Here is a 144,179-nt window from a genome sequence, read left to right on the forward strand (position 1 = left end):
GAAGGGAGATACTGGGAAGAGGAGGAGAAGAAAAAATGTAGGGTGTGTGGTTGGGAGAGAGAGACATGGGAGCACGTGTTGGAGGGCTGCAGTAGAGCGGTCGGGGAGGAGGACGGGAGAGGAGTGGAAGAGAGGATCAAGGAAATTTTGGATGAGAGTGGAAGGGGGAGGAGTGGATGAAGAGGATTGGGAGCATGAGAGAGAAGAAGGAGAGGCAAGGAGGGGAAGAAGGGAGGAAGAAGTGGAGGTTTGGAACGGGTGAAGGGGGAGGGGAAGAAGAGGAAGTGAGGGAGAGGGTAGTGTTAAGTTAGGTTAAGGAGATAATTGTCAAAGGAGTGCAACCCTTCGGGGACGCAGTAAATATCTATCTAATAAAATATATTATTATAAAAATATATATATATATAAAAAATATTTTATTATATATTAAAATATTTTATATATTTATTTTTATTATATAATTAAAATTATAATTTACTAAAATATATAATAAAAAAAATATAGTATATAATAAAAGAAAGATAAAAAAACAATATAATATTAGATAAAACTATCAAAGGTATAAAGGATTAAATGCAAACATTTCATCATTCGAATAAAATTTAATAACATGCGATCGTATAAAAAATCATATGTAAAAACAAACTTATACATCACGAGGGTATTCGAGATTAGGTCTTGAAAAAAAAGAAAAAATGATAGGGGGATGAAGATCGTCGAGATTTAAATATAAAAATGGGGTGTTTTTAATAAAACTGCCACTCCTCCACTCGTCTGCTTTACGTTAAATTTGTTTCACGAAAAAAACAAATAAAATAAAATAGAAGTGCATCACCCTACACGTGTGTCCTGCGTACGTACATACGTATGTGTGCGAAATAAAGGTGCAAAAGTGGATGTATATAAAAGTACATCATGCTTTCACAGAAGACAAAAAAAAAGAGAAAAAAAAATGAGAAAGATAGGAGTGCAAACATAGATGACTTGGCCCAAATTCGAGAAGGCCTATACACACATACACACACACATTTACATATTTACATTTACACATACATTCTCGTTTTACTCTGATGCATTTGGAAATAGCTTTCGGCCCGATTGTCCTCGAAAGATATACATAGAAACGAATTCAAAGAGTAATCCCTTTCCCTCCACCTTTACCCACCCCCACCCACTACCCCTATGTCTCTTATACGGGTATACAACAATCTGTTACTTAATAATTATTTGTATTACATAAACAATTGCAATACTAATGTTACACTTAACATGTTACTATTTCATATATGTAAATACATTTGTTATATTTCATTTTGTTTTGATTTATAGAATATTTTTATTAGTTTAAATTTAATTCCTTATGAAATGCACTTTATTTATTTTTTTTTTTTAAGTATACCAAACTTTATTTTTATTCCTTTAAAAAATAAAACCACGTATTGCAATAATTTGATTTTAACTAAATTTTGGAATGATATTATAATGGTTGGACAAATGTATATGTATATAAATGTTATAATAATTCGATCGTATACGTAATTCGTAATCATTGTTCCATAATTTATTTCTTGTAATTCGTATTACAAACTGCATTTTGTAATTTGCATTTGCAAGTTTATATCCCTCTTTCCATCCTTCCTTCCTTCCTTCCTTCCTTCCTTCCTTCCTTCCTTCCTTGCTTTTCACAATAACGGAAAATACGATTTACGTTTATTACTCCATTGTCAAATATTTATTTGACAAATTTGCATTAAACATTATGTACCGATTTAATTAATTGTGGTATCGTGTTTTATATGTATATATGTATGTGTGTGTGAGAGTTGTCATTTGAAATATGTTCAAAGTATGTAAATCTAGATTTTATTTTCTTCCATGTGGAATAACACACTTTGAACATTATCATTCTTGCAAATCAAATTTTATAATTTACCCTACAATTTCTCCAAATAAATTTAAATCATATTTTAAATTGTTCAAACAAATTTAACGTTTTTATTTATTTATTTACGATTCATAAAAATGTTCAAAGTTTAAAATACAAGTTTTATTTTTTTTTTGTTCAGAATGAATACAATATTTAATACAGTATTATTTTGTATATTTTATATTATTATATTTTATGATAGTAATATATTAAACAACAAACAGATATTACAAACTTTACCATAATAAATAAGACTCATAAATAATAATAATAATAATAAAATGAAACGATGATTTATTACAACATGTTTTCATGGATGATGGGTTTAAACTTAGAGCCTAATTTCGAAGAAATATTATACACATTCAAAATATGCGATACACTTTAATAAAATTAGGTGATATATTATAACCGAACGTCATACTTAAGAGAAACTATGTGTGTTTTAGTTTTACTCGTTAAGCCAACACTCAACAAACAATCTTTTAAATGAGATATAATTATAGTTGATCGATTAATATAAAAACTCGTTGAATAAACTAAAAACCTTTTCTTTTTGTTTATCTTTTTAAAATGCGAATTCATTTTAAAAGTGAAATTAACAAATTGCAAATTAGGTAATGGTTGGTTGATTATTTGGTTCACTTATAGTTCAAATTTTAATTACTTTTTTCCTAAAAGTAACAAAAAAAATAAATAAATAAATAAATAAAGTAACGTTCGATAATCTTCTTATTGGATTTGTTTAATAATTAAATCCAAATTGTGTGTGTGATTTATTTTTGTTTAAATAATTCATATTTTAACAAATTAATTTCGAAAATGGATTTCAATACAAAAACTAAAAAAAAAAAACAAATTTTATACGCTCGCTGTAAAATAAAATTCAATTGAAAATAAATTTAATGCATCGATAATATAAAATAAAATACAATTCCTAAAACAAATTTTCTACGATTAAAATTATTATTATAAATACAAAGTTTATCTATGAATTTACATATAAATCCAATAAAGAAGTATAGCCATATATATATTTAATTACAAATAATTATAATAATAATATATTATAATATAAATTAAAATTAAATTATATCCTCAAATTATCCTTAAATTAGCCTCAAACGAAAAATTGTTATTCTATATTTTCAATTTATTTTTTCATGTAGAATCACCCCCTTTTCGTTTGTACCACCCGTTACCGATCACCCCTATAACTATATAACATAGTTATATTAAAGTTATATATTATACCTTTATTATATATTTATTATATTATAAATTTATTATATTATAATAATTTTATATATGTATATAATAAATATATATATATATATATAACTTTATATTATATTATATATAATATACGTAATAAATATAAAAGAAGAGAGAGAACACTGTGCCAAAATGTAGTTAAATATAATCCCAACGAATTGTAAATGTTCCTCGTACATACACACGACACACACAAATATACACACACATATACACATAAACGTATACAGAAAAAATGACTAAATGGTACCTATAGATGAATATAATACAAAAAAAAAAATCATAACAAACTAGGATGAATAGAAAGTAAACATTGTCGAAATAAGATTCGTCATATAATAGAAAATACATAAACTGTAACGGTATGAAGATAAAAAAAACGTAAACAAAGTCAGGATAAATTGTTTCAGATATATATAATATACGTTTATGTAACTTTTATGTTAATAGTCCTGTGTCTAGCAGTAGTAGTAGTGACGGTAGTAATGGTGTGAAATATTCCTCTGACGATTAGTATCTATGCCAAAGATTTTATTACGAGTTTAATCAGACAGTTATAAAATAAAATTCGTAAGCATATCATTTTCATACTTAATAGTATACTTAATAAAAAATTTTATAGTAACTGTTTCTTATTTTTTATAGTTTCTTTTTTGTGTTCTTTTTTCTAGAAAATTAATCTATTTTTTCCAACGTTATTATTGTTTTATATAGTTTGTTTAATTTTTAAAACAGAGTTACAATAATATTTGGGTGTGTTATATTACAGAGAATTAAATTACAATAGTAATTCTTATTGCAAGTCTTAGTAATGAAAAATAACAACTTTGCTTAATACAAAAGATAAAACGTTTATCGATATGTAATATATAAAATTACTTTTAATTTTAGAAAAATAATAACATATAAAACATATAAAAATTATTTCTAATTTTATATTATAAAATAATATTAATATTAATCAATTATTAATTATATAATAAATAAAAATAAATTATTAATTAAATTATTTATTAACCCCTTAAGCAGCAATGATTTGAAAAAAAAAACGGCCAAAAAAATCATATTTTCTTTTTTGCATAAAGACATAGTTTAGAACATTGTTTTGACAAAAAAATTAAAAAATACAGAAATAATCAATATTTTTATGTTAATTTTGGATTTTGTTCCACATTACAAAGAAGAGCCGAATATTGCAATGTTACACGTACGTCGACTTTTTAATCTTTCTTTTCGAATTACTATTTCGGAAAAAACATTTTTCGGAAAAAACGTGTCTTCTTTCTTTGCTTTCACTTTCTTATTTTCAATTTTCTATTTTATTTGAGTGTAAAAAATCATAGAAAAATAAAATAATACGCTAGAGTTAACTCGAGCGTGCTGCTTAAGGAGTTAATATTTTTAAAAATATAATATAAAAATATAAAAAATTAGAAATAATAATAATAAAAAAAGAATAATGATAATGATTACATCAAAGATTTTCTATTAGAAGGATACTATAATTTATGCACGTAAACGTAACGTTTGAACATATCGTCGTCAAAATCCGATTTGATTAGAAACTGATTTACCCCAGAGGCAAACCTATTTTCCATGTAACCTCTGACATTAGCATGTATTAATGATTCTCGACATGCTGCTGATTGGAACATAATGCAAATGCTACCTTTATTCCATCTCATTTATTCATCCAAAATTCTAAATTAAATTTCATATTTTTTCTTTCCTAAAATTTATTTTTCATTTATTTCATTAGAAAAAAAAATATATTCTATTTAAATTAACACGCGCGCGTGTGTGTGTGAGAGAGAGAAACATTATGGAAAATAATTTTTACTGAAATGTTTTACACGTAAATTTCTATATTTTCGTGTGATAATTTTATGAGAAGTAAAATACAATACAAATGTTTATGATAATAATTTAGAAAAAAAATGTGATGAGTATAGTTGTCTTGTTCTCTGAACGTAATGTTTCCATCATAACCATCATACCCATTTGATCGTTCAAACGAACATCCTCCTTGCATTGGTTTAGTTACACCCACGTTTAGTTAACCGATCTCACGATCAGAACCATTTATTAGTTAGGTTGCAAGGGGTGGTAATTGGCGGATATTCCATTAATTGAGACTTTAACCGATAATAAGAGTTATTAACACTCATTTTAGACTTATATTATTCTTCAAAGAAACTTTATACTTATTTATTATTAATTTAACAATCGATACAACGATATCAAATCTTTTACAACATTTATTTCATTAGAATTATTTTCATTCATTTTATTTCATTAGAATGATTTCATTCATTACATCAACATCTTCCTCATTTTATTTTCTTATAAAAAAAATAATTAGAACATGAAAAGTTGAAACAATATTCGTTTGATTAATTAAATAAAAAAACAATTCTATTGCAAAAATTTAAAAACAAAAATGTGTATGGTAGTTGTAATTTCTAAATAAATTTTGCATACTAGTAAAAGAATTAAGTTTGAAAATTTGAAATAGAATACGTGAAATGTACAAAATTCAATTTCAAAAAAAGAAATTGAATTATAAGATGAATGAAATGAATGAATCTATCAAAAACTTTGGTACGACCAACGAATAATGTTTTAAAGGAAATTAATCGAAGTAACAACAGGCAAACTATCCTAGAACAAAATGCTTCCACAAATCTAATTTATTATCCTAATTAACTATCCGTGTCTAACTTACCTATTGCACTACCTAGCATTATTATTATGACTATTATTATGATTATGGTTTAAATTCGCATATATTATGGATGCTGCGTATACATTAAAGTATACTACGTTTCTATGTAACGTTATAAATTAGAAACTATTTGTAGATAAAAAACAAATTATAAATTACTTAAAATAATTTATAAATATTATAAATTGATAAAATAAATATAAATAACTTAATTATAATATATTTACATTATTTTAATTATGTTATATATTTATAAATTATTATAAAAAAACCTAGAAATTATAAATAAATAAATTAGAAACGAATGAACAAAAAAATAAAAGAATATTTAAAGAAATTCTTATGAATAAAATTATGAGAATAATCGTCGTGGTATTTCTTATTCTATTAATAATAATAATAATAATAATAATAATAATAATAATGCGGGTATATTTAAGGTATAATAATACAATAGTGATATTAATAGAAAATAAAGTCAAGTTGGATAACAATAGAATATTTCCAAACGAAATATCATTAACATGAATGAGAATATGAAAGAGAAGAAAATTAAATGAGATAATGAGAGAGTAAGAGAAAGAGAGAGAGAGAGAATGAATATGTTGGTAAGATATGTGTAACTATGAGAAGAAACACAACGTATGGATCATGTTTCTATAACTTGGCCTAAGTAAACTTCTCGCATTACCTTTCATGAATATATACGAGTATTTATGCATACCTGTTTTGTATATATATATATGTGATGTTTAATTGTGTATGTATGTATATATAAGTATGTAGATAAAACAGACAGTGCAAGAACTGTAATCGAAACTAAATGAATTCGTTTGACTCGTTTAGTTTTAACATTTAAATACTTTAAAAATAGAAAAAAAATGTAGAAATAATTAAAAAAAAAGAGAATGTTTATTTGATACCTTTCACACACACACACATGTGACATATATGACGTACAAACTATACACGAATGTAAATGAAAATTACTCATCATTTATATTTTATCTTTTTTTTTCTTTTTACAATTTGCAATGCAAAGGTTAGCATAATTATTAAATGACGTATAACAAATATTCGTAAAAAGAATGAGAAGTCAAACTTGAGGTTTCAAATTGGCACGTGTTAAGCAATTTAAAAAAGAAGAAAAAACACGAACAAGTGAGATATTCATTAATATAAATTTTAAATAAATGTTTAAGAATATTAAATATTATGAAAACGAAAAAACCATAATCATAAATGAGTTTAATAAATATCATATACATAGCGTCGAGTTTATTTCAAGATAAATAAATTTATTTTCTTGAAAAATGATCGAATATTTTTTTTCATATATTTCTACAGATGTGTTCGTTACAAGTTTTGTAGAAAAAATGAGATGTATGTAGAATAAACAATAAGATCGTTTATAAAAATAACATATTTCAAATTATATTCAGTATAATAATAATTAGTCAAGCTCCCAAAAGCATTATTACGAAAATTCTGACGTAATATTAAATATTTTATACCAACCAAATTAAAAAGCAAAAAAACCAACAAACCATAAAAAAAAAAACCAAAATAAAATAAAATAAAACTTACTTGATATTCTTCGAATCAATATTCCAATGTATACTACTGGAAGTATATTTTTTCTTGTATGGAAATATACACTTTGAACAGTGTTGACAATTGAAAAACATATCTCAACGTCGAATAATTTAATCAGATGAATAATAAAAGAAGAAAAAAAAGGACACTTCAGATTAAATCGAGACTGAGAACACACTTGTACACTTTTTAATCCTCTTTTAATTAATTTTGTATTTTAAAAACACAAATCCTTCTTTTTTTTTTATATTTTTATTTTTTTTTCTATGATGTATTTAAAAAATTATTTATTACTTTCGATCGTCATTGACGCTGAATGATATTTTAAATACGATTAATGTATTTTATTTTATTTATTTATATAATATATAATATATATATATATATATATATATATATATTTATATAATATATAATTTATTTATTTATATATATATATATATATTTCGTTTTGATTGGACAGAATAAAAAAATGAAAAAATAAAAAGAAACTTCGAGCTATACGAATTATGCAGACATCTTGGATTATGCATGTGTACAAAATTAGATGTTTATGCAATCGTATGACAATTATATTACGTTTAATCTTTTTATTTTCTTCTTTTTCTGTTTTATTATTATTATTATTATTATTATTATTATTCCTGGATATTACACACTTCGATTGTTTCTATCGTTATTTAACATTTTCACATATTATATAATACACGTAACGCGTTATATTGGAATGTAGAGAGAGAGAGAGAGAGAGAGAGAGAGAGAGAGAGAGAAAGAGAAAGAGAGAGAGAAAGAGAAAGAAAGTAAAAAGTATATGTTATTAACTGTGAAGGAAAAAGAAAAACAGAAAAAATGGAGTAAAGTATAATTTGAAACCGATTTTTACCCACTTTCCACGATCACTTGAGAAAAAATACTTTAAATATTGGAAGGACGGAAACGTTATTTAAATATTTCAATTACTAAACATTTAGTGAGAGAAAGAGAGGAGAACATGGAGAGTTCGATTATTCAACGAGTAGGAAAAAATAATATTTCATTTGACGGAAAAAGTTTGAATGATTTTAAAACCTAATATCAGGTAATTAAACTCGACAATTGTGGTACTAATTAATTAATTTTCTTCCACTCTTTGTTTTTTTTTTTTTTTTTTTTTTTTTTTTAGTTAATTTATTTTATATTTTTAATTACAGTATTTTGAAACTCACGTTCATTCTCTCCCTTTCTGCTTTTATATATATATATATATATATATATATATATATATATAATAAAATAAAATAATGTAATAAAATATATATTTTAAATATATATTATATTATTTATATATAATATAATAATTATTCTATACTACATATAAATATATAAATATAAATATAATATTTTTTATATAATGTAATATTATATAAAATAATTTATATATATATATTTAAATAAAATATATAAATTGAAATATTATAAATATAAATTATTAAATATATATAAATTATAAGTTATATATTATTATCATTATTATTATTATTAATAATTTGATTGTAATTCAAAATTTTATTCAATCATTCCCCCTTCCTCCTTTCGTTCTATTTAATTTTCTTTTTTAAATATTTCTTCGTTTTTTTTCTAAATAATATTATCATACGAATATTAACACTTACGACCTTGATAATCACAATCAATTATTTATTATTATTATTATTATTATTAGTAGTAGTAGTAGTAGTAATAGTAGTAGTAGTATTAGTAATAGTAATAATATTCTATAATTTCAATTGTACTTTCTCTTTCTCTCATATCTATTCATTTATTTATGAATTGTTATTAATAATATTAAATGAATGAATAATTGTGTGACTTCATTAAACCACGTTCCCGTCCGCGCGCGTGTACCGTTATTAATTAATAATTTACACCAATTATTAATAATAATATTATAATTCTGATTTTACCTTCTCGTATCTACAGATATATTTAATAATTATAATATTTGTTAAGTTATTAATTAAAAAACGTTATAAACGCGGTTATACGTGTAGTACGAACAACTGACAGAACACTTTTACTGCCTTTGAAAAAGTTTACTGTGAAATATACTGACTCTTCGTCATTACCCTTTCCTCCTATATCTCATTTACACACTTCTACATATAACTATACTTAAACGAACACACACACACACACACACACACACACACACACACATAAACGCTCGTATAAGTATTCAGAAACAGAATGAGAGAGAGAAAGATAGGAACATTTTTTCTTATTGCGTCTACGTAAACAAAACAAAATATTTCAAATAAAATATAATTATATTTATCTTATTTTTATTATCTAATTAAATCTATTTTTATTTTTATTTTTATTTTTATTTAATTTTTATTTTATATAAATTATTGTTTAGGCGAAGTAAAGTTTGTGAATTTTTTTTTCTTTCTTTGGGAAATTTTTTCTGCAGAAATATTAAAACTTTCGAAATCAAAACTTGACCCAAAACAGAACCAACCAGGTATATTTCTTTGAACGGAAAGTATCTTATATGATTCCTCAAGGACGTTACTTTTACTTGCCTAATGAATACCATCTATGGGAATAAAAAAAAACGTATATGATTTAATATAATCTTAGGTTGTATTGTATAATTTGGATTGATAATTAAATATATATATTCAGATATAATTACGATAATGATTTTTCTATTACTGCATCGTGTTTTTTAATAATAAAAAATCAAATTAAAGAGAGAGCAAGAGAGAAAGCAAGAGAGAGAGAGAAAGAGAGAGAGAAAGATATAAATAGGTGAATTATGAAATAAAAAAATGTTATTAGCAGAATTTTTTCAAGTACACTCTATTTAAAACAGTCACTTCCTATTAACTTAGCTGCAACGAGACGAATGTTTGTCATGATTATTTTTTTTTCGAATTCGAAACGTAATTATTATGAGAAGTTACTTGTTACAACTGTGGTTTACCAATAATTAGATCGTTCATTTTAATTATTTGGTTTGGTTATTTAATATCAGACTAGAAAAAAATCTATGATATTGTCGTGGGATAAAGGTGATATTTTCTATTTGAAATTTTTATGTAACTATGTAACAAATAACACCCCTTATCGTAGTAAATTGTGTGTAAAGGTTATTATCTTTTTTTCTAGACAATTTTCTAATAGACAAATTACTTGTATTGTATACAATTATTTATAAAATTATTGAAAAATTCTAATATATAAAACAGTACACTATAATAACATTAAATAAATTATACAATAATATTGCAATATTCTTTTTAATAATAATTTCTCGTAAATTAATTTAATACAAAAATAATTCGACATTTGCGTATCGTTTGACCTAATCAAAAATTTTAATTTAAAAAAGAATTCATATGATAAAAAAATTAAACAAATTTTTAACAAATTCTTACCCTTCAGTATCCTTTTCATTATCGGTATCCTCTCGATTATTTTCCTCTGTCATTTCGATGATCAAAATTTATTTTTATTATCAATCAAATAAATTGATATTTTTCTTATCACCTTCACACGATTATATTTTATATTTTTTTTCAAACAATATTATTATTATTTTTTATAATTAAAATCAAATCAAATGAATTTTGTATAACAAAAAAAATGAGATCAATTCGATTGAATAGGAAAAAAATAAAAAGAAAACAAAAGATGAGACAAATTTTAATTGGTTGAAAGAAAGGAGAAGGGAACTGAAAGGTGGAAAATGTAAATAAAAAGAGTAAAATAAATTTTTATAATTTATAAAAGCACGAATAAAAGAATTTCACTTTTTTTGAACTTATTTCACACTGAACCAAGTGAAGAGAGATGGTAAACTAGTTTCAAAAGCACGACTAACGGACACAACGTTGTTAAATTCCAAATCCTATGGCTTCTTCCTTTCTTCTTTGGGAAGCCCCTACAAATTCTCTATTCTATTTTCTATAATTCCATAATACCATTACGTTGGGGTTTAACTATGACATTCTACGTAAAAAAGAATATTCGAAAGAATTCAAATCAAAATTATTTGTATTAAATATACTTTCTTATTTCAATTAAAATTATTTATTGATCAGATATAATAACACAGAATAAAATAACATTTAAAAAAAAAGAAATGTACAATAAAAAAATGGTATAAGACAGTTTCGTTGAAATATGTAAATTGTGGGCTTCCTTTAAGAACACCTGCCATGTATTTTAATCTTCCTCTGATAGGATTTTACCTTTTGCAAAACGTTGAACAAATAATTCATTATCGTAATATAATACACATTCTTTGTATATGTGTGTGTATTTAAAATATAAAATTAATTAAAATCTCAAATGAAAATAAATTCAATCAACAAAGTTTAATTATTGATTATAGTTTATCAAAACTTTATATAAAATTATATTTTTTATATATTTTGTATAAAATGTTTGACTGGTCAAACTGATACAATCAAAACCAAAAAGTAAACTACTCGAAAAGTTGATATATATTTTTTGTGAACCAGTACACAGTTTGTAGTCCAGTAGAATCCTTTCTTCTTCATCTTTTGGTATTTGAATATAAAAAGAAATGTATGATAAGAAGATAAACATAAACTTGGTGGTACACTCAACGTTGAAGAAGAAGAAGAAGAAGAAGAAGAAGAAGAACGTAAAACGAACGACACCTTACGTGAATGGGAAAGAAAAAGAAAAATAAAAAAATAGAAAAAAAAAAAGATCTACAAACCTATGTTTACACCACTTACGACAGTGCTAGATTGTAAAGCATCTTTCTCTCTTTCTTTCTTTGACTTTTTCTTGTTTACTTTTTCTCGTCCTTCAAATGCATCCCTGCGTTTATAAATACCTTTTGAAAGAAAAGTTGACTAAAAAAACGTCTCCTTTTTAATATCCCTTTTCATCAAGCAGTTTTCTCAAAGCCACTATAAACGACAACAACTAAATAAGAAAGAAAGAGTGAAGAAATAATTATAATTAATTGCTGTATGCATTTTATTTAATATCATATTGGAAATAATTTAATTAATCATATTTTAAAAAATAAAAATAAAATATGAAAAATCTTTCAAATAAACAAACTAAATACTAACACGTTAAACTATTTCTTTATTCTATTTTTATTTCTATTTTTTGTTATTATACATTTTTTTTATAGAAACGATAACGCTACACGCTCGAGATGTATCGAAAAATAAATTTTGTCTTTCGTATATATCAACTATCTAAAGTATCAACACAAAGAGATCATATAGGTGTGCAAGATGAGTCACAGAAAGAGAAAGAGAGAGATAGAAATAAAAAGAGATAGAAAGAGAGAGAGAGAGGGTGAACATATACATCACACACAGTTTCCGCATTACGCTTGAATAAATGTGCATTCTGTTAGAAATGGTTGCACTAGTTAACACGTTTCCATCTTTTTTACGTTCTTTCTTTCTTTCTTTCTTTCTTTCTTTCTTTCTTTCATTTTCTTTCATTATTTTTGTCTCGTTTTAATGCTATTGAACTTATGTGTGTTTTCCATCACACCCCAACACTATACTAATAGCTAGAACAGTTTGAAATGTATTTCATATTTGTTTTTCTTATTTATTTGTAGATATTTATGGTTCATTTTAATCGGTAGGTTTTCTTAAACATTTGTTTTGGTTCACGACCCTCTTTTTTTTAGAAATTTTTCTTTACAACCCTTTTTCTAAAGGTAGTAGTAAAGGGACCAGCCCTGTTTTTAAGAACCACTGCTCCAAATAACTGCTTTCCTTTCTTTCTTTCATATCTCTTGTTGAATTTGTGTTTGTATTTGGCTTTGAATTGTTTTTTTGTGTGTGTATATGTGTATACAAGTAAGTGTAGTAGTTGTGTATTTTTCACTTTCAGCAAAATTGCAAATGCATTCAGTCTTTTAGTAGCACTCGTTCAATTTCCTGTGTACTTGACAATAGCATGTTTGAGAAACCAATATGAATGGGTGTTCTTGGATGTGCATTATGAACATTTCTACCTGTGTATGTATAGATCTTCTTACACGTAGGTGTAATAATGAAAACTTCGTTCTTAATATGAACCTGTGATTTATGTATGCTCAAATATACTGACAATGAATAATTTGAAGTATTAATGCACGTCTACCTGGGGTTTAATTAATAAATGTATTATTCATTTCAATTTTTTCTTGAGTATTCAATTAATAAATAAAAATATAAAGGTACATCATATTAATGGGATTTCATCTATTTCAAATATCAGATTGTCTTAAGATTATCTCAATAACTTTGAAGATACTTCAGTAAAACACTGTAGATCGTAATAATGATATAATAAGTACTTCGAAGTAGTAAGAAAAGTATCTGGTAAGAGAAGTAAGGGGAAAGTAGGGAAAAAGATGAAAAAAAGTGGGGGTGGGAAGAGAAAGAGGAAAAAGGTCTACTCTGTCACGTTTCGTTCTCATTTTACTTTTCCGTGTTTAATCATTAAATATCTTTCTCTCCTTCTAACGCACACAAACACACACATACAGCAAACACGTACGCATAAGTGCTAACATGAAGAAACGAAATACAACGCCCTTATGATCGATCGATCTTTCTTATGTAACATATTACGTGTTAAAAAGAACACAAATAAGAAAAATGTTAACCCCTAACATTATAACATTACATTTTGGGTATTTTAAATATGTTTATGTTCCCTGAAGAACGTGCATGGTTGGAAATAAATTTAAAAAATATCCCCCAAGTTTGGGATGGTTTTTGGTATCGAATAATCAATTTTTTATTCCGATCAAAATAATCGTTAGAAAAATTTGAAACTCTATAGAATTTATCTTTATAACAATAACTAACTATCAGAATATTTACAGTTGATTCTTTAATTTAATTTTAAAGTTACAGTTAAATGAAATGAAAAATGTTTTATCAAAGAAACGAGTTAAAACAAAAATCAAATCACACGTTGATTGTATTAACATTTTTATACCTTTAACAGAAATGTTTTTTTTATTTTATTAACAAACATATTCAATATCTATTAACTATATTCTCTCTTTCTCTCTCTTTCTCGTTTTAAATGGTTCATTCTTTAGAAAGAAAAACGTGTTACTCTGATGACGGTTTTTAATAAACGTGCCTCAGGGTCTTTGGCAGTAATTCCAAATAACTTTGCATGGTAATGCTTCCTGTGGTTTGGTATTTGAGAATTAACGTGCAAATTGAAAACACACGTTAAATGGTATATAAAGTTAAAGAAGGATGGTAAAGAAAGGGTTTGAGGATGCAAAAGGGACGAGAAGGGAAAAGGGTGGACAATTTATAACAACGACAGATTTACAACGAATATCAAGGTGATATGAAACTTATTGAACCGGTTGACATACATTGTACACATATATACACTTACACACATCCGTAAATACATTGAATGCAATTCCCCATAAAAAAAAATATTCTTCCTTTTATTTGTTTTTTTCATGTGTAACGCCGATAATATTTGTAACTTTATGGTCAGAAATGAAACGAGGTATTAACGTTTATTATTAATTGCATGGTAATCCAATAAAACTGTCCAACTAATTTATTTGAAACGTTTTATACAACGTATGTCTCCATGTGTTTTTTAACCTATAATTTTTTTTTTTACCGTAGATTTTTTGTTTCAACGTGTTGGTGTTAGGATAATAATAATTGGAGTATTTTAATTTCGAATAAGCGTTTGAATCATTTGCATCGAGTACTTATGTAATCTTTTGTGTTGTTAAAAGCCAGATGATTTATTTTTATTACAATAGTTTTTACACGTAACTAAGAAAATAATCAAGTAAGTAAAACGATGGTAGTCTAATTAAATTTATAATAATTTTCTTTTTGGTTTTAGTTTATCGATCAATCGAATACACAGTTTTAATAATTATTTTGACAAATGACAAATAATAAAATATAAATTACTTACCAATAAATGAGGAAACTTTTGTATTCCCAAGTATGGACTCCTCGGAACAATTGTAAAAAATTGCACTTAAATAAGAAAAAAGAAAAGAAAAATACAATGACGATTAAACTGAAGTATTTAAAAAATCGTAAGTGAAGTAACGTAGATTATTCTAAATCTAATACCGAGGTTGATTCTAATTCGCGTTAGTGAACGCAACTGGAGGTACCAAATTAGACGGCTGAAATTTCGCGGTTAATACGAAAATATACGAAGAAGAACCGAAGTTGACCGAACGTTGACGCGAGCCGACCGTGTGATAGCGCATGCGCGCCACCGTTCGTAAATATTCAGTCGTGCTCTTAGGGAGTTCGCGAGCACAACGGAGGGATTACTAGGAGTGGGGGTAAACAGCGGCGCGGTAGATTTTCGCGCATGTTCCCCACTCATACAGATGCCGGTCGCGGCGCTGAGAGCACGTATAGGGAGAGTGACACTATGCCGCGCTGTTAAAAAGGTAGAAGAAGAAGAAATATAACAGTAACGCTAATAGTAGTAGTAGTAGTAAGAGTATTAAGTAAGTATTAGTGTAGCAATAAAGGACATTCGTTGACAACGTCAGAGACTATTGCATTATATGCACTTTCTGTCATATATTTTTCTCTTTATCGAGAGATAGAATGAAATTGAGTAAAAGTAAAACAGAGCAAAAATGTAAAAATGGGTTAAAATATGAAAAAATGTCATTAAAAAAAATGACTTACCTCATCGATTGGGAGGACTTTCTCGAATGCAAGCCTCGTCTTAGTCAGCTCCTCATTCTACCTCTCTTTCGTTCCTTGGTTGCAAGCACGGTAGCCATGTCAACAATGCAAACGTATCTCTCATCGTCTTCTTGGATGATCACCGCCATGACAAACGTATAATCCTCTTCCTCTTCCTGATGTTTCAAATAAAAATAATTATAACAAATCTTTTTATTAAACTTTTTACATCGTTGTTAAATATTAATTTAGATTATTTTTTTGTTGTTATCAAACGCGTGTACACACACACATACACACATATACACACGTGCTAGAGCTCTTTAAAAAGATAACCCACGGACACACAATGAAATTGATTATATCTCGTACGGTGGACTCGGTCGGTAAATTAGATTGGACATTAGAAAAGTAGTTGAAAAAATAGCAACAGGTCGCGTTAGGGTGCGCGCGCGTTGCAAGACGTTACACATAGTTAAAATTTATACATACATATACTTTTTACTTAACACATCCATATTATAAGTGTATACATATACTTACATACTAAATACACCCGTTTTCTTAGTAGAAAATTGTATTAGGGTTTTAATATTTGGTGGTGTTTGTTTACAGGGGGTTGGTCAAACTGATGCTCGATGGCGCTTAGTGACAAGTTACCAGTTTTTTAGCAACAAAGGCGTCTCTCTCTTTCTCTCTCAACCAACAACATTTGACAATCTATTTTTGGTACTTTAATCTATAACTCAGGTGAGTTAATATTAAATCGAATCATTACCAATGAATTATTAGGTGAAAATTTAAATGAACTCTTTTTCTTTTTTTATGTATTATTGAACGATAAATGTGAATATACTAACACGAGAACACTATTTTAAACGAAGGCTACTATCGAACCGGTCTTACTACGGAAATCACGGAGAAGGAGATGTAAAAGAGAGAGAAAGAAATACTCGTGCCGGCCGCCATCATTATTAATAGTTACTCACTGGAAATCTCTCCATCTCTTTCTCTTTGACTTTCTCATTCTCTTCTCATTCATATTCAATTTTTCGTTATCCTTTCGATCCATCCTATCTGTGTAATGCATTTTAATTAATTTATGCAGTTTACTTTATATAGTCATGGTATTTATATGTCACATATTGCCGACACGTTTGTATGGGTAAGAAAAAACCTAACCTATCAGTAAATCAAAATTTTGCAATAAAATATAAATATTACTATATTATTTATTTATCGATATATTCTTAATAAATATTTAATTATTTAATTGTTAATTATAGTAAAAGAAAATAATTATAATTTAATATTATTCTCTTTCTATTTTTCTTTCTATCAGAGTAGTTATGCGCATGCGCAAAAAACTTCTTTCAATAAGTGGTTAAAATTAATTTCAATAATAAAACAATAATTATAAATTAAACTAATAAACAATTTGATTAATTTAATCATATGATTCGATGAATTTATTAATTAAATAATAATTGGTATATAATATTTTAATTAATGATTGAAAACATTAATAAATATAATTTTAAATTGAATTAAAATTGTGCATGCGTGAAACAGAATGCGCAGAAGTAGCCTAGTAACTTCAAATTTTATATGCATAGATATATATATATATACATAAAGAAATTATGTTTAGTATGTATAAGAAATATAACAAAAGGAATACAATGAAGTATAAAAGGAATGAGAGAGATAGAATGAGTAATGTCTAACTTTTATACCAACACCGGGAAACTTGAATGGAATATTGATGCAGACTGAATTCTCTACACACACTATTTTCATCCTACCATTTTACGTATATACCAAACTATGTATATACATATATATATATACATGTGTGTGTGTTACTTTATATACTTATCCATACGTAAGCAGAGTCGTGTTTTATCCAACGAAATGTGATAGGTTCCTCTCTATTCTTGGTTCAGTTCGATGTCACGTCATTTCTATCTCTCTCTCTCTTTCTCACAGATACACACACACACACACACACATATAGCCATGCTAATATATATATTTAAAATTATTGCTTTGTCTTGTATAGTGGTAAAGAAGACATATTTAGAAACTTTAGTTACCATTTATAGACCAGACAGTTCAATATTCCCACTATTGCAACCAACAACATATATGTATATACAAATATATATATATATATATATATATATATATATTTGATTAGGTACCTTTGGAATCCTTATATAGATCAATAATTAAATTGAAAACCATTAGGAATAGAATATCAACATATATAGATATATTGATCAATTTATTATCAAAGTTTAATATCACGTTTTTCTTCTTTCCCTTTTTCTTTTTTTTGTATTTGAATAAACCTAGTTTTATTTTGTTGTTTGTTGTACTATCCAATGTACTATCATATTAGATTTGATTTACTTTAGTAATATATAAAAATTGTACGAGACAGAATGAGAATATAAACGTTGGATGATATCGATCGTAGAAATAAAAGGATACAAAAGAAAAAGAAAAGGAAAAAAAAGAAAGAAAGAAGAGAGAGAGAGAAAGAGGAGAAGAAAAATCGTTATAAAGAAGCGGTTGCTGTGGCTCGCTCGGTTATTTTCGAGCTACAACATCGGAGCACACTCGTAATAGAAGAGAGAATACTCGAGTAAAAGGTCGGGGTCAAGTGAGCCTGTTTAGAAACCTCTGGGGCCGCACATTGAAATAAAAAAAAAAGAGGGAAAAGAGAGTGAGGGAGTTGGAAAAAAAGGGGGAAAGGAAAGAAAAGTGCTACCGTTATGATTTTTTTTTCCCTTCGTCATGAAATACTCACGTATGACCTCTCACTGGGTTTTTCTCTCTCTCTCTCTCTCTCTCTCTCTCTCTTTTCCGCTATCTACTTCTCGTATTTCCTCAAATATACACGAAAAACGAAAAATCCGGATTATACAGTTTTTGTGTTGATGCAACCAGTTCCGATGTTTCCATTTAAAATTCTTTATTTTTTTTTTGTTTCATAAAACATTCGTATTTTTAATTATTTTTTTTCTTCATCATATTTTCATAATTATTGTTATTTTTATTTGAATTATTTCTTTAGATTCGATTATGAATTTTTAAAACTTGGGTTTCAAAATGAATATTTAAAAGTGTCTTTTTTGTTTTCTTTTTCTTTTATCATAATGGAATTTCGTAGAAGACGAGAACCTTGCGAGAAGATTAATTCGAAAAGATTTGTTTCCCTTTTTTTTTGTATTACTTTCGTTGGAGATAAATTGAATAAATAACGAGAATAAATAAATATTGTCAATGTGTCAAAATACAATAAGAAATAAATTGATAGACGATACGAATGATCATTTTTCTTTGTGTTTCTTTCTTTAACACCCAAGAAGAAAATGACTTTATCGATCGTTATTGAAAGTATAGTTATTTGTGTGAAATCGATGAACCCAGCAACGTCGTCGTTGTTCTACTCGTATAACTTAAAAAGTTCTTAGGGGGTGTAGTTTTGTATGTTCAATAATAAAAAAAAAGTATGCGTACCATACTTGTAAGTAGACCTGTGTGCGTGTTTATTAATATACAAGGATCAATCGAAAAATAATTCCTCATATAAAGGTGTAGAACAAATTTGTTTTTTTGAGATATAATTTGTTAAACTTTTCAAGGCGTTGCAGCAGTTTTAATTTCAATGTTAAATAATAAATTGTTCATATACGAGCGCGCGTATGTGAAAATTATTAACATACGCACACACACACACAACACTCTCTTCAAGGCTCCCATTTTTAGAGTACATAGATTACTTTTTCTTTTTATCATCTTTAGTTTTTACTCTTTTCATTTATTTTATTTAGTTCTTCTTTTTTCCTCTTTTTTCTCTTTTTTTGGTTTAATTCTCTTTTTTTAAGATTAGGTCCTCGTGGTCAATAATAATAATAATAATAATAATAATAATCGTAATTATATTAATAATAATAATTATAATAATTATAATAATTAATAATAATTAAAATAATAATAATTAATTAATTAATAATAATAATAATAATAATAATAATAATAATAATAATAATAATAATAATAATAATAATAATAGCTCCCGAACAGCAATTTTTATTCTTCTTCCTCTTCCTCCTCCTCTTCTTCCTCTTCTTCTTCCTCCTCTTCCTCCTCTTCCTCTTCCTCTTCCTCACCTTCTTCCTTCTCCTCACCTTCCTCCTCCTCCTCTTCTTCTTCTTCTTCATCGAATTGTGGTTCCTCCAGGTCATCATCGGCTGCAGCTTTAACGTCTTCCTCGCCTTCAGGTGATTCTGGATCGCCAGCTTTCTTTCCGGGCCTCTCGCCGAACCATTTCGGCAATTTCGCTATAGTATTTTTGTATTATTTTATTTAATATATTTTTTTGCATTATTTTTCATATTTTTTTCATCAGAAAAACTACTTAAACTACTACTTCAAAAAAGTAATTGGTCATCTAGTGAAATAAACCAATATGGCTGACTAGTCCGCCATTTTTTGGACGAAGAAAAAAATCAAAATGGCCAACCGATCAGTCATTTGTCGTTCCTTAAATTCTTCATAATACATCCAATTAAATCGAATTAATTTTAATTAATCGATCACGTAATCGATCCTACACAAATTGGTACAGAAAAAAAAAGAAAATATTGAATATATTGGAAGAATTTAAGGATAATTATTGAATACATACTCTTTTGACGACCAAGGAACTGTTCTTTTTGTTGGGCCCATTGTTTTTCCATGATTTCCTTTTGCTGTTCGGTCAGACCCTGTAACATTAATGGACACAAATGGCATGCAGGGATACAGTTTTACAGAACACACATCTAAACGAGAACAACGCCTGGTTCATTTATACTCAGAGATAGAAATATAATATTCTCTGGAATGTTTTTTTTTTTCATTTTCTGTTCTTCTTGGCGTTGAGAGGGCGTAGTTCGTTGGTGACAAGAAAAAGGGGGTTGGTTGGAGGGTTTTGTTTAGAAATGAGGCAAATGTTGCTTTGCCAATTACAAAAAGTTAAGACATTGATTACCAAAATTAAAATACGTATACCAACTTAATTTACAATAAAACCCAACAAAAAAAAAATCTTCAAACTATATACTCAATTAAACGAACAGGGACAATTCCAACCATAGACTTTCTTGTGTTGGTATTTGCAATAAAGTTTTATCAAAATTATTCCTTCAAAGTTTTTTGGAATTAAACACGAACACTGTGTTCCGTGCTAAAAGTACGTGGATGGATTCTTAAGTTGAAATTTGTCTTCATTGAACATTACAAAATAAAATAGAATAATATTAATATCAAATAATAATAATAATAATTGTAATAATTTATGAAGGTTCAGCTCGATAGTTTAGTCAAACTTACGAGAGAACAAAAATACTTAGAGGGGTAGGGTTTGGTCAACATTATCAACGAGTTGTATCAAAAGGGTTTTACGAAGTGCATTCAAAAAATTCAAGCGACAAAAAGTTGGTCTGGGACTTTAAGGGTGCTGGTCAAATAGAACTGGTACACTTATAGAGAAGATACGATCGAATCCAACTCACTTTTGTTGCGCTTCATGAACAGTTCTGTTTTCTGTTTCCACAGTTTCTCGTTGTACTCCGCTAAAAGCGTGTCATAGCCCTGCGATTACAATTCCAACAATTCTCACTGACAAAAAACATCTTCTTTGTTTTCCAATTGGACATGTGTATATATATGTGTGTGTATTTTTTTTCTAATGGTTTTCATTTCTTCAATTCTTCGTATGTAAACTTTAAACGCAACAACACCCTGTATTTTTTTATTCCCCCTTTTTTTTATTTTTTTTTCATTTACAGCACCGTTCGAAAAAATTTGTTTTTATTCTTAACAACCCTTAAAAGGTTACAGGGTAAAAAAAAGATAAAATGAAAGAGTAATACTTACACCCTCGAATAATTTCTTTTTGTCATCGTAGGACCTGGTATCAACACGACGTTCGTATTTCGATGCAACTTGGATCTTCGGCTGTAAATTAAAATTGTTTTTTTTTGTTTATAAATAATCATGCATTTTGTATAACCTGGGAAGGAGCATTTACTAATATATTTTGTTTTTTTTACTTACAGGATATTTGCCAGTGAGAGCTTCAGGATCGAGTCCTTTCTTCAGAGCCTTGTGCCTCAACTGTTGTTTCTGACGTTCCTTCAACTCTTTAAGCTGCAATGAAGAATTTCAAAGGGTCACCATCTTGGAGTCATCATCATCATCATCATCATCATTCATCATCATCATCATCATCAAAATAAGGAATATAATTAAGTATTATTTTGAATATATATTTAAACCTTCAAATTTTAATTTTAACGTTTGATTTTTTACAGAATGACAAGGAACAAGTTTTTAGGTTAATTAAAAATCGATTACTTTTTTTCCTTGGGGTAAAATTTTTTGTTAGGGTCGAATCGTTAAGATAAAATTAGATCGAGTATTTGAAGGTTGATAAAAAATATGCAGAAACTCACATCGTAATCCTGACGTTTTTGTCTCTCCTCAAGATCGTACTTCTCGGTTTCTAATTTAACGATAGATTCCCATAATTCGGTGGCCTTGAAACGTAATTTATCGATTGACAGACCCTCAATTTCTAATGGTTTTATACGAATACTCAGAGATATCTTTTTCTCTTCTTCAAGTTGTTCCTTCGTCTTGTTACGTTCCAATTGGGCGGATGAAAGATTACCCTAATTCGCAAAATGAAAATCTATTAAATAATTCATAAAAATGGCCTACCTAAGTGAATTAATTGATAACAAAACACAAATTAATTTTATTATTTTATTAATTTAGCCAATAAATCTATGCAGTTGTAGAAATATAATTAAAAACAATTGTAAATCATTCGTTTCTTGCAATCCTAAGAGAGTTCCCTTTCCTCCATTACTGACCACCATCTTGAAAATTGTTTTACAACGTTTAAATAGCTGAATAATCGTAGTGGGGATAATGCAATGCTCGGATTGAGTAGCAAGAGGGTAAAGTAAAATTTAACAGTATTTTAAAATAATGTAACTCTAATTTTTGTTTCAGTTGGAGAAAGAGAAGCAACCTGTACCAAATTTATTGGCTAATTTAATAAAATAATTATTTTTGTATTTTATATTTTATTCTTGTAAGAAAAAAAGAAAAAGAGAAGAAAATGGTAGATAGAATAGGTCTCGATCGAAATGATCGAGAACTTACTTACCCCGAGGTCCTTTTTGGTAATGGTAAAGTTAGGTCCTTTCTTGCTTGCTTGATCTTTCATTGCTTGCATCATAGCCTGACGTTTCTTTTCAGACTCCTCGAGGCGTCGTCTCTTTTCTTCTATGTCGCGTTGTTTCTTTTCCTCTGTGCAATTTTTTTTTTTACAAAAGAAAGAAGAATGAGACGAGATTGAAAAGAAAATAAAATGGCCAGAAGCAACATTGAAAAGTGGTATTGTTTTTTTTTTTAAGAGATCATTAGTCTCCCATTATGATCATTTTTTAATTAATTAATTTGTCTAATAAATAATATAAGTGTGCATATATATACCGATTTCACGTTGACGACGTTCCTCCTCTTCCTTCTTCTTCTGAGCCAATCTTTTTTCTTCATCTGCGCGAGTGATCTTGCGCTTAGCTTGTTTTTCCTAAACAATATTTATTATTATTATTATTATTATTATTATTATTATTTTGGTTTTTTTATAATATATTATATATATAATTTTTTATTATATATTTGTTTATTTTATTATATTTTACCTATTGATAACAGTTATATAAAGAAAAAAATATGGACGATAAGTTAGGTTAGTTTAAAAACCTTGAGTCGTTTGAGCTCCTCTTCTTCCTTGGCTCTTTGTTTTCTCCATTCCGCGATGTATTCCTTAAGTTGTTCATCTAGATCACTTCTCTTCTGTTCTTGTCTCTGTAATTATTTTTATTTATTAACAATTCAATTTTATACTATATATATATATATATATAATTCTTCTTTACTTTTAATTGATTACCAAAAAAAATATATTATTAACCAAAAATACAAGTTTCACTTGAAATTAAATAAATTAATATTTAAAAAGAAAAAAATGAGATAAATAATTAGGGTAGCACTGACCTTCATAAACTCAGGATTCTCCGCGGAGTCCCTGGAGGGTGCCGGAACGAAAACAAAATATAAGAAGACTCGTTTGTTTTAAATAATCCTTATTTGGAAAAAATGAAAAATAAAGCTCGTTGCTCCGATAGTTGATTTAAAAAAAAAAAATATAACAGTTGGTCAGACTGTCTTTCGCAAAAAGACTTTAACAGTTTTCTGTTTTTGATATCCTTTCGTTACGCAATAATAATTTTTTTTTTATTTTCATCTTATCATCGTCATCATCATCATCATCATCATCATCACTTTTCAATCATCGTCATCATCGTCATCATTGTCATCGTCATCGTCATCGTCATCGTCATCGTCATCGTAATTCGTAATTATACACCATAATCATTCATTCTCGCTGCGCATCGACAATAAGTTAATTGTTTATGTCGTGTATTTGCTTTTTTTGTTGTTGTAGTTGTATTTTTTATTTTGCGCACACATACATTCAAACGATAAACCAACTCACACACGTACAGGCGGACGGACACTTTTGACAATGACAAATAAACAAACATAAATTAAAAAAAGAGATAGAGATAGACAGAAACAGAGAGAGAGACAAAAAAAAATTAACGAAATTTAATTTAATTAAAAAAAAAAAAAATAAAAAGAGACGGACAAATAGGCAGAAACGGACGGACAATTTGTTTATTAAAAAAATGTGTGAATAGATAGAAATAAATATAGGAAAGAAATAGAGTAAGTATATGAGAAAATTATAAATTAATAATTAAAAAAAAAAAAAATTAACGTGCAAGCACGTTTTTTTTGTTTACTTTTTATTAATTTCTTGTTTATGAAAATATTATGTTGGTGAAATATTATGCGAAAAGAAATAAATCACTGGGGGTAATGGGGAGGAAACACACACACCACCCTCCGCGTGTTCAAAATCGCCACGAATTATTTGGTTTGAGGGTGGGGGTGAGGGATAAAGGGTGTTGATTGGATAGAATGATTTTGATGGAACGAACAATGCAACAACACCAGGAATTTGTTTTCTTTTAAAAATAAAAATAAAATAAAAAGGTGTACAACGTGAATGGTACGAAAAAAAATGTTCATAACATATTTACAATAATTTATAAACGATGATAAAAGAGGGTGAGTGAGATAGGGGTTGGTTGGGATTGAAGGGTTGTAAATGGTGTACATAAATACATAATACGTTGAAACACACGTTGAAAATTATGTACAAGAAATTTGTTCTCACTCCGTTAATGTACAATAATTATTATTAAATCAGAGATGTGAAAAAAAACATAGATAAATAGACAGATAGAAAAGATAGACAGATAAATAAATAGATTAAAAAGAACACGAAAAAGAAAATATGGCGGGATTGTGTGTTTGAATTGCGTAATAGAAGTATACTGAGAGAAAAAAACAAAACTATGCTCAAAAATTTGGGACTAAGAAGAAAATTATGGTACAAAAAAAGGGCTAAAGTGTTTGATAGGATTGACTAATTTTCTTTTTTCATTTCATTTCATTTTTATATAATTCTTGGCGGGATTTAATTTGTTTGTTCTTTTCTAAATTTTTATATAAACTCGAGCATTTTTCAAGGTTTAAAAATAAACTTATTACATGTATAGTATATAATACATAAGTATATATGTATGTGTATGTATATAATACTAACAATAAGTATTAATATATATACATACAAAAAGAAAAGACACATATGCAACCATGTAACATCGGAGTTGTTGGCAGGTGTCCAGCAGACGCAAGTTAAATTAGTTGCATATGCTTGTTATGCAATTGCACTCGACCAATCAGAATGAAGAAGGAATACTCTACTTGCTCGTGCCAGGTTTTAACGTGAGACGAACACACAAAAAAAAGAAAAAGAAAAAAGCAGTAACTCTCCCACTATTTTATATTTTTTTCTTTTCCTGCCAAGAATTAATTAATTAATTAAACAATTAATTATTGCATTAACTATAATTGATGCAAATAAAAAAAAGACAATTTGTGTTCCAAGCGTTTTCATTGAAGAAAATTTGCTCTGCCCCTTTAATTTTTTTCTTCTTTTTGCAATTAAAAAAATTAACAAATCGTAGTTGGGGGTTGTTGCTGTGGGAATTATTGGTCAGACTTAGCGAACGAAAAAAAAAGAAAACACATAGAGACAGATAGATAGAAAAGATAGATAGTAGAAGAGGGTTGTTTGTTGAGGGGGTGGGTGGTTGAAGAGGGGGTTGAGGTTGAAGAAAGATTATTGACGTATATATATAAGAATAAAACAACCTTCGAGCGATTTCAACTTACTTTTGGGACGCCCTACCCCTATAAAAAAGAGAAAGTAAAGAATGATTAATATTTCACTACTACTAAAGAAGAACAAAAAAAACAATAGGTAAAAATGTGTGTATGTGTATGTATATAATAAAATAAAAAAAAAATAAAAAAAACTAACAAAGATCTTTAAACATAATCGCGTATTAATTTTTGATAAATTATAATAATTGTGCGCGTGTACGTAAATGCAATAGTATACTAATACAATAAAAATGTATATTTGCTTTGCGTGTGTGTGTACAACAAATTTGTTCGTATATAATATATATATATAATTTTCTTTTTTGCGCAAAAGCACGAATACAATTAACAATAATAAGCCGGGATGAAATTTTGTCCATAGGCATAATCACTTTTTTAAATAAATTTGTTGTAACTATTCCAATCGTCAACATTTTCATCGTCAATCGTTTAAATTACTGTATTTAATTAATTAATATATTTATTTATTATTGTTTGAGATTTTTGATATTCGAACGGACCACGGTTTTTTCAACAAAACATTTTTTTAATTTTTTTAATATTATTTATTAAAGTTTTTTGAAAGTATAAAGAAGAGAGAAGAAGGCCCCGAACCGATAAATATAAATCGTTCGAAAATAAAATGACATAAGTATATGTGATAAATAGGAAACGGAATGATAAACAAGATCATTTGTCAACTGTTATAGTGATTGCGTAATATAATAGATATTCTTTGTGTCTAGTAGTTGGTATTATTATATTATTTCTTTAGGCATTGTGCCAATCCCCATAGTCCGTTCGTTTGTTCCTTTTCATAAGTGTATTTTTATTTATCGTGTCTCTTGCTTTTTATTTTGTCATACACCTGTTTCACATATATATATATATATATATTTAGAATATATATATAAAAAAATATATATATATATATATTTATATATATTTAAAGCATTTTTATTACAACAAAAATGCTGTCTTTTATATTTCTTTTTGTTTTATAGTTCTTTTTTATTTAAATTCGGCACGAATCGATAAATGCGAGAAGACGGACACGAAATAAAAAATCATATACGACATATAAACGAATATGCGAATACACGTTCAACAAATAATAACAAATGCACGAGGACGACAATATTTATTATTAATTAATAATAATAAAAAAAATATATATAAAAAATTAGAAATAAAATAGAGACAAAAGAAATTACAGAAAGTAAGAAAGAAAGAGAGAGAGAAAAAGAAATAGAGAGAGAGAGAGATAGACAGATACTTTTGTTGGTTTTTTTTTAAGGTAGGAATAAGTATACTTGTATTATGTATGTAAGTGTCTGTGTTGTAATTAAAAGCGTGAAAAACAAAAGATCTTTAATTTCTTGTTCTTTGTTTTTTTGTTTTTTTTTAATTATTCATCTGTGGTTTTATTTCGTAGGTAAGAATTTGTTTTAAAGTATTTTTGGTGTGTGTGTTCTTTCTGTGAATTTTTGTCATGTGAAATACATGTGTATGTGTTTGTGTGTATGTTTTATAAGATGAAATTTTATTTTTTAACAAAAAAGTGGTTTGATTTTTTGTCTTATTGTTTCTTCTTATTTTGTTTTGTTTGTTTGTCAAGGAAGGAATTGCATAAAAAAGGATGGGTGAAATGTAATCTCGTGTAAACCATCGACACAGCAGCGACACAGCTTGAAAAAAATTGACAACAAACTGACCAACGTATGATAAATTAATGGGAGGGTTGGTTGGTTGGTTGGTTGGTTGGTTGGTTGGTTGGTTGGTTGGTTGGTTGGTTGGTTGGTTGGTTGGTTGGTTGGTTGGTTGGTTGGTTGGTTGGTTGGTTGGTTGGTTGGTTGGTTGGTTCGTTGGTTGATTGGTTGGTTGGTTGAATGATTGTATTTTTTTATTTGTCTTTTTTTTATGATGTATGCATGTATGTTTTCATGTAGATGAATCTACGTATAGATTGAGAAAAAATAGTAAAAATATCGAATATATTTTAATAAAAAATAATTAATAAAAATTATGATAGAAGTAAAAGGGTTGATGGGAAGGGTAGAAAAGTAGAAAGAAAAAGATTTGTAAAAAAATGGATAATAAGATAATAAAAGAAATTGTTAAAAGGGTTGGCAAAACATTTCGAAGACAAAAACCTGTTGGAAGATAAAAAATTTCTACAAAAGTTTAGAAAATATTAGAAAATATTATATATATAAATAAATGTGTGAATTATTTTTTCTGTTACTTGAAAAATAAAATAAAATAAAAATATAAAAATAATTGGCACGTTTCGTTTAAGGGATGATGGGTATGGTTGATTGAAGGGGTTATATTGGAATAGGTGAATAATTAATGTGAATGAAAAAATATATTTGTATGTACAAATATGAGAAAGAGAAAGAGAAAGAGAAAGAGAAAGAGAAAGAGATAGATAGAAAGAGAAAGAAAGAGAGAGAGAGAGAGAGAGAAAGAAGACATGATCAATGAAAAATAATAATAATAATAATAAAAAAAAATTAAAATATAAAAATGATTTATACATATACATATATATATATAATAAAAATAAATATGAAAGAAATAAAATTGCAGCGGCATAATGGCGGGCGTAGTTGCAGCATTTATAATTGCGTAATCAGCGTTTATCATTATTATTAATATTATTATTATTATTATTAAAATACTAAACATTATAACAAATAGAAAAAGAGCGTAAAAAAGAAATAGAGAGATAGAGAAAGAAAGAAAGAAAGATTCAGCGGACAATAACATAAAAAAAAATAGAATAGAAAGAGAAAGAAACAGAGAAATTAGAAAAATAAAAAAATGATAGAAAATATACTAGCGTAATCCGACAATAGACAAATACAAAAAATTTGTGGTTAGGTAACAGGAAAAAAAAGTGAAAAAACACGACAACGTATATGAACAATTAGCCAATAGCTGCCAAAAAGAAATTAAAAAAAACAATATATACATATATATATATATATTTACACACACATATATATGTATATACAATGAAAAAAAGAGTATAAATTAAATTTAAAAAGTGGCAATTATATACGCTTGTCTATTAATTTATAAACTTACTCGATCTTCTTCTCCGGCTGCCTTTGATTTTTCAATTTTCAAGGTCAATGACACGCGGATTGGTCGCGTTGGTCGATCGTTCGACGATGATGATGGTAGTAGTGGTAATTGGTAGTTGGTTGGTTCATTTTTGGTTCATTTAGGTTGGTTGGTTGGTTGGTTGGTTGGTTCATTGGTTTTGTGTGTTGTATGTGGAGAAACGGGTGGAAAAGTGAAAAAGAGAAAGAGAGAGAGAAGAAAGAGAGAGAGAAAGAGATACACACAGAGATAGAAATGAGTGATACGGGTTTTAACAGATTTTTTGTTTTTTTTTTGTTTTTTGATTAGATCAATAAAATATGAAAGAAAATAAGTAGATAGAAAGATAGAGTTATTTAGAAATTATTACTATTTTTTTGTTCATATACCGAATTGATAATAAAAAAAAAAAGAATAATTTCTATCTAAAAAGAAAAATGGTGTCCGTTTCTTCTAAAGGAACACCGCCATTTGTGTTGAATCTTTTCATTCGCGTAATTCTGTTTTGTTTGTAATCCAACGTTAATCTAAATTGTTCTAATAATCATCTCATGCTTTTATTATTTTTTTTTTTCTATGAAATATTTGTAATTATCAAAACGAAAGTAGGGTCGAACGAAACAAGGATAATGGGATTGTTCTTCATTTTGTTTCTCGATCGGTAAAGCAGATTTTTATCAAAATGGAATAGATATTTTTTTATGTTATTGTTGATGTTTTTACTTTTGTACGACGTTGGGTACGATTTGTAAAGATTTTTGAAAATTTTTGAAAATTTCTGAAAATTTCTGAATTGTTGGATTGTAATAAAAAAAAGAAAAAAGAAAAAAAATCTGATAGAAACTATACCTAAATCTGTTTTTAGAAACGAATGATATGCTTAGATGCAGGAATAGTAACTACGCGCCATCCGGTCGCCCTATTTTCGTGATGATGGGAGCTGGTCTGCTCTAATTTTAAACGCCATTTTCAAGAATGATCGTTCAACTGTTCAACAAACGTTTTATTAGCTTTAGCATTAAAATTTTCATTATTTTGAGTCGACATGTTTCTTTACAACAAACTTGTATTGTGTTCGGCCTCACTCCAGAAAAATAAACTAAACAAAAATATTTTACAATAATATTCGTATCTACTTTTATTTCAATGAAATAATTTGATTCTTTAGGTAACTGGATTAGTCAAATAAATCTTTAATTATTTTTGAATTATATTTTGCCCACCAACGCCATTTCAATTTGGACTCTAACCTCGAATTCTAGACAGATGATTCATCGCGATCTTTTCTTTAGCATCATACTAATCAAATAATAGATTGATCTATTGTTAACTATTTTCTTTAACTATAGACTTGTTTTTAACAAACAGAGTTAGACTGAACAACAAATATATTATTAAATAAATAACAATAATATATATCACATAATAAAATTCTTGAAATTGTTTAAAATTATTGACAGACCAGACACATTCCTTAACAAATAATTCCAAAATAATTTTGATTTCACGCCAATGGGTCTATTGTTTAGTAATTTATTGTCATTTATTTATTGCAATTATTTTTTTATATATGATAAAAATATTTAAATTATTAATTTTAATTTCTATTACCCACTGATGTTAGTCAAATTTTATTTTGTATTAAATTTGAACTTCTATTTCAATTCTAAATACGTTTTGAAAAAATTTTACGCGAGTTATTTGATTTCTAAGAAAAAAAAAAAAAAAAAAAAAACAAAAAAAAACCTATATTCCAATAAATTAATATTTGTTTCTATCGCAGTAAATGGCACACCGTTACTATGGGTGCACCATGAAATTAAAGTAGAACCCATGACTGGAACTTACTTCCTGTAAAAGAGAAAAATGAGAAAAAAAACGTGCGTGTTAATTTTCTTTTGTGAATTTTATTTATATTACATAAAAATGATTTAATAATAAAAAAAAATTGTTAAGGAAAATTTATATATATATATATATATATAAAACAAAAATACAAAAAATACAAATAATAGAATTAATCAACAATAAGAAATAAAAAAAACAAAGAAGGGAAAAAAAACTTACACTTCCTCGACCTCCTCCTCGCTGCTGTGAAACAGAAAAAAAGGAAAAGAATTGTTGTTAGTTGTTGGTACAAGGGGTGGCAATGCTGGGGGGTGGCAAACGGGGCTCAGTTCGTTTTTATTAAAAAAAAAAGAAAAAAATAGAAACTGGGTTGGCTTGAACAAACTGGACTATAGTATTTTACACAATCAAGAGTTTGGGGTTGGGGGGTTGATGCTTGGGGTTGGTTTGGAGTAGATGCTATTTGTACGATACGACACGATTTTTCAAGCTTTTATCTCGATTCGTTTAAAACGATAACACAAGGGGATTCTTCTTTCCTTTTTTACTTTTTTTTTTTACTCGTTCAAAAATAATAATAATAATAAGAAGAAGAAGAACAAGATCTTTCTCTTTCGCGCGTTTAGATTTTATTTTATTTTATTTCTATTGTTAATAAATTAAAATTAAGATAAATGGTTTGGAAAAAATATTTTTTTTTCACTTTGCTATTTTTATTTTATCTTTTTTTTTTTAGTGTAACAAGGTTTTGTTATTTTTACTACACCCTAAAATTTACCTTTGGAATTTTTCTTTTTTTTATTTCTTTCGAATTGCAAATAGATATTCAATGTTTGTATTTGATATATTCTTTTTTCTTTTATTTTATTTAATTATAAATTTATGTTTGTTTATTAATCCTATACACTTTACAATTCTATTGGTTCTTTTCTTGTTTTATTTTAAAGTTTATTTTAACGATTGTATGAAATGTGATTTCTTTAGTAACAAAACTATTTGTGTAAAATCCTTTTCTATAAAATGAATATTAAATCGGAATATAATGGAAAAAAAAAATATAAAAAAGGATGCATTATCGTAATTCTGTGAAGAAAATTGCATTTTAAATAAATTACAACACGCTCTACGACCACAATTCTAAACGTCCAACGAAAATCTAATGGAAATTGATCGTTCGTTTTTTTTAAGTTTTACCCGCATAATAAAAAAAATAAATAAATAAAATCTTTTGCAGAACTTCGTTTGTTCCTCTATTTTTAACAATCATAGACAAAATTTCAACAAAATCAAAAAACCAAACAATAAAAAACACAATCGAATTAAAACATACACGAAAATAGGGTGTAACAAATAAAAAGGAAATTTGGGAATAGTCAAATATTTCTCTCTCGTTAACGAATAAACAAATTAAACAATAATAACAAACAAATAAACGTATTAATTAAAATTCTTCTAAGAAAAACGAATAAAACAATACGAAAAAGGAACATTGTTCACTCTACAATAAATTTATATAAATAAAACAAAAATGGTGAATAAAATAACATTGGTTTGATTTTGACGATAACAAAAAAACGAGATCATGAAACGACGAGATGACGATAGATGATAAAAAAAATAAAAAGATAAAAAAGGATGAAGGTGTGTGCAAAAGGGGATGAGTTTAATCTTACGTGAGAGATGTGTGGTGTTTTTTTTTCTTTCCTTTATATCTTTTTCTTTTCTTTTTTTTTTTTTTTGTTAACGTGTGACAACGACATCAAAATTCCGATCCCGATTATCGTCGAGAGATAGGCTCGTAAAGACACTTATAATCTTCGAAGGGTTCTTCCTCGAATAACCCTCGGAATATTTTTCAATAGGGGCTATTTGTATAAGAAAAGTAGGGTTATGTTATATATATATTATATCGGTTGACGCGAGATATCATGCCAAAATGTTTTTCCCCCATTTTAAAACGACAATTATTCATTTTAACGACCTATTTCAAATTCTTGTTATCCTCCTTCAAAACTTTTTTCTTTTTCTTTCTTTACTTTTCTTTTCTTTCATCTTTATCAACGCCATTTTGTAAGATCATAGACAATCGTTTATTATTGGCTTATCTTATTGACCAATGACAGTATTCTTTTTTTATTTTAAAATGACTTTTCTAGATTACTTTTATAATTGTAGTCTTCTGTCTTTGATTTTTTTTTCTTTTTCTTTTATTAGGTGTTGCAATTAATTCGATGTTTTAATATTCAATTTGATTGCATCATATGCTTTATGGTTTTTTTTCTTTTCTCGTCAAATAATTGAGTAATTAATTAAAAAATGAATCAAAATTATATCAAAAATACTGAACAACAAATGTAATTGATATACCTAATATTAATTAAAATTATCCTATAAGTAATATCATTATTTTAAACAAAAATTTCTTGATAATCAAATCTTTCATTTTACGTATAATTTTCTATTATATTTTATATATATTATTTTTGAATACTTACGAGTATTGTTCCTCATCGTCGGACATGTTTGCGGTTGGTTAAGGAACTGCAACAAGAAAATTGCATTACTTTAAAAGAACCAATATTGATTGAAAAATACACACACACATACACACAAAAATATCTACTTTTTGTTAAACTTGAAATAAAAAGATAAAAAACAAAAATGCATTTTGAAAATGTAATAAATAAATGAATATAACGAAAAAGTAATCAAAATGGGGTCAACGATGCACCGACCTAAACGTAATTTGATATTCCGAAAGAAGAGAGTGCGAAAAAGAGACAGACAGACAGACAGAGAGAGAGAGAGAGAGAGAGAGAGAGAGAGAGAGAAAAAGAGAAAGAGTAAGAAAGAGACAGACATATACTAACAGTTTGCTAACCCTGGCCGCAAGCTCATCGTCGCAAGCTCTCTATAAGGAGCCGGGTCCCTTCTCTTCCTCGTGGTTCTAATTTTAGAAATTCACTCTCTCTCTCTCTCTCTCTTTCTATCTCCCCTAATTCTTCTTATACTACTCTAATCCAATATGGCGTCCATTTAACACCCCTTCTTCTTTTTTGCACCCAATCTTTCCTCCTACACCAAATTTTTTCTAACCAAATCTTTTTTCTTCATTTTGCAAAATTATTTCAAACCCGTACCGACAAATTTTATTTATAAAATTGTATAACAACCCCCTCTCTAATAAATTATTTATTTATTTATACTTTTGACAAAAAGAAATGCACAGAAATGCATAGAAATATTGGATTAGAAACAAAACACCCCCATTGCATATTGTCAGAATCCAACAAAATTGTTAAAATATACAAATATGCAGGGGTGGGAATTGAAAAGAGGGTTAAATGATTTTTTGATTCCAATTTACGTGTCATTTACGTAATCGTTGCGAAAAATAATTAAAAAAAAAAAAAAACAATGATTCTCCCGTTGCACAATTTTGAACGACACGCCCTTAACGTAAATGGTTTTTTTCTTTTTTTTTATTTATAAATCACTATGCGCAGTTTTGTATAGATTTCATTTTTTGATCTCACATTTGTTAAAAGTATATGACATGGAATGCACTTTTGATTGACGAATTTCAAACATAAAACACGGTACGTTTACTTTTCCAACCAGATGGAATTTTATTCTAACCCACTTGTTTTTTTTTACATATATATATATTACCCTCTCTCACTCTCTCTTGTTCTTTTTTATTATTAAATAAAATTAAAAACTATTTTTCCCACTTTACTTGAACATGTTAAATATTAATGAATTATTTCATAATTAAATATATATGTAAAAACAATGTAGAAATAATACAAACTATGATAAACACACATACACAAGGTGTCTAAAAAAAAAGCAAAATTAGGTCATTTCATTGCATGTAATACCAACACCTTGTATATATAAATAGATCAACAAAAGAGAAAGAAAGTAAAAAAAATATTGAATGTAACTTACATTAAATCGATGTGAATGTAAAAAATATATATTTTCTTATTTTTTGAAATGTATGACGGATAGTAGTAGTAGTAGTAGTGGCGTGTGTTGATTGGTTGAGATTGGATGGGTGTGTGTGTACGTGCACAAAAACGGGGTTGACTGCTTGAAGTCCCAGTAGCTGAAGTAATGGAGATGGAGCTTTTATAAACGAAATATACACACACACACACACACACAAGAAAAAAATAAAGATAGAGTAAAGTGACTCGAATGTGTGAGAAAATATGAAAATCCAGCAAAACCGAAAAACAAAGAAAAGAAGAAAAAAACACAAAAAAAAGAGAGAGAAATTAAAAAGAGATGATAAGCTTTTTAACCGATGGAATGTCGAGTCCGCACAACAGCTCGAGCGGCTCTGAAACTCAACTCCGGACTGTTCGGTCTGAGAACGGTCTCTGAGTACGAATGAGTTTCAACGGTTACCTCGGAACCTGTAACTTCTTCTTCTTCTTCTTCTTCTTCTTCTTCTTCTTTTTCTTCTTCTTCTTCTTTTTCTTCTTCTTCTTCTTCTTCTTCTTCTCCTTCTTCTCTTCTTCTTCTTCTTCTTCTTCTTCTTCTAGTTTATTTCTTTCTTCTTCTTATTCTTGTATGTGTTCTTCTTCTTCTTCTTCTGTTTCTGTTTCTGTTCTTTGGATCCTTACTTCACGTTCGTTACTATTAATAGAAAGGAGATCTACGTCCGTGGGGTTTTGAGCGTGATACGATCCTGGCCGACGATACCTATTTTCGTCTAATGGTAGTTACACGTTCTTTTCTTTACCAACGAATAAACTGGACTCACTCTCTTTCTCTCTCTCTCTATTGGGCTATACCCTGGTGTTGTACACACTTTTATGTATGTCTGTGTGCTGTGTGTACCTGTGATTTTTTATATTCTTTTTCTGTTCTGGTAACATGTTCTCGCCCCCGCATTTCTGTTGGAAAAGAAATTTGTTGTTTAAATCGATCCATCTTATTCTAATATTGATTTATTTCAGTTTGAGTTAATATCATTTTTATTTTTAATTGATTCGTAATAGAAGTATTTGATTACTGTTTTCTGATACACCCTTATTTTGTTTAAATTTATTCTCAGTTTGGTTTTCATTCTCAGAATTGTTATAGTATTTCTTAAATTCAAACTATTTTTAATTAATAAACAATTCCTCTATCAAAAATGAACTTCTAAGATAACAAGAAAAGAATATTTTTCGATTCGATAACAAATTTTCAATTATAACTTCTTTTTTTATTTATTTTCTCTTATATAATTTAACTCAAACTCCACCGCAATGTTCTTTCTAATATTTAAAAGAAACCTCTCTCTTTATCGCACGCATTTTTTTCTAATTCCATGAGACCGAAATATAAATTTAGTATCTTCCCACATGTTACTAAATTTACATAATTCAATCCCTGATCATTTATCAATACTTATTGTTAAATTAAATATAATATCAAAGTAATAGTTTCAAATGTGAGATTGAAATCTGTAAAAATTTGATTCAAATATAAACGTGTATTGAAAGTAATGTAAAGGGTGAAAATTTGATATGTTTGCTAAGAATGGTAGGGATAAATATCTAAATTTTTGATAAAATGAAGATATTTTAAATACAGTCTGGAAACATGAAATCTTTGAACGTGTTGATGAACGTTCAAGTCCACGACGAGTGCCTCCTTATATGGTGAGACCTACGAACGAGAGAGGGCGCACTGAATGTACGTGTACAGAAATATAAAGTTTCGTATAAGCTTCGAAGAAAGATCAGACAACGTTGAGAAACCAACTCGAACGTTTCTTTCCATATAAATTCTTCATATCAACTTTACAAATTGGATTTACATTCATTTTGTTCATATTAAATTACATATTAAATAATAATTTCAAATCAGGGTTTCTCATAGTAATTCTCATCAAAAGTTACAGTAATTAACAATTTCCAAAATTAATTATAAACAAAATTACAAACTAAGAATTTATATTGAGTGTTTGAGTGATAAAACACAATTTCTTTTATATTACAATTATTAGTTTCATTATAAAATAAATAAATATAATAGTATTTAATAATTTAATATTAGATTTTAATATTAATTGTGTGTGTAAAATCTACTTTTCAATTTTTCTAGAAGATTGAAATATAGATTATTTATATTATAATAATCTCAATAGAAATATAGAAAATATATATATATACAAAATATTGCAAATTAACTATGATAAGTATCTAAATTTATGCTTTCTTGAAAAGATCATTCAAATCTAAGTCATGGTTTAATAATATTGGGTAAAATCAACTTTCTAAAAGGTCTGTCTTTTCCACCAAATCGTAACTGACCGGATTCTTTTTTACCACCAAAACCACCACCTAAAATGATACACAAACATTTCAAAAAACTTCTATACACTTAACTAGTAAAAAAAATGATTACAGAAACCATTTGAAAATATCAATACCTAATCTTCTTGGTTTCCAACCCTTCATAGTACGACCACATTCGAAATCTACAAAAATTTGATGTCCTTTAATCGTAGCATCTGTACTACGTCTCACAGCTCTGCGTGCTTCATCAACGCTTCTCATTTCAACAAAACCGTAACCTTGAGAATGACCTGTTACTATATCAACTATAATTTTAGTCGATAAAACTTCACCATATCTAAAAAAGTACTGTAATAATACATTATACAGTAACTTTCATTTTTTAATATCATTAATAAAATTCTATGAAATATTTACATCTTTTAAATCTTGTTCTGTTATCTTTGGACCAAATCTAGCAACAAACAGCGTTCTTTCAGGTTTAGATTTTAGGCCATGAGGTGGTTCATAATGTGCTTGCATTGCACGACTTACAGCTTTGTCATGTGGTTCTGTATCAGTTCCATCAATACTTCCAGCTTTTAAAGGATCGTACTCTTTCGCATAAGGTGTCCACTTTTGTAAAGACTGTTCCTGTAGATAATCATTTATATTTAATATATATTCATATTTTTTTTTTGTACTTATAATTCCTAACCAACAAAAATATTGTACATTACAAAAAGTGAATAAGTAGAAATATTTCATATTAACAGCAAGATCTTCATTTCATATTAAATGCAGTTAACTTAATTATATTTTACAATTCTTAGTAAAAAAGAAAAGAAAATTACTAACCATTATTATTTATTAATTAGTTTTATAAGCACTTTTTAAATGTCTCTTCTCAGAAAAACTGTATTGTGCTGCCATCTCAACGCAGCAATCGAAACTATTTTTCGAGATATGACGCGCCACACAGAAATTTTTTAAATTAAAAAATAACGTGTGCATATCATACAAGTTAGAAGTGAAACCTTCAAATAAACAAGTTTCGAGGATAATTTATTATATAATATTATTTGTACTTTTCATTTGTAATTATTAATTTAATTATAAAGATTCACGCCTGATCGTATGCAACCCTCCAGACACACTTTGAAAATGTTGCTTGCGAGCACCATCTACTGGAACGGAATTTTTTTCTGTCCGAAAAATAGGCAACCTGTCATACAAGCGTGTATAAACAGTTTGGAGTACAAAAAAATTCTGTTTCAGTAGATAGCGCTCGCAAGCAACATTTTCAAAGTGTTTCTGGAGAGTTGCATTCATACAGGCGCTCATTTTTATAATAATTATAAAAAAAGTAAATATTAAAACATTTTTAAAAATGTTTGAAAATTAAATATTTTTATAAATAATGATAAAAATTGAACTCTAATTTTGTAATTAATTTATGCATATTTTTAGAATAATATTTAGTATATTAAATGAAATAAAAATAAAAAATCATGTGTGCAGATCATACGTGTTAAAAGTGAAACTTTCAAAAAACTAAGTTTGGAGAGAATGAGACGAATGCAAAATATCAAGAGTAAGATAATTATAGGATTTTACATCGTCCATTTCGTTATTATACTTTGTAAAATAATTGCAAAACGTGTTTCATTATTTTAACTATTGTTTCTCGTAGTAGTTTCGATACCGCGGCATAATTCAAATACGAATTACATGTAATCATTTAAAAATAGATAAGAATAAAATTATATATATAAATAATATATTTGATATCGATCATGACAATAGTTGAAAGAAATTAGCAGAATGTTCATTTTCATTTTCGCATACACACATACACACACACATCAACTGTACAGTAATAAAATAATATTTATTTAAAGACACAACAGGTGCATTCTACATATATAAATATATTTACATAATCTTACAAACTTCTAACTCGTCCACGAAAATTCATAAATCAATCATAAAACATAAACCTTCGTTTTACCTTGTCCCCCCACTACTTAGGACCCTGTTAATGACTATTTTCCTGTGCCAATATCGTTTTAACTAACTACAACTGCGACATAAATCACAAAACTTAAATAATCACTAGAACAAAATTGATTTAAATAGTACATTAAAACACAACCATTTGAAATGTATACAATTTTATTTCTTAATTATTCATTTCAAATGGTTCTCTTCTTGAAACCTTCTCCCATAAAACAAAACCAAAAGAATCTTAATAAACTAATAAATTATTTCATACTATAAAATAAAAATATATCTAATACTTGCTTACGATATTGAGTTGGAAGATATTATTTTGTTCCTCGTTTTAATTAAAAATAAATGAAATGAAATAATCGTTTTTTTTAGACAAGATCTAAGTCGAAATTTGCACCCATTCTTTTTAACGCTAATATCGTATTAACGGCCTTAATCCAACGTTTTTTAATTACATATCGTTTCAATCGTTTTTTACAAATTGGATTTTCCAATGCAACTTCGAGCCAACGGTGTTCTAAAAGTTGTCCTGCTGTTGGTCTTCCTCTGTAGGATTGAAAAACAAAAAGTAAATTAATTAAATGAATTTATCATACTTAACAATTTCATAAATAAATTTCTAATAAATTAATTAAGACAAGATAAATAGATTTAATTTGTTGTTGCACTTTTCGTTATATATTTGAATATTAATTATTGAAAAGAAATATTGCATATAACAAATATTAACGTTGCATTCTTTTTCTCACCTCTCTCTTACAATATTGTTCATCTCTCTTAATCATTTTTTATAATAATTGACTCATCAAAAATATTTATCATTAACATTTACATATAATACACGACGACATACAATCAATTCACAATAATTATTATTTACACATGCATCATTCGTGACTTTTTCATTTATTTAAGATTATTTATTGATCTTTTTCACAGCGAACTTATGTTAATTTTTATAATTCAATTATAATTTCATTATGCATACATAAATACAATGACTAGATCTTTCCATCATAATATTTATAATTACAATACAACAATTCTTAATAATTATCAAAGAAGAGAAATATTATATAAACAATAGTCAAGAGATAATTAATAAAATATCATCAAGTAATTTAAAGTAATACTTGACGAATTGTCTTTTAAACAATAATTCGATGCTGTTAGTATATTTTCTCTCTCGTTATTATAAATAATACAAATACAACAAAATAATCAGAAAAAGAGGAACTTTAATCCAATTCCAATAATATTTTTCAATATTACAAATAACCTCAAGAAAATTCGTGCCTTCGTATTTTTCTGTATAATACGATGTTAACAAATTGGCAAGAATTTTTAACAGATTACAAACAAAATGTTAGGTGTATCGATAATTGATTAATTTAATAATCAATAACGAACAAAATTCTTTCGAAATTATTGAAAATAATTAAAAAAGGAAATAAAAAATAATCCTGTACCGTAAATAATTAAATTTCAATCGAAGTCAGAGATTTTTTTCGTAGGAGCACATTTTAAAAAAACCTTTTAGTTAGGCTTCACCTAAAAAAAATGCGTAAGAATAAAATTAATTCAATATAAAATCGTATTCTGTTGTCGCGATTTTACAAATGTAGATGAAGGTCCATCAAAAATATAAAATCCAAGCCTGAAAAATCTAAATTAGATTTGAATTTTTAACGATAAATAGGTGGCGGTGAATCATCAGGAACATTACTGGCGGTAGACTTTTGTTGTTTCGATTGAAAATATTCTGCCAATGAGTTCATAGTTTTTCTAGCAACAGATTCTTCACCGCACCAATCAATGCTAACAGATTTTCTACCTAACGTTGAAGTTTTGTTACCAATTTCCTCCCATTCACCTAACAAATGTAACAATAAATCTTTCGTATTGGCTGGTTCATCTAAGTTCAAACTTTTATGTAAATCACGTAAATTTGATATCCTAGGTACATCTCTGCTAGTCTCACCGAAGGAATGTTTAACCCTGTTACGTCTCCATGGTGGTGTTAAATCAATATCATTATTTTTATCTAATTTCATAGCTTTTGTTTTATTATCCTCTTTAATTCTAATCGAACTGCTTGTAGTACTCGAACTATCGTCATTTACACTGTTATCTTCCGAATTATTTTTACTCAAAGAAAACATTTTATCCTCTATAGCTTTTCTTCTTCTAAACGAAGCAAACATATTCATCGAATGATTGTCTATCGAATTATTATAACGTTCCAAATTACGATTACTGTGAAAAGTAGTCCCATTGAGTTTTCTTTGTCTAGTTAATGTTGACAATTTTTCTGTAATCTCATTACACTCTTTAGTTTCCAAAATCATACGTTTGACATGATTATTTTTCAATTGTTTGTTAGTAGATCTTTCAAATGATTTATCATTATCTACAATAATACTAGTAGAACCAAAATTATCATCAGTTTCTTTAGAAGTTTCAATACCACCACTACCAGCAATGGTACGCAAATGTTCTGACAATTTAATGATCTCTTCAGCCAATACTATTTGACTAGCCTGATCACGTGATTTATTTCTTGCAGTACCTTCCGAAGCCCTTCTTTCTAAAGCTAACCCAATACTGGGTACATTCAAAAACGATGGGGAATTACTGAATTCGGTTTCAGATGATCCCATACTACAAATACTTTCCCTAGGTGATGGACTTTGTGCACGCAACGATACAGTTTCTTCAATATCGTTCCATGTATTAAATTTAGATACATTTTGTATGGTGTCTATGATGTATGGACTATCAGGATGCTCTCTCCAACGTTCAACGAACAGTCTCAAATTGTCCTTTGTTAAATCAAGGTTTTCTTCTTCCTTCAATGATGATTTTTCTTCCTTCCCATTAATTTGTTTTCCCATTTGAGTGGACGATGTTAATATTTGTTCATCATTCGATAGTTCTTTCTTTAATTTGACTTTTTTCTCTTCCAGGATCAAAGGATTATTATTATCCCGTTTGGCCAACCAACGATGTTCACGACATTCCGATGCCGTTGCGCGTTTTCTGAAAATATTTGAACAGGACTTCTTTGTCAATTGGTTTTATGCTTGTTTTTTTTTTGTTTAATTATAACTCTTACATTTTTATTTTCTCTCTCTTTCTCTCTTGAGCTAGTTGTTTTTTTTTGTGTTTTTCTTCTAGATAATTTATCACTTGAAATGCGTGATGACGTAGAGAAGAGGCTGTTCGTTCAAAACGTGGAGAAAAGCAACACAGAGACAATTTATCAACTGGCGTCAGAATTCAATTTCTCATTGAACTTAAATGAGATATATACAGGGTGTCAATATTCATTTTAATAGATTTTGTTTTTAATTACTTATGATCTTACATTAAAACTTTTTTTTAAATTGTTACATCACTCGTCGTTCACTTTCTACAACTCTTTCTAAATTGTTAGATTAATTTCTACCATAATCAAATGCAAATATTTAATTAAACAAGCTTGATCTATTATTAGCATAAGCAAAAATTATTAAATTATTGAAATTTTTATTACAACAACGACAAAATTACTAATTACATCAACATTCCCTTATGACTTATTGTATTTCTTTTTTTTTATGACAAAATCATAAATAAGTGGCCCACCTAGTATATTTTTTTCTTATTATATCAGATTCTCTTATGCGAATAACAAATGAGATTGAAGAAAGTGAACAACAGGCAATAAATGAGCTTTTCCAAACGTTCGAATAAAACAACGTGTTTTTTTGTGTGTTCAGAAAGAAAAAGGAAAAAATAAGAGAAAGAGAGAGAGAGAGAGAGAGAGAGAGAGAGAAAGAGATGAGAAAAGTTCTCACAATAGAAGTTATTATTAAAATAAACTAAATAGTTATCAATATTTCTAGAGAATCCGAATTCCTGTTAATTATAAAATACACGAGACGTGGGCCCAAAATTTATTATGTGATTTTCAACAAACTGAAGAGTTAACAACAAACATAAGATCAAAAATTGATATTGAAAAAATCACATAAAAAATTTGGTAACCCTAATCTTGTATATTTGTAATTACATTTTGTATAAATATATATATAGATAGGTATACCTACTCTTTATCTTTGATTAATAGACACCTGATAAAGTCTTTTGCATCTTCTGATATGTCAGTAAATGCTTCATGATCAAAATCATATTTAGCAATGGTAACATTAGCCATGGTTTCAATATCCGTGTCTCCCATGAATGGTGATAATCCTGACAATCTGTAAACACAATTATATTTTAGAAAGATTAAATTGTATTTCAATAGGGTTTAGGAACTTGTAAAATCAATTGCATGCTCACAGTACATAACAAATGACACCAATGCTCCACATATCAGTTCCAAAACCAATCTGATCGAAATTAACGACTTCCGGTGCTACGAATTCCGGTGTACCAAACAATACTTGAAGTTTTTTATTAGGGTCGTAATCTCTGGCCAATCCAAAGTCAATGATTTTTATTCTGTTACCTTCTTTTGTCAAACATAGAATATTTTCTGGCTAGAAAAATGAACAAACATTATAATTTACATTAAAAAACAATTGAAATTGTATCAATGCAATTATCATTAAAGTATTTTACTACGTTTTTATTAGTATTGAAATAAATTACCTTTAAATCAAGATGTAGAATCTTTTGAGCATGAATGAATTCAATCCCTTCGCAAATTTGTCTCATGAAAACGGCACAACTACGTTCGGTTAATAAAAAATCATCGTCGATAACCCTTTCGAAAAGTTCACCACCTTCGATTCTGCAAATTTGATAACACATCCGTTTTTGGGATACCTTGCACAAACACGATTACTTGAATAAATTTGAATACGCTTTGTGGATCACCGTGTTTCATCTCATTGAATGTTTTCTCAAACATTTAAACATGTTATATATGTTTGTGTGACATGTATTATATGTGTATGTATGGTGTATATTGATTATATAAAATCGTTGATCACACACGTTCGAAGAAATAAAAACGTACAATTCCAAAATAACATAAATTTGTTTGCCATTGTCGATAGCATCATAAAGTTGAATCAATCGTGGATGTTGTAGTCTTCTCATAATATCAACTTCCCTCTCGACAGATCTACGATCTTCCTTCTTGGATACGTTAACCACCTTAGCAGCCAAAGATAAGCCGGTTTTTTTTTCCTTGCATCGATAAACTGTGCCAAATTTTCCTCTGTAACACAAAATATATTTTTTATCTAACAAATTCATTAACATTACTCATAAAATAATGAATAATATAATTTATAATAAATTATTTATACAAATTCATTGTCATTTTCATGTAAATCATTAACATTGATAAACATCTTATCAATCTTTATTTTAATGCATTTTAATTTGATTCAACGTTCCTCGTTTTATTTTCTTTTGAGTATGAGTGTGTATATAACAAAGATAAATTCATTTTTAATAATATTTTATGGAAAATATTATAATGTAATAATTCAAGCTAGATTATCATCTAATGGCAAACCACCAAATTGTAATTTGTTTCACCTAAATGATTCTAACAGCAGACATAGCAGAAATTCGACGAGAGAGAGTAAGAGAGAGAGAGAGAGGGAGAGAGAGAGAAAGAATTCATGTTATTTTGCATAGAATGCAGAAAATTTTCGATACTCTTCCTGTCATCGTTGTCGTGCCAAAGCTTCTTCTCAGGAACATCTTCTAATAATTAATCAAAGTAAATATTTCAAATAATTTTAGTTTCTTTCTTTTTTTCTTCTCTTTCAATTCTATCTTACATTTCATCTAACTTTGAATAGCAAATTGTTTAACAATTGTATTATTCCAATACTAATACTTTGTTGAACAAACCAAATAATTTTAAAGACATTTATTATAAAAAAAAAGAAATATTCATTTATAACTTTGAACCCAACCAGTTGGATTCTTTCATTCAACTAAACATTTGTTATATTTTTTTATTTCATAAAAGCTTTCAATAAATTTCTAAATTGATTTTCTGTTCTATTTCAATGGTTATAATAAGTAAAGCAAGAAAAAAAATAAATAATAAAAAGAATTGTGCGTAGCAAATGATGTGAGGGAGATAGGGGGTTCTAAAGGAAGTGCCAAAACTTCTCCTTCCCACCAGTGGTGTAGGTAAAAGGTATTTTGACATTAACAAGAGAGAGAGAGAGAGAGAGAGAGAGAAAAGGAAAGATACAAAGAATGATGGTGTAATATCTAAGAAGACGGTAGTCTCTTTCCTTGTCACGAAGCCAAGTTAGTGAGTCAGTGAGTTAGTAGAGCATATCCGAGGCGCCAGGGTCGGCTCAAGGAATCATCATAGTATGTGTTTTCTCTGACATGATTTACCAATACACACAACACAACTAAAGACCTAAAGAAAATTCTGAATGAACCCCAATTCTTGTTACATCCTTTCCACGAGTTAAAATCTTTAATTCTTTAACATCCTATTATCACTAATTTCATTTATTATAATACAATGATGAACTAATCAGTTCTAGGTTTAATAATGTGTATGTTGAAAGATATTAATTGTCTTGTCATAGTTTTATTTGTATATTATTCAAATATTGTTCATTTTATAATGAACTAATTTTATATAGAACTAATACTAGTATTAGTAACTAATTATATAAAAAATACTAATACTATACTATAAAATATACTGCTACTATACTATGTAATATATAATACTATACACACACACGCACACTATAAATATAATACTAATACTAGTATTTTAATTGTTTATTAGTTAGTTGTTTAGTAGTTTAGTTAGTTATTTAGTTATTACTAGTATTAGTATTATTATTATAAACCAACTTATAGTAAATCAATAGTAATAGATAATAAATCAACTTAATATAGTGGTATTATTATATAATTAAATCATATTACTGGTTAATTTAAATTGAAAATAATATTAATAAATTGTAATCTAAATAGATGAACTCATACTAAACCATATTCCAATACATTTAAATTAAATAGCAATCCTTCATTTGACTAACAAAATAAATAAGTTCCAAACTACAAACATATTGAAATCATAATTCTTTCAATATTGATTCTTCAAAAAAATAAAATACACATAAAATAGATGACTAATAATAGACACAAAAAACAAATTGGTATTTAAAGATTTTTGTAAAAAATACGAGAGGAACCTATAAACTAAATCCCTAGCCCTAACAATAACCCCTTTTATATTTAGGTCTTTGAAGAAAGCCGCGTGTCAGGAATGACGCTTCTGAACAACGCCGGTTGTTGGGAGTTGACGCACGACCTATGTAATATATATATATATATATATATATATATATATATACGTCACTAAGTCGTGTACGAAAAACGCATTATTTATAGGACAGCAAGGAGAGAGACCTTGATTACCGAACAAGAGGAAATGGTGGTAAGAAGAAAAGAGGAGAAGACAAGAAGAAAATCACCAGGAGTTTTGTGTGCTTAACGTTTTGTCGTTATCGTTTCAAATCCAACACACATTCCAAACCTCCCACCATTTTTTACTTCCCCTTCAACCCCTCAATCCCTCAACCCTAGCTCTTCACTTCATTTTATTCTTTTTCTTTCTTTTATATATATACATGTGTGTATGTGTGTGTGTTGTTTTTTGGTTTTATTTCTTTTTTCTTTTCTTTTCATTCCAATCAATCTGACAGAGTAAAATTATTAACAAAAAAAATACACTGTCACCTCAGGTTCTTGTCTTTTTTCTTCAGACATTATTTTTCTGTCTCTCATTTTTTCTTTTTTTTTTTAAAGAATATTATCATTTTCATTTTTATTTTATTTATTGATCGATATTGTCAGTTGTTTCAAGAGAATTCAACAGTGTTAATTGAATTTTATGTTTTATTATAATAATCATTTTAATTATAGCTTCGTTTATTATTAATTTATTAATTGTTTGTAAAGTTAAAGAACGTTCAAAAAATTTATTTCATATTTAATTGTTATTTTTGATTTAATTTATTATTATTTTTTATGCTGGTTAGTAAAAAACAGAAAATAATATGTGATATTCTTCGTCACGATCTATGGATCCTCGCCAAAGTATGATCTTGTATATGTGTATATATATATGAAAAACACACGACGAAAATTCATTTATTTTCGACTAACATCGTAGCAATTACATAATAATTAATGTCGTTGAACCGAATCAACCCTTTTTACAAACACATTTGACCACAATTAAATTCGTAATGAAAATTAATCAAGAAAAGATCTCAAAGATAAATTAAAAATATAATAATACATTAAAAAATAAAAAAACAATACTTCAAACAATATTATTTTGCTTTGTATTGCATCTAAACATGTGTATGTAGTTGTGTTTTTTTTAAACCTTTCGATAATAGTTTGTCATTGACATTCAAAATCTTTGGCAATGATCCATAGATCATTCAAGATCGATTTTTTTTCCAATCAATTTTATTTCTAATTGTATTTTTTAATTAACTATCCAATAATATTAAAAATTATATTTTTCATTGCTATTTTATAAGTTGAATTATTCTATAAAAAATGTATAAAATGTAATTTCAATAAATTTAATTTATGTGCATACATTCAACACACACATATAGGAGTATATTTGATATTTAAATGATGTTGATTATTGGATCATAAAAAGAAATAATTGTTAATGTATGAGAAAATAGAATTTCTTATTGAACTCGAGCAAGCTGTTTAAAACATGGATCGTAAACGAACACTTCCGGTTCTTGTATAACTTTCCTATGTATACATATAAATGTAAATATTCTTCCCTTTCTCTTTCTTTCACATGTGTATAATATTTTTGCATGCATGCATCATGCCGAAAAATTTCCCCCAAGGAAATATTTCGATCAAATTTTGTCCACCACTACCACCTCCACCACTACCATCTCGTATGCTTATACTATCTCTTATATGTTATTTTAAAAATAATTCAATAAAACAGTTGTGTAGGCTCGGTACGAAGAAAGCACGCACCGTGAATACAAATACGGATTGATTGCACAAATGTTACTTTTAGGTATATGCATGTATACTATAAATGTATAAGTGTGTGTATACACATATACTATCACTATATTTTTTTTCAAGTCCCATCTGTCTATACAAAAGCATACCATGAATTTTCTGCAACGTTAAATCATTTTAAATTTAGTTGCAATAATAAATTTATTCGCGTATATTATAATTTATGTTTTGCATATATATATATATATATGATGAAAAACAATTAAATGAAAATGTTGAAAATAATTAATATTAATCACTTATATTTTGTTATGCAAAATTATTTTGAAAAATAAAACTATATATATATATCAATTTAATTTAATATTGAAATAATTATTTGAAGAATGTGTTTGTGTTTGTTTATAAATTATTTAGAGCAGTGTGTGTGTGTGTGTAAGCTCACGAGTTTGTTCAATGATCATTCGTGATGATTAAAAATGAATTCAAGTATCAAAATTGATCCTTGGCATAATATTTTCTTGACAAGATAAATAATGATTATGATTATAACTCTGTGATGAAATTAATTTCATTTAAACTTACCGACCAATTTCTGATTGGATGTCATATTGTTCATTAAATTCAATTCCTCGACGTACTCTAACGTCCCTGTACGGGAAACTGGGTTCCAATTCTGAAAATAATTCACATTTTTCACATGTAAGTGTGTGTGTATGTAAAATTGAAAGGTTCCTTTCTTTCCCGCCATTTTCAAATTGTTATATAATATTTGAATTTTATTAACAAAATATAACAAATATAAACACGTAAAAATAAATGAAATAACATATTGAACAAAACTTTAACGCAACTTGTTTGATAAACAAAAATGGGGTTCATTAAAAAATTAAAATAAAAGAATTATTAAATGAAAAAAAGAAAAAGAATAATCTTACCACCAACAGGATCAGTTTCATCGACATGTATCATCCTCTTCCTTAGATTCACTTATTTTATTAAAAAAAAAAAAACTCTCGATCCAACGAGAGAACAATCACCAACCAACAACAAAACCACCCTCAAAAATGTTATAAGTTCTTCACATACACACACGCAACAATAATAAAATCAAGGAATGGGGGGGATAAAAAAAAGAGGACAAAATTAAAATAATATCCAATCTTTCTTCTAGCTGCTGCTACTTCTTTTTCTTTTTCTTCTTTATCGGATATTGAAAAAAAAAAGATGAAAATATAAAAAAATGAAAAACTTGGCCGCGTGCAAGATGATGGGAGACACGTGAGAGAGATCTGGTTCACCCTAAGGACGATTATCGACTAAGTTTCTATTCTCTCTCTCTCTCTCTTTCTTACACACACACATACATACACACACTCTCTCTCTCTCTGTCTCACTCTGAGTTCCTTAGAATCTGTGTATGCGTATGTATGAATGTAATTTTGTTAATGTTAGTTGCCCATGAGTACTGATGTGAGACCCGGTGAAGAGACGGTTCTTCTTCTTCTTCTTCTTCTTCTTCTTCTTCTTCCTCTTCTTCTCGGCTCAGACGAATTTAGATTTTCGGCGGACGCCGCGGATTCTGCTGATGATCGGCTGGGTCACGTGATTCTTCTTTGCCTTTTTATCCCCACTATCATTTTATATCTATCTTTCTCTTTATCATTTAACATATACCTGTTGCAACAAGCCAAATATTATTATTAGTTATTATTATTATTATTGTTGTAGTTTTAACGAACAATGGTACATACAATGTATCAGTAACAAGCATATGCCTATTCATACTAATTACTCTTTTTAAACAATCCATATTTTATTGTAAATATTTTAATTTATTCTTTTTTTATTCCACTTGTACCTGCTGGAATTGGCAGCCATTTTGGTATCCAATAAATTTCATTACAAACTATTCTATCCATTTCTCTTTTACTTATTATGCTGTAATATAAATGTAGACGTATGTAATACATAATATTTTAATGTAAAATATAAATATATTAAATAATATAGTTATAAAATTATGATAGTATTGAAAGTTTACAATGTAGGACAATTGAAATTCTTTATGACGAGATCTAATACTGAAAGTATTTGCTCCAATTACAACTACACTCCTGATGACCTACTTTAAAATGTTCTATTCCGGTTACACTTATGTTAGTATCGATATTCAAACAGTTTTTCCTATTCGGTTCTAAAAACATATAACAGCAGATGACGATGTAATACAACATTTTAATTAATAACTTTCATTAAGTTTTTATCATTATAAATGTTATAATTTTATTACAATTATAATTATTAAACGTGTATAATTCGCATGTAATATTTGTCATGAATATTATACTCCTCTTTTAATGTTTCTCTCAACTCAAAATTCAATACGAATTTATATTTCAAATTTCAAACACCACACTCTCTTCCGCATTTCATTGTTGACATTCATTTTGAATTACTTTTGGCAAGAACGTTTGTTACTTGTTTCTTTATTGCGCGCATTCCTTTCTTTCAAATATATATGTGAATATGTATACATACTTTTGAATTGTAACTAATTTACATAAATTTACTTGACACTAATGTAATACGACATTTTCTTTTTATACAAATCAATAAACATTTTTTTTAATTATTTCTAATAATATATAATATATAATATATAATATAAAAATATATGTATACATTAATTTTGACTCATTTTCACATCTTTTATATAACAATAATAATTAAACATAATTTTAAATAATGAAATATTCAAATTCTTTTTCCATTTAAGTAAATGTAAACAATTAACCGATTTAAATCGATTCCACTAATCGTTTATCGATCACTGTTACCAACTTACTTTACAAAATTATTTTTAAGAATCATAATATATGTTGGTAACATTGTCAAACAATAACAAACTGTCATGTGAATTTTAGGTTATATGAAACATAATTGAAACTTCATTATTATGATTATTTGATATATCAATTGTAGAATTATTATTAAAAAATTAATAACAAAATGTCGGCAATGAGACAATTGGAAGAACGTCAACTTCCAACAGAAATTACTATAATAAAATGGTCACCTAAAATGGATTTGTTAGCAGTTGCCAATGTTAAAGGTTAAGATTTAATTTTATTATAATAAATTATTTTATAAAATAATTATTAAAATAATAAAGACAATAAAATGGATAGGTTATGTGTAAAGATTGTTTTAGGTGAAGTTGCATTGCACAGATTAACTTGGCAAAGAGTATGGTTATTGAGTCCACAAAATGAATCTGACACATCTGTAAACTTAACATGGAGACCGGATGGTAAATTATTAGCTGTTTGTTACGAATGTTCCAAACTTTTCTGTCTCGTTGACATAGAGAATAAGAATATTATATACAAAGTACAGTTGTCAATTCAGAATTCTATTACAAGTATAACATGGTTGCCATTGATGAATACAGAGTGTGATAACTTTATCAGTAATAAAAGTAACGTTTCTTCTACTGGTAATTATCTTCCATCATTGCCTAGTTTAAATCGTAACATTGGTCAAGAGTCAGAACGCAAGGAACTTCTTTCGCAAACTTTGGATATTTTATTCGTAAGTTTTTCACAACTTTTTTAAAGACTCTTGCGACTCAAATGATTCAACAGTTTTAATACAAGGAAGATTTTATATATAAATGTTTTAATTAGCTTGGTAAAGATAATGGAACAGTAATGATGTACGTCTTTGGAATGTTTTATTGTGGAAATATATTTGTGGGAAATGGTACGATTATTGAAATCAGTGGAGGATCAGGTAAACCTATTTGGATTACTTGGAAAGATAACAACGGTATTGTTGTTAACAGATATTCTTGTCCATTACTTGAAAAAAGTTCTGCATTTTTAAAGGTAATAATAAAGATTTATTTATCTTGTATCATTTACGATTAGAAAATACATTACTTTATTTATTTATCTATTAGGTAGCTCAAGCGCAAGCGAACATAGAATGTTTGATGGATTATCTCTCGCGTACATTAATGGCTATTTCTGAAGCTTGGGAGACGATTATTTCAGAGATGGATGATAAACTTGCTCGATATGCTGAAAGCAATCCGCCTGGTGCAGTAGCAGCAGATTTTTTAGAATTATTGATGATCGGCATACCAACACAAAATTTAGAAAACTTTCTATTGCGTGATCTGACCGAGAAAGGTCTGAAAAAGTTAGGTCACAGTATAGAAATGTGCTACAGCAATATACAGGTTTACAAATATTTATTAAACAAATGAAATGAAATGAAATGAAATGAAAATTAACTTAAACGATATATAATTGATGATTTTGTACAGAAATTAGTAGTGAAAAATTTGAACAGTGTCGGAATGGCATTGGTTTATCAATTAGCTGAAATCCGTGGTATGGTGAGATTAGGTGGACCTTATGAATCTCTCGGTCTTAAGAATGAAAGTCTCATAACGAAAGCCCTTCACGCATCTGAAGCTTTCTTAGCCAAGGCTTCAGAAATGAAACAAGTTATTGATCATAGCATGCGAGATTATAAAGCATTTTTTAGGTAAATCTTCTCATTAATTCTTTCTTTCACAATTAACATTTCTCATTATAATTAATTCGTTGTATTGTTTAAGATGGTTATACGTCGAGATTCAAAGATTAACCGATGAAAGAATAGCATCAGAAGTGAGTCGTATGAGTCAACAGGAATTAACGTTCATCGCTGAATTTCTCAAAGGATTTGATAAAATTGAACCAAGCACTGGTAGTAGGAAAGGTGTTAATTTAGAAAAGTTAGGACAATATTTAAGACACGAGCCTTTACAAGCTTGCTTAACACCTGAAGGAAGTGAATGGGCGTCTATGTTAAACGAGAATCATTGTCTTCGTGATCATCCGCTTATAATGAAACAAGATTTAAATTTTTCTTTATTACAATCTCATGAAAAATTAGTCAATGCTATACACGACGTATTCTCAGTTGCCTATGAGGATTTGGTTAATCATTTCACAGTATTACAAACATCTTTGGTTCCTACGACAAGCGTATTATCTTCTCAAATAGTTACGAGCGATGGTCATTTATTAATAGCAAGTTCTGACGTCGAACGTAAATGTTTACGACTATATCAAATCGAAACGTTGCTCACAAATACGTCATCCGTTTCTCTATCATTCAAATCCGCTATGATTGATGTTGATAACAAACAAGGTTTGTTCTAAATTTTCGTAGTAATATTTATATATATATATTTTTTGTTTAACTTAACGATGGTTGTTAAAATATTTCTTTTTTTCTTTATAGGATCTTTTACAAAAAGTTCCATTGACAATGCTATTGCTGATTTACAGTTCTACTCTCAAGATTATCTTAGTCTTCTTTTATTGAACAAACAAAATTATATTTCAACTCTTTTACAATTACCAACAAGTCATGTCAAATTGTTGGATCATCAAAGTCAATCTATGGTATGTTTAACTGATCTTATGGGTGCTTTTTGGCCAAAATCATTTCAAGGTTTTTCTGCAAGACGATTGGCTGTTAGCGGTGCTCGAAAAGTAGCAGCAATTCTTAACGAGAATAATAGAAAAATAAGATTACTTGAAATGGAAGTAGAACCAGAAGATGAAGACGATGAAGATGAGGATGGAATTGATGATAATATGATGGATATAACACCGAGTTTAAATACAACTACTTAATATAACAAAAATATTCGTCTATATTTGTGTTCGTACGTATCATTAAAAAAAAAAAAACTGTCATTCTTATCATTAAAAATATTTTGTACAGATAAATAATATATGTATATAGAAATATAATTGATGATTGAAGATATTACAAGAAGAATTTAAAATCTAAAATTAATAAAAGGATTTATTTTTTGTATATACAATAAAACGGGTTGCATTGCAAAATTCTGTCATAATTTATATATAAATTACTATTTTCTCTTAAAATTTTAACAGTATGAATTGTAATACTGTGCGATTGTTTAAAACGCGTTTCTCTTTAAGTCTATTTCGTTTCTTTGATGTTAACTTTAAAAAAAATATAATTGTCAGGTAAATTCATTAAGGTAATCCTTGGTCTTTCTGCATTTGATTAAATACCTTGGGAAAATCTATGTCAAGAGTAGGATTTTCTATTCCTCCATCTTCACTCATGTTTACTATTCCTTGTGCCGGTACAGCTGCAGAAGTGTTTATAATATTTCCTCTAAATCTTTCTGGTGAATTATCTCTTGATTCATCCAAATCTAGAAAAATCTTTGATATCAAATCATTCGTATAAAATAAAAAACGTTTACGAAGAACGCGTAGTATATTATTTTATGAGATAGTAAATATTACCAAAAAATCCTTGATTCCTTTTTCGTTTGACTATTACGATTAGAAGGATAACAGCGATAGCTACAACCACTACCATTACCGCAGCCATTCCTCTCAACAAATTTGTCTATGATAATTAAACAAAAAAATCATTATCGAGTTCTAAATTAATGATGTATTTGAAAATTACCTCAAAATCATTTTCCCAAACGTCTTCCCAATTTTTCTTAACTATTAATTCAACGACATGAACATTAACTGAAGAATGATCGTTTAAACCTCTGGAAATACATTTATAAAAACCAGCTTCTGCAGTTGATACTCCCTATCGATAAATTCATATTTTCTTTAAGTTAATTAAATATTTAATATATATGAAAGAAAAATAAATGATAATAATTACCCTGATATAAAGTGTACCGGTTAATACTTCATAATTATATTTATTAACATCGATAGGATTTCCAGGACCGATAATACGACTGTCATCGGTAAGCTGCCAAAACATAAATCGATGTTGATCATCGTTACTTTGACATGGAAGTTGAGCTAAATGACCAACGGCAACTTCTTCGACTGTAACCATAGCATTGGCGACATCTTTTTTATGTAAAACCATGGATAAATAGAATAGTAAAAGTATTTGCATTGCCACCTAAAAGAAAAATAATATATTAAACAATTATTTCAAATAATTTTTCTACAGGTATGAACAAATTGTTAGATTCAATAAAACAACACTTAACAATTTTATATTACAAGTAACAGTAAAAAAGATAGAAGTAAAACAGCAAAACGATGATGTTACATTACACGTTATAACTGCACTAACATTACAATAATATCTATGCTATGATATTAATAGAATTTCCATGGCAATGGAGCAATTACACTCTAATTACATTGATCACCTTCATTGCCAGAACTTTCAGACAGTAAAACCAGTTTGCATTATTCAGACAAGTAGAAGAATAATTAATCCGTGTGTAACACTAAGCAAAATACTTTTTTATCAATAAAACTATATTACATAACAACTCAAGGATTATTTTTTTTATTATTTCTACTTTTTATATATACAATTTCTCACCATTTTTTTTATATATCTAACACAATGAATTGTCTTTCTTTGATAATGTAAGCACAGAGAAGAGTATCTTAAATATCTAAACAAATACTTTGAAAGAATGATTATGTTCCAACTTGATAACTTTCAAAGATTCTACTATGAAGATTGCCACCAAGTTACTTATTTATAACTGCGTTATACCTATCCTTGTGTAATAGAGAGAGTATTTATAGGATACCAGATGGCATCTTGTGATCACAACATTTCAACGCTCTCTCTTTCGCTATACATATATATATATATATATATATATATTTTTTTATATTATCGTATTAAATTTTATAATATTTGAGTTCAAGTTTAACATCTAAGGTCCACATTAACGTAAACATACAATTCCATAAAGAGAAAAACAATTTTTTCCAGATAAATTATTCTATATGCATCTACTTAACTTACATTTTATAAAACAGTGATGAAACCCAAATCAAAGTCCGGTTATTGTCAGTATCTGCAGTGTTTAATTAAATGAATGAAAACATCCACTGCAAGAATTGGGAAAAGCAACCAATAAGGTGCTAAGAATACTTTGGCAGAAAGTTGCCAACTATTATCTAACTTTAAAGAAATTAATAGTTGTGCGCTTACTTTCAAAAGTAATGCAGTCATATACCAAATCTGAAACAAAGTAATAAAATTATAATCAAGTTTTTGATATAATATTTTAATGAAATATACAATAACGTAGACATTTTAAATATAAATCAAAAATGAACATACTTCTCTACGCAAACTAGTAACTCTTCCATTTTTGCAATAGGAGACCATATTAAAAATAATATAAATTAATATTATAAAATCATAAATCCACATAGGAATAAGCACTGCATACCAATACCATTGTATTCTTTGATCAAGTCTTAAAACGAGTAATACCAAAAATATTAACAAAAAAAACCATGTAAATAACGCACGGTGTATCAGCGGCATTTAAACTATTTTTTATATCAACTATTTGCTAAAGAAATTGAACAACGTATACACATATATATACATATATATGTACATATATATAGAAAAGAAAATTAAACGTTCATTATTCGAATTCCATTAGACATAAATTAGAAAAAACATTAGATAAAGTAACCAACATTATTTTAATTATCTTTCCCTTTAATTTTCGACGATAGAAGCGCGATCTATCGACAAATTTGGATGATTCATTAAAAATTTACCAGATGTCGCTGCTTCCTCGCAAAAAATGCCGCGAAGTTTGAATAACGAAAAATCAAATAATTTCATATACAAATTTTTAATTAATATTATAAAACTTATTTAAAAAAATTCTTTTTATATTAATATATAGTACTTATTTATAGAATAGTTTATATATTTTGTAAAACTGAAATGTACTTTTTATCATATTTTTACTTTTAAATATAATCTAATAACAAAAATTACAAATAAGAATTATATTAATTTACAAATTAGGTGTTTATTAAATTTTCTATCATGAATTGATGATAAAAAAACTAATATAGAAAGGACACTCGTTAGATGAATCATCAGTTTTGCTAATCGAGAAATTTTATTCTTTCTTTTCAATCAGTTATTCAATGGACTGATCAGCGGATGCTGCTACGCCTCATTCATTGAACTATATAAATATTTTCCTTTCTATAATTTAAATTTAATCTACGATAACTACAAATTTTCATATTCTTTTTTATACGGGAGAAATGGATACAGACAAAGAAACAGAATTGAAAGAGGTAAACCATTATAAAATAAATTATTGAATATATATATATATATATATATATATATATATATATGCATACAATTAGTTGACAAATTGATGTCGCAATTAATTGTGCCATTAGTATTTGAAAATAAAATAAAAGATATATAAGTACGCGTAAATACGCGAGTGCACGTGAAATTTAATAATAAATACATATAACTAATAAATCTATAGGAATTGACGTGTTACAAGTTGTTGCTATAGTATTTGTAAAAAAAGTATGCTTATGTGGATGAATAAATTTACATATAAAATAAGTAATGTATAATTTTAGAAATAAAAATAGAATATTTTAAGATCAAGGTGATACCCATAAAGAAAAATTAGAATCAATAAATGTTTTGCCGGTAATACATGAATTAACATAAATAAATTAACATAACCTGTTGCTAATAAAATATCCATAAATTAACTACATTTAAATATAATTAAAATACAATAATGAATTACAAAATAAATCAGTTCTTATACAATTTTATTGTATGGTAATATAATCAATATAATGATATCGATCAATTAATCGCGAAATAAAATTACTTAAAAATTCAAAAAAGAAGATTCGCGCTATTTTTACATAGCACCATCTATTCAACATGGCGTCAACAAGACGCGTAATACTTTGACCTCCTATAAAATAATAACCCCCATGTTAGTTTCGTAATACAACATCTTACATCATACCATTATTGCGTAATTAATAAGAATATTACTTACTTTAGTTATAATCTTGAATAACAAGTTACTTAACTATCATGACGATTGAAGAAACTCAAAAAGTTTTTACCGCGCCAAACTGGGTTCAGGTGTGTAGTTTAGGATCAAATAATAGTATAAGAATGAAAGAAAGAAATAAAGAAAGAAAGAGAAAGAGAGAGAAAGAGAGAACAAAAAAAGAAAATAATACAATAAAGGAATCATTTAAAATTCGCGCGTGCACATACTAATCCTGATCTATAAATAATGGCCGGCATAGACAACTGTTCTTAGATTGAGGCTAACGGATTCTATTTTAAAGGGTTAGCGCCCCGTTTTGACCCTTCGTGTCGACTATTCACGTATTAGAAATTTCTACTTGTCTTTCTACACTTCTCTCACTCTCGTTATTTCTTTCTTTCTCTCTCTCTCTCTCTCATTTACTTGCATTATTTCTCACTTGCACACAACACGCGCTCTCCTTTTCTTTCTCACACTATCTTACTTACTCACTCATTATATATATACTTACTACATAGTGGGTATTACTTTGTCTGTCTTCGTTTAACTTTAAGACGTATATATACTTACTACGTATACTATACGTACTATATATACTTATATATAATACTTACTACTAAAATTTAGAATTCCTTCTATTCTCTATTCTTCACCTAAGGAGATAGACGTTTAACCATTTTATCCTAATAATACATATTTTCTTTTATTTCCACTTTTATCATATATATATATTTATATATATAATATATATCATATACGTATATATGTACGTATATATATATATATATATATTTCTATCTGTTCACCATTAGAAAATCTTTCGTTTAACGAGAAACATATTCTCTTCTATCTTGACCTTAGTCTCGATCGTTACAATTTTATTACACACTTCGTCGTCTAGCTTTTTAACAAGTGCATTTACCACGTGCAACGGTGAATCACTATGTCGGCATTGCGTTCATTGGTAAGTTATACGATTGTAGAATATTCTTATTTCAATATCTATAACTTCTTTTTACAATGATTTATATCAAATTGTAGTTCAAATGAGACTACAATGTTGGATTTAATTATTGATTGAAATGTTTGATAGATTATTTATTTTAAGAATCATTTTTTTCAAATTAGAAAGTTGGAATGATAAAGAGGTTGTGCCTAACGCGGAAATCAATGATGGCACAGTAGTTTTTTTTATATCTTGTTTTATTTATATATATATAGATAAGATATAATTTATAGATTTATTAAATATTTGAATAAAATAAAATAACTATGTGTAATAGAAGCAAAAATACTTGTAATTAAATATTTAGATATTTTTAGTATCAATGCATAACTCTGACGTAACCCTGGAATTATTAGAATTATTGATCATCTATTTAAAATATTAACTAATTGGTTCTTAATTAATTTATTAGACAAATATTTAATCATTGCTTTTCTTGTTTTATTTTAGATTTTACCAGTATTGGCTACGGTGGGAACCATAGTTGCTATCACTTTTGCTATTAAGTTTTATATATCTAGAACTGAACAATCTAAGAAGAATAAAAAACCTCCAGTACTATTGGAAGATTCAGTTGTTAAATACAGCGTACCATTGATAGAGAAAGAAATTTTAAGTCACGATACTAGAAAGTTTAGATTTGGTTTACCTACGAAAGATCATGTTCTTGGTCTTCCAATCGGTCAACATATACATCTGAATACTAAGATTGATGATCAAATCGTCATACGTTCCTACACTCCTGTTTCCTCTGATGAGGAAGATCATGGATACTTCGATCTTGTCATTAAGGTAATTTCATCATTCTTGTAAATCGTTTATTATTTAGAAAATATTTGTCTTATCTTTATTTTATAGGTCTACTTTAAAAACGTGCATCCTAAATTCCCAGAAGGTGGTAAAATGTCTCAGTATTTGGAAAATATGAAGCTCGGTGATACCATAGACATCAGAGGTCCCTCAGGTCGACTCGTTTACAAAGGATGTGGAAAATTCTCTATCAAACTTCTCAGGAAAGATCCACCAATTGATTACGATGTCAAAAAGGTTTTTATTTAAACTTTTTATAGTCTTACTGATACAACTTTAAGAAGGATAATTTCATATAATTATATTTTATTTTTTCTAGATTGTCATGTTAGCCGGTGGAACTGGTATAACGCCAATGTTGCAGTTAATCAAAGCTATATTAAATGGACCGATGGATGGTACCGATGTATCTTTACTGTACGCAAACCAAACGGAGAATGATATATTGTTGAGAGACGAATTGGATACATTGGCCAGAGATTTTGAAAATCAATTTAAAGTATGGTATACGGTAGATACAGCCAGTGAAGATTGGAGTTACAGTACAGGACATATTAATGCAGATATGATCAAAGAACATATGTTCCCACCATCACCCGATACAATTGTATTAATGTGCGGTCCTGTACCAATGATAAATATAGCTTGTAATCCCAATCTTGACAAATTAGGATACGATAGCAAATTGCGATTCGCTTATTAAAGATGTTCAACGTTTTATTTCATTGCATCAAGTAGATTGTATTTCTTTAGTACTTTTTATGCTTGTAGCATATTCCTCAAGGTTGATGATTACTTTTAAATCGTTTATATTTTTAAACGGGAATAATATCTCGTATAAGGTGTATTCTAATAGACGTGTGTAATTTTATTTCCAGAATGTATGTAAAAAAAAAAAAAGATAAACTATAAAACAACGAAAATAAGTCGATGTAAATACGTATACTAAATTTGATTTGCACTAAAAAGTTATGGTTTATCATTTGTTTTGAAATATAACAACAAAGTTATGAAATTAACTTGGAAACACAACATGCAAGATATTACGATACACTTTGTACATTGTCATAGTTTAGCTGCACAGTTTGTTGGTGTCCCTTATTACTAACATTTTTTTATTTAAAACTTTAGGAAATATTTTCTTTTTCTTTATATATATATATTTAAGGGCTTTTGGTAATATCACGGGCATGTCCAAAGACAGTATTTATTAAGTTCGTTTTTAAAGCATTTATAATTGTTAATATTACGACCAATTCATTTGTTAATATAATTTAATATGTTTTATTATTAAGTTATCGAAGTATAGATGATGCATACACTGATTATTATTATTTCGTTGGATCTGTGCAGCTAAAAAGAGAATAAAGAGAAAACATTTACATAAATTAAAATTTATCGTTTACCGATTATAAAAAAGGGTGCATTTTCTAATAATAATTTTATATATATTTTTTTATATATTATACATTTAATACTGCTACTTAACAATCTGTTTTGAGTAAAGAATTTATTTTGATATTATATCAATGATCTTTAAGATAACTGTTGCCAAGTGTAAAGAAAGTTTTAATAGAGAAATGAAATGTTACACTTTTGTATTGTTAGAAACAAATGGATTCTATTAATTGAAAGTTAATATAATTATTTGAAAGCGCATTATCTTTTATTGTTATTATTATTGTTCAATAATTAATATTGTACTATGTACCTGTGTACATACATTTTAGGGTTGTCTTTATTTTGGGTATTTTTGAATTCTTATGCTCCCAAAGATAAATAATATGGTTCCAAATAAAGAAGAAAAATATCCTGCAAGTATAATTATTATTAGTCTCTGTCTCAATTTGAACCTTTGATGCGAATAGAATGCAACTGCAGTGACAAAAAATAATCTAGACAATAATATGTGTATAGAGGTAGAATAATAATCTTGTTTGAGGAAGAAACAAATATTATAATGCTGTTAAGATACATTTATTTTTATCATATTAAAAATGATTTATGTTGCGCGTTTATTTTTAATTATTTACGAAAAATATATTGGGAACTCTGTATTTTATTATCGACAGTAAAATATGTGCCGCCATCTAGCGGTACTTTACCGGTAGGTAAGATAAAGTTATAGTCATTAATTATTTATTACCGTTAGGTGACGATAAATGTCTTACCAGTCGGTAAGATGAAGTAATAGTAGTACCTTTAGATGGCAGCACATATTTTACCAGTCGGTTTTAATATTTAGATCAAAGTAATAGTTCAAAAAATTTAAAACTCTGTAAAGTTTATCCTTAGAATTTTATTTATTATAATTTTGAAAAAGAAAGAACTTTTTTTAGTACCACAAAACCAAAAAAACAAAACTAGAAAATTGAGGTGCAATGAAACAGGCACAAAAAGAAATAGAAAAGACAGGAAAGGGAAATGGTTTGTTAACAGAGAAAAGCAAAAAGAAAAAAAGAAAATACAACCCTTGGAAGGATTAGAAGGGAAAGTACTCTCGAATTAAATCGAATTATATTTGAGGAAAAAGAAATAAAGAAAGAATTGTAATATGATATACCAGGTTGTGGAAAAATTCAGTGCTTCTAACATGAAACGAAGAATCGGCGGTATTACTTTGAGAAATGGGTAATCGGGGGATGGGGGAAGTTAGGGGTTAAGAGATTCGAGGTAGAAGAAGAAGAAGAAGAAGGAGGTGGATGAAGAGTGGGGTTTCTTTTGGAATCGAATACGACACTATTAGGTGGAGCCATCCACATCCGGGTGGTGGGTCATTAAGAAACTCACAATTTTTCTCTTATGGGTTAGATAAAAAGAGAGAGAAGAAAAACCCCTTTGTAAAATTGCTTGCCGCCGCTACCACAATGGAAATAAAATCGGTATAATCTACTCTATTTACAAATTAAAATATCCGATTTCAAAATATTCCACCGCCTTATTTTATCAATATTGGCCCGGGTCCATATACTCCAGAGACAGACCCCGTCAGTCAAGTTTGTTGGCTCCTATTTTTCTTCTTTATTTCTTCCTTTCTTCCTTTCTTTTCTTCTTCTTTTTTTTTTAGTTGCTCGCTTGATTAGATGCTTCCTGAGTTTTGTTTAGGGGTTGCTGTTTTATTGGGGTTTAGTTTAGGCTTTTATACTTTTAGAAATGTTGAGGAACAATGTTCTAAATTATTGCAATTAAATGATATTTGTTATAAAAGGTTTGTACTGTTGTTGACAACCATTTTTATTGGTTATTATTATAATTCTCATACAATTCTTATTATATTATAAATATAGATCACACACACAAAAGTATGTCTTCTAAAAATACTTAACTTCAAAACTGAATAAAAATACGAGTACAAAAGTTCTAAGAATCGTTGAATGGTTTAACATTTTTTACAAGAATATATAAGAATTTTTTTAGAAGTACAGTCACGAAACGAAAGAGTAAAAGGAAAGCAAAAAAAGGGTTGAAGGAAACTGTTCTGGATGATTGAGACGAGTTGTAAAAAGAAAAAAAAAGTAACGTTACTTTTTAACCCTTTCTGTCTTTTTTTTCGTTGATAGTAAAAAAAAAATACAAGAAAAGAAAAGAAAAGAATGAATCAGAGGACACCAAAGTAGATGCAACAGAAAAATTTGATAGAAAAGAGAAAACCTCGTGAGTCAACTCTTTAACTCTTTCTTTTTTTATATTTCTATCAAAAACTAACAAACAATAGTTGTAAGCACGTTTTTGTAATATAACTTTATGAAGAATTTTGTAAAAAAGAAAAAGACAACAAAAAATTGTATTTTTATATGATACGCATACCACAATTAACCCTTTGAATGCTATGAACGCATATATGCGTTTGATAAAAATAACTAGAGTGGTCATTTGACACATATATTTATATTTGTTAATAATATAATGTAATTTTTCTATTAATTTAATTCAATTATATTTATAAACCAAAACATTAATTATTAAATATAATTTATTATTAGAATTTAGTTAATAATATATTATTCCATTCCTAGAAAACATTGTAGGTATTTTAGATAAAAATATACAGCACTCAAAGGGTTAAAAAACGCACACACGCACACATACACCTCCTCTCAAGGGCTGTCCTTTTTGACGGGGTTCAAAATGTTCCATAAAAAGTTGCTACTTTCGAGTTTTTTCAACTATCTTTCTGTTATTTATTTTTTTATTTTTCTCTGACACTGACCGAATAAAAAAGAAAGTATCAACGACAAAGAAAAAGTGAAGGGCGGCGGGCTGGTCTCAAATGTTTAACAAAAGGATTTGTGACTTTTAAAAGGTGATACAGAAAAAAAGGAGCACGCTTTATTTTTTTTATATCTAAAATGACAAATAAATAATATCTCATTCAAATGATTTGAAGAAAAGAAGAAGAAAGAAGAAAAAAACACAGGAATTGATCCTTGAACTATTTGACTTTGATTTGTTGCCGTAAATTCTATTTTTTTTTAGGTTATTAAAAAAAAGGGAGCCAATAAAATAGAATGAAGAGGAAGAGGAAGAATTTAGGAAGAAAACAAACTAGAAAGGTTAAATTCCTAAAGAAAAGGGTTAAGGGATTGGAATTTTTTATGGAACACATATATATTATATATTAGGTGCAAAATTTTTATTAATAGTAATAAAATTGTCTTTTACAATCCTTTAACCCTTTCTCTACTAGCAGGGATATGGATTAGGAAAAAAAGTAATTGTGGGAATAAAAAAGGGGTAAAAGTAAAAAAACCAGTGAAATAGAAAAGAAGATATATATATAAATATATATAAAAATTCTGTTAACCCTTTCGTATTATTCTTAAAAAATAATTTTAAAAAATGTGTAAAGAATGAAATCAAAGATGAAACGGATGAAAGAAAGTCAACGAAAGTATTTGTGTATGTGTGTTCAAACTTACTCTTTAGAAAATACGAAGTATAGGAGATATTGTATTAAAAAAATAGAACAAAAAATATCACGGAAGAGAAAGTTAAAGTAAAAAAGTAACAGAAGAAGAAGAAGAAGAAGAAGAAGAAGAAGAAGAAGAAGAAGAAGAAGAAGAAGAAGAAGAAGAACGGTAAAAGTAAAACAAAAACATTCCTTCTTAGATTTGAAGGGAAAGAAAAATATATACTCGTATATTTTTACTAAATAAATAAAAACTGATACGAGAAATACAAAAGGAAAGGGTTAAAGAAAAGATTCAATCTCTTATCTTTCACCAAATATAAATAAAACAAAAATAAAAATAATAGTAATCAATCCCTTAAGAAGTTGGTTCCGGTTTGTATCAACTTCGGCTTATGAGTTGTAAAAATGTTCTCGAATAACGAATAAAATAAAATAAAATATAAAACGAACAAAAAAAAATATCTAAAATACTGGAAAGGGTTAACTAAAGGGTTGAAGGGGTAAAAGAGAGAAAGAGTGAGTCAAAAGTTAGAGATAATAAATTTTTATTTGTTAATAAAACGAAAAGATACTTAAAAGATTTTTCACGTAAATAATAATCCTCTCTCTCTCTCTCTTTCTCTTAGAAAAATTATTCTCATCTTCTTCTCTCATCTGCTTCACATCATCTTCTTCAACAATTTACTCGTCATCCTGTAGGAATAAAGGCGAGGAAAATAAATCCGAGACGAAACAACGACGTTGCAGAAATACTAGAATGAAAAGAGACAAATTGTCAGAGAAAGTGAGAGAGAGACAGACAGGGTTCTCGTTAAGAGGGGCCCCGAAGGCTCTAATTAAAATAACAAACGGAAAATCCGCGAGACGAGTTTCCACCAGCAGTAGCAACACCATCACCACCACCAGAACCAGTACCAGTACCAGTAACACACCAATAATAACACAGGAACCCACCACTGGCTAGAGAAATTTGCTGACGTTGGAACCCTTTCTATCTTTCTCTAACCAACACCTACACATACACAGATTTATATAGAAAGAGTGAGTGAGAGAGAAAGAAACAACTTTGTCCCTTTCTCGAGGGAGGATTACGCAAACCGGCAACAACATTTCTCAGCATTATGCTTCTGTGTATAAATGTTTCCATATTATATCGCAACGTTGCTGAGTTGTGCACACCCAACGTCAGCCATATTGTCAGAGAACTGAGTGAGATAGATTGTCTAACTTATACGTGTCTATGTGTGTATATGTGTAAATGTTTCCAATAGAACAAAGATAGATAGATAATATTACAACTTGGTGCTGCATCTGCACCAATGCCACGCACATTACCAGGGATGAAATACGCGTCTATGTCTAGGTGTAGGTGTTTGCAATTGAACAAAGATAGATAGATAGATAGATAGATAATATTGTAACTTGCATGCCACATTAACAGGGTGAGATATTATTTATATATGTATGTGTGTGAGTGTTTGCAATTGAACAAGGATAGATATAGATAGATAAATATAGGATAGAAGATATGCGCGCGTGTGCAAAAGTGAGAAAGACATAAACCACAAAGAGGGGCTTGGCGTTTCCATCGAAAAGGGTGGGAGGGAAAGGGGAGCAAGAGGGGGTGGTTGGTTCAGGATTCTCGTTACACCGGTTGGCTGCTGGAATCGTGTTAGATGTTGGAGTGGGCTGAGTTTTACGCTTGGAATAAATTCCCCTCTTCTCCAATACTCCTCTCTCTCTCTCTCATTCTATAATTCACCTACGCAACACACACACACACATTGCTACGATCGAGCTCACAGTCCAACCAAACTCCGACTACGACTCCGACTCCAACTCGACGCCGTGTTTTTCGCCGATTGAATCAATTAAAGTGGAAAAAGTCCTGGGGTAAAATATTCGAGACGTGTCCTTCTCATCGTACACCACACCACTCCAACACATTCAACATATACAACGTACGTATATTCCCTACTCGAATTCGTCCTCTTCCTCCTTTTCTACCTACCACCACCACCACCACCATCACCACCACCACCACTACCAGTAACACCACCGTCACTCACCCCAAACTCAACCCCCACCTTTCCTATTCCATCGATATACCACGATCTAGTTTTGTTTTATTTTTTTCCAAGGTGGGTTGGTACTTTTATAACTGATCGTCGAACAATTTTTTTTCTCTCTCTCTCTCTTTTTGGTTCTCTTCAATTTATCGATGAGAACCAAGCATGGGTTGTACTTATACAAAAAAAATCTTCTTCGTTTGTTACTTTCCTCTATTATTTTTTTCCGTATGCAGTTTTAGGGCTTTTTTTATTCTGTCATTGAAATATTTTGTTAAGAATTTATTAAATGTAACAAATTTAATATTTATTAAATAGCAAACGATTATTTGCATTACTGTAATCCGTTAAATTGCATTTAACCTTCTCATTGATATTACAAGTAAGAGAATGTTAGTATAAAAGAAGATTACAAAAAAAAAATGGTTTCCTCGAGTCACGAGAGAAGCACGAACGATATCATATGAACAGCAAATGGTATCTTATGGTGTGCTGTTGTGTGGTATGGTTGTGCAAGGAAGAAACGTTTCGAGTTTACACAGTTAATGCGATTCGGTTATTAATGGGGGAAAAATAAAATACAAAATATTCATAAATGAGGTGTAGGAAGGAAGGAAGAAAAGGATTGGAGGTATGGGAATGCAAAGTAGTGGGGGTACAGTCAAGGTAAAAGTATGGAAACTGTGTAAGAACAGCATGTTGTAGATTCGAAACCAAAAAAAGTAGCAGAAGTGTCAGGCAACAGGATTTAATCTCTTAATTACCAAAGGATATACTTGCTTACTTGTTTGGTTGGTTGGTTGGTTGGTTGCATTTTGCATTGGTGGTGGGTTAAGTAAAAGTAAGGATTAGTCGTAACACTACTCTAATAATCTCACCATCCGGCTTGTTTGTTAAATAATATCATCGCTACCCGGATAAAGGTTAGGTACAAGTAACTACCATAATCGTCTCTTCAAATAACTCTGTGTTACTATTACACGTTGAAGGATTCACTATCGTATTTCACATATCAAGTTATATTATTAAATATTTTATTATTTAAATATTTCAAATGATAAATGCTAAATTATATTTCAAGGACTCACAAGTTGAACATTAAATTGGCCTAATAGTTTTAGTCAGGATACCTCACATGTGCCACGTGTGTTTAATCAAGTTAAGAATTTATATAAAACAGAGAGAGGATGATCTTGAATGATGCCGCCTCCGGAGCTGGGTTGGCATAAAACTCGGTTACATAAAACAGACATAAGAGACTAAAAGAAGCCCTTTTTATTCGTTATTAACCCTTCCCTCCTACAATTCGTCACAACCTCTTAAGACACCTACCATCCACCACTTCTCCACCAGCACCACCACACCTACTTAGGAAAAAAAAGGCTTGTTTAACAATGGTAGAAGATGGGGGAAGCCTTTTGAAGAAATTCTTTACATATGCATAGATCCCATAGTGGAATATCAAAAGATACCATAAAAGATCGTCTACGTTCTCAAGAACAGGAAGTTAACCCTTTTCTTATCCATTCTACGTCATAACAGTGGCTTCCTTTTAAATAGATTCGTAAGGTACCATCTTTGATTATTCTTATGTTGAATGAATTAACGTTGATGATTTTTTATATAAATTCCCATTGATTTTTGTTGTTTGTTCTTTTAAAAAATGTTTATAACAATATTTGAATTATGGGTTAAATTCATGTATAAAAGTTTCTAATATTTCTCACGGATTAGACAAGAAAATTGTAGAAAGTTCTATACTTTCACCTTCCAACAAATCCTTGAATTCTTTCTACTATGAATTATAGAAAAATCTGTAGAAGAGAAAACGAAGTATTCCTTTGAATGAAACCAACACACTATTATGATAAAAATCAATAGTAAAAACCATAATCGTATATTTCTAAAGTTTATTTTGAAGAACGATGATCACCTTTTGTCAATGTTCTATAATAAAATTGAATGACCCAGTGAGATATATTTGAAAGAGAAGAAAAGATACGTTTCATTGTTAAATGTCTGCTTATTGTGTCAAAAATCTTCTTCTTCTTCTTCTTCTTCGTTGTAAAATTGTAAATCAATTTTTTTTTGTCCCTAATATGTTGTGACACTTTCGAAAAATTTTGAAAGAAAATAAAACTTTCATTCAAGCAACAAAGTCGAATAAATTATAAATGATGGAACAGTTTGAAAGTTGCTTGTTGAATACCTTAAATAATTTGGATAAAAAATTGTTCATATTACGAGGACACACACCCAGTATAAGAAAAAATTTTTTTTTATTTTATCAAAATCCCCCTTTTATTTTTGTCTCCCTTTTTTCGCGTCATCTCGTCTCGATACATGAGGGCCAAGTACACGCATCGCATAATAAACATAGTCAAACTCTCGTGACAATAATCAAGGAAATTGAATAGCTCAGCATGCACGCAGCGCAATATTCAATGGATACTACTCACTTTTATGTATATGTGTTTGTATATGTGTGTTGTTGCACCCGCCGCGATATTTCCCGTGCAAATAAATACGAAACCTAGTGGTGGATTTAATCGATGGGAACACTCATGCTACTCGGAACAAAAGTATTATAGAATGATTTTATTTTTTTTTCTTCTTGTTGTTAAAATCTAATCACAAAAAAACACAAAAGTAAATCTTTTGAATAAAATTTAAAAATTAGTTTTAATTTTTTTTTTTTTTTTTTAATATTAAAGGATTAGAAAACAATCCTTTTGTAGATGTGTGTCCCCAATTATATTCAATTCGTTCAGTTTTGGTTCGATCTATCCCGGAACAGTTAGGAATCCACTGAATTGTATGAGATATACGAGAGGAAACCTGTCAATTAGGAATTCCTCGTTTTAGTTTCCCGATAGCTGCTGAATCAGTCTTTCTGTAGTATTCGTTCGCAGAAATGTGTCAGCTAATTGCAACATAGAACAATTTTAACGACAAGGAAGTTATACGTCAATCATTTTTCAAATTTCTTTAAACTCTGACACTTATCATCACTTATCATACCTTTCATTTCAAATATTCCAACAAGTTTTATGATAATTCAATAAATAAATTAAATAAATACAACCAAACAAGTCAATTCAAATACTCAACTATGAAACAATAAAATAAAATAATAATAATAATAATAATAATAATAATAATAATAATAATAATAATAATAATAATAATAATAATAATAATAATAATAATAATAATAATAATAATAATAATAATAATAATAATAATAATAATAATAATAATAATAATAATAATAATAATAATAATAATAATAATAATAATAATAATAATAATAATAATAATAATAATAATAATAATAATAATAATAATAATAATAATAATAATAATAATAATAATAATAATAATAATAATAATAATAATAATAATAATAATAATAATAATAATAATAATAATAATAATAATAATAATAATAATAATAATAATAATAATAATAATAATAATAATAATAATAATAATAATAATAATAATAATAATAATAATAATAATAATAATAATAATAATAATAATAATAATAATAATAATAATAATAATAATAATAATAATAATAATAATAATAATAATAATAATAATAATAATAATAATAATAATAATAATAATAATAATAATAATAATAATAATAATAATAATAATAATAATAATAATAATAATAATAATAATAATAATAATAATAATAATAATAATAATAATAATAATAATAATAATAATAATAATAATAATAATAATAATAATAATAATAATAATAATAATAATAATAATAATAATAATAATAATAATAATAATAATAATAATAATAATAATAATAATAATAATAATAATAATAATAATAATAATAATAATAATAATAATAATAATAATAATAATAATAATAATAATAATAATAATAATAATAATAATAATAATAATAATAATAATAATAATAATAATAATAATAATAATAATAATAATAATAATAATAATAATAATAATAATAATAATAATAATAATAATAATAATAATAATAATAATAATAATAATAATAATAATAATAATAATAATAATAATAATAATAATAATAATAATAATAATAATAATAATAATAATAATAATAATAATAATAATAATAATAATAAAAATAATAATAATAATAATAATAATAATAATAATAATAATAATAATAATAATAATAATAATAATAATAATAATAATAATAATAATAATAATAATAATAATAATAATAATAATAATAATAATAATAATAATAATAATAATAATAATAATAATAATAATAATAATAATAATAATAATAATAATAATAATAATAATAATAATAATAATAATAATAATAATAATAATAATAATAATAATAATAATAATAATAATAATAATAATAATAATAATAATAATAATAATAATAATAATAATAATAATAATAATAATAATAATAATAATAATAATAATAATAATAATAATAATAATAATAATAATAATAATAATAATAATAATAATAATAATAATAATAATAATAATAATAATAATAATAATAATAATAATAATAATAATAATAATAATAATAATAATAATAATAATAATAATAATAATAATAATAATAATAATAATAATAATAATAATAATAATAATAATAATAATAATAATAATAATAATAATAATAATAATAATAATAATAATAATAATAATAATAATAATAATAATAATAATAATAATAATAATAATAATAATAATAATAATAATAATAATAATAATAATAATAATAATAATAATAATAATAATAATAATAATAATAATAATAATAATAATAATAATAATAATAATAATAATAATAATAATAATAATAATAATAATAATAATAATAATAATAATAATAATAATAATAATAATAATAATAATAATAATAATAATAATAATAATAATAATAATAATAATAATAATAATAATAATAATAATAATAATAATAATAATAATAATAATAATAATAATAATAATAATAATAATAATAATAATAATAATAATAATAATAATAATAATAATAATAATAATAATAATAATAATAATAATAATAATAATAATTAGAAACAATATTCAAAACAATCCATAATTTATATGTGTTATATAAGTAAAGTATATAATTATAATATTATTAAATACTTTACAAATATTATATAATATAAAAAAAATATATATACAATATCTTATAATATTATTATATAATATTATTAAAATATTTAATTTAAATATTTTAAATTAATTCAAATAAACAATTTTGAATATTTTAAACCTGTGAGTCTTTGAAATATAATAATTTAACATTTAGCATTTTAAATACTTTAAAATTAATTCAACATACATTAAACTAAACTTAAACTAAAATTTAAAAAAGTAAAATTAACATACATTAAAGTTAATTCAACAAATTTTCTATAAAAATTAATACAATTTGTAATAATTTATAGCCTATCATAAAACTTGTAATATTTATAGTTACATAAAAGTAGGTAAAAAAAAATATATTGTTTAAAGCACGTGTCTGAATTGTACTCAACAAGTTGAATAATTTTAAAAAGATGAACACCCACCGCGGCAATCGTGTTTAGATCATTTTTTTCTTAAAGAGGACACCGTAAATTTGTCAACCCAGTGGGACTTGGGACTCGTCGACGTGACAGATCTTTGTCCCTAAAGAAAAACTTAGTGAGTTCCTTGAAGGAAGAATCAATGGAAAGTTAGAAAAAGATTTGGAAAGTTGCGTTTGAATGTTCGTTTGATACTGTTATCAATGTGTTGGTGCTGTTTGGTTAGATCAACCCTGGGATCAACCCTGAAATCAACAGGGGAGGTGTTCTGGACACATGTACGACAAGCGTGACCCTCCTGGTGCGAGCACCCCTACAACCCTTTCTACTCTTAAGCCCTTTTAGTATAATAAAACGTTCTTTATAGTTTACCCTTTACATGTTTTCATTAATCTATAAATAATTTTATTTTTATACTACTCGGAATATTTGTTTTAAAGTATGCTCGCATATTTTCTAAGTTTTTAACTTGTCGAAGTGATTTTTTGGAATATTAATTATTTTCCTAGGATGTTTTAGGACAAAATTTGACAACAAATAATTATCTCGGTATATTCAAAATAAATTAAAGAATTTAAACAATTTATTTCGAATTCTCTTATAGGAAATAAGAAACGAAACATGTTAGTCAAAGAGGATCAACAAAGATAATTTCTAGTTTTTTGACCTGATTGCTAAAAAAAAAGATCAAATTATACTCAGTAATATAATATTAGAACATTATTTTTGTTGTAACAATAACTTCAACTTTTAAAGAATAACCGAAACAATAGACTAAATATTCTCGGATAGGTTTCCCATAGAATTTGATACTTAAAAAACACCATCCTATTTTTTTAGAAACAAAAGAATGATATATTATTATTGGAGTTATAACTTTGGAAAAAACTACAAAATGAATAAATGGAACAACATTTCGTGATTTGTTCTCCATCAGGTTTCTAAATTTGAATCTACCATAAAATTTCAACTAAATGAAGAACAATAAATTGTATAATTTAATAAAAGAATTAGTTGAAACATATTGCAAATTAAAACCCTAATAAAAAATGATACGACCAGTGTAGTCAAATTTACCATCCAGAACTTTGCTGTTTGTAGAATTCGAAAACTAAAAAATACTAGGGATGAATTTTTAAAGAAAAAGAAATAAAACGTTTAAAATATTGAAGGGGAGAGGGTAAAAGAAATTGTACAAAAAAAAATTCTGATAGGGTAAAATCCCGTGGGCACAATGATTTATGAGATTGGAACAAACCAAACATAACATTTTATGGAAAAACTCTTGTGGAGACTTCTGGTGTTACTTCTATTCTATTTCTTTTTGTTCCTTTTTTTTATTTTTTTTTATTAAACTGGTATCTTTTCTTTTCGTTTAGCAGTTTTTGAAGAAACAGATTTCTCAGTTCCTTTTTTACCCTTCATTTGAAAACTGGTTTTAGATAGTTTTCTTAATATTTTATTTGAAAACGCAAAGGATTTAATAACTTAAATATATTAAATTATATTAATTATTATATTTAATAACTATAATAAATTATATATTAAATTATATTAATATAATTATATTATATTATTATAATTTCTAATTTATATTTTATTTTATTTTATATTATTATTTTATATATATACATATATTATTTTTATTTTATACTATATTATTATATTATTATTAATATAATTATATTATACATATAATTATATTATTTTTAATAACTTAAATATATTATATTATATTAAATACATTTAATAATTTATTCTGAATATTAGATTAAACGAATGATTAATTAAAGATTCAACAACACATTCACAAATCGCGAATTGTTTATTTACTGTATTTAATATAATAGAGAAGGTTATAATGTCGAAATCGTCACATAATTTGTCAACATAATTTGAATATTAAGGTAATATTTATCGAATGTCAAGTTAGTCAAGTTCGCGACACAGTTAAATCCTAATGTATCTCACGCGTTATACAAAAAGTAATATAAAACAAAACAAAATTCAAAAATGGAGTGCACCGAGTTATTGAATATTTCCAAGACTAGAATTAACAAATATTCCTTTGAAATGGAAGAAAATTATATCATACATGTTTTGTGTCGAGTATTAAAGGAAGACGAGATTCAATTATTGAATATCACGTGTCAAAAATGTAACATAGAATACTCAACGTTGAGTAATCTTTATCTATGTTATGTTAAATTTAATATAATACGTTGTGAAACTGACGAATACAACACCGAATTTATCGTTAAATCTGAACCAAGTGATAGACCAATGGCGTTACAAATTTACAGGAGAGAAAAATTATTTGAAACTGAAATGTTCATGTATTTAAGAGTATTGGAAAAGATGTATCATTTGACATGTGAAAGATTTGGACCTAAATTAATTTATTGTTCTAACAATACCAGAACATTAGTCCTCGATAGTTTATCTTTTCATGGGTATCGTATGATGGATCGTTGGAATGGCTTGCCCAAAGATTATTGTAATTTGGCTATCAGAAAATTAGCTGTTTTTCATGCTTTATCTGTTGCCGTTTGCGAAAAGGTAATTTCAACTGTTAACTTATTATGAATTTGACCTTAACAACTGATGTAAACATTAGTTTTATTTTTGTAGAATCCGGAATGGCCTACCATGTTGCGTGGTGGAATACTAGCCAATCCTTCAGATAATTTTGTTAAATTTTGTGAAAAAAGTATACGCAATGTAAGTTGCAAAATACGTGAATGGGGTCCAGAATATTTCATTGCTGCTGATAAAATAGAAAAATTTGCTAATGAAATCAAAATGAATGGAAAACAAATTTACGAGTATGATTTTGATGAATTTTGTGTTATCAATCATGGTGATTTTTCAATAGATAATCTCATGTTTCGTCATTCTACAAATCAACCCAACGATGTTATATTTGTATGATGTTTTTTTTTTAAGAACTATACTGTAGTTATTATTATTTTTATTAATAATAATGTGTGATGATTTAATAATTTTGTAGGTAGATTTTCAAAGATCCTGTTACACATCACCGGTCATAGATTTGATTCATTTTTTCAATACCTGTCCAGAAATAAAAATTAAATACACGAGGGAGTATAATTTGTTGTCAAATTATTTAAACATATTAACATACTCCATGCAAATTTTTCATTGCAATACCAGACCTCCAACATTGGCAGAAATAGAAAAGGCTATGGAAAAAAGACGACTTTATATAATTATTGTTGGATTGGTGTTGTATCCTCGTATGGTGGTTAGACAAAAAAATAAGAAAGAAAGTTGGGAAGATGTGTTGGGTAATTTAAATGGTGATACTAAACTGGACATATTCAATGAACCACTTGCAATCGAATCTATTCGTAAGTTTATCAAATTTATGGAACTCAAAGGTTTTTTGGATTAATTACGTGATCATTATAAGTCAATACTTATATTTAAATTTAAGTAAAAAAAAAAACACAAAGATAGTAGTAACACTAATATTATTAGGATTTGTTAAACTTCAATTTTAAAATTTGATAATCATCTGAAAATGATGATAATGATCTTTTTTTAAACAAAAAAAAACAAGAAACATTTAAGACATTTTAAGATCATAACCTGTCTCCCTTTAACATAAAACAAAAAAACATAACGGATATTTTGATATTTGAAAAATTCATTCATGTGACATAAAGAAAAAAAATAAAGAAAGAACATGAGATGACATTTTTATGAGAAAACCAAAAGATCATTGGGGTATCATTTAAAGATCTAACATGAATAAAGGTTAAGAAGAAGAAGAGGAAAATGGTCAGAAATGGTAAACGGGAAGACGCATACAATTACGTTAACCAACCGGTAGCAATTGATTTATGATAGGACAGTAAGAGTGAGAGAGAAAGATAGAGAGAGAGAACAACACATTGGTCAAAATGTATTTTTTTTTTTTTCTAGAATTGGTAACCTAGATCTGCATAGAATGAAATTGTTGTGGCAAGTGACTCTCTCCTCGGTAGGAGGGTTTAGTTAACCATTTCCCATATATACCTAAATGTCCAGAAAATATCTAACGAATGAAGTTAACTTTTTAAACCTATGGAAAAACGACACTAAAATCCAAACGTAAGATCTTAGATTTCGATCTTTCATGGAAAAAATTGACCATTCCTTCTAAGACCATTAAATTCTTCTTCTTCTTTTCTTTTTCACAAACAACCAACAGAATGATGCCAAAGAGAGATGGAGGGGGAGGTTGTCTGGTTAGTTGGTTGGTTGGTTTTTGCTCATACCATTTTATTCTTCCCATTGACTACTACTTTCTTTCTTTCCTCTTTCTCATTTTATGCACACGATCATCTGTTTTGTTGAATGTTAGAAACGTTAAGGAGTTAGCCAATAGGAGACACGAAAATATTCAGTAAATCATGCTAATATTACACAATAGGTGAATTTGGTTCTCTGCACGAGATTACTGTCTAACGAAATGGTTTAAGGGGAGGGGGATGGTTGTAATGGTCAAGAATTAAAACGGAACTTGAGAGAGGGGGGTGGGAACGAATGAAGAATCGAATGATAATCAAATGTTCTGTTGTAAACGTTTTGCCATAAGCGTGCACTTAAAAATGAACGAACTGAACAAAAGAAAAGGAAGAAAAAGGACAAATGAATTTGTTCGTGAGGACATTTGTGAAATAGGGATGGGGTGGTGGTATTGTGAAGGATATTGAGGTCATCGAGTCCCCGTCATAGTCGTAGTCGTGGGCATCGTTTTGTTCAAAATTCCGGTAGCTCGTAGTCCCATTTGTCACGAATGAGGTGCAGTGCAGAGAATGGGACAACTAAAAAGTTGTAACTTAGGTGAGGGTGGCAAAAGGTAAAGGGGAGGAGGGGTTTGTTCTTTCCATATTTTATCCCACGTTTCAAATATTTCCCTTTTTCTCTTTTTCTTCTTTTGATATTTGAGAAGACTAACTTTTAAATACTATAGTCTGTCGCGTGTTAGGTTGGTCAGAATGTTTGACTTGGATTTATTTTCTACTTGGCTAATATTACATTTTTTTTTTTTTATGAAAGAAACGATAGTTTTTTTATTTCTCAGATGATTATGATTTTACAATTTATATAATGATTTTTTTTAGTAAATAATAACTAACGAAATTTATCGTGGCATTTTGTTTTGTCTATGTGAGTGTTTATGAATGAAATATTAAAAAATATAAGAATAAAAATGAAAAAAATCTTTGATACTAGTTTATCAAGACAAAAATAACATTTCAATCATTGTAAATATAGAATTATATTATATGTAAATATAGAAAATTTCGTACCTATATATATATAGTGTTTGTTAGAAACTGCATAAATGTGTTTTGTTATGCAGCACATAAGTTAGGGTTAGGGGGATGATAGAAAAAGGATGGACTTTGTGAAGAGGAAGAATAAAAAAGGAAAAGAAAGAAAAAGAAAGAATAAAAAAAAGATTTCTTAAGATAGTTATTATATCGTGAAAGAGGTGTGGTAAAAAAAAATTAATCCTACGATTTTTCACATCTTAGAAACTTAAAATATTTTCGACTAAACTTATCCGTCAATGTCTTAAACGACGAATGACATTCTTTTGTCCGTCAAATTCTAAAGACGATGGATAAATTTGGAAGTATAGTATTTTCTTAAATCATTCATAATATATATATATGTGTGTGTGTGTGTGTGTGTGTGTGTGTTGATTAATACGCTCAACAAAGCGTTTTAGAAATCTGTTGAATATTACACACACACATAATATATATATATGTATTTATATTTCATATTTTTTCTTTTCTTTTCCTTTCCTTTCCTTTTTATTCTTTTTTGTCAAAGGAAAAAATTCTTAACGTAAAAAATCAAAATGGTTTTGACATTAATTGGATTATATGGATTTGTGTGAGGAAAAATAAATAAATAGGATGAAAACAATTTTTTTTAAGATTAAATACTTTGTTATGCGTGCTATAGAAGGATTGAAAAAATATCTGGACGATTTTTATCATTATTATTATTACTAGAATAGATTTTAATATTCTTTGTTTAATTTTATTATTATTGAAAGACTACTACTACTACTATTATTATTATTATTTGTGTAAAACGTCTTCTAATATAATTTGTAATATTTTAAAATATCATAAGAAATATTTAAATCTATTCACATTTAATATATACATATGTATATATATATATATATATATATATATATATATATATATAACAATATTGTACATTATTTTTTGTAAATAGTTTCAAACATTATTTTAATAAAATTATATTATTTTAACATATGTAGAGCATCACATATATAAATTAACCCTAATTCGAATTTAAAAAATTATTATTATTACATTATATATTATAAATATATATTTATATATTATATTAATATATAATTATATATTATATATTATTATATTATTATACTTGTAGAATATTTAAAAGTTTTTCTTAGTATAGTTTTTAATTCTTAAAATTAAAGTTTCATTAAATTTGAAATTCAATTTAAAATAAAATATTACAATTTTTAAAATTTTATTATTAATATTATTTGTTAAGTTTCACGCGTGTTTTATTTTCTTTACATTCATAATAAAGTTCTACGTTTTAATATGGCGTGGATTTTGGAAAATAAATGGTATTTAAAATCCTATTATAATTTTTAATTTTTAAATATTATCAATGAATTATTATTATTATTATTATTATTATTATTAATATTATTTGTTAAGTTTCACGTGTTTTATTTTCTTTACGTTCATAATGAAGTTCAACGTTTTATAATGGCATTGTAAATGTAATTTCCAAAATCTAATGGATTTTGTAAAATAAATGGTATTTTTGAGATCAATTGATTTTGGTAAAGATAGAAGAGAGGTTTATAGTGATTTGCGTTTATGGTGTTTGGAATTCAGTAGCTTCGGGGTAGAGTTTTCGATAGTAGGGATCCCACGACCACCCGAACGAAGACCCGCATCTTGACATCCGCCGGTAGCTATTTAGCAATAATTTACTCCTGTCTATACACACAAATATACATTGAGATATATATATATATATATACAAAAGAATAAATGTAAGCCGATGAAATTCAACGTCAAAATGAAAGAAGAACTATAGAGTCAGTGATATTTAAACGTGGAATCTTTCTCAATCCCACGGGTATATTGTTATTTAATGATAATCTTCACACATACATACACAAAGATATATCACGTATATAAACACACACGAGTAAGTAAGGGTGGTAAGAAAAAGAAATAAAAAGAAAAAATCGCGGAGAAAATTCTCTCAGTTGACGTAAATATACCCGTATATTTCACCATGGGAATTATTCATTATTCTAAAAGAGTGGGGATAATTCTACCACGAGTATATACCTCGTTCCTTACCCTTCTTCACCTTGTTTTTTTTTTAGATCATTTTTATTTTTTTTCTTAAAAATAAAATAATATTCTTTCTTGTTATATAAGAAATTTCAATTGAATTTTTTTAATTTGTTGAATATTTGCTAATAGAAATTAATTTATGCAACCTCTAGAGGGTAAAATAAAATAAAATAAAATAAAATAAAAACTATAAAATATTGGTCACAAATTTTCTCAAATGTTTCTAACACAATAATGATTTATAAAAAAAATTCATTGATGAACAAATTTGTACATATTTTGTTATAATTCTTTAGTATTTTTGATAAACAAAATGATGTAAATCAATTTTATTTCCATCATTTTTTTTTTGCTATATAACACACACATAAGTTATGAATGTATATACTCGTAGGTAGGAATGAATTTGTAAGAGTTTATGAAGATTGTATTATATATGAGAGATCATGGAAGCCAAACGCGATTATGATCGACAATACGATACAAAGAATGGTGTTATAGGGTTCATGTAAACGTATTGAATCAGGCACGTGTCCTGTCGTTCGTTCGATAACTGATATAGTTGTATCATTGCACGCCACGTGACGTTGCACGTTAACAAACTCGTATTATATATCTCTCTTCCCTTTCCCTTCCCCTCCATTCCCATCCATTCCATTCTCTTCTTCTCTTTCAAGACCCAAAGCCAACTATTTTCATTGATATCTATTTATCTATCTTGTACTAACCGATAAAGATTGTTTCAAATCAATTTTATCTAATTTTTTCAAAAATTTTATTTCAATGTTAATGAAATTTATTTATTTTTTTATTTTTAACAAATTTTTACATATTATTATTTTATTATTTTATTATTTATTTTATATTATGTATTATTATTTTATTATTTTACTATTCATTTCATTAGTACTGAAAATATTTTATAATTTTATTATTCATTCCATATTATACATCATTATTTAATAATTTTATTATTCATTTCATTGGTATTGAAAATACAATATAGATTGAACAATATTCGTATTTAATTATTAATTGTTTAAATGTATTTGTTATTAGATAGTTGGATCACGTTAGAATTTATAATAATAAAAATAAAATAAAATGTTAATACCATTTAAAGATAGTCTGGTTCAAGACTATATTGAATATTCCATTAGAAGTTGTCAAAGTTGATCAATGTTCTACAAGTTTCTATACTTTCTCACGAATAAATCCCTAGGAATATATATTTCACATAGTATCCTTTTTTTTCTTTCCCCCTCTCCTCTTTCTTTCAACATTTCCAGTTTCTACGTTACCGAGAAAACATTCAAAGAAAAGATTAAGAAAAACTTACAAAATAAGAAACAGAAACATAAGAAGAAGAAGAAGAAGGAGAAGGAGAAGGAGAAGAAGAAGAAGAAGAAGAAGAAGAAGAAGAAGAAGAAGATAAAGAAGATGAAGGAAAGAAACATATAGAAAGAAAATATATATATATATATATATATATAATAATAATAATAATAAAAATAATAAAAGTGTTACATGTAAGAAGTGTTACATAGAGAAACTGGTCATCCGAGATCTACAACGTACGACAGGGTCCAACGTGTCCCCATAATAGTGTCAATTTATTCTCTTTATTTCTCTCTCTCTCTCTCTCTCTCGCTTCGTTTTTTTTCTACGTTTTTTATTTCACTTCATTCCCTGTTTGTTTCTCAGGAAAAAGCTTTTATTTTGTAGCACGCAAGTAACAACTTACGGGTAAGATAAAGGGATGTTGTATACAAAAGTGGATGATGGCCTCCGTTTGTACACGTACATATGTATACACACGCATGCACACATATACTAGGAATATATAAAACGATGTGTTTTTGATGTCAGCCTTCTTCTCTTTCAGCGAACAAGAAAAATAACATAAAAAGAATTTTTACCGAGAAGAAGAAGAAGAAGAACGGTAACAAGCAGAAAAAGAAAAAAAGGCTCGAAATCGAAATACTCGGACATCTACTATGGAGAGTACCGCCCTTCTTTTAAAAAAAAACCTTCGTGTCAATATGATTTTATATTTATCGTGAAAAAAAAAAACAGAACAAAATTTTTTTGAACAATTTTTAACACATTGAGCGCCACGTGAATTCTTAGAGAAATTCTCGTCCGGCCATGGGCGTTACTTTGTATTGAAAAAATAGTTGAACGTGTCAGCCACATGTGACTGACGTGGCGCTCAACATGTTCAATGAATAAACGATCAAAAGTTAGAGGTTAGGTTTTGTAGTTTTTTTTTATCAATAAATTATCCCCACATTCGTTTGAACTGTCTCAATCATTTTGTTTTACATTAATAAAATATGGAAGGTTGTGTTGAACAATAGAAAGAAGGATGACGAATAACGATCTCATTCGGAAATAAAGAAGTGTGTGTGTAACTGAGTAGAATAGTAGTTTCGGATGCCGCAAAGAGACAAATAATTTGGTACAGCAATCTCTGCAAACGAACACTAACTCACTCGTATTAGAAAGCTAGAAAAAGCTAGACGATAGTAGGGGGTTTTAGTTAGAGTGGGAAGAGAAAGGGAAGTAAGGGTCCTAGGTCCTGTACGCGACATTTCACGCACGTGCGTAAAGTTACATGTGTATCGAGTGCAATCGGAGTCTCTCGAATCCCACCAGCAACTCCCTCCATCCCTAAAAACAAGGGTGAGAACATGGCAAACTTACGAAACGTGACATCCGGGCGGCTTTTGACTCCACAAATTTTTCTCCAATAACTTTCACGTGTAAAAGAAAAAAGATAAAAAAAATCATGTGAGCAAATCAAACGTGTTAGAAGTGAAACCTTTAACAAACTAATTTTCGAGAGAAACTACCCTCTCCCCCATTCCTTTTGCTGTAAAGATTGTAGAAAATTTTGTAAAGTTGATTGAATACGCGGATTTCGAAGATAAAAATAATGAATGGTAGTACGGAATAAATGAAAATAAAAAAATAGAGCAAGAAAGATAGATATAGATAGATGGGTTAGTGTTGAGGGTGGTGTCCACATGTCCGACGTGGACCGTCGACGATGTCATTAAACTCCTCGTTAAACTCCAGGACTAGCTCCAGGACTGGAACCAACTCGAAACGTCTGCCACTAGAATCAGAGAAACAGAGATAGAGAAAGGTAGAGGAAGCAGCACGCTGTCTATGGGGATCTCCCAGAGTAAGGGATGATGTGGGTGGTTGGTAGGGGTAGTAGTAGGATTTGGGAAAGGAACTTGACTGAGGAATTGAGGTGGGGGGAGGAATGAGGAGAGGAATGAGGAAAATGGGACGATACTACTACACAGGTGAAGGTTTAACGTATACTGGACTGTATAGTGAGACCTTATATATGAAGGTAGACGTATTCGGGTTCGAGTTCGGGTTCGGGTTCGTGATTGGTTACATTACCGATATGCGCGTCTCTCCTGTCAACTCCCGGGGAGGGGATTGCTGGTGCTGTTACAGCAATCGTGGTGAAACCTGGATACCTCCGTCATCTCCCTCAACTGACGAAAACAACCGGTGAATTTTGTGGGGTGAGGTGGGAGGTTGGCAAGAGGGGAGAGGGAACTAGTATATATTATAGTTTTTTTTAGGTTACAAAAGATTATAATGTAAAGATTTAAGATTGTAGGTGAATCAAATATTTGTGAAATAAATTTTGACAATAAAAAAACAACCCTGACGTAGCAAATTAACATTGTACAAAATATTAGCATAAAAATGTTTAATAAAATTTGTGAAAGTATCAATCGTTAGAAATCCGTCATTCACTCATCCGTCAGGGATGACGTAAGAGACACGAGACAATCCTTGTAGGATGATGAAGGTTTTAGCGAACGTGCAAATCGTGAAGGAGGATAAGAACGACACGTGACCTACCACCGGTATCCCGCAGTTAAAACAGTAAAAAAAAAGAAATATATAGGAAGAAGGAACGAAAAGGGGGTGTGGGGGGAGGGGTTGGGGATACACAGAACACAGACACGCGACTGTTTTCTACGGTCTCTCTTACAAATAGGTGGATACGAGTCGAGTGACACGATGAGAAACACGTGTATTCGTTTACAAGTATACTTTTCACATACATAGATACACGTAGAGGACGCACGTATAAATATATAGATAGTAGAGTGAGAATCAATGATGCGTGTGTATATTCTTGTGAAGTCGTTAGCATCAAACTAAAGGAGCCCGTTATTTTTACATTAAATTTACCCCCTCCAACTTTGTACCCCTTCCCAACAATCCTAACACCCTTCTAGTAATTCATTTCTTATTTGTTTTGTACTTTTTCCTCTTCTTTTTTTCACGGTTAAACGAGCAAACTGTTAATTCTACTGTAAAATGTTTAGGCGTTGTTTATTTGATTTTATTTCTTATTTCTAAGAAAAAAAGGGGTCTACATTATTTTTATTTCATTTTTACGATCACACCAGTGACACGAGTTGTATTACAAAGTTACAAATTGTTATGGGAAGTAAGGGGTGGAGTCATTGGTTTTTAATTTGTAATTTAATCTCGGATTAATTGGATTTTCTATTTTTTATTTTATTTTCAATGTTTTTACGATCAGTTCGGGTCTTAAGAAGTGAAAGGGAAAATATTTATTTGGGGTGTAGAGGTGGGATTGACTAATACAAAATTTTCTAATAAGTCCATGTAATAATTCCAACACAATAAAAATATGAAATATAAAAAAGAAGGGAGAAGCAAAGTGGTCATTCAACAAACGACGTGTTAATCTCAACCAAAATTTTACGACCTATTTTCAAACTAGAAGTTCTGAGCAGTTAGCTTTTATCGTGGAAAAAAAAAGAAAAATGGAGAACTGGAGAAAGATTTTTTACTTTTTTTAGGATATAGAATTACTCATGTGAGAAGTAGAAGGATCATGCACGTTTCTTCTCACTCGTTATCATTATTATTCCGAAAAAAAAAACAGGAAATCGATCGTTAAAAATTGAATTTTATTTAACTCACAGATTCTCAAAAGGTTTCCCGCATATTTCTGAATAATAATAATAAATAAGTTGAGGGAAATTATTATGAGAATATTGATGTCACGTTTAAAACGTAATATAATGGTGTAACGCAGGTGTTAAGAACATTTAATTGGGCTTGTTTTTTTTTGTTGATCTTTCAAAATGGAGGATGAAGAAAGGTTATAATAAATAATAATAATCATCGAAGAAAAAGGGGGTGATGGGGGTGGGGTGCGCGTATTTTGTATGGAAGGTGTGAACTAGTATTACAATAGTCGACAAGAGGAAAAATAAAAAAAAAATGGTAGTGGGATCGATCACAAAAAAAAAAATAGCATAGTTTGGCAAAAGCACAGTATCATTGTAGAGGGTTATAAAAAGTTGCTTTAGGGTCTTTCAACGAGATTCATAATAAGTAGCAGCACACGGCGGAGGACCTTTTACATCCTGGCTTCTTCTTCTTCTTCTTCTTCTTTTTCTGCATCTTCACCTGCTCGCGGCAATAACAAGGACCCTCATTGGAAAAAGTTTCGGATCCTTTAACAAACTTTTCAACATACAATCCTGTACAAATTTGGATCTAGAGTGAGAATAAAATCTGGGATTTTCAATCTTTCAGAATATTATTATTCGTACGTGACTTTGCAACAACCCTACACCCACACCCCTCTTGAGAAAAAATGGCTACTGTAGATCTCTTTATTTTTTTTTTTTTTTATAGTTTGACTTTATCCCTATGACAAGCAGAAAACAATTGTTATTTTAATTTTTAACCAATGACTAAGGCTATTTTTTAACAATATGAAATATCATCAAAAGTTCCGAAAACCTTTGAGATGATAGACAAACTTTTCTTACCAATTTAAAAATAATTCCACCATTTTGTGAAAATTTAGGTAAATATTTTAATTAGCTAATAAACAAGCAAAGAATCTACATGGGGATTGATAGTATTTCCGGTTGTTAAATTTAACATAGAAAATGTATTTCGTATTTCTTTTGATTTTTTTTAGAAAGACTACAGGGGGTCTTAGGTATTTGGTAGATTGGTTCTAACGTATGTATATATATATTCGTTTATACTTTGTGAAAACGTCCACACGGTGTTAAGCGTCGTCTGGGACACGCGACAAGGCTTACAACACCCTCGCACAATGCGAAAGTTTCGACCTCGTTAAGGGGATCAGCTGCGACCTATTGTACCCGCTAACAAGCACTAAATAGACCAAACGATACAGATAAAGAAACTTATGTTGAAGGAAAAACGCAAGGAATGGACCAACAACAACAACAACTACAAGTAAAAAGAGAGAGAGAGAGAGAAAAAAAAAGAAGATCAAATAAATAAATAAAATGTTCCAAAAGTGTATCAACAAATGAAAGACTCGTGCCGCAAAAAAAAAAAGGTGAAACCCAAAAATGTGATTGTGTCGTAGGTGCTACCTATCCTTCAAATACTAAATAAAGAAATCAGACAAAAAAAGAGAGAGAGAGAGATATTCTGTCATTCGAAGAAAAAAGCTACGGGGTGTCTTCATAACGGGGTGGTTATAGTAACATGGACATGTTGAACTACAAAGTAAAGAAAACAGGACCAGGATAGTTGTTGGTAATAGAAAATGTTGATGTTAACAGGGGTCGGCGGCTTCCAGTAGAAGTAACGAGCTAAAGAATAAGGTAAAATAGAATATTTGAGGGGATGAGTTTGAAGCAAAAGAAGAGTGTTATTAACTCGTCCAACAGATGTCTCACCGCGTGAATCTGGATTTATAAATACCTAATGGGGGTTGGGAGAAGGTGGGGAACCCTACCCCTTTTTCATGTTCGATACTTTTACTTATTTCAGTAATCCAATTGCTGAACAAACCCAACCCACCATTCTTTTCGATGCATGTGTAGTTATGTCGTGTTTTTCAACGATTCTGGAATATTCCAACGATACGTACAATTTTGTCCCCGATAATGATCCCATCCAACAAACGACCACCCTCTCACGGTAATTGACCCCTGTGGGCTCGGTTCTTTTTCAATGCTCACAGTAAATCGATTTGATTTCCTTTTTTTCGGTTGATTATTGTAACGAGATTGTTATATCAGTTCGATTATTACAATTTTTATTTCGAATTCCCTAGAAGATTATTCTAATAATAAAATTCATACAAAACAACATCTTAAAAGTTTGAATTAATTTTTTAATTAGTCTTCCTACTTGTTGTGGTTTCTATTTTATTTTTTTTTTATTTTTTTTATTCATGCTACGAATGTGAACGATTCCTTATGGCAATTACGGAAAGAATGTGCTTTTGGCAAAAGTTAGAAACGTTTCGTGTTTTAACTGACATTGTATAAACACTTAATTAGAAGGCATGTAGTTATTTTCAGATATATTTAAGATCAATGATATTTTACTTTGTATGTATGAGTGAATAATTTCACACCAGCTAATAATAGTTAAATAATTGATACAATGATTTAAGACCTTTGTTCTTAAATATATTGATTTTTATCTAACAAATTGTTTGATCATTCGTCTACGACAGATACACACATGTATGTCCAGTTCAAGAGGGAAAAAAATAAAAAAAAATTATTGAAATAAGATGAAAGGTGCCGAACAATGGGAGGACATTTGGAGGTTCTTTTTCTATTTTTTTAAGGAAATTAAATAAATTTGGTCAAGTCAAATGGAAGGGAAAAGCATTTTTCTTCAGTTCGGATAACAGTAACAGAAACAATAAAATGAAAAAATAAAATGAAGAAGGAAAGGAAGAATAGGAAAAAAGAGAACTTTCAGGGGCCTATTGGTAAGGACAAAGAAGGACAAACTTTTCCTAATCTATAACGTCTTGTTGGGAGACACATTCATTTACCACGAACTTTTGCGTTAGACTAGCGTGACCTTTTTGTTAGAAATCCCTTTTTTTCTGCAGATGACCAATAGTACTTTAAAATCATATTCATCCCTTATAGAATTTGGTATCTGTATCCTTCGTTATTCTCAGCGGGATGGAAATAGGATATAATAGTTTGTAAAAGCATTTTAAACCGACTCGTTATACTATTTTACTGTAAACCTAATCGATTATCATACGCCTATCCGCGTGATACTTTTACATCTCATTTTACTTTGATTTATTTACATGTATATATATATATATATATATATACAAAAATTGTGAATATTTTTATGGTGGTTTAAGTGCACTTATAGAATCATAATTTATCATAAATAATATTTTTGTTAAATTAAAAATTAATATTAAATTATAAAATATTATTCAACACGAAAACTGATTTTCAATAGGACACATGCACGCATTGAAGTCTCCGTAATAATTCCGTTAGTATCAGACGAATTATTAATTAATTAAAAAAATATCAACGTAATATTTAACATAAAGAATAAAATAATAGACAAAAACAATTGATCAAACCCTTTCGTTTCTTTTTAATCCTTTTTTTTAACAACCGGAACCATTATATATTTATTAAACTATATTCTTCCTATTCGTGTTAAATTTCGTTCGACGACAAATCCTGGTAGTTAGAAAACGAGACTACATTTCTCGTGCGTGTTATATGTTACAGTTTTAAAACTTTCTATTACATCCCTAGGGTCGTGACACGAGCCACCTTGCACTGGTGTTGAACAGAACTTCTCAAAAGACTGCAGATAGAGAAAGCTGAAGGAAAGCGGGGGATGAAGGTGAAGATCGTGGAAGAGAAAGAGGAGGCTTATTTACAACTAACATCTTCGTAGTAACTTTAGAATCGTACATCAAGTGGGATCATAGTCTAGGAAATGAAATCTTTTCGTTTGAAAATAGAGAAGACGAAAAAAAAAAGGAGAAATGCAACGCCATATTGACAAATGGTGTCGTTGAAAGTTATGCTCCAAAAGGAATTGTATAATATTAACTTTTTGAAAGTTGACTCCTAAAAAATAAATCAATGTATTTACGTAATATATAAACAATTTTTATATAAATATATTTTGTTATTTTCATGTATAAGTTGTTTTTGTTTGTCAAAATAATTTCAAATTAAAATCTAAAATTCAGTGTTCAAAGAACAAATAAAATTGTTATTGCAAAATATATAAAATAGAAAAGTTTGAAGGAAAATTATTTGATAAAAAATACGGGTATCAATTAATTTAATTTGAAAAATGGCGACGTATAAGTTTCCATGTAATATTAGACATGAGTAGTATGCGACAACATAACCAATACAAATTTTAACTTGAAAACCCTACAACAAACTTGAATGAAAGTCTGGACAGTTCTCTGTAACGCGTTTTTCTTTCTTCCTTCTATTTTTTTTTGTATTTTTTTTTTGCTTTCTGTCGCTGCGTGATGTCGCCGTTGATCTTTTTTTTACGATAACCGATCCGAAACGAAAAGCGGAGGCGCTCGTGCTACCTTGAAACCTTATATAAATATAACACAACACAACCATAACTGCGACTGATCGACCAATGGTACAAGACCATTCCCAATACCGTTCGGAATAATAAAAGGTCAAAGAAAAACTAGAAAAGATGAAGAACGATGGAATAGGAGAATAGGGGAGGGTGGAATAGCAAAATTCTCGTGAGGTAAACGTTTCCTCTCTTTAGATCATTATTTTTTTTTCTTTTTTTGGCTCGTTTGACAAAACACCGCCAAAAATCTTGCTACTTGTTTTATATTTTATTTAATGTGATCACTGAATTTTTTTTTATTATCCCCACCACGTTGGATATTTTTTAAATGAATAGAATTTATAATTGAGGATTCCTATTGGGGATGAATCAAAATTTATTTAAAAGCATAAATAAATGACGTGTGTTTTATAGTAATTGAAATATTAATATAACACTTCTAGGAAATAGATTATCTCAAATTTAAAACAAAATTCAAATGAAATGATATCATTGAGATTACCTGTACACCCTCTAACATATAATAATAAATATTGAAATAATTTAGAAACATAAACTAAATCCTGTTTTTTTTCTCTCTCATTTTCTATCGTCAAAGATTAAAGGGAAATAATGAATAAAGAAAAAGCAAGAAAAGTTTATTGAGAAACGTGAAGTGTAAAGGCTGGTACTCGTCTCGTCGACGTTAGAGAACTGGCCGATTAGAAATGCAAGAAGATTTCCAAGAAGACGAAGATGAAGAAGAAGAGGAACGAATGAATTTTTGTCGGCACAAATAAGAAAGAAAGAAAGAAAGAAAGAAAGAAAGATAGAAGTTAAGTGAAGAGTAGAGAGAGAGAGAGAGAGAGAGAGAGAGAGAGAGAGAGATTCACATGTAATACGAATGTACGTGTCTTCTTACTATACCCCAAAGATCCAAAGAGATAAACAAACTCCTTCAAGGGGGGCAGCTTTCGGGATCTTTGATGGCCCAGCTCGTTGATTAATTCCAGTACGCGTGAAGATTTGCTGGTAGTCGCCGATAACCGGCTGGGAAACAGCCGGGATACCAAATAAATTCTCTCAAATATACTAACTCAACTTTAAACTCATCATTTTCTACACATTCTAAAACTGAACACTGATTTTACTACAAATTGTCAATCATTAATGTTAATTCGATATCAATATCAATATAATTTTAAATAATTTATTTGAAAATGTTTATTATAACACTATGACGTCTGGTGGCTCCACGTTGGTGCCATGCAAACTAATTGTTAATAACTAATTTAACATTTAAATGAATTCAAACGTTAGAGATCTCGATTGGGAATGAAATTAAAATGAAAATACATATATATATATATATATGTATATATATAAAGGATGAATTTAGATGGGGGATTTAGGTGGGGGGCAAAAAACAGAACAAGCAGAGCTTCCTCTTAGTCTCGCCACTGAGTAAACACCGAGTGGACGTTTAGTTAGTTTACACTTTGTTTTAGAGATGTTAGCCAAACACGCGGATTCCTCTTTGAAGATCACCGCCAACACCAATTGGAGCAGCAACAGTAGCAGCAACAGAAACAGTAGCCAAGAACCATGAACGTAAACCTTCTCTTCCTTGTGAACGTTTTTTTCTTCCTTTTTACCATAGTCCCAACCATATTCCTATATCTGTCTCTTTCTAACTTCTTCGTAAAGTATCAAAGAGTGACTTTCTTCTTCTATTACTCGTGTGCCAGATGAAAGAAGTGGGGTATCGTGTAAAGTAAACAAAATACTGAAGAAGACGTTTAGTTTTTCAGCTTATCTAATTCAAAGAAAAAAATACCATGATTTATTTAATAGGATTGATAATAAGCATGGGTTCCTGATCAATTTATTCTTATCATTTATTTGTTCACTATATCAATTTAATTTTCATACCTAAAAACTCGGAATTACAAAATTACAATAATTTAAATGCAAAATTTGAATCTTATATTTGAATTGGGGGAAATATTAACGAATTTGTTAAAACTCTATAGGAGAGTGAATCTCTTAACTGGACAAGTTTCCTAATAAACCAACGCAAGCATTTAGAGTTTATTTACACGTCGTAACTTTAACTTATGAACGTACGAAACACTCGTCGCCGATTGCTACTTGAGATGAGACTTCGTGGAAGCAACGAGAGTGAATGAACGTAAATCCTATTTAACGAGATTAGAACTTTGATTATATGAGAAAACGAAAAAGAAAAAAAAGAAAACAAAAAATAAATCATGTAATATCTAAAAAAGTACACACACAATTCTGATCATTGTTTATTGAAAGACCAAACCATTTAGTTGATATTAAAAGAAAATAATTATTTAATTAAAGTTAAAATTAAATCCTCACCCAAATTAAAATGAGCTTATGCAATAAAATAATACAAGAAAAAAGATGAATAAATAATAATAATAATAATAATAATAATAATAATAATAATAATAATAATAAAAAGTATCGTTAAGCATTTCTAAGTTTACAAAAGAAAATTGAACAGAGGATAACAGAATAGTAGAAGTTAGTAGAAGAAGTAGAAGAAGCGTGGCAAGTTTCTTCTAACCACAGGTTTCTCGTTTCACGTTACAAAAAAGAAAGAAAGAAAAAAGAAAAAGATAGAACCGTCATTCGTTTCTCCTTCGTAGAATCGGAGGAGTTCGGTAGTAACGATGAAAGAAGTCGGGAATATCATCCGGTGGTTTTTCTTTCTCATTCGAAGCAACTTTTTCGTTCGGCGACGAGTTTATTTGCAAAAGGAGGAAGAAAGGAAGAAAAAAAAACGAGGAAAGCAAGAGAGAAATAGATAGAGAGACGGGGGGATCTATATTATTTTTTCTTCTTATTCTTCATCTCTTTCTATCCAATATGTGTCGGCAAAATCAGCACAGAAAGGTACGTTTTACAGGATCTAAGGAATAGGACAAAAGGTAGTCCAAACTCTGAAAAATATATCCTCTTTATCCAATCATCTCAGCATTCACGCCTTCTCCTTCCTTCTTCATGAACACTAGGTCCCCTCCAACCCCTACAACCCACCCCACAATCAACCTCCCTCTCTCTTTGACTTATTTTCTGTTTCACACGTATACACAAGCACACGTACACGTTGACAGATAGACACTCGGGGTGCGGTTTACAACAGATACCCATCGCTCCACTTCTCTAAGGGATAATAATTGATGCATCAATGCAAAGTGCCCGGTTTCTTGATGAAATTGTATATATCCACACCACACAACTGTGCTTATTCAAGTATACACACACATATCTCAAATTCAAAAGTCAAAGAAACAGTTGAGAATATTCAAAGAGTGTTATAAGTGAGATCTCATTCCCCACCACAACTTCCTTCGACAATTTTTCCAGATGTTCCAGGTGTGTGTACCCCTCGTCCCTTCTTCCGTCATAAAGATATGACGGAGCCATGTTAACTTGAAATTTTGCTACGAACAATTATCAAAGGTTGTACTTTGAGGTATACAGTGTCCTACAGATTTCAGTGGTTCTTAATATTTTTGTTTTTTAATATACAAATATATTTTATATTTATCAATTTGAATTGTTTGAAAACATTATTATAGGATGTCAGGGTTGCATCAGAGTTTTTTTTTAATAAACTAATATTTGATAATGGAAATAATATAAAATTGAATACAATTTATTATTACAATATCATAGTAATAGAAAATTTATGATTACTATCCTTGTAATATTGTACTATGTCAGGGTTGCATCAAAATTCCTATTAACAAATTAATATTTAATAATGGAAATAATATAAAATTGAAGAAAATTTATTATTATTATCCTTTTAGGAATTATAATTTATATTTTAAGAACCACTGGTCATAAGTTTGAATATATAAACCCAATAGATTATTGGACACCACCCTAAATCTTTTTGTTTTCCTACTGAACAGAAAATAACATGAATGGTTTTGTTGATTTAAAACGAACGATTGTATTGCTACCGGTTTTATACTGTTACACACCAGTTTGTTCGTCACATTTTTTTTCTTGTCTACGTCTTCTTTCCCTAGCTGACCCCGAATAATAATAATAATAATAATAATAATAATAATAATAATAATAATAATAATAATAATAATTGGATTATGTAGGTGAAAAGGGTAAGGGGAGGAATTACTGACAAGGAGAGTCCTTGTGTCATCAAAAAATGTTTGAAGAAAAGCAGAGAACGTTTCTTTTCTATCTTCTCATTCTGATGATGATGATGATGATGATGACGATGATATGTATGTATATCGTTTACTATGCATACATTTTAAATGTATGTTAACATATGCATATATTGAATTACAAGATCGTCTGGACCTTTTACTGGCATTACAAAAACAAGCGAAACTCTGGCCACTCCATTCGAGACTTTTATGATTGGATCTTCCTACAAATTTTTTTTCAAGAGAGAAAGGTTTATTACAAATTTTTAAATTGTTTTTTTTTACTTAAATATATAAAATATATCGAATATTCTAATATCAGTTTACAGTTTACTATATAATTTATTTAATTTATTTTTGTAATTAATTTTTTACTTACAACTTTAATATTCTAATTTTAGTTTATAACTTGCTACATAATTTGTTCAATTAATTTTTGTAAATTAATAATTGAAAATATTTAATTATTTAAATTTAAATATTTATTATTCATTGATAGAAATTTTCATACGAGTTTCTAAAAATTTTTGGTTGATACATTTCATTCATAAAATTAGAACAAGAATTTATCCCAAGCTTTATATTTTTATCCGATGATGTTTGTGTATTCGTTAAAAAAAAAAGGAAAAAGAGAAAGAAAAAATAAAATTGAAGGAAATATAAGAAGAGATAAAAATCTAAATTGAATCTCGTTAGATGGATAAGAAGCGTTCACCTTTCTAAGGATAACATCTCTGATATCCGAAACCGATCTATCCTGGGGAATTAACGAGGTGCTATAAATATTGATACGGTTTTGCGAGTGCCCACCTATGCAACATAGGAATAAACTTGTTGGACAGAAAGGAAAGGAAAGAAGAAGAAAAAAAAAAAGGAAAAAAAAAATATAAGGCGTGTCAGAAGTATCCCTTTATCGACGTAACCGAATGCCAATTATCGGGGAAGGCGTTCGAGGAACGCGAAACGAAAGAGGAAACCTTATAGACTACTACAAGTAGTATACAGTAAGTATACAGTAACTTCGATTGATTCAAAGTAAAATACTAACTCCTGTGTGCCACAATTTTCTACGATTTAAATATACCACCCTATATATAATACATATTTTTTTATTTTATATCGTTTCCCATAATAAAAAACAAAAATAATTTACTGGGCCTAATATTTTCTTTTACCTTTTTTTTATTTTGTGAAATATAAGGAATACATTTCGTAAAATCTTCCAAGATCGTTAAACTAGTTTCTAATAAAAGAGAAGAAACAAAATACCATAAAAGAGTTTTCTATCGTTCGTTTCCAAGTCCCTGTACCCTTTTTGCACTCCCCTGCCTCATCCCTCTACACGGTCATATATTTTGGAATAGATCCTTCTTCCTTCTACTCTGTGGTTTTCCATATGGTTTGCCACGTAAATCGCCATCTTGATAGTACCGGTTGAGTTTCTTCTACAAAATAAAATAACCCTAACTTTTATGGCACACTTTTATCCCCTTCGTGTTTAAGGGTTTTAAGGTACAAAAAAGATAAAAATAAAAAAAAAGGAAAAGAAAGGGCAAAATTTTTATAATCCTCCACCTGCAATCGACTTTACAACAGAACCTTTTTTCACGAAAAGGAAAAAAAAATAAAATAGAATACAATTCAGATAGAATTTTTGGTTTCTCGGTTTGTTATATTTGCGATTGTAAAAATTTCATGCTACTTCTACGATTTTTCGTAGGGCCAAATATTTTTGTACCTTCTTTTATTTCTTTTTATTACCATTAAATTAAAATACAAAAAAAAGGTAACCTAAATAAACTACCATCATCATCAACATACACCATTATCCGATTATTTTTATCAATTTTATTTAAGATTATTTATATTGACCAAGCTAAAGGTTTTCATACACACACAGGCACACACACACATACACACGATGAAATAAAATGTAATAGGAGAAACGTCAGATGTTATTTTTGTCCATTTTTTTTTTGTTTTATTTGCTTGTTCCCCCGAGCGGACGTTGAGCGAATTGAATGAGTTAGTCGGACGACATTCTATGATCCATCTTTTGTGCGTGCAAATATTGGCTTTTTTTGTTAAGGCGCTGTTCGGTATATTAGAATCAATAGCTTTACGACTTTAACGAGCCTTCTTTTCACCAACCTTTGTCCATCAATGTAACTCTATCAAGGCTAAGTGTCTAGTGTGGCCCACAGTATTGGACTCCTTGTTATTATCAACTGCGTTGCTTCGCGAATGATCAAATGGAAAAAAGAAAACTAGAACATATATATGTATTGGGTTGTCCGGAAAGTTCGTGTAGATTTCCGATAGATGGCAATATGTTCTTTTATTGAAAAAAACCTGAAAAATTCTGGAAGAACTAAATGTATAAGTTACTCATAAAGATGGTGAAAGGTTCTAGAACACAGAAGTGTAGTTATATATTAATTTAATAAATATATATAATACCAAAAATATATATTTTTAAAATTAATATATATAATATAATAATAATATAATATAATTTAAATATATATTTAAAAAATATATATTTATATATTATATATGTTATAAATATATATATAATACCAAATAATATAAATAATATAATATAAAATAAATATAATACCAAATAAATATAATATATAAATAATATAATACAAAAAAAAATAAATTTAAATGCGTTGCATTTCAATCTTTAGAATTTTCTGGACAACCCAATATATTACCGTGAAAGACCGAAATTGGTGAATGTCAGATCACATAGCATTAACAATTTAATTCAAAGTTGTTTTCTAACGAAATGAGCTTTTCCTATTTATCCTAAATAACAACATTTAAAAATATTCTATTCTGTAAAATAGCAATTGTGTTAGAAAGTCCAAATATAAACGTTGAATTTGATTGAAATCTTCTGTCGGCGTTCAAAGTGTTGCTACGATGAATTTCAAATTTAATCGTCTTATATTTACAAAGATTTACATTTGAGTAACCGACATAGAAGAAGATCCTTAGAAAATTCTTTATCCACAAATTCAATATTTCATCTCTATTTTCTTTTTAATCTTTTTGTAGTTTTCTATGAGGATGAATTTAAAATCCTTGTTCATGGTAGGTGAGGATTAGTTTGAAGTATTGCGGAAAATCTGTGAAAAAAGGAACAACAGATCGAAGATTAAACGTTTGTTGTATTCCGCAAATAATTCATTTCTATTCTTCTTACGCATCATTGATCTCAAAGAATTTCCGACAATTTAAAAGACTCAACTAAACTTTTATTTTTCTAATTTTTCTAATGTGTTGTTGAGAATCATTCTAAGAATCTTTGACACAGGCTAGAAAACAAAATCTTTCGACGAAAAATAACAAATCACTCTCATCAAATTCTCTTTAAACTGTCATCCATTAAAAATGTAACCTTGATCTTATTTAAAAAAAAAGGTATCCTCAACCCTTTTTCAAAAACATTTCGCAAACTTTGAACTTTTGATCGATTGTCAATCATTTTTTTTTCTTTTCGATGTGAGAGAGAAAAAGGTTTGAAGGAGGAAAAATTCATAGATTTTCTTTTTCTTTCTTTTTTTTTTTTTTGAGGGAAGAAGAAGAAGATATTGTCGATTCAAATAGGACTCGTTTGTTGGTCCACTTGTGTATTTTCATTTCTACCTGACACAATCAAAAAGTGGCCCCATGCTTCTGGAAACTAGCTGCTGTACTACGACTACGAGGGGTTGAAATAGTCACGAAGTTAGGAACGTACCAAAATGTTCACGTGTGTGGTAATATTCCATACATTTCCAGCAAATTCGTGGTTCTGTTATGAGTGTGTATGTGTGAGTATTTTTATAAAAGTGTGTGTGTTGAATCTTCAAACGAGTTTTTCTGTAAATCCGTTGATTTTTAGATATGTTAATGTATAGTTGTGTTGACCTGCAAGTGTGTTAAGTTTTAGGTTTGGTAGTGTTGAAGTATTCTAAACCTTCGATGACTTGGTGTGTGTAAGGGATGAGGGATTAGGTAAGATGTCTCCTTTTATTGTTGAATACATTTCTATGAGTGTGGTTTCTTTTCAGGAAAATCCATGACTAATTGTGCTAATCCGTGTCGAATTGAGATTAACGAATATACTTTAGATAATAAAATAATATTATTATTTTATTTATACGTTTATTTTTAAATTGCGTTTGCGCGTGCAAGAATTTATAATTTTTTTTTTATAAAAATAATGTTTTAAAAAATCCTAAACACATTTATGAAAATTAAAAATAATAAATTTGTTGTATTTAATTTAATTGTATTTGAATTAATTATATTAATGTAATTATAATTGTATTGTATTTAATTTATGAAAATTAAATTTTAATTTACAAAAATATTTATATTATTATACACACAATATTCTCTATAATTTTATATATATAATATATTTCATAAATTATTATATACAGTAATTTACGAATTTTTTTATATAAATATATATATATTATATATTTTATATAAATATTTAAATAATTTATAAAAATTAAAATATATATATATATATATATATATATATATATATATATATATATATATATATATATATAATATTAATTTATTTAATATTAACTAATATTGTCATTGATAAATAAACATATTCAACAATTTTATTTACAATAAATTCAATGTCATCAAATGCAGCATCATGAACTTCTATTCTAAATTGTATGCAACAAAATCTGATGAAATCTTCAACTGCATTCCAAAGATTTTTTATACAACACATATACATACACAGATAAATGCATAAGGGAAAAAAAGGAACCTTTTGTTAATTGAATGAATTATCGTCCTTAATCGATTATAATTTGTTTTTTGTATTGTTACTAAACGTGTGTCAAAAGGATGATGAAGGATGACAACTAAAAAAATAAAATTTACTATTGAATTAAAAAGATCAGCACGAATGTGCAATAACGAAATGATAATAATGCAATAAAAGTTTCTAATTCAAAAATTAGTTCCGGTTGTCCAACGAGCGACAAAAATCTCTTATTCCCTTTCCTTTCTTATGTCCTCAGCGGGGGAAGGGGACGAAGGCCGGGGGTGGATGGATGGTATGTTAAAAAGATTCGTTCGGAATTCTTTTTTTCTTCTCGACTTTTTTATTCAACAAGTCCTTGTGCGACTCTGATAAAAAACGTGTTCCTTTCGTTGTATCAAAAAACGCACGGTTCGCGTAAAAAACAAAAAAAAAGAAAGTATTTGAAAAATAATTAGAATTAGAAAGTAAAAAAAACAAAAAAGTCTATCGGGAGAATGTTGAAAATGAACGGAGAAAGGAAAAGAAAGGAAAAAAAATAAGGGTGAAAGTGGGATGTATAAGGGTGTTGTAAGGGGATCGCAAAAGGGATGTAACTAAATCTATGCTTCTCTACGGGTCGACGACAATGTTCCCCTAGGGGGTTTAAGGTTTAAAAAAAAATGCTTAAAAAATTAGGCTTAAAAAAGATATACCGCATAATACCGAAAATAGAGAATTTCTTTTTACCTTTTACCGACATATAACTTCGAAGAAACAAATCATCCTAAAGATCTTCAAATTTCCTCGTGCAACCCCTCACCACTAACACACATCCCCACTTTCGTTTAAAAAAAAATCTTGCTCATTTTTTTTACTTACGAAATATATGTGTTTTTCTAACTTGTTAACCAAATTTTTAGCCCACCAAGAAGAAGAGTAAGTTGGTTGTTCGTAGATCAAATCGAAAGATGGATCTCAACCGAATGATAAAAATTCTGGAATGAAAAAAAGAGATGAGGAATGAAGATGTTGGCAAGGTGGTCCTTTTTTTCTTTACCAAGTCAGGTTTTTGTTGTTCCTTAATTCCTCTTGGGAGTTTTGATCTTCCGGTAGACACAACAGTGAGATAGCGAAAGGAGACATGGTTCGAGGATCAAACGGTACCGACGATTTAAACTCTAACGCGAGAATAGATCTAACTGTGGATATTATAACCCCGCGGGTGATTATTATCTCGTTCTGACGATGATTCAATTGAGTTAGAATGGACCACATATAACGGTTAACGTGACCAAATACTTCTTCACTTATAATAATCCTAAGTAAATATCAAATCCTTTTGGAAATTTCAGTAACAAATAAATAAATAATTTTAACAAAAAGTAGTGGTTGTAAAAATCCTAACTTATTTGTCCAGTTTTGTTAACCCATGATGACCCCCTGTTTGAATGTAAAGAAAGAAAATAGAGATGACATTTGGATGAATGTGTGGTGTGTAACCCAGAAGGTAACCAGAGGAGGATGCAACGCACCCCTTCTTCTTCTGTTGGAAGCCAAGCAAACCCGCCATCCTCGAGGGAGGGTGTAGAAATGCGGATTGCAGGGATTTGTTTGCACACGCGGCCTTATATGCGCGTCTTGTTGCGACTGCGCTCCCCACCCATGGAAGAGAAAATACATTGACGTCAGTTATTACTACCACAAGGATAAATCTAACATAACCCATAGCAAGCAAGTACGAAACGCGAGTGCAAGCATTGACTTGATATCAAAAGGCTGCTGCTAGGCCTTGCTCTAACCCTAAAACCCTCGAACTACCCCCACTCGAGTATGTATTCGTCGATCCTATGCGCTGTTTGCATTGTTTGCTGTCAAACATTGGACGCAAAAGAGCCCATTGGTGGGAGAACCTAAGCGTTTTGTACCTTCTTAGGGAGGGATAGGAATATTACCATTGGTCGAACCCTCCTCTTTTCATTTAACTTGGTTACACAGTAGGCGTGACTTAAACCCATGTATAAGAAGCTAGCCCTGGTGGGGAAGTTGCCACTAGCGCGCAGATGCTCCGACGGAGCGCCTCGGTTGTATTCCTTCATTCCTATGTTGCATCTGTTCAACCAACCTTTTTTCAGTTCCTTCTTAACGTTTCTTATTATTCGATTTAGAAATAAGTGCATGAACGTTGTTGGAATTCACGGTTATTATTGGACAATAAAACAACGATTACGTTCAACGAAGTGTGAACCCATTAAGGGGTTTAAACAGGATAATAATTAACAAGTGTTAGTTTGTTTGCTGTGATGTGCGTGATTGTTATTACATTTTGTCCTAATTAGGTGAACAAAAAAAGGATTATTGACTTTTCGATTGGACTAACTACCGTATCGAATACGCGTGTGTACGTCGTCAAAAAAAAAGTGTAGTAAACATTAATTTACGAATTTGGGGATTGTGGAATACTAACAAATGATGGTTAACATGGAGGGTTCTAATGAACAACACACGGTGACGGCGGCATCGCCACCACCACCACGAACTACCCTTAAAAGTAGTTTTAGTATTCGTAGTATATTACCGGAAGCTTGTTCTGGAACAGCTTCCTCTGTACCGTCGGTCAGTCAATCGATTTCGTCCGATGCATCGCACGCCGACGATAGTGACGAGTCCTGTGATTTGGACGTAACAGGTGATGGTACAGAAACTCCACCCCATTGGATTGTTCGAGAAATTCAAATTCAACCAATTCCACGGATCAAGCCAATCATAATGAAAATCATTCGCGTGATAACAATAACGATGATCAAACGAGCGATGTTAAAAAAAAACCTGAAAAACCACCATACAGTTACAACGCATTGATAATGATGGCCATTCGTAATAGTCAGGATAAACGATTAACCCTTAATGGTATTTACGAATACATTATGAAGAATTTTCCATATTACGAGAACAACAAACAGGGCTGGCAAAATTCTATAAGGCACAATTTGTCGTTGAACAAATGTTTCGTCAAAGTACCGAGACATTACGACGATCCTGGTAAGGGTAATTATTGGATGTTGGATCCAAGCTCGGACGATGTTTTTATCGGTGGTACGACAGGAAAATTAAGAAGAAGATCGTCCGCGGTATCGAGATCGAGAATGGCTGCTTATAAAAGAACCATGTCCTTTAGTAATTTGTATCCAAGTCCGTATGCACCAGCGGGTTGGCATACCACCCTCTACACTTTTCCTTATTTACATCGTGCTATGTATCCAGCTGCAACTGCAGCTTACACCAACCCACCGGGTGGTTATCCAGCGAGCCTTTTACCTGGCACGGCTTCGACAACCACCACAACTGGTCTACCTTGCAAACCTCAAGCTGTTCCAGCAACCGCCGCACCACCAGCACATGGTTCTTTTTCCATGGAAAGGTTACTGCAAAACTCGACTGGTTATCCAACGAATATCTCTGCGATATCAAACATCCCGGCTACCGGTCCTTATGATTTTTACACAGCACTGAGATCGTTAACTCAACATCAACATCATCCTAGCCATGCTGTTTTTAGTCAACAACAACAAAGGTATCAAGTCAATCAACCTTCTGCATTGAGTCAACCACCTTCCAATACGGCGTCACCGGGTAGTAGTCCCGAACCAATGTCCCCCCACTCGCCACCAGTTTCAATTTGTTCTGGTAACACGATGGTACAACAAACCAACAGGCAAATTCCTCACTCTCCTCCTCAACTTTTACTAAAACCCATTACAGTTCTAACCGGTAGACAAAGTTGAATTTCTAATATTATTTTTTTCCCCTTGTTGTTTTGTTTTATTATTATTATTTTATTAGAACCCAATTAAATAATTACAACTGAATTATTTCCCTTTTCAGTTATATTTTTTGACGAGACGTCGGTTTCTTTGATGATGTGATTCAAACGAGAAAGTAATTTACGAAAAGCAGAAAAACAGAAAAAAAGCAATAGAAAATGACCCGATTCATTTTGTTGAATTCCAATAGAATAATTATTTACAGAAAACTCCATTACGAAACGATATCTTTTTAGAATATTGTGCGGTCTATTATTGTAATAGCTATAATTTTGTATTTAATTATATTTAGGTAAATTTTAATTTATATCTTATTTAAAGTCCTAGTCATCAAATAAAAAAAAAAAGGACGCACTATCTGTACATACAAATTGTAATATATTACTAATAATAGTTAATCGCGTGTAGATTAAATATCGTTAAGAAAATTATCTATAAGTTTAAACTACGACTAGATTGTTTTTTTTTTTAATAATACTATAATCATTCAAAGTGATAAGTCATGTGAGATCCAATATTATTATCCCCATGCCAAATATTATTAAATATTAAGAATTTGTTAATAAGTTATTAAGAAAACTGTGCATTTAAGTTTCCATTTCTTTCGGTTAATCTACAGGCTCAATTTTTCTCATAAACACCATTACTGATCATTACTGATTTAATATCATTAATTCATCCTTGAACAACGTATTCGCATAGTAATATAATCAATTTGTAAATAAATATACATATTACATGCATATATATTATTATTATTATTAATAAACAGTCTTGTAAACAATGAATTTAACGATTATGAGACTGATATGAAAATGATATTAGTCGATATTGTTATAAATATTTACATGTAGCAATATATATATGTGTGTGTGTGTGTATATGTATATATGTACAGAAAAATTGCAGTGTATATATATATATATATATGTATATGTGTATATATATTATATTATAATATATAAATATTTAAATATTGTTATTAAAAAATATAAATATTTAAATATTGTTGTTAAAAAATATAAATATTTAAATATTGTTGTCAAAAAAATATAAATATTTAAATATTGTTATTATAAATATAATTTATATATACAGTATATATATATGTATGTACATTGTGTATATAACAACAAAAGATCAATCAAATTCATAACAAATGATTATTGTTATTTCTAAAAATGTCTTATATATACATTATATATATATATATATATATATATATATATATATATATATATATATATATATATATATATATATAATATATATATATGTAATATATATATATATATATTAACTATGTGTAAAAACGCATGGTTTAAAAATGGCAAAAATATGTTATATGCCTTAAATACTGGCCATGTGTATGAACGTAAATAAATGTTCAAAAAAATCTTTTATAAAAAAAAATTTCTAGTCTGATCTATTATACATCCATTAATTTTTTTCCAATATACTTAAATTGAAAAGATCAATTTAAAGTTTATAAAATATAATTACAATTTTTTATTTCATTAGATTGGAAATATTGTAATTCCTTAATTTAAATCAATTAGAATTTTGAGTGTAGTGTCAATTGTTTTTATTATATTATATTATATTATTTATATTATATTTGTAAACTTGACCATGATCTTTTCAATCTAGATCCCAGATCCAAAGCAACTGTGTAATCCTAAACACCATCAAATATTACTGATGTAAAAATTGTTAAATTTATTTATTTCAACAGATTTTATTTCAAAAGATTTTCTTATGATGTGTCAATTTTTTTTCATCCTTCTAATCTTTGAATCTTACAAGATTTCAATAAATTATAAATAACCCTTGTACAATTTTATTTGTAAGATTTATATAGTCAAATATTTGTATATACTTTAAAATGGAAAAAAAAAACTTAGCAAAGAAAACCCTAACTATTTATTTCTATTCACATAGTTATTGTTGTTGTGTCTGTATAAAACATAGTAAAATCAGAAAATATGGCTGTAGGAATATCCAGGTGAGTTTTTTTTAAAGTTTCTCATCAAAGTGATTGAAGGAATCCAATACATTTAGAAAGAAAAGGGTTAAAAACTACAACGGTAGGAACTACTTTCTATTCCTCTTTTTCTTCACGAACATATTTATGAATCAACAAACGAACAAATTTATTTATTATTTTATTGGGAACTTAAAAAAAGTGAAAAAGCAACATATGGGATTATAAATGTAAAAAATCCTCTTTTTAAAACGTTAGTATTTATTTTAGGATTTTAATGGATATATACCTAAGACCATTTTATTCCCTGTGGAAAAACTTCTACAAAATATTCTATTCTTCAAGCTTAACCCTTTTCCGAACTATTTTCTTTTTAACCCTTTCTCTTTTATTCTGAATGAAAAGAAAAGAAAACAAAAATAAAAGAAGAAACATCCTATATTTATTTTCAACGATTTTCTAATTCAATTAAAATCGACTACGAATTTCTACCATTGAAATTATTAAATAAATAAAAAATATGAAAGAATTCAACGAATCATAACAACAGAGGTAATAAAATTCTTGCTACTGATTCTAAAAACCTGGTCATCTTACAAACATTTCTTTCCGTAGGTCGATGTCTTATCTATTCATCGACCATCAAACTATCCCACAACCCATCGAAGTTAACATGGTAGTGGTGGGAATGGTAACGTGAACCTTTTTCCTTTCTAACCGTTGATGTTTCTTCTTTATTCCTATATGGTGTCTTTCGTTCATCTCTTGCAGTCATTTATTGGGGAGACCCTTAAAAGGAACACTTAAACTCACACTCCCGTTTGAGAGAAGTAGTAGCTCGCGCGTTTCTTGCTTAACGTGTGCTCACGCGCGCGCGCACTTATGCGAATGAGAATAAGAGAGAGAGAGAGAGAGAGAGAGAGAGAGAGAGAGAGAACATACAACGCAACCATTATCTTATTTACGCCTCATTGTCTCAATGTATCATACCAATATCGTGAGCGTTCCTTCAACACGAGAAACAACACGCTCTTGTATTGTCTGATATTCTCTCTCTCACTCTCTCAATATAAATTTCTATCTCTAACACTATCTCGTTCTTTCTTTCTTTCATCTTTTATCATGATACACCCCCGCAACTAAGAACAATTACGCATACACACGCTTATCCAACGTTAAGTTAAGTGTTATTCGCGTTAGTATTAAACAGTTACGTGCCCCCAAGTAGAATAAAGCCTAAACGAAATGATGAAACACTTTTTAACTTCTTATTCTTATTATATCTTTATATTTTTCTTTCATTTTATTATAACCAAATGTTATAAACCAATAAACTAATATACAATAACCAAATTATATCAAACAAAAAACTATATATGTATATTATAAATACGAGATATTTCTTTTAATTTTTAAATCCCAATTAAACATTTATTGATGATAAAAATATTTGGAACAAATTCTAAATGTAAATAAAAATACAATATACAGTTAACACATAGACCACTAAACATATTAACATTCTAATCCTTAATTGACATCATACTAAAGAACCTAAACATCATCAAAGTTCATAAATTGAAATCAACGATTGGGGTTGAGCGTTGGGGAAGGGGTTGTATGCATATATATTTATTGATGTGAGAAAATGATTAAATGAAGATAGTATGTAGAATGCACATAGCCTGTTGCTACTGCTGTCGGATATTCTGCATAGTCTAAATCATCAACAGCATCAAACAATCGACAGTCCAAATGAATGTCGCATAGCATCACGTATGTAGTCGAGCAAATGGGGGGACCAGTAAACACTCTCTCTCTTGCTACTTGATCAATTGCTCCAAGTACCCACAGAGAGAGAGAGGAATGTTTAAAGCCTAGAACTTATGTTCTAGAGATTCCTAACAACATTTTCCTTAACAACAAATTATTTATAGTTCTAAACCATTGCTTTTTAGAACAATAGGAATGTTCGATGAAACACATGCAACAATTTTTAAGTTTACTGAAATTTACGTTCACCGTCACCACCAGCTACTAAATTATCATTGGGCCTAATATCCCATTTTTTAATAACCTTTCTTGTTTTGTTATACAATTGGAATATTCGATGAAACACGTGTAATTATTTTTTAGTATTTTAAGTTTATTGAAATTTACATTCACCACCATCACCACAATTTACTAAATTATAATTGTGCCAAATATACAATTTTGTTATTGCGTGTTAAGTTAAAGTACCGTACTCTGATAATGCAACACTTAACGTTGGTTTAGTTAATTTCTGTTTGCAACCTATCTTCCAATTCTTTTTACAATTATTCAACTAACCCAATAATTAATAATTTATAAAACATATTAATAAACAAATTTACAAATAAAAAAACCATGAAGTTGATAATTTCCGACGGATGATAAATGGGCGCCAGGGCAAACGAATACGGAAGAGATTATTCAGTTACAAATGGAACTGATGTAACTTCGAAAGGATTACACGTGTAAAAAATGTAAAGTTCGTAAACGTTCCTCTCTTCCTCCCTCTCTCTCTCTCTCTCTCTCTCTCTCTCTCTCTCTAGGCATTTTAGTAAGTAGCCAGTAACTCGCTGAATTACTTTGCGCTATTACATTATTGTCGATGTCGTCAGCGTTATTCGCAGAGTCGCTTCACGGGACTAGGGTCGACGACGACGAAGGCGAGGTCTTTTAGAACCCTCTTCGAAACGTGACCGCTTTATCTTTCATTTGAATGCGCCTACGATCGATGTTAGACGTGTGTTTCTTCGAATCGAAATTTTATTCGATAATTCTCGACCTACTCAACCCCTCTCACCCCAACACAACACACAATTCAACTTAACCAGAATCTTACGTATTTCAAATAATTGTTTTCGTGGAAAAATTTACTGTCACTGATTCAATAAATTCTTACTGGAATTTTCAATCATAAGAAAACTTGTTAAACAATTAATCAAAAATAATAAAAGTTTGAAAAAACTTGCATCGTTTCATCTTTCTAGTCGTCTGTTTACAGAAACGAGGGGTAGTTGTAGCTCGTTGAACGGCCACCTATGATGAAAGAATCACACAAACGTTAGTAAAGAGAATATGTTCCTATACTTATACATATATACAATCATCTATGCATTTACAAACGTAAATTTGTATACGTGTGTGTGTGTGTTCGCGTCAATAGATTTGGGTGTGCGGTGCGTTACATTATTTTCATTCGTGCGCTTATCGAAGGGTAGAAAAGTTTACGGGTTTGGTTTGGTCCACGAAGCTGCTGTGTTCGTAGGGCTGGCTGCCCGAGGGTGGTTGGAGGGTTTAGAAAAAAAGAGAAGGGAAGGGATGGGGAAATGGAAAGAAACACATCAGGGCTGGTTTCGGTTCTACAATTCAAAGGGAAAGATATAGTACATGAGAGAGGAAGAGGGGAGGTCTGAAAATGAGGTAGGGGTAGGGCCCTATTTATTTCCTACAAGCCAGACCAGATTTCTAGCCTATGGGGTTGCAATCCGACAACCCAATGGTGGTCGATTTTGCGGTCGTACACTTACAACTTTCATTTATATTCTTTTTCCCGAACAGTATGCCGTCGCATCTCTCATTCTAACCTAAAAATGTACATTTTTTGTTTTTATTATTATTGGAAATTGTTGAAATTTTGTAAATGGATTCGTGTGTAAATAAAAGTAAAGATTTTTTGCTAAATTTCACCCACGATTATAGAATACTTTTGTGAATGTTTTTTTCTTTTTTTGTGACACATTTTGGTTGGAGTAGATGATTTCGTGCAAGATTAAACACGCGAATGACGTAAGATGATGAGACTAGAGAGGTTGTCATATATATTATGTATTTTTCCTTCGTAAGTGTGTATGTAGATCATTAAGTTGTCTGGAAAGATCTAACAACGTGTTAAAAGCCTTAGAAGTCTTTGAATTTCGTTGGAATTTTCTAATCCTCTTTTTAAATGAACTCACTAATTTTGCCTAGACTTTAATCTAAATTTTAGATTTAAATTACTACAGTTGAAACTTACGAAGAACAAGTAGTTGAATTTCTATCAATTGGATCAAACACATATGTATGAAAAGAAATATATAAAGAAAAAAGGTGATACTAATTCTTTTCAATGTTCAGTGATTTATGTTGAATGAAAGAATGAAGAAACAGAAAGGGGGAGAGGATAGAGAACTCCAATGGAAGGAGAAAAAGAGTGGGAGGATTTTAAGGAGGTGCTGGGATATCGAATGGTGGCGACCGGAAGTGCAACGCGTTGTCAACTTACTCAAGTTCTCACTGGCCTTTTAACTTTATACTATAACTTCAATAAGTATTACACAATACAAATTTTATTAAGTCATCTATCATTTGTTTTCATTAAAAAATAAATGTGAGAACCTATGAAAAACCTAAAATTCATCTCAATAAAAAGTTTGTAATGCACAAAATCCAATTAGAAAAAAATTTGATAAATTATAAAAATAAAAGTTGGAGGTTTACTCAAGTGTTGTTCAAAGAAGGGTGCTGACATTTAAACGTTTATACGAGATTGAAGAGTAGTAGCTGGGCCACTGGTTTAAATGGTCATTTGTCTGGTACAGAATAAGAGAGGAAGGGGAGGGAGGAGGAAGAAGAAATGGAGACGAATTACAAAGACACGAGAGTCTTGATTGTAGTTTAATTCACCTTCCCTTTCTCTCATTCCTAAGTGTCGCATCTTCTCTCCTATTCTATCGTTCACAGAACGAACAACGGTTGTTGGTCCTTTAAGCAGGAAATACGACAAACCCATCGAAGGGAATTATGGTCTCTACTTGGTGCTGAAATCATTACTGAAAACATTTCTTTTTATTCAACCACTTCATTTCAATTTCCAACTGTTAAATGGTTAGCATCCAGTAAACCAAAAATATTCCTAATAATTTGTTACAATAATTATTTTCATTAGCATCTAAATCATCGAATTCTATTATAGGAAAAGTTAGATTAGAATTCATTTTTATTAAACATTCTGTCAATGCAACACAAAGTCAAGTTCTCAGTGAGTTCTCAATGAAACCTTTCACACGTAGCAGAAGAGAGATACCCTTTCAGAAAGTAATTAACTTTCGTTATTAGTACAGTTGTATTTTTAGGGTTAGTGAACCCATGGAGAAGCCGTAACAGAGACTTCTGTCTAATTCGAGCTGACTTTGACGATCCTTTGATTAGAAAAAAGACTATGAAACAAATGGATCCAAATTTTTCTCTTACGTTTGCGAGTTAACGAAAAATATACACACACAATAACAAAAATATAAAAAAGAGAAAAAGAATTTCAGAAGAAGAATTTATGAGAAACAATTGCTCTTCTAAACGAACGTTAATTGAAACCATTCAAGATCATGGTGAGTCTGTAGTGTACGCTAACATCAACTTGAAACATCATCATCATCATCATCATCATCATCATCATCATCAGTAACATGATCAACATGATCAGCACAGTAACCAGGGACAAGAATTATCTTTAAAGGTAAGCACCCCCATACCTGGTGGTAACTTCTTACCACTTCTGGTACCCCTGGAATAGTTTATATTCACATTTGGGTACTTAATAATACAACCCTTGCATAATCCAGTTGTTTGACAATGACAGAAAGAATTTCAATCACGTTTTGAATTTGTTGCTGTCCAAATTAATTACATCTTTGCATTTATGGTTTAACTCGAGTGATAGGTTGTTAAAAAAAAAAATAAATAAAAGTAAAAAGATATTAAATTTCTGTTTAATAATCTTCTTTCCTCATTTGAAGTTGGTCGTAATAAACAGTAGCGTCGCTTTCTTGTCTCGCTTCTTAGTCGCCAAGTAAATTGTCGGCAACGATAAACTTCCGCGGTAAAATCTTTTAAAGAGAAATAACAAGATAAAGAGAAAATGAGAAAGACAGAGAGAGAGAGAGAGAGAGAGAGAGAGAGAGAGACAGTGGAAAAAATTGTTGAGAGAGAGAGAGAGAAACATATAAGTTTGCTTATAATTTCCAACTAAGAAATTTAAACGTTTAATATAAACCATTCGTAACTACTTTTTAAGTAATTAAACTTACAATTTAGAATAATTAATACAATTTAACAATCTCAACAAGTCTTACATTTTTTTCAAATCATCCCATATTGTTTTGATGCAACCCTGACGCAACCCTGATATCAAAATTTGATCATACACCCCTGGGAAGGGTGCTTTCCACAGTTTTCGATACAAATTTGTATGAAACAAATTATAGGAAAAAAAATAAGGAAAAAAAACAAGATTACTAGACGTGGTGTTCACTGATGATATTTGTCGTGGTTGCACGCGCACGCGTGCACGTACGCAACACGCACGTATACACGTACTTGTGATCGAGAAGCTTGCGCGCGAAACGAAACGAGTGTAGAGCTGCTGCCTGAATGAGTGAGTGACACTCGGTGCCGACGTCCCTTCCGGTATGTCTCGTGTTACACCAGGACAGAGAAAGAGAGAAAGAAGAGTAAGAGTAAACGAGAGAGAAAGAGAGAGAGAGAGAGAACCCGAGTTAACCATTTATATTAAAGTTACTGGCATCAGGCGCGTGCCACCCACCGCACTTCGTGATATCTCGTTCCCCTTCTCTTTCCCCTTATTCTTCTTCCTTTTTTTTTTCATCATCATCATCATCTTCTTCTTCTTTTTCTTTATCATACTCTTTATTATACTTAGTTTATATTTTGTTTCACGTGTTGTTTTAACTCGTTGGATTCTCTAATTTTTGGGGGGTGAAATTTAATCGATTAATTTTAGGAATTTTTTTTTGGGGAAGGGGTTTTATTGATCTTTAAATAAGGGATGAAATATATGTAGAAGAGTTTGAAAGTATTCTAAGGGTGGTTTCAAAAAATTCCAACCGATATTAACCGATAGATTCTTGATACGTGTGTATTCTCAATTTCAAGATGGTATCATTGAAAATTGGGGTTGATTCGAATAATAAAAAAAATAAAATAAAAATCTAGATCGTTAATTACAATACGTATAATTTGAAAAACGTTTGTTATACGATAAAAATAAATGAAATACAGCTTGAAGAAAAATCCGTGTAGGAACATTAAAAGCAACCCTTAAATACTTCATAGATACTCCTACTTTTGTAGATGGTCTCTGATCAAAGCTTACAAATAAGAGAAAAATAAAGAAAGAAAGAAAGAGAGAGAGAGAGAGAGAAAAAAAAATAGAAGAAGTGTTCTATCAATAATGGCAGTATTATTTGGTGCAGCTGTGCCACTTGCAAATCGGCACTCATGAAAAACGAGGATTGCTGTGTGTTAAACCTCGATAAAACTCCTTCGTGTATTCTCTCTCTTTCTCTCTCTTTCTTTTTCTCTTTAGCAAAGCACTCACTCACTCACTCACTCATTCTACGAATCTTTGTTCGCGGGGCGACGCGCTGTTTGTTTTAAAGGGTCACGAGAGCTGCTCAAATGGGCAGCGGGTTTACACGTCAGGCAGACAGGCCACGTTTCCGCGACAAAAGGGGAGAGAGAAACCCTGGGCGCTCTTTTCATCCGATATTTCAGCGAACGCACGCGCGCACATCAACCTAAACCCTACTATTACTACTACCCCGAACCTTGAAATTACTCATTAATACCAGCAATACTAATTTAAAAGATAATCTACCTTTTTGTTCTTTTATTGTGATGACTAATTATATTTAAAACTTTATTTTTTATTGTTTTAAGTATCCCAATTTCTAAAACAAAATTATCTACGATTTGAATAAAAACAAGGTATCATATACTTGAACAAACCTAAATTCATCTGACGTTTTATCGCGATTTCTGTTATTCTATTTCTTTCTCACTTTTTTGATCAATGAAAAGAGATGCAAGAGAGTCCGTAGCCTTGACACGGTTTAAGGTAATAAGCAGTCAGCAGCAGCAGCAGCAGAAGCATCGTTTAGTCAGCAGCATTCGCGAGTGACATAGTGACATGAGTAATACTGATAGATGCCAAGCCTCGAGGAGTAGACGTAAAAAGAGAGAATAAACGAATGAGTAAATCGTGAAACGAAACCATCTGGTTGATCCTAACTCTTACATTCGTTCTGATACACATACACTCGTGAACATTGAAATGATATGTTTCGAAACTCAAAGTCAATTGATTATGTCTGATTATATTACTTTTTATTTATCTTTAAACATTCATTATACATCACAACAAATTTCCTAGCACAACTTTGGACAATGAAGGATAGAAACAATTTTAAGATGGTAGCAATGTTTCAATCATAGTTCTAGGATGTTCTGAGACATCAATTAAAAATGATTTGTCATAGTTTCGAATTTTTACAATCTACGCGTATCTTTCTCTGGAAAAAAAAACTGATGAATGAATCGAGAGTAAAATTATGAATGAACGTTGAACATATTACTACTACTACTACGACTGTTACTTGGTGAAATAAGAAGAAGAAGAAGAAATTGTCTAGGGGGCAGATGGTCGTGGTCGCGAGTCAAAGAGTTTGACCCGCGGCCTTATCCATCAATGAAGCTTAGAGGCCTCGAAGAAACGAAAGACCCAGGATACGAGGTCGTCCAGTTGACCTAACGGCGCACGCCGGATGCCACCATTTTTCTCCGCGAATTGACGTATCCTATTGTCATCTTTATCTCTCATTTTTTAATCCTTCCATCTTCAATCGCAGAAATTCTTTTAAATGTGTGTCTCACACTTTTGGTATTCGATTTTTTGTTTACAAATTATTTATTAACTCAATCGCATATATTTTGTTAACACAGGACCTAAATCAATTAATAAATAAATGAAGTAAATATTCCAAATAAACGTGTTCGGTATGAGTTGATGATGGTTGTTGGTAGAATGAGAATGGTGGTGGAATGATTGAAGCAAATTTAGGGAAGGGATTTTATTGGAAGTTAGGAGGAGATCTTGAACGATTTAGGACCCGATCGAGAGTGGTCGAGTAGACGACGACAATGACGATAGAGGGATAATAACAAATGGCCAACAACGCGGCAAAGAGAACAATGGCTGGAATTAAAGTCGTCATGGGAAAGCTCTAACCTCTTACGGTCCACCGCACTCGGAGTTCTCTCTTCATTATTCCCCTATACTACTTCTAGGTATACACACACATACATACACACATACATACACACACACAATATATATATATATATATATATATATATATATATATATATATACTTATACATTCAACCCTCTACCAATGTGTCATACGAGCCCCTAAACATCAAACCATTTAGCAAAAAGCATCCGTGCTTATACAAATTGTAATACAAATTTTCTCTCAGTGGTTTACACAAATACAAGTAGTACGAGTCTAACAGTAGTCAAACTAATGTGTTTTTTACAATATTTAAAATAATTAAGTTCTAAAAATATTATTCCAGATTTAATTATAAAACTTTAAACCATTGGGCCTTTAACTGAATATCTAGATCTAGATCTGTTTTAAAAAAAATTCTCGTGACGAATTAAAAGCAAATTGATGAATAATAGTAGTCTAACAGTAGTCAAAATAATGTGTTTTTTACAATATTTAAAATAAATAAGTTCTAAAAATATTATTCCAGATTTAATTATAAAACTTTAAACCATTGGGCCCTTAACTGAATATCTAGATCTAGATCTGTTTTAAAAAAATTCTCGTGACGAATTAAAAGCAAATTGATGAATAATAATTCATCGTCAAGAATAATCTAAACAATTGAATTAAATATATGTACATGTAGAAGAGTATAAGTTAAGCTGTTTAAGTATGAAAGCACGCGTTTTATCGCTACCAGTGACGTAGTTGGCGCGTGCGTGAGTCTTTGCGTTTCCTGCGTTCATCCTTTCTCTCTCTCTCTCTCTCTCTTATACATTTTTTTATTCTTATTTCTTATGTTAGTAGCAGCAGCAACAGCAGCAGCAGCAGTAGCGAGTGGGCGCCCCTTCTTTCATTTCTGCGTACAAACAAAGGCAAGAGTCGGTCGGTAAAGTGCGTCCGTCTTGTCTCTTAACGATTCCTTCACGAATACTAACATATAAGCTGCGGGAGGATTTTAAGAAGGAAATTTAAATGACCTTGATATGAAACTAAATTCTCCCTTCTTATTTTTTATCATATTTTTTCAAGAGAAATATATATTTTTTTTTTGTTCAGAGAATGGTTTGCAATTGTTCGATTGACTTAAACGCGAAAACAATATTTTTGTTCAAACATTTCTAAGTTCAACAGTGAACTTTCGGTTAATATCATCAACTATTAGGTAAAATCTTTTAATCTTTACACAACTCCGATGATTATGAGTTATTTTTAGAGAAAGATGAATAAAGATAAACGAGAACACCACCATCCACAACAAATTTTACGTTTAATTCGATTCGCATATGCATCATCAACCTTGATCAATTTTCTTCTTTTGTACATAAATAAAATAAATCATTATTCGATTTTGATAAAACTTTGATTTAAGGGAAGTTTTGTCTTTAACAAATTTCTCATTAAACGGATTATTTCGAAATTGTTAGATCCCATTGAAGTTGGGTGAATCATCGTCACTGTATATGTGCTTATGTACTTATATTACACGCGTGTAGAGAGAGAAAGAGAGGGGGAAGGGAGGATTTATTTTATGGCGTGTAATCCCCCGTGTCGAGGTGCGAAAGACCTTTAACTCTTTTGTTGGCACCACGGGGTGTCGAGGATTCCAAAGCAACCGCGCTAATTCCTCCGGATGCACGGCCAATACACCTTTCTTCTTCCATCTTCCTTTCGCGTTTAGTTTCCTTTCCTTTCCTTTCCTTTCCTTTCATTTCGTTTCATTTCGTTTAGTTTCATTTCGTTTAGTTTCGTTTCGTTTCGTTTCGTTTCGTCGTCATCTTCATCACCTCAACCTCTTCTTCCTATTCGTATTTTAAAATCTTCCTTTTAACTTTCATCATCAAGTCATTTTACCGATTTTCGTCACGCTTTTTTTTCTTACGTTCTTACCTGCTGCACAAAAGGGGTATTTGTTTTGGTAACGTTGGTCTCATTTAATACAACTTTATAATATATCATTTCTTTTTTCAAACTACAAACTCAAATCTAAAATCTTCAAATTATTTCAGTGTGCGTTTTATCTACATAACTTTGATCAAATTAAAACAAAAGTCATACGAAAGTACCTAAAACCAATTTATTATGAATTCCATATAAATTCTTTATTTGAAAAATCAACGAAACAAAAAAACATTTAAATTCCTCGAGAGATTCTTACATCTTCATTCAAGAGACCCTAATAAGAGTGAAAGAGAGTGGTGGGGTGGAAAAGAAAAAAAAACCCTAGGAAAAGAGAAAGAGAAACGAAAGAAGACCGAAACGTCTAATTGGCTAATAGCTCGGTTTATTGCGCGATTATCTTGGCTCCCTTGACATGGAAGGGAGAGAATATCACTCCCTCCCTTCCACCCTTCTTCCTCCTCCTCTTCTTCTTCTTCTATCACTCGTTGGAACGAAGGGCGTGTAGGAATTTCAAGAGGGGAGAGGAACACGAGATGAAATAAGAGTGAATAAGATAGATAGTTAAAAGTTAAGAGTGTAAGATAAAGATAGAAACAGCATATTATCTTGTGTGGTTCAGTTAGTGTCGCGTGGCCCCCACGTTTTATCTCCTTTTTCTCGTCTCCCTTCGACTGTGGAATTAACCTCTCTACATTGGGATTAAAAAGCGGATATATTCATTTGCCTTCGCGTTCTCTAATATTCTTTCCTTTTCTACCCTTTTCCTTCCCTTTTACTTCCCTTGGCTCGCGCCACTTTCAAACTTCTTACACAACTTTTACTTTTTTTTTTCTTTATTATACTCAATGTGATCTATTATAAAAAAAGTGAATATATATATATATATATATATTTATTATATATAATATAATATAATAATTATATAGGATGTTAATCATAGCATCAAACTATCATTCATCAAATATCATTCAATTTATTTAATAAAAATAAAATAATTATATATACTAATTTATTTAATGTGTTTTTTAAGTCAAAAAGTAAGAAAACACTTCTCCCTTCCTTCCTTCCACCCATGTAAATTTGTAGACAAGTTTATTTTCATAAGTATAGTCTCTTTAGGAAATACATAAAAGATTGAAACACGTAAAGTATCGTAACACATAGTATGACTTTAACTAAAGAATAAAAGAATAATAATAATGATAATAATATTACAATAAAAAAAAAGGACCAATGTACGAGTGAAATCGATCATTCGTATGTCCTTTGAATAGCCATAGGTATCATCTCATCATCATCATCATTCTAATTTACATACGAATAATGGGTTTGCTAGTGTCAAAGACAGAAATGTTTAAAACGTCACGTGTAACGAATCACTTTAGCTTGCAAGCATCTATTTGTATATCTCTTTCTCTTTTTTCTTTCTCTTTCTCTTTCATTCTTTCTTTCTTTCTTTCTTTCTTACTTGTTTGCTTGTATTAGTATGTAGACGTTGCTCGTAAACACTTTTTCCATGCCCTATACACATCCTCCCACTCTTGTTCTTTTTCTTGTTCTTTTTTTATTCCTAAGAACGAAGTCACCCACCCTTCCGAAAGAATACTTTTTCAACGAGATAGAAAGAGTTTTTTGCTTTTGAAATTTAAAACATATCTCATCATCGTGTATAGAACATATATCCACTTATATCGTGTTAGTATTGTTCAAAGAATTATTTCAATATTTTTCTTGGTTGAATTCTTTATTTCAAAATGACGTCAAGATAATTAACCTCATTCCAATAGAAAAAACAAAATAAAATAAATAAAACTATTATCTTGGGGACGATAAAATAATAATAATAATTAGTAATACGTAAAGTATTACAAAATAAACGCGTATATTTAACATAAAGTTTAATTATTTATTTTAACAGATAAATAAAATATAAAATAATTTCAAAGGACATCAGAATTAAAAAAGAACACTTTGTAGAAATGATGATAAAATTATTATAATACAAAACAAAAGTAAAACCCCTCTCAGATATTAACCCTTGCCCAAATAATGACCATCTCCATGTTTTGACGTAAAGAAAAAAAGTCAATTAACTTTCCATTTAATATAATATTATACTTAATAAAACCTTTTATGGGTTACTTCGTAAATGTCTCTTGAAATTAATCTCTGCCCATCCTTCTATGAGAAAAATTGATTGAGATAAGGATAGATAAATAGATAGATAGATAGATAAAATAGGGTTAGAGAATAACGTAAGCTTGAGAATTATGAATGAAGAAGAAGAAAAACACCAGAAGAAGATCTGGTTCCCACTATATGAATGAATCGACTACTCTGCTCAGCTCGAATCTTTTTTTTTCTTTTTACCTCCCTCCCTTCAACCCACTTTACCCTTCTTTCATTTCTAATGTTCATGCTTTAACTTTCCATTATAAGGTCAGGTCGAGTCCAGGGCCAACGAAAGTCATTTAATTCGACTCATTACTCGCTAAACGGACACGCTCGGGTTTATTTCAATTGACACGATACTTCTACCACGAAATATTCCAATGGTTCTTTTATTACAGTATATATCGGTTTATTTAATTCAATACTTTCAAACTTTTATCGATCGAATTACACCTAATTTATTTTAACATACCTGTACTCTGATTCGGAATTGATTTTTTTGTTAACACGTTCCGTGCCAAGCCCTTTTACCTGAATAAAATCAATCATTACATGTAATTATTAATTATTGTAAATATAACAATTAAACAAACTTATGTGTTTTATTTTATATAATGTTTATAATATTTTAATAGGAATATTTTTTTATACAATTAAATTTGTTATAAACATATATTCAATAAAAATCAATCAAATAAATATGTGTAATAGTAATTGTATCACCAGTGGTACACGTGGCACGGAACGTGTTAACAACATTCGATTGTGGGATATTTCAAAAGTCTACGAATTTTGGGGAATATTTTGCACAGAGTTTTATTTTTTTTTCTGTTTCTTCTGAAAGATTGGACACGAAAGAGTCGAAAAATCAAAGACAACAAAAAATGAAAGGAAGCAAAAATATTCTTTTGACTGAGTTCAACGATTGAGTCTAACGTTAGTCTCATGTGTATGTATATGTGTGACTTTTAGTGTTCTAGGATCGATTCGAATACACGTATATACATAAACGAGGAGTGTGTGTAAAGTAGGGGGGGGGACCACTTGTTGCACGATTTAGGCTTCCTGCTGGCCTAACGCCACGGGACGCATATCTTCGCCCGAACGATTTCGAATGCTCGCTACGAAACGCAATTCTCTCTCTTTCTCTCACTCTTTCGTATAAATACAATCTAAAGAAATGCCCTAATCGTTCCGTTTATTTCTTACCTAATCGATTCGGTGATCACGCTCGCGCAAAGATGATTCGCATCGATATTGCACACATTACGAAAACTTTTTGTACCATCAAAGTTTTTGGGATGTGAACCCAACGATCTTTTCATTCCCAATCGGTTCAAAAATTTAACAGAGAAAGAGAGGGGTTAAAAACATTTCTTTTATATTTTTCTTTAAGATTATGTTAGGTTGTTCCAAAAGTTTCTTATTTGTTGTTAATAATTCTGAGGGTATGATATTTTTTAAGTTGAATAATTGAAAGTTTAGAAAAAGGTAAAGTAGAATAGAACCGATATTATTTAGTAAAATAACATAAAATACAAAAAAAAGTATATTATATATAAAAGTATAATTATATATAAATAAAAGTATATTATATATAAAAAAATAAATATATTATAAATAAAAGTATATCATATATTTTACGCATGTAATATTGTTTAACTTATTACCAAAAAAAGAAAGAAATTTATGGGACAACTTAATATTTAAAAAATATTAACTTTGTCTTTGAGTTTATTTAAAAATAAACACAAAATGAAAAATATATTTTTTCGAGATATTAGAAATAAAAGGAGGAGGAGGGTTTTGTTAAATTGGCGTGAGGAAATTCGTGGACAATGTCGATCTATCTATCAATCACTCTTCTTGGGATCAAAAGGGAATCCTTTCTAACACCGACACACTTATTAACTCGATTTAATTCAATTTAGCTACTACCAATAATGATGACAGAGTTTAACTTTTAATTGGGATCGCTGAAGATGTCACACGGGGTTGTGGTGGTGGTGGTTAATTTTATGTTCTTGCACTTGATTCTTCTTGATGGTGTTGTAAACTTTTACATAATATCACATTGACATCTTGTTAATGTTCATAGAGATGTTCCTATGGGAACGAAACTTTTTCATCGACACTGGGGAAAAAATGAAGAACAAATTCTCACAGTTGTTTTCTTCATTTTTTAAGAAGAAGAAGAAGAAGATCAATTTAATTTCCTACGAATTTCGTACAAATCCTTCTTCTATGAACAATAAATTCTTAAAATTTTGATCCAATCAAAACTAGATCGTTAAGAATAATGACAAAAAATCTGACAGAATGATCGATAACATAATTTTTGTCGGTTCGTGTGACTTTGTTCTAACGATATCCAAAAAAAAAAACGAAGAATAAAAAAACTAGGACTAGGACTAGGACAAAAAACGTAGTCTAGGAATTAACGAGAGTCGTGGAAAATAGTTGAAACTGTAACCTCATGAAAAATGCATGACATACCTACCAATCGTTAAAGTATCTACGAACGAACGATTTTTTTAAAAAGAACGTGAGAAAAACTTCTGATACTTGTGATCAAATTTATTCGCTGACAATGAGCCTCGATCGTGAACGGATCATTGGGTATCAATGACCCCGCACAACTCGACAAACTTATACACACACACACCTATATAATAAATTGTAAAGGAAATTCGTTGAGGAAAATAATTGGGCATGAACTTTTTGGAATGTTCATAAAAATGCATTGTTTTTTCAGAACAAAATAAAATTGCATAAAAAATCACAGATCTGGTAAAACAAAAACACCATACCTACCACCAAACACACACACAGGATTTCTGTTTTATTTTTTCTCAAAGTTATTACTGGAAATATAATCTTGTTGAAATACTTTTGAATAGTAGTGTATATCGATATCATTTCTTTCTTCATTCTCTCTGTTTCGAACTAAACGTTCACGAACTGTGCAAGTACGCCCTCGATAAACCAATCGGTAGAAATAATATATCGATTTCTTTCTTTCGCACGCATGCATGCACGCATGCACTTAAGCACGCAACCAACCAACCAACCAACAAACCGAATGAACTTAATTCTACTTACGTTTCAACCTACTTCTTCTTTTTCTTCTTTTTATTTTTATTTTTCTGACATTTGAGTGAACCAGTAAAAAATATCATATAATTAGACATAATTTAAAAATATTTTTGAAAATAATATAATCATATAATTCACAAATTGAGCCAAAACTGTAGTTGAACATTAGTTACATCAAAGAACACGAGACTTGTATTAATTGCTGATTAAAAAAGAAAACAAATGTTCTTACAAAATGGTATATGAATAAAATCTAAATAAATCTGTCTAGTAAGATAATAATAAAAATAAATAAATTAATTAAGGTAAATTTAAATAACAAGAAGGAAGAAACAATAACGAAAAAGGAAACATAAACTGTTGGGGACGTTGGTAAAACGTTGATGAACAGCAGGATGATGATATCTCGAGAATATTAACACGCGAGTCCCAATTAAAGCAATCAGGGAGCATTACGTGAACATGTGGGGGGAGGGGATGAGATGATAGGGAGAAGAGAAGGGAGAAAAGGGCTTTTCGAGTTGGGATATGAACAGATGACGATCTAATTTACCTACCGGTAATACAGTAGCGGCATGTTAGCTTTGAATATTGGGGATGATGATGATGATGATGATGATGATGATGATGATGATGTGGTAGTGTTCCTCTTCATCGTAATTGTGGTAGTTATTATCATTGACGACGAAGAGGAGGAAGAAGAGTTGGAGGAAGATGAGGTTGAAGAGGGGGATGAAATAGGGCTGGCTCGTGTCAGACGTGCGAATGCGTTTACCGAGGAAGCACGAAACAGATTGGCTTGTTGGATAAGCCGAGCCAGGCGTGAAACGCTCGTTAGATCGATTATCGTTAACCATAATACACGCACCTATCATCAAAACCCTCTAACCCTAACCCTCTTTTCCGTTTCACCCTTTTTTTCTGCGTATCCTATCTTCTTATCTTCATTTATCTTTCTTATCTTTCCTATCTAAGAATTCTTTTTTATTATCATAGTAAACTCGTCAGTTTTTATTTCTATTTTTTTTTTTTTTAGATAGTTTTCAATTGCAAATAAATTATTATTTAATTATTTCATCGATATTTGAAAGATAATCGAATGATCGGGGATGATCGTCGACAAGAAAATAGAAAGACAAAAAATATTCTAGTAATCCATCTTAAATGCCAAACGTGTTGCTTCAAAGCCTCCGTATAGTCGATGACTTTGCTGCCACTGTCCGTTAAAGCTGTCTTATTCGATCATCCTTTCGATCAGGATGATTTCATTGGTCCTTACAACTACACCAATGGATTATTCCTTCCCTCTTAATATTTCGAATTTTTCTAAACGATCTTTAGTATCTCATCGATAGGATCTATCATGATCTATTCAAATGATCAATCAAATATGACTAGAAAACATTTCGAAACGTTAAAAATAATCAAAATAGACAATATGTAATAATTTTCGTGAACATTCCATCTCTCTCTCTCTCTGATCTTTCTATCTCTGTTTCTATCAGACTTTCTTTATAAACGACAAAACCAAAAATAAAAAGTAAAAAGTTCACAATAGTGATGGGTCTCAACCGACCACGTTATGAACAAAATTTTGTTTTAAAAATAATTAAAATATAGTCTTGTGAATCATGAAGAAGAACAGATGATGCAGACTGACGTAATTGCATGGTTTATAATTCACAGTTAGACATGCGAAGATTTTCGACTAGAAAATTCTATAGAAGAAATTTGAATCCTTTAACCAAAAAAAAAAAGGGGAAAAAGAGGAAAGATTAGTTATATACGTTGGATACAAATTCGAATACATAGATCTGTGTGTATGTGTGTGTATGTTATCCTAGGAAACGTACAATAATGTAACGTTATTATTCCAAGTGGTCGGATTCTAAAGGAAAAGTTTCAACCACAACAGAAAATCATTGAATGTCTCAAACTAAACGTGGAATATTTGTACTTCGAATAGCAAAAGAGAGGAGTGGGCAGCAAATCTAACTAAACAGATAGACAAATAGAAAAAGAAGAAATATAATGGCGAAAAGGAAAATCCGCTTGTGTCCAAGAGTTTTGCTTTACTTTCTGCCACTCTGTAGTTAAGGTTAGATTTGTACTAGCAAAATATTAGACAAGGGTGACGAATAATATATGATAAGGAAGGAAGGAAGGAAGGAAGGAAGGAAGGAAGGAAGGAAGGAAGGAAGGAAGGAAGGAACGAGCCAAAAGGGGAAGTAAAAGTGAAAGAAAAACCGCACGATTTTTCGGGGTAATTACGATAAATATTTGGCCAGCCGTTGGACAACCCTTTCTCAAATCCGATCTTCTTCTTTTTCTTCTTCTTCTCCTTCTTCTTCTTATTTGTGAGTAGTCACGCGAGAGAGGTTGCTTTAAGAGGGCTCTCTTTCAAAAGTAAAGTATCAAAGGAGATTGAGAAGGAAGGAAGAAAAGGAAAAGGTCGAAGAGAAAAGTGTAGGTAAGAAATATGAAGATCAGGAAATCGGATAGTACAAATACAATCCTGAGGACAATGTTATGCTGACCCTTTAATAAGCTACTCTTTCTTCTTTGACCGTTTGAAATAACATTTCCTAGCCAAATAGGCAAATACCGTCAATATTTTTTCTTACATTTCTCAAAACACCCACTAAGGGATTCCAGGATTGAGAGTTTAAAGTGGATGAAGGATGAAGAAATCATTCATGAACTGTCGGCACATCTTTGAACTATGTTCAAAGAAGGAAATCCTTTTCTGGTTCTTCTTTCTTTTTCTTTTTTTTCTTCTCTCAAGAGAGTTTTACTTTAAACGAGTTCCCCGATCCCAAGCTCCGTTTCGTTTAATATCGTTTCTGCAATGCTTGCTTGCTAGCTAGCTGTTGATCGTTTTTAAGCTGGGTGTCGAGTAATTCGAATCTTACGAGAAAAAAGAAAGAGAGAAAGAGACAGAAGAGATCTTACTTTTCGATTATTATCATCATCCCTTTTTCTGGATTCAATTTCAACACCTGTTGTGTCTACAGGAAATTGGGTATCAGTTTATTACGTAAAATATTATCAACAAATTTGACATTTTTAAAAACCTAAATATAATTGTTTAATATTATTATGAAATTTTTCTACGAGTATTTGTGTGTTTCTATGCATATCTGATTAAACATATCGATGATCTAGGAGACAAGAGTCGAACAGGTAGACCATGAAAAAGTTGGTGGAAGTTTGAAGGATCGATGAGTTGACAGAGATAACATCAAGAAAAAGAAAAAGAGAAAAAAAATAGTCGATGTCACACGGTAGGAAAAAGTCCTAATGGACGACAAGTCTTGAATATGGTTCGTAATTGATATCCTTGGCAGGTATTTCGAGTAAACAGTTAATTCGTCATTTACAGAACTCGACTCCTTTCTACGCGCGACTCCTACTCTCTTTTTTAAAACGAAAAAGAATGAGAAAAGAAAAAGAAAGAAAAAAGGATAAAAGAGAGTGAAAGGATCGTTTCAAACTAAAAGAAAAGTCCCACTGGCATCGATACGCTCGATGGGATCTTCCAAGCACCTGCCTTTCTCTAACGAAGATGACGTAAAGATATAGGATCCTAGAAAACGATTGGTAAAATGATACTCCAAAACATTTGCCGTGTAACTGAGATTTTCTCTCTCCATTTTTTTATTCTTTTGATATTTCTAACCATAACGATGTTTAATTAGGTTTTATATGAGCAACAAAACTTCTTGAATACGTCATTTACCTGCACAGTATACACAAAACTATCGTAAATTTGTATGTAAAAGAAGACGTATTACTTTAAAGGAGAGAAATTAAATCCAAACCTATTTGATTTCTTTTTTTTATTGGGTTGACATAAAAAAAAATAAAAGCGTCTATCTTAAAGGAATATATTAGCTATCGGTGAAAATGCATCATCGTGGTGTACGTTTAAAACGTACGTCGAGAAATATCTCCATGTTGTATCTGTCGCAATGCCGTTTCTCGGCTGCCTGAGTACAGTGGAAAGCAACGAGCTCGTCAAAGGGACCGACAAAAGGGTCGGCCTAGCCCGACCTGTTCGTATCATCGAATCCGACGTCTTCGCTTGTCCGCCGCCTATTAGTAACTCTCGTCACAACTCGCTAATGATCGTCACCCCTGTGTTTCTTTTTATTTTGTTTTGTTCAGAGATTTATTTCTATCTCTCTCACACTTGATCTCTTTCTACTCTTCCTTGTTTGCTTGTTTGCTCTCTCTCTTCTATGTAAAATACGTATATATGTGTGTGCATGTGAGAACAAAAATCTAATCCTGACTCACGCCTCTAGAAAGAAGGACACGGGACTTGTCCTTGTTTCTTAAAGGAATTTTCTGCTAAAGAATCGTTCGATCTGCGAACTCGATTAGATCAATCTCTACATTTCACTCATCTAAACCCTTTTTTTTATCCCTGAGTTTTTTATAGTAGACTTTTTAATGATCTTTTAGTGATCTGTTGAAAAGTTGATTATAGTATCTGTGTTTGTTTAGAAATAATTAATTGAAATGATGTATTTTTAAATTTATTTAAAAAAATTAATTGATCTTTCAAGTTTTTAATTTCAGGATGAAAAAAAATACCCTAAAGCAACGATGACCATAGGAAAGTTGAAATATGTTAGACTTTGAAAAATATAAGAAACATTAACCATTAAGTATATTCTCTATTAAAATGATCATTAGAATTACTAAGGATTCTCATAAAATACTTTTTAGTTCTTTCAAAAAATAAATAAGGAAAGAGAGAAGATACTCGAAGTGTTTCGTTCGTAGACAGGACGACGAGAACAAGGACGATGACGATGTGGTATTTGTTAGTTTCAAGATGCCTTCGTCGTTGCAAGGATAATCCGTCAACGAGTCCCGCAAGCAGAGAAAATAAAGACAAACGCGAAGCAAAGGAGGTCTCTTCGGCATGCATCCTTTTTCTTCTTCTTCTTCTTCTCTTCTTCCTTTGGGATCTTCGTGTTCGCCGCCGCAACCATCTTAATCCTCCGTGTGATTGCATGCCTGATACCAGCTGGAACGTTCGCGTAGAAGGAAAGACGAGGCGGCATGTATGCCAGATCGACGGACCGTAAACCCTTTACCATCTGCGGGGGTTTCCCTCTCCCTCCCTCACCAAACTAACCACCAACCCACCTTACTTCCCACCTAACTCCTCACATTTATTTTTATACCCCCCCCCCCCCATCCTAATATTTTCTTCATTCTTTTACAAATTTCAAAACAAAACTTCCATCAACTATTTTTTTGATTGATATTTAATTAAGATTGATGATCAGGTTTTATTCAATTAAATATTATCTGATATTAATATATCATTGTTTGATTAATTGTGCACAACTGGTATAATTTAAAGATTCATTTTCTGATTGTCCATGTGAATTTTTGGGATGCATTATTCCAGTTTGGACCCGTTACAATGCCTTCTCCCTATTACTCGCGTGACACTCACTCACGCTCCAATAAAACACCAAGAAAACCTGTTCGTGGCGCACAATGCTTCTCAAGACTTAATGCATCCTTCCTTGGTATGCAGAATATACTTTGGTTTTATTTTGCAATGAGTCATTTAAAATATTCTTAACGTAAACTATTTACTTTATAAGAACAATCTTGTAAATAAAAAAATATTGCATATATTTGTGCAACTATAAATACGAGTTGAATTTGATGATTTCAGATAGGAAAAATAATGGTACGATGGAATAAGAAGAATAAGATGTCGAAAGTTGAATCTGATCAGACACTACAATTGACATTTGAAGCCAGAAGCGAAGTATACTCCTTCCTATACTTCACACACATCTCGAATATGTTCTACGAACGAGATTTATGCTATCTCACCGTCTTGGGGAAGGGAAGTGCATTGTACCAAGTTATCGAGCCGGTCCATTCGATCCATTCCTTTTATTCTTTACGAAACTCTACTTCAATCGTTTCAGTTGCTGTACATGTAAAAGATTTTGCATGTGTGTGCGTGAGTGCGGTGGCTCTCTACTGTTGATAAAACAGATAAACCTTTGGGCATCTGCTGTTGGTGAACGAACAAAACGATGGAACCGTTTGCGTTTATACGTCAAGTATTACCATTCCACCCTCATCCCTCTCCCCTATTATATCTTCTACTGTAACCATATCGATTTTGATTCTTCAACGATCGAACATAACCTCCTTTTTGTAATTCTTCATGACTTCTCATCAAGATGACTTAAATCTTATACAAATCTATCTTTTAAATGATACTCTTTTAATCATTTTATTGAAGTAAGGATTATTTTTGATTCATCGTGTAATTCACTGTGTAATTTGTTATACAATTTATTATACATTCAACTGTGTAATTTGTTATAGAATTTCAGTTGAATTTTATATAGAGAAACTTGTAATACACTTTGTCGTAAACCAATTTTACCTAAAGATTTTCTTTCCAGGAGTTTCCTCAAGTATTGTACACTTATTTCCTACAAACCGGAAGATGTCGTAAGAAGAATTGGAAGAAGGGATGTTTGTGCATCGATTTGAATTCATTCGAGATGAATCATTTGTAAAATCACTTTACCCAGTCAAGCTGAGATTCTACTTGAGGAGAATAAAATCGTTCAAACGTGAAATGTCAATACCTGTGTAAAATCGTGGGAATATTTGGAAATATATTTTCACTTTTAATCAAATAAATAATATTTAAATAAACGAACAATATTAGATCTATTGAAATAATAGAAAAGAAGATTGGGTGTCGTTTCGAAAGAAAACAGAGTACCACTAAAGTGGTGTAGTTGCATCAAATGAAGTCACAACTCGTGCAGCGGGTGGGCCCTAAGAATTATTCGACTCCGTGGGATATATGCTCGATAGGTGAGACGAGAACCATGAAAAAAGATAAAAAAATGACGAAGAAGAAGAAGAAGAGGAGGAGAAAGAAAAAAATAAAGAAAAGGGGAAAAAATGGAAGATCGCAAGAGTCCATTGTGGACGCGAGAAATGCGTTCGTGGGATCCAACAGTGTCGGTGTCTTTTATCCCTTCCCAGGAGACACCCTTCCAAGATTTTAGAACCAAGGATTCTACAGTCCTTCGAGTCCTTTTCTAGGTGACGCAAGTATCACACTATCGACACACATGCACACACCTTTGTCAGGTGCTTCGGTAGTTTATTTATTTCTCCCAAGAGTGAAAAATGTTTTTTAAATTTTATTTATAATCAAACATGATTGACCAATTTTGTAATATTATTTTTTATTTTGCATCCATTACAACAACTTTGATTTAATTTCAATTTTTTTGGTTTTGCAGGTTTGGGTTAGGTTCTCGAATTGAATTGCATTCGTAGTAAAAAGAAGGTGAGAAAAGGGAAGCTCGTGAACAAAGTTAGGGTTATCTTTTTCTTTTTTGGAAAAAGTGTTCTCTTTTCATAGTATTCACTTAATTCCCTATTGGTAGATGAACAACTGGGTATCACAAAAGTGCCGGATTATGAACGTGATCTTCTTTTTACTTTACCCTGAGATTTTGAAAAAAACAAGATCTAAAGGATTCTATTAATAAAAAATTCTCTGACAAAGATCAGGTAACGTAGAATAAATCTTTAATAAAAAAATTTTTAATTTAGTATTTTTTAAATATTTATTTATTTCTACACGAAGTGTATGTTTATATGTGTGTTATAGGTTACATCATCGATGTTTCGTAAGTAGAAACGCGTCTGCCAAAACATTGATCCTGGCTAATTAATTTCGCTAAAAGACATTGATTAATGAGAAAAGGTGGAGTTAAAAGAAGATACGTAACGATCTTGAAAAATATGATCATCTTGATCTCTACCGATCTTTATCTTTCTCTTTCTATTACCTTTGAATACCTGCTAGAAAGAGATAGATATGATTATCTTTTCTTACAGGTGTATATCATCCTCTTTCCTACTTAAAATTTGCTGGCCAGATTTTCAAATTTATGGGAATTTTTAATTAAACTAACTAATAATGTAAACAATTATTTATACCATCAATTTCTTTTCATGAAAATATTCTGTTGGCTAATACATGTGTATCATTTTGATCTTATTGTTTGTAAAAATAAAATAAATAAGAAATAGTAGAAATTATTGAAATAAGTTATTGACAATGATTATGCAAAGGTGTATAGAGATTATTAATCAAAATTCAAGGTATAATACATATGAATATATTCTATAATAAACGTGTTTAAATGATCGATAGGTATCTTAGTATTGTATTGGCTAAATGGATTTCACCTTGGATATTCTTTTTCTTTCTCTCTTTATTTTTCATTGATTCTTTTTGTATCATTCTGTCTTCCTTGCACTCACTCAGGAATCAAAAACGAACCGCCCCTTTTGTTTCTATCCACTTGGATATATCTCTGTCCATCGCGATAAATGCGATAGTGCTATTAACAAATTGAATTGTATAATGGATTCTTGCTTGAAGCAGCAAACCTTCAATCTCTCCCTCTCTTTCTCTCTCTCTCTCTCTTTCTCGTACTCTTTATTTCTTTATTTCTACTTCTCTCTTTCTTTCCTTCTTAAGTTTTTTTTTCTTCCAAGTTCAACGTCATCCCTTTCGAAAGTTATATCGCGTAAAGTTATCGTTCGATCTGTCTATACAATTTGTATAGGAACAGTCTACTCATCCTTCTCACCCTTCTTTGATTGTGAGTTTAATTTTTTGATTTTTATTTTTTAGAACGTGCCAGCAAAAGAAGGGACACACGTGTACGTTGAATAATAATTGAAAGGATTTGTTACGTTTTTATTTTGTCAATATTTCTAAACGAATTGTATTTCAATTAATCAAATTATTATTCAAAATGTGAACAAATATTTATGATAATTTTGAAATAAAAATGATAGGACTTATAGTCATCCGAGTTATCTCAAGAAGACAAAGAAGAGGAAGAAGAAGAATAAAGAAGAGATTAAAACTAAGCATGCAAAATGAAGGATGTCGTCCTGGTATGATGGATGTCCTGAATGTTGTTTCTCTATCTCTCTCTCTCTTTCTGCGTTATGGGGGAACGAAGACTGGACACATACTTTGCCTTCTATTCTAATCTGATCGACAAGTTTGGAATGCATAGAAGGTTCAACTTTCCTGTCCTACTCTCTTTCTCATTCTATTTGGGTTGTCCAACAAACAGATTTCGTACAGAATTTAAAAACAAATTTATTTATAACAATTGAACATTTAAATTTATATTTTTTAATATTAATAAAGAAGAAAAGATATGAGAATAAATAGGATGAATGGGTAGAAGAAAGTAAAACCAAGTTGGTTACCATCCGGTCTGGATGAAAAACGAAGGAAGAGAAATAGAAAGCTAGAAAGAGAGAATCCAAGTGCTCATTGTCTTTTCAGGGATAGAAAGGGAGATGGAAAGAAGAGAGAGAGAGAGAGAGAGAGAGAGAGAGAATAAGAAGGTAGTAAAAGCAGCAAAACGGGGAACATTGTACGCGTTAGAAAAGAGGCTCGCACGGCGGTAACTTGATCGACTTATCAATAACCGCGTAATTATAGTACTAAAGAGTTGGTAGGGCTCAAAACAAGCCATAATAAGAGACGTAGGCGTCTTTCCCACAAGTAATCTTATATCCCTGTCGAGGTGGACCCGTGCCGCGGTGTTCAACGTCCTTTCAGCTTTTCAGCCATCAAACCTACGAAGAAGACGAACGAACGAACGAACACGAAGTAAAAGAAAAGAGAGAGAGAGAGAGAGTTGTTTCGTTAAAGCCCAACAATTTCATCTTCCATGTATTCGTGTACTCCTACATTTACCGCTCACTTCCATCACTTTTTTACATGTATTTTTGTGTATGCACGTGCATGTGTATAAAAAGTATTTTCAAATGCTTGCCTCTTGATTCAGCAAAAATTCTTTAAATGTTTTTCGCGAGAGATGATGAGTTTTATTCTATCTCGAAACAATAAGTAATTATGATCGAGATTTGGATTACCTTAAGATGATAATAATACTGATGTAAATCCTTAAAAAAGAAGTACGTAATTATCTCTCAAATAAAAATAATAAAATGGATCGTACCAGATAGGGAATGGTGAACATGTAAGACTACAGAGTTAACTGATAAGAATATCAAATAATTATCATAATTGCATTGAGGTTTAAGTTAACGGCATAGGAGAGTCGAGAATTTAGGATGAGGTTTTAATCGAAAGAAAGAAAAAAAGAAAAGAAGAAGAAAAAAAGTAAAAGAAGAAGGAGAGATAGCATATGATATACAGCATGCACACAGTTCGATGGCTCGGTTGGCTTCGTGAATGAAGCTTGAGTGACAAGCTATGAGCCATGGAACCACGAGAAAGGTTCCATCTTCGACTTCGCGGCCACATCAAAGACGTTAATGCTCATCCAAGCAACCCCCTACTACTCCCATCTCTTCTTCGATACCCCTCTATCTATCTCGCTCACTCGCTCTTTCTTTTATTTGTTCACTCACTCATTCTCATAAGCGCGTTGATCCCTGTGTGGTTCTCCAAAAAGAACTTTGGGATCAGTTTTGATCCTCTTCTATCTTTATCTTTTTTCTTCCTTATACGAGTGACCGAGTAAATGAGATATTTATCTATCTATCTATCTATCTATCTATCTATCTATCTATCTATCTATCTATCTATCTATCTATCTATCTATCTATCTATCTATCTATCTATCTATCTATCTATCTATCTATCTATCTATCTATCTTTATCCACTCCTTTTATCTTTCTCATCTCACACGCTTGATCTCAATCTTCAAACCCAGTTATGTTTTCTTTTTATTTTTATTTTCATTTTTGTTGCTGTACTTGGGTATAGTTTGGTTACTTAAGTTGCTACACTTCTTACACCTTCTACGTAATAGGATTTTTTGAATCATTATATTATTATTATTTGGTTGTCTTGTTTTTTTTTCTTTTCTATTAAACGCGAAGAAGAGAATCTAGCGATCGTGAAGATCATGAAGGGTTGTGGCATTAAATTCTGAGTAGAAAGGCCAGGAGCAATAAATCTGTTTGCAATTAGCGGAGTGCCTGCACGCGAACGTGTTCTGTTCTCTCATCGAGGTCGCCGTATACGGAAAATAAATGATGTCATAAGGAACGGTGGTCCCTTTCGATCCGATCTCCCGTTGAGATTCGCAAGAGGAACAAGAGGAACAAGAGTAACAACTGAGAGGGAAGGGTGCCGACTTTTTTGGCATCCCCCTACTCTACCCTATCTCAAAATTAACAAAAAGATAGGACCCATGCTAACTTCCAACTAAATAATAACTTTAAATTGCTAATATAAACGTTTCATTTACAGTATCATCATGATATTCTACAAAATATTATTTAATAATAATTAAAAATTCAATCTTAAGTAATAATGATTATTAAATAAATATTCCTGATTAGTTTTAGGTTAGATTAGGGGGACCCTAGTGTTACACTGAAAACACACTTTTGTTAAGTGCTAAATAACGATATTTGATATTATATTTCTAACTGCAATAATTTATTCTTTTATTATGAAAAAGCTTTAGAAGAAAATAAAAGAAAAGAAAAGAAAAGAAAAGAAAAAAGAAATAAAGAACCATTTCTGTGAGAGCCAATTACAATCCGACTTGGCGTGTAAAGGGCAATCCTATTTGCATAACGCGTCGCGCGCTGTGCGATATCTCCATTACAACTCTCGTTTCCTCTTTCTTCTTTTTCTTCTTCTTCTTCTTCTTCTTCTTCTTCTTCTTCTTCTTCTTCTTCTTCTTCTTCTTCTTCTTCTTCTTCTTCTTCTTCTTCTTCTTCTTCTTCTTCTTCTTCTTCTTCTTCTTCTTCTTCTTCTTCTTCTTCTTCTTCTTCTTCTTCTTCTTCTTCTTCTTCTTCTTCTTCTTCTTCTTCTTCTTCTTCTTCTTCTTCTTCTTCTTCTTCTTCTTCTTCTTCTTCTTCTTCTTCTTCTTCTTCTTCTTCTTCTTCTTCTTCTTCTTCTTCTTCTTCTTCTTCTTCTTCTTCTTCTTCTTCTTCTTCTTCTTCTTCTTCTTCTTCTTCTTCTTCTTCTTCTTCTTCTTCTTCTTCTTCTTCTTCTTCTTCTTCTTCTTCTTCTTCTTCTTCTTCTTCTTCTTCTTCTTCTTCTTCTTCTTCTTCTTCTTCTTCTTCTTCTTCTTCTTCTTCTTCTTCTTCTTCTTCTTCTTCTTCTTCTTCTTCTTCTTCTTCTTCTTCTTCTTCTTCTTCTTCTTCTTCTTCTTCTTCTTCTTCTTCTTCTTCTTCTTCTTCTTCTTCTTCTTCTTCTTCTTCTTCTTCTTCTTCTTCTTCTTCTTCTTCTTCTTCTTCTTCTTCTTCTTCTTCTTCTTCTTCTTCTTCTTCTTCTTCTTCTTCTTCTTCTTCTTCTTCTTCTTCTTCTTCTTCTTCTTCTTCTTCTTCTTCTTCTTCTTCTTCTTCTTCTTCTTCTTCTTCTTCTTCTTCTTCTTCTTCTTCTTCTTCTTCTTCTTCTTCTTCTTCTTCTTCTTCTTCTTCTTCTTCTTCTTCTTCTTCTTCTTCTTCTTCTTCTTCTTCTTCTTCTTCTTCTTCTTCTTCTTCTTCTTCTTCTTCTTCTTCTTCTTCTTCTTCTTCTTCTTCTTCTTCTTCTTCTTCTTCTTCTTCTTCTTCTTCTTCTTCTTCTTCTTCTTCTTCTTCTTCTTCTTCTTCTTCTTCTTCTTCATCATCATCATCATCTTTCTCTTTTCATCTACAAAATACCGTGTGCACATACGAATACGAATCGAAATGTATGTGTGTAAAGTATGTGTGAAGCATATAGGGTTATACATAAAAGGTAGATACACCCTTTCAGCTGGCTGTCTCTCCCCGCACCCTTTCCCGCAACTCTTCGGTTGCTGATGCCGTAGATCAAACCCTGCTGAGTTCTTTGGACCCACTGGATATTTATTTATTAAGGATGGTGCCGAGGTGAGAGAATCATCCAGATGATTTCAAACCTTTAAATACTATATTTAGACATTTTTCAATATCAAATAGAAAAACAATCTAAAGTTGTTCAGACTTCTTTTTTGCTTTACTGTGAAATGCTGCTTCAATTTTAATTTTTCATGTATTGTATATGAATTCTGTAAACAATCCAAATAATTTAAATTTACATGCATTTTTCTCTAAATTAATTTCTTATTAAAAAAAGAACACACATCTTATACACACATACAAATGAATGTAATAAATAATCGTATTAATTTCCCCCATAAAATTTATTTATCGTAGTAAAACAGGTTCACTTGTAAGAACCAGAACTTAATCACATAAACTCATAAATAAATAAATAAATAAATAAATAAATAAATAAATAAATAAATAAATAAATAAATAAATGTACTTTAAACAAAAAAAAAAGAAGTCATTTTTAGGAGGGGTTAGGATAGGATAAATCCTGATGGATGAATAATCAAATCTTCTAAAACACAAGTTAGTGTATATAATGATTTCTAAAATATAATATTAGAATAAAATATAATAAGTAAATAACTAAATAAAAAAATGGAAAAGTGATGAGAGAAGAAAAAGAAAATCATAAAAACTCGTTTTCTAAGGATTATGGGAATATTATTCGAATCGATATGATCGCGTGTCCTCGAATGATACAACCACATATACATATATACATGATTATACATATCTTAATTAGAACGCATGACTGGCGAATCCGGATTCGATCGTAGTAGAATATTTTTTCACGGAAATGATCGTCGTTTAACAACAACTATACTAAGAAATTCTACTTGCTTTTATGCCGATGCACTTCGCGAGATGCAATTAAAACTCACAGGCTAAGTAAGACGCATTTTCGACGACGACGATGCAATTATACTCTGGATTTTACTCTAACACACACGCGTACACACATATATAATTTCTTTTTAGTATATTCGATTAATGATTCGACGAATTATGAACACCATTGGTGAACCTAATTTATTGTACCATGTATTTCTTTGCTAAAACGATACACGATATTTAATTTTTATTCTACACCCTCGCATTTCATCTCTAATAATCTATACGTGTGTATTTGTGTATGTTTTATACACTTGTTATTCAATCATTAATTGTATGTACGTCAATTTTTCTAATTCACACGATTATGAAAAGTTTTTGATACAAAATTGAATGAGCATGAGAAACGAGTAAGAATTATCATTGATTTATTAATTAGATATGAACAATAAAAGAAAATTATGATGGAAAATAATGTAAAAATGTATTATAGCAATTTAACAGGTAAACGTGGACTCTCATTACACGGTTCTCGTATGTCGCATCCTGTGGTGCGTTACGTGTGTGGGTTCACCGATCAGACCAGGTGTCGGTTTTCGCTCCCCAGGAGGGTTCCACCATGTTCCAACGTACATACAAATACATAAACTATGTCTGTATAAGTGTATTTCATGTGTATATGTTGCTGTACAATCCTTGGAAACGCAAGGGTGAAAATATTCGCATTTTTGATGACCCCAAAATTCATCAAGTAAAAAGAAAATCAAATAATAAAAATTAACATAAGTGTTTGCAATTATCAACCATAATTACATTCTAATTATGTAAAATAAATTTCTAGTTTTCCAAAACTAAACACAGAAAAAGAAACTGCACAAAAGTTGCAGTACATTTAATAGAATAATATTGCTTTGTATTTATTTATTTATATTTCAAAAGAAGAAAAAAATCAATTGGACAAATTCCAAATAAAAATATGGAACAGAAACATATCGATGGGATAACAAAGTGAACGTGCTCTCAAGCCTTGTTTCCTTTTCTCGAGTATTTTGATAAGGCTCGTTCGTCCTGCGTGTTAAACACGATTTAAACTACCAGGATTTACATAATTAGAATGAGATTATTTTTACAGATGTACACGAGTGTCTCCTATTTCTCTTTTTCTTTTTATTTCTGTTAATCTCAGTCCATTGTCGGTTATATTTCTTTCGAACAGTGGCACGTGTCCTCGTCTAAACACCCATCGAAACTTCCTAATCACGTTTCTTTGTTGATCGAACGACAACGAGTGAGAAAATATCAAGAATTATTGAATTTGGATTTAACAAACGTGTCGTTTTTCCTACCTCTCTTCTTATCTTCTTTCTTTTTTGTTTTTCAAACAAATCCTAAACAAATATTATACATCCTTGTGATAAAAATATTTTTTTACGTGTGATTGATTATTTCGTCATGTAAATTTTAAAAACCGAGCAATCAATGAGTGAAAAAGAAAAGGAGAAAGAAAGGGGAAGGATAAGGAAGAATATTAATACTTGAAAGTATCTACTAAACCACGTGCCTAAGTACCATAAGATACTCCTCAAAAAAAGAAAGAGATAAATGATACACCATAAAACCCACCCTCTCGAAGATCCCATTCCCCCACCTTGAACGCGCCAATCCGGAAACGGAAGACGTCTCTCCTCTCTTTTCTTTTCTCTCGAAAATCTTGAAAGAAAGTAAAGGGAGACTACGTGCGAAGCTACTTAACCCTTCGAAGTTGAGAGGGTACAGGGGGCGGGAGTACATCTGACATTCGATACCTTTTTCGCGACCCTAAACGCGAACAGAAAGAAAGAAACGTGTAAACCAGATTTCCAGACTTCCTGAGTACCTTATTCAGTTTTTATATTTTTTATATTAAATAAATGTAAATTTGTTTGTAAGATAAAAAATTAATAAATAAATGTATGACGTTAGAAATTGATTGAAAATATAACAAACAGTGTTGAATTTCTCGATCATATTAGTTATCTCAGATTTAGGATCGTTCAGTTAGGATCAACAAACGGTTTTACAGCTGTTGACATCGTCTATGGGATTTCCAATGTCCATGTATGTATCTAAGTATTTAAGTATTTTATATATGTGAGGTATCTTTCTATAGGTTAAGAATATCCGCTTTAGTATACGCAAACGAGATAAGTCGATAGGTGAGCACCGGTTTTCGGATTAGTTGAATCATAAAAGATCGATAGATCATTACAACCCCTCGACTAATTCACTCTTTAAACATACATTCAAATATATATATATACACAAATATCTACACTCGTATATGTACAGAAAATAATGTTGCATAATATCAATGCCAAAAATTCAAATTAAATGTTTTTTGGGAAATATAAAATAAAATAAAAATATAAATAATGTGTAAAAGTGTTTGAAAGAGTTTTAAACGTTCTAAATCTTTTCTTACACACCATGCTCTCGAATCATCTAAGGATCAAGAAAGAAAAAGAAAAAAAGAAAGAGAGAGAGAGAGAGAGAGAGAAAATGTAGATCTTTCGGGTTTCTTCCCTTTGAAGGTGCATCGTCGTATATAAAAAAGAAAGAGAGAGAGAGAGAGATGAAGAATGAAAAAAAGCACCTGGCCTCTTCTTGTGGGCACGGCTTTTACGCGCAATAAGATCGCTCAGTGAGATTAACACGCTAACGGAGTATTATCTCGCTAATCGGGGAAAAGAGTTCGACGGGGCACGAAGTATATAAGTAACCGGCTTCCTTCCAAGTATATAAACACATATGTACATGTATAACACGTGTACTTATATATTTTGTTATTTAATAAATAATTTTTTCATTTAAACTTTTACAAATATTCCTACAAAATTTCTACACCTTTTTCGTTATCGTAATAATCGCGATTATTGTTGCAATATGTATATTTGAATTAGGTGTATAATAGAAGGACAGATGCGGAAGAACATCTCAAGGTAGAATATTTGAAAAAGGGAAGTATAAGAAGCAACAGGGGGAGGAAAAGGAGGAAGAGAAATAGTAACAGGAAGCTGTGGGCGATGAGGATTGTAAAAGAGGGTGGGCTAATCTGACTAACAAATATTTAGATTGTCGCATTTGTGGCATTGATACATTGAGTGGTATGTGCGTGCATAAAACATACTCGGTGTCTCATTTTTATCCTTTTAGAAAAAAGAAAATGTAAAAATATAAATAATTAAATTCCCTTACAGACATTTTGTAAACAATCCTATCAAAAATATCAGCCAAAATAGAATAAAACAATATCTTTTTTATTTGTCTAAAATCACATTTAAAATATAATTTTTAATATTTATATTTGTTTTAGAATTATTTCATTAAATTATTTACAAACTCATGTTATCCCCTCATGTTTTCTACAACATTTTTCGTTTAAATTCTTCTTTTTATTTTCAATTGCAACATTGTTATATTCTACTGTTTGATGGGATAAAATTGAGACACCCCGTAGATACGTAGAAGATTAAAAAGAGAGGAAATCAAAGTTGGAAAGGGAGAAATGGCGGACTATGGTGTTTACGCAGCGCTTGTTTACTTCGGCTACCGTACACGAACAATTTTTGGTATTAAGATGGCAAGATAGACTTGTTAGGATCTCACATAATCTTCTTTCCGTTTCTTTTCGATATATGGGAACTAAAAATAGAAAGAGAGAGAGAGAGAATTCGACAGATGTAATTCCAATTCATGATTCGCGAAACAGGATTTTCGGAGTAGATCCCCGTAAAATTCGATTCGATTCGATTTCAATCGATTTTCTTTCACTTTCTTGAGAGAAAGGCTTCTATTTTTTATTTTCAATCACGTTTATGGCAATTTTATTGATTCAATTTTTACTTGTTTAATAAATTTGATTTATGTATGCATTGAATTAAATTAAATGGAAAAACCGGCAAGAATTTGATTGGACAATTTAAATATACATTGAAATCTTAAACAAAAAAAATGTCTTCAACCTTTTATCGTTATAGTCTTTGATTTCACGGAATGATACACCTAAACCGACTCTAATCTCTTTAGTTTAAGCTTTCTTGATTTTTCTATCCTTTTTTTTCGTTGTCGCGTACACGTTAATACGTCTTGCATTTTTACACCTCTGAATTTATATTTTTTTGATAGGAATACTTTTTTTTTCCCCATAAAAAACCTTACTTACTGACATAAGTGTACGATAATAATATTAATAATTATAATAAAATTGATTAGCCATCTTATGTCACAAATAATTATGCATTAATCTCGTTTTATAAGATTTCTATATCGACATAATAATAACATTCAATCGATTTATAGATCGGTCGTGATTTATCTCATTAATCACTGCTCGATTATTAATTGAAAGATGCATTATTCTTCGATCAACGTGCAATATCTACAATTGAATTATAATAATGATTATTATTATTACTATTATCGTTTAAATATCGCGAGCACGTAATTAAATTAAATTAAATTAAATTGAATAAAATCGTTTGAGAGGGAGTTTTGATGGTGTAAAAAAGAAAAAAGAAAAAAGAAAAAAATAAAATAAGAAAAGAGAAATAAATTAGGATAATTTGTTGATTATGATGACGTAGATAATATACGAGATTTTAATTGCAATAATAGAAGAATCGAGTTGGTTGATTAAATAAATCCGTGCAGGAGTAAGAAAGAAAGAATGAGATGAATTGTAGGGTTGCGCTTACAACGCAAAGGCCTCTCTTTCTTTCTTTCTTGACACCGAAGATTAATTTGACCGAATTAATGTGAACCGTTGACACCAAGATACGAGGTCAAGTTGTATGGTTCACCAAACCAAGATCTTTCACATCTTTCTTATCTCATCTTATCTTTCTTCCTTTCTAATATTCATTTATTTATTATTATTATTAATAAAATTATAATTTGTGTTGAAAAATATGTTTCCTTTATGACCAGCAAATTCATGCCGATTAAAAGAAAAATATTAATAACCAATCCAATTAAACTAATGATTGAATTAATAACACGATTTATTCGATGACATAAATCATCAATAATTCAACAACAACATAACGTATTGATCTAAGGGAAAGAGTTTCTTCACCCTAACCTCGTAGGACTAGAAAAGTTATTGTTTCGTGACGATCGCAACACCGAACCAAGAAAGAGTGACAAGGAGAGGAAGACGTTCGAGTTAAATCATTGATGAATTAGCGATAAGGTCGTGGGATCGAGTCAGCTGTTGTCAAGAAGACTCCTCATCTTTTGCACGGCATCGAAGAGTCCAACCCTCCCCGCCCCTTCCACCTGATTCTTCCTTACAGTTACTCCAGGTCTACTTTTCTTTGATATTCTACTAACTTCCTAATAGAATTGTTTGGATATTAATGTACACGCGATTAAAAATATTAAATGGTACACGTTGCAAGAAACGAGCTTTAATTTTTTAATAAAAAAAATAATTAATTATAAAATTGATTTATTATACGACCGACAGATTAAATCTATTAAATGTTACGTCGAAGTAATATAAAATTGTTGATTAAATAAAAGTTGACTATCAAAAGGAAAATAGGATCGATGGTATAATCGATTGATATTGTTGAAAGCTAGCATGTAGAATGTTGGACAACGATTGGGCGTAGGCCGCGAGGCCACTTGATCGCTTATTGACCACTGTTGACTCGTGTTGACACCGCAGACCTTAGTTAGGTGGATAAATATACCATACGAAGACCGGGTCAAGTGGATGCTGCGTACACCAGTATCTGCGCCGTCTTTTCGCCCACGTCGATTCACGGTCGGGATTTTTTTTTATCTTTATCTTTATCTTCCTCTTCGTCATTTTTTTCATTTCTACATCTATTCGTCTCTTTCATTTGATAGTATCCTCAAATACGGAAGAACTCGACATACTTAACGTTTACATCACTCATCATTCAGTTCCATTTAATTGAATTCGTATGAATAATACTGAATACTGTAGGCTGTTCTAAGAAATTATTGTTCAAGGCCGATCGATTGATTTTTATATTTATTTATGTTAACAGTAATTATGAAAATGATTTATACTAATGCGTGTCGTATTATTTTTAATGTTGTACGATTTTATTGAAGTTTAATCATTTTATTAGGTTTGAATTATCTCAACATTTTTATTCGGGATACCTAATTAGATAATTGGTAGTTTATTATTATGAAATAAGTATGTGATAATTTTTATGATTTATTTAATTACGAATGTGTTTTTTCCAAACAAATTTCTGACCAAATATCCAAATAATTTATATCATTGATGATCACATATTCGTAATAGAAGATATTATCTTTTAATAATCATAAACAATATTAAAAATAAACTTGACACATAAATAAATTATGTTAATTAAGTATTGGTGCATCGAATAAGTAAACCTAACACGATAACAAATAAAAAGAAAGAGACGAAGAAGAGAGCATCAATCTATTTGGATGCTTAGCAAAGAAGGAGCAGCAATTATGATATTTGTCCCCATTAGGCGAATTGGGGTGGCGACTTGCGTGACCCCAACTGATCGTGGTGGACTGCTAACTCGCGCAATGGACCTGGGGTCAAATAAGACCGCTTATCTCTTTCTCTCTCTCTCTCTCTCTCTCTTTCTCTCTTTCTCTCTTTCTCTCTTTGCAATCTACCTAAGCTTCTCATTCTTACACTTATTCACGTTTTACTTTCCAAAATTTCTATTAAAACCACAAATATAAAATGATAACACAAATATAAAAACCATAACAGAAACTGATCAATCAAGAACATGGAATAAAATAAAAATCAAATAAAATACTCAAACGTTCAGAATAATCTACGAATAAAAATTCTAATGAAATCCCATTTTACTAATCTTATTTATTCAAAATATTTTTTCTAGTTATCTAATTAAGGATTTAACTGTAATAAACGAGCAATAAATTTTGTCGATAGTCAGAAAAATGTAGTGTTGATATATACAAATAAAATAAAAACAAAATGAGATGAAATGATACGCTTAAATGAGTAAGAGTGAGATAGAAGGTACCAGTTTGATTCTGAACAGAAAAAAAAAGATACAGATTCACCTAACAGTAAGTATACGTGTGTGTGTGTTTATGTTTGAGAGAGAAAGAAGAGAGGAAGAGTCCCGCCCGATACCAGCACCTCCTAAAGGGGAATTCCAGTCTGATTCGTCGGTCCCGATTGGTGGAGGCGGTACAGACAGGTATCCATATCCGGTATGGGTTGGGCTCGGGCTTGTTCACCCTCTTCTTCTCTAATATACACACGAAAAACATACATAAACACACACACGTCCATGCATACATACGCATGTAGTTTGATACCTCATCCTTCTCTTCTTCATATACTTTGAAAACAGCATCCGTCGGAGAAAATTAAATACACGAGTAAATACATTCATATGATTATTTTGTTTGAAATTATTTGTACAAGTGGTTTACTTTTAACAAATAAAGTATCATTATATCACTATTAAACTATTCTAAATGAGGTAAATTATCAGAAAATATTAGATTAAGTTCTTTCGGTTAAAGTTAATGAACGTGCTAATAATATTAAGAAAAATATGAAAATATTCAAAACTTTTGAAGCCTCCAAAATTCAGTAGCCATGTGAAAATAATCAAACTAGTATTGAACATATACTAACAAAATTTAAATGAAATAATGAATGAATTTTGTGTTCCAACATTTCTGCCACATATTAGGGGGACACCATAATGTTCAAAGACATCTGGAATGAAAATAATTCGTCTAAATTCAACTCAACAAAAGAAACGAAGAATGTCTTAGCCATCGAATCGAACAACGAAGAGACATCTATTTATTGTATGCATTTACCACATATACATATACACACGTACATAAGTGCACATGAATAAATCGATGGATATATGAGAGGACATAGAAAATAGTAGAGTAGAAAAGCATGAACGTTTTTCTTCGGGTATTGTGCATCGACCCCGTTGAAGATGATTGAAGGGAGATGTCATATTCATGGTTGTTAAAGATGTCATCCTTGTTGGATGAAAAGAGACAAGCATAGTATTACTATCATTTCAAATGAAAATCTTAATAGACGTGTTCCTCATTCTTTACCAGTTCTACAACGTTTATTCTACCTTATTTAACACTGACATCAAAATTATATTTGGGTTATATAAAAAAAAAAATGAATTCGATACAAATAAGGGTATATATTTTTCTTGTTTAAATGAATAATAGTAAACTAGAAAAATGGACAGAACTATAGAACATATAATTTATAGGATTAATAATTTTACGCCTAAGTTGACCCATATACAAGTACACGGCATACTCTCAAGTTGAGTTAACCGACGATCTAATAAATTCTCTCACTATTATTATTATTTAATCTATCATACTATACTAACAGCTACAATAAACGTGATCCCCAGAGTAAATGTATATTTAATCTCGTTAAAACTCAGCCGAGAGCAGATTCGATAGGTCGAACTACTAAACGAACAAACGACGAGAGAGAGAGAGAGAGAGAGACGTAATTCGAAAAGGGCCATTCAAGAGGAGGGGAAATGAAAAAGAAAAGAAAAGAAAGAAAGAAAAAATGCATTCGTAAATTGGCGACGATTGCTCGAGGTAATCTCGTTAAGCTGCATCTTGAGCAGCCAAGAGAGCGTGGCCTTGAGACTTTCTTCCTTTAACAAAAAAAAAAGAAGGAAAAAAGAAAAAGGAAAAAGGAAAGGGCGTCGATAGAAATGAAAAAGATGAAATAGGAATCGTTTCGTGGTCTACATGTCAGCCAAAGTTCACTCGATCTATGTCCCTAATCCCACGATCCTAACTCGACACTTGAAACGTTAGTACAGCGTAAAGAAATTTTAGGACCCACGGTGTTCATCACGGTCTATAGGATCTACAGAGTCCAGCAGATTTACAGGTAACTCAGGGACTTCTTCGATGTTAAGGATCAGAAATCAGTCAATCGATGTGTAACGAGGTGCTAATGCGAAGGTAATTGATCGAACCATTCTACATTGTTGATTTCATTTCAGTTCGGATCTTGGGAAATAATGTGCTGATGTTTCTTCAAAGGATTTCATTGTTTTTTAAAGAACTGATTTGTATTGTAAAGTAAATTGTTGAGTTTGAAGGATCATTTGATTTTATTCGTAAAAAAAAATTGATTTTATTATAATGGTTACGAGAAATTATTTGTTTGTTAAAGAAAATTGTTCATTTGATTA

At 29.5% G+C, this 144,179-nt stretch overlaps 9 protein-coding genes and 5 long non-coding RNA genes across 29 annotated transcripts; 7 read left to right on the forward strand and 7 right to left on the reverse strand.

The window, feature by feature from the left end:
- Positions 1-15,482: 15,482 nt before the first annotated feature.
- On the forward strand, positions 15,483-17,488 carry LOC107070940 (uncharacterized). The gene is made up of 2 exons (XR_016177014.1): positions 15,483-15,972; positions 16,835-17,488. It is a non-coding gene; the product is annotated as an uncharacterized LOC107070940 (long non-coding RNA).
- A 2,661-nt stretch (positions 17,489-20,149) lies between these two features.
- TpnT (troponin T, skeletal muscle) lies at positions 20,150-36,010 on the reverse strand. Of its 9 annotated transcripts, none has more exons than XM_089173901.1 (13): positions 35,923-36,010; positions 34,105-34,150; positions 31,829-31,852; positions 26,660-26,677; positions 24,347-24,377; positions 24,053-24,157; positions 23,780-23,876; positions 23,451-23,593; positions 22,729-22,947; positions 22,331-22,423; positions 22,151-22,231; positions 20,919-20,997; positions 20,150-20,571 (listed from the first exon to the last, which is right to left on the reverse strand). In XM_089173901.1, exons 2-13 carry the CDS (start codon positions 34,128-34,130, stop codon positions 20,321-20,323), a joined length of 1,167 nt encoding a protein of 388 aa, XP_089030027.1. In that variant the 5' UTR covers positions 34,131-34,150; positions 35,923-36,010; the 3' UTR covers positions 20,150-20,320. The 9 variants fall into 9 exon arrangements, with proteins under 9 accessions (XP_089030027.1, XP_089030026.1, XP_089030030.1 ...); XM_089173900.1 differs by lacking the exon at positions 35,923-36,010 and adding an exon at positions 35,564-35,710; XM_089173904.1 differs by lacking the exons at positions 20,919-20,997; positions 35,923-36,010 and adding exons at positions 21,787-21,865; positions 35,564-35,710.
- Positions 35,636-38,881, reverse strand: LOC107070978 (U11/U12 small nuclear ribonucleoprotein 35 kDa protein). Its single transcript, XM_015329569.2, has 5 exons — positions 38,749-38,881; positions 38,329-38,544; positions 38,046-38,259; positions 35,923-37,956; positions 35,636-35,723 (listed from the first exon to the last, which is right to left on the reverse strand). The coding sequence occupies exons 1-4, from the start codon at positions 38,749-38,751 to the stop codon at positions 37,856-37,858; spliced, it is 534 nt and encodes a 177-aa protein (XP_015185055.1). The 5' UTR covers positions 38,752-38,881; the 3' UTR covers positions 35,636-35,723; positions 35,923-37,855.
- Positions 38,882-40,318: 1,437 nt separating this feature from the next.
- Positions 40,319-50,810, reverse strand: LOC107070925 (uncharacterized). Of its 2 annotated transcripts, XR_016177035.1 has the most exons (9): positions 50,667-50,810; positions 49,851-50,589; positions 49,498-49,588; positions 44,912-45,115; positions 44,542-44,683; positions 44,230-44,429; positions 43,995-44,147; positions 41,373-42,942; positions 40,319-40,449 (listed from the first exon to the last, which is right to left on the reverse strand). XR_016177035.1 is itself a non-coding variant. In XM_015329483.2 (8 exons), the coding sequence occupies exons 2-8, from the start codon at positions 49,882-49,884 to the stop codon at positions 41,589-41,591; spliced, it is 2,178 nt and encodes a 725-aa protein (XP_015184969.1). In that variant the 5' UTR covers positions 49,885-50,589; positions 50,667-50,810; the 3' UTR covers positions 40,550-41,588. The 2 variants fall into 2 exon arrangements, 1 of the variants encoding a protein (XP_015184969.1); XM_015329483.2 differs by lacking the exon at positions 40,319-40,449 and having other exon boundaries at positions 40,550-42,942.
- LOC107070926 (uncharacterized) lies at positions 45,606-49,474 on the forward strand. The gene is made up of 3 exons (XR_001476336.2): positions 45,606-46,239; positions 47,135-47,210; positions 47,287-49,474. It is a non-coding gene; the product is annotated as an uncharacterized LOC107070926 (long non-coding RNA).
- A 781-nt stretch (positions 50,811-51,591) lies between the features above and the next one.
- Positions 51,592-54,992, forward strand: APC4 (anaphase-promoting complex subunit 4). Of its 2 annotated transcripts, none has more exons than XM_015329486.2 (7): positions 51,592-52,027; positions 52,117-52,506; positions 52,602-52,802; positions 52,877-53,158; positions 53,246-53,469; positions 53,543-54,120; positions 54,214-54,992. In XM_015329486.2, exons 1-7 carry the CDS (start codon positions 52,019-52,021, stop codon positions 54,609-54,611), a joined length of 2,082 nt encoding a protein of 693 aa, XP_015184972.1. In that variant the 5' UTR covers positions 51,592-52,018; the 3' UTR covers positions 54,612-54,992. The 2 variants fall into 2 exon arrangements, with proteins under 2 accessions (XP_015184972.1, XP_015184971.1); XM_015329485.2 differs by having other exon boundaries at positions 51,593-52,027; positions 52,127-52,506.
- LOC107070932 (uncharacterized) lies at positions 54,769-56,488 on the reverse strand. Its single transcript, XM_015329494.2, has 5 exons — positions 56,332-56,488; positions 55,645-55,896; positions 55,432-55,566; positions 55,263-55,368; positions 54,769-55,168 (listed from the first exon to the last, which is right to left on the reverse strand). Exons 1-5 carry the CDS (start codon positions 56,332-56,334, stop codon positions 54,984-54,986), a joined length of 681 nt encoding a protein of 226 aa, XP_015184980.1. The 5' UTR covers positions 56,335-56,488; the 3' UTR covers positions 54,769-54,983.
- LOC149032173 (transmembrane protein 60) lies at positions 55,759-57,773 on the reverse strand. Its single transcript, XM_089173979.1, has 3 exons — positions 57,091-57,773; positions 56,770-56,988; positions 55,759-55,896 (listed from the first exon to the last, which is right to left on the reverse strand). The coding sequence occupies exons 1-2, from the start codon at positions 57,298-57,300 to the stop codon at positions 56,815-56,817; spliced, it is 384 nt and encodes a 127-aa protein (XP_089030105.1). The 5' UTR covers positions 57,301-57,773; the 3' UTR covers positions 55,759-55,896; positions 56,770-56,814.
- A 144-nt stretch (positions 57,774-57,917) lies between these two features.
- LOC107070930 (NADH-cytochrome b5 reductase 3) lies at positions 57,918-62,468 on the forward strand. 4 transcript variants are annotated; one of them, XM_015329492.2, is made up of 5 exons: positions 58,910-59,169; positions 59,641-59,792; positions 60,285-60,626; positions 60,693-60,881; positions 60,964-62,468. In XM_015329492.2, exons 2-5 carry the CDS (start codon positions 59,772-59,774, stop codon positions 61,345-61,347), a joined length of 936 nt encoding a protein of 311 aa, XP_015184978.2. In that variant the 5' UTR covers positions 58,910-59,169; positions 59,641-59,771; the 3' UTR covers positions 61,348-62,468. The 4 variants fall into 4 exon arrangements, with proteins under 4 accessions (XP_015184977.2, XP_015184976.2, XP_015184978.2 ...); XM_089173978.1 differs by having other exon boundaries at positions 58,910-59,130; XM_015329491.2 differs by lacking the exons at positions 58,910-59,169; positions 59,641-59,792 and adding an exon at positions 57,918-58,082.
- On the reverse strand, positions 61,782-66,500 carry LOC149032174 (uncharacterized). The gene is made up of 2 exons (XR_016177038.1): positions 66,407-66,500; positions 61,782-66,308 (listed from the first exon to the last, which is right to left on the reverse strand). It is a non-coding gene; the product is annotated as an uncharacterized LOC149032174 (long non-coding RNA).
- Positions 66,501-67,384: 884 nt separating this feature from the next.
- Positions 67,385-82,893, forward strand: LOC107070929 (uncharacterized). Its single transcript, XM_089173977.1, has 5 exons — positions 67,385-67,517; positions 75,535-75,790; positions 75,863-76,156; positions 76,242-76,602; positions 82,526-82,893. The coding sequence occupies exons 2-5, from the start codon at positions 75,560-75,562 to the stop codon at positions 82,660-82,662; spliced, it is 1,023 nt and encodes a 340-aa protein (XP_089030103.1). The 5' UTR covers positions 67,385-67,517; positions 75,535-75,559; the 3' UTR covers positions 82,663-82,893.
- Positions 82,894-83,040: 147 nt separating this feature from the next.
- On the reverse strand, positions 83,041-100,546 carry LOC107070933 (uncharacterized). Of its 3 annotated transcripts, none has more exons than XR_016177036.1 (4): positions 100,088-100,546; positions 99,910-100,025; positions 95,526-95,701; positions 83,041-83,761 (listed from the first exon to the last, which is right to left on the reverse strand). It is a non-coding gene; the product is annotated as an uncharacterized LOC107070933 (long non-coding RNA). The 3 variants fall into 3 exon arrangements; XR_001476338.2 differs by lacking the exon at positions 83,041-83,761 and adding an exon at positions 90,698-91,855; XR_016177037.1 differs by lacking the exon at positions 83,041-83,761 and adding an exon at positions 94,931-95,066.
- Positions 100,547-101,065: 519 nt separating this feature from the next.
- On the forward strand, positions 101,066-103,321 carry LOC107070928 (uncharacterized). Its single transcript, XM_015329487.2, is given in 2 exon segments — positions 101,066-101,736; positions 101,739-103,321. Coding segments are annotated over 2 exon segments (1,314 nt in total). The 5' UTR covers positions 101,066-101,496; the 3' UTR covers positions 102,813-103,321.
- A 19,310-nt stretch (positions 103,322-122,631) lies between these two features.
- LOC149032175 (uncharacterized) lies at positions 122,632-129,180 on the forward strand. The gene is made up of 3 exons (XR_016177005.1): positions 122,632-126,694; positions 126,847-128,732; positions 128,833-129,180. It is a non-coding gene; the product is annotated as an uncharacterized LOC149032175 (long non-coding RNA).
- The last annotated feature ends 14,999 nt before the right edge of the window (positions 129,181-144,179 follow it).

Source organism: Polistes dominula, unplaced genomic scaffold (genome assembly GCF_049000335.1).
Source record: "Polistes dominula isolate Pdom_NZ unplaced genomic scaffold, Pdom_raw_medaka contig_75, whole genome shotgun sequence".
Classification (NCBI taxonomy): domain Eukaryota; kingdom Metazoa; phylum Arthropoda; class Insecta; order Hymenoptera; family Vespidae; genus Polistes; species Polistes dominula.

What these genes read in the sequence shown, in the direction of transcription:
- TpnT (XM_089173901.1), bottom strand. Translation starts at nt 34,130, where the DNA reads ATGTCCGACGATGAGGAACAATACTC. An exon ending in GACGATGAGGAACAATACTC is followed by an intron (nt 31,853 to 34,104) that starts GTAAGTATTCAA and finishes TCTGTTTCACAG; the next exon opens with CAGCGAGGAGGAGGTCGAGG. An exon ending in CTCTCACTGGCAAATATCCT is followed by an intron (nt 22,232 to 22,330) that starts GTAAGTAAAAAA and finishes TTTAATTTACAG; the next exon opens with CCGAAGATCCAAGTTGCATC.
- LOC107070978 (XM_015329569.2), bottom strand. An exon ending in CAGAACAAGATTTAAAAGAT is followed by an intron (nt 38,260 to 38,328) that starts GTAAATATTTCA and finishes GTATTATTACAG; the next exon opens with TACTTTTTTAGATATGGTGA. An exon ending in TTGGAAACCAAGAAGATTAG is followed by an intron (nt 37,957 to 38,045) that starts GTATTGATATTT and finishes GTATCATTTTAG; the next exon opens with GTGGTGGTTTTGGTGGTAAA.
- LOC107070925 (XM_015329483.2), bottom strand. Translation starts at nt 49,884, where the DNA reads ATGATACATGTCGATGAAACTGATCCTGTTGGTG. An exon ending in ATTTATGTTATTTTGGAATT is followed by an intron (nt 44,684 to 44,911) that starts GTACGTTTTTAT and finishes TCAAATTTGCAG; the next exon opens with AATCGAAGGTGGTGAACTTT. An exon ending in GGTGTCATTTGTTATGTACT is followed by an intron (nt 44,148 to 44,229) that starts GTGAGCATGCAA and finishes TTGTGTTTACAG; the next exon opens with ATTGTCAGGATTATCACCAT.
- APC4 (XM_015329485.2), top strand. Translation starts at nt 51,925, where the DNA reads ATGTCGGCAATGAGACAATTGGAAGAACGTCAACTTCCAACAGAAATT. An exon ending in AAACTTTGGATATTTTATTC is followed by an intron (nt 52,507 to 52,601) that starts GTAAGTTTTTCA and finishes TGTTTTAATTAG; the next exon opens with CTTGGTAAAGATAATGGAAC. An exon ending in TGATGTTGATAACAAACAAG is followed by an intron (nt 54,121 to 54,213) that starts GTTTGTTCTAAA and finishes TTTTCTTTATAG; the next exon opens with GATCTTTTACAAAAAGTTCC.
- LOC107070932 (XM_015329494.2), bottom strand. An exon ending in CCGGTACACTTTATATCAGG is followed by an intron (nt 55,567 to 55,644) that starts GTAATTATTATC and finishes ATTTATCGATAG; the next exon opens with GGAGTATCAACTGCAGAAGC. An exon ending in AAGGAATCAAGGATTTTTTG is followed by an intron (nt 55,169 to 55,262) that starts GTAATATTTACT and finishes AGATTTTTCTAG; the next exon opens with ATTTGGATGAATCAAGAGAT.
- LOC149032173 (XM_089173979.1), bottom strand. Translation starts at nt 57,300, where the DNA reads ATGCCGCTGATACACCGTGCGTTATTTACATGGTTTTTTTTGTTAATA. An exon ending in TTACTAGTTTGCGTAGAGAA is followed by an intron (nt 56,989 to 57,090) that starts GTATGTTCATTT and finishes ACTTTGTTTCAG; the next exon opens with ATTTGGTATATGACTGCATT.
- LOC107070930 (XM_015329490.2), top strand. Translation starts at nt 58,867, where the DNA reads ATGACGATTGAAGAAACTCAAAAAGTTTTTACCGCGCCAAACTGGGTT. An exon ending in CCGCGCCAAACTGGGTTCAG is followed by an intron (nt 58,918 to 60,284) that starts GTGTGTAGTTTA and finishes GTTTTATTTTAG; the next exon opens with ATTTTACCAGTATTGGCTAC. An exon ending in TTGATTACGATGTCAAAAAG is followed by an intron (nt 60,882 to 60,963) that starts GTTTTTATTTAA and finishes TATTTTTTCTAG; the next exon opens with ATTGTCATGTTAGCCGGTGG.
- LOC107070929 (XM_089173977.1), top strand. Translation starts at nt 75,560, where the DNA reads ATGTTCATGTATTTAAGAGTATTGGAAAAGATGTATCATTTGACATGT. An exon ending in CTGTTGCCGTTTGCGAAAAG is followed by an intron (nt 75,791 to 75,862) that starts GTAATTTCAACT and finishes TTATTTTTGTAG; the next exon opens with AATCCGGAATGGCCTACCAT. An exon ending in ACTTGCAATCGAATCTATTC is followed by an intron (nt 76,603 to 82,525) that starts GTAAGTTTATCA and finishes CTTCTCTTTCAG; the next exon opens with CGAACAAGAAAAATAACATA.